The 104,946-nt window shown below is 34.5% G+C and overlaps 6 protein-coding genes and 1 long non-coding RNA gene across 9 annotated transcripts; all 7 read right to left on the bottom strand.

Moving 5' to 3' along the window:
• Positions 1 to 14,720: 14,720 nt before the first annotated feature.
• Positions 14,721 to 17,793, bottom strand: LOC108986249. The gene is made up of 3 exons (XR_004802186.1): positions 17,643 to 17,793; positions 15,930 to 16,070; positions 14,721 to 14,752 (listed from the first exon to the last, which is right to left on the bottom strand). It is a non-coding gene; the product is annotated as an uncharacterized LOC108986249 (long non-coding RNA).
• A 118-nt stretch (positions 17,794 to 17,911) lies between these two features.
• On the bottom strand, positions 17,912 to 18,436 carry LOC118343745 (ankyrin repeat-containing protein C6C3.08-like). Its single transcript, XM_035692845.1, has one exon. It carries the CDS (start codon positions 18,434 to 18,436, stop codon positions 17,912 to 17,914), a length of 525 nt encoding a protein of 174 aa, XP_035548738.1.
• Positions 18,437 to 30,782: 12,346 nt separating this feature from the next.
• On the bottom strand, positions 30,783 to 32,185 carry LOC108986246. Its single transcript, XM_035692844.1, has 3 exons — positions 32,131 to 32,185; positions 31,486 to 31,799; positions 30,783 to 31,397 (listed from the first exon to the last, which is right to left on the bottom strand). Exons 2-3 carry the CDS (start codon positions 31,711 to 31,713, stop codon positions 30,783 to 30,785), a joined length of 843 nt encoding a protein of 280 aa, XP_035548737.1. The 5' UTR covers positions 31,714 to 31,799; positions 32,131 to 32,185.
• A 1,947-nt stretch (positions 32,186 to 34,132) lies between these two features.
• On the bottom strand, positions 34,133 to 35,416 carry LOC118349221. Its single transcript, XM_035692843.1, has 3 exons — positions 34,939 to 35,416; positions 34,202 to 34,315; positions 34,133 to 34,137 (listed from the first exon to the last, which is right to left on the bottom strand). Exons 1-3 carry the CDS (start codon positions 35,414 to 35,416, stop codon positions 34,133 to 34,135), a joined length of 597 nt encoding a protein of 198 aa, XP_035548736.1.
• Positions 35,417 to 42,496: 7,080 nt separating this feature from the next.
• LOC108986247 lies at positions 42,497 to 48,034 on the bottom strand. The gene is made up of 9 exons (XM_018958808.2): positions 47,524 to 48,034; positions 47,240 to 47,392; positions 46,482 to 46,664; positions 45,556 to 45,627; positions 45,166 to 45,288; positions 44,799 to 45,029; positions 44,531 to 44,632; positions 44,017 to 44,360; positions 42,497 to 43,188 (listed from the first exon to the last, which is right to left on the bottom strand). The coding sequence occupies exons 1-9, from the start codon at positions 48,023 to 48,025 to the stop codon at positions 42,580 to 42,582; spliced, it is 2,319 nt and encodes a 772-aa protein (XP_018814353.2). The 5' UTR covers positions 48,026 to 48,034; the 3' UTR covers positions 42,497 to 42,579.
• A 4,792-nt stretch (positions 48,035 to 52,826) lies between these two features.
• On the bottom strand, positions 52,827 to 58,896 carry LOC108986245. 3 transcript variants are annotated; one of them, XM_035693475.1, is made up of 9 exons: positions 58,291 to 58,896; positions 58,016 to 58,168; positions 57,182 to 57,337; positions 56,247 to 56,396; positions 55,578 to 55,697; positions 55,135 to 55,392; positions 54,888 to 54,971; positions 54,042 to 54,394; positions 52,827 to 53,498 (listed from the first exon to the last, which is right to left on the bottom strand). In XM_035693475.1, the coding sequence occupies exons 1-9, from the start codon at positions 58,814 to 58,816 to the stop codon at positions 52,887 to 52,889; spliced, it is 2,412 nt and encodes an 803-aa protein (XP_035549368.1). In that variant the 5' UTR covers positions 58,817 to 58,896; the 3' UTR covers positions 52,827 to 52,886. The 3 variants fall into 3 exon arrangements, with proteins under 3 accessions (XP_035549368.1, XP_035549370.1, XP_035549369.1); XM_035693477.1 differs by having other exon boundaries at positions 54,042 to 54,391; XM_035693476.1 differs by having other exon boundaries at positions 54,888 to 54,968.
• A 17,522-nt stretch (positions 58,897 to 76,418) lies between these two features.
• On the bottom strand, positions 76,419 to 82,033 carry LOC118349220. The gene is made up of 9 exons (XM_035692842.1): positions 81,473 to 82,033; positions 80,941 to 81,093; positions 80,141 to 80,314; positions 79,552 to 79,626; positions 78,938 to 79,063; positions 78,395 to 78,628; positions 77,939 to 78,040; positions 77,119 to 77,468; positions 76,419 to 77,027 (listed from the first exon to the last, which is right to left on the bottom strand). Exons 1-9 carry the CDS (start codon positions 81,993 to 81,995, stop codon positions 76,419 to 76,421), a joined length of 2,346 nt encoding a protein of 781 aa, XP_035548735.1. The 5' UTR covers positions 81,996 to 82,033.
• Between the last annotated feature and the right edge of the window lie 22,913 nt (positions 82,034 to 104,946).

Genomic DNA, 104,946 nt, shown 5'->3' with positions numbered 1-104,946 from the left:
TACCATAACAGTACGAGCTCCGATACGGGCAGTGCCCGACGTGGCTCCTTCCCTCCCTCGTTTTCGTGTATGCAGTGGAAGAGCCATATCCTGAAAATAGAAAAGGAAAAAAAAATTATTTAGAATAATGCATTTTTTTGTATTAATTTTAAGATGCTCTGGATTAACGTTCGAACGTTCTATCTTTAACGTTCGAACGTTAAAGATAAAAACGTTCGGACGTTAATTTATACGTTCGCACGTAAAATAATGTAAATAAATTTACGTTCAAACGTAAAACAAATACGTTTGAATGTACAGATGTACGTTCGAACATAAGCAGTAAACAAATACGTTCGAATTTAAGTTCAAACGTATTTGTTTTACGTGTGAACGTAAATATGAACGTCCGAACGTCGAAGCATGAATAATGTAGAAAATCACTACGTTCGGATGTTATAATTAAACGTCCGACCGTATGTGATTTACGTGCGAAAGTAAATATTAACGTTCGAACATATGTCGTTTAATAATATTCACGTCCGAATGTAAGACGATTAACGTTCGAACATGGAAGCTGTAACGGCTCGGTAATTTAAACGTCGTACGTTCGAATGTCTTGGTGAAACGTTCGAACGTTTCGACGCAGAATGGCTGAGTCGACTCAGCCATTATTGAAATCTCGAAAATTTCTCTACAAGGGTCTAAATGCCGAAATGTCACTATGTAAATGAAGTATACACTTCAAGAAACATTTCTACGGTGACTATTCGGCCAATGACTGGTCGTGGTGGCCGAAAAATGAAGTTGAAAATCCGGTAATATTTATCCGGTTTTAAACCAAACTCAATCCAAATGTCAATCTAAATCTCAATAAAATACATGTTATTTGCATAAAAGATGAATGCCTACCTTTTAGTGACGGTTGTGGCGGAGTTGACGGCGGCGGTGACGGCGGCGTGGCGGCAAATAACGGAGAAGACTATGGATACGAGTAGGGAAATGCGTTTCGACGTTCGGTTTTGGCCTTATATACATAGAACGTTCGAACGTACTTATTATTACGTTCGAACGTTTGTCAATATAATATATTATATTATAAATGTTTAAGTTATATATTAGGATGTTATATAATATTATTGACAATTAGATTATTGATTTTTTTGTGAGTGCTTCTTATATTTATAAAGTTTAGCAATATATAAAATCCGCTCCGACTCCGACTCCGACTTGTCGGAGCGGAGTCGGAGCGGAGTCGGATTTTTTTTTATCTTTTTTAACTTCATATTTGACCCACTTTTTTTTTTAAAAAAAATTTGTGAGCTTTTAAATTTCAATTTTCTCAACATTACCTGTGGGAATTAATTAAACTTTTGATTATAACAAGAAATACAACTAAATAAAACAAGTAACATAATAACATGCATTAAAAAATTAAAAAGAAAGTCCTATTGCAATAGAAACGACGCCGTATTGTATAGTAGTATACTAACTAATATAAATCTATTTTATATATTATATATATATGAAAATTTATAAAAAAAATGAATGATATATATTATTATATATGAATATTAAAAAAAAAGCACCGAAATATTAATAATAAACTAATATACTTGATATATATATATATATATATTAAATCTCTAATCTCTTATACTTGATATATATATTATATAAATATTAGTTATACTAATAATTATATTAGTATTAGTTATTATTAATACTATATATTATAGTATTATACTAATAGTGATATTAATTCTATATCACTATTATAGTGATTAGTATAACTATATTAGTATTAGTTATAGTGATTTAGTATAACTATATAATATATTAGTATAAGTTATAATACTATAAGTTATAACTGTAGTCTATATTAGTATTAGTATTAGTTATAGCGATTAGCATAACTATATATTAATATTTGCTATAGTGATTTTAATTTAGTATAACTATATAATAGTATTAGTATAAATATTATTATATTACACTAGCTATATCACTGATAGTATTAGTATACTAATGTCTAATACTAATATATCACTATAGTTAATAGTATCACATAGTAATATAGTATTAGTAATTAATACTATAGTGCTTTATATAGTAATTTATATATAGGCTTAAAGTGGTTTACTAATAGTATTAGTATTAGGCCATAAATCTAATTATTATACTAATGTATATTAGAATTACTAATATATTTATCAAAATGAATATGTTGAGAATTTATTAGGTCAAAAAATATAATTAATACAAGATATTGTTATATAAAATTGATATGAATAATACTTTAGTTATTATACATTAGTATTATATGTTATTATAAATTTATAGATTAGTGTTTATCCATTAGTATATGTATTACAATATTACATGTTGATGTTATTATGCATCTTAGTGTTTATAGTATATTATATATACATTAGTATTACATGCTATTATATTTATACATTAGTAATTTAGAACAACATGGTAGTAATATTGTAAATTTTTAGTAGTATGATATTTACATATAGTCATATACTAAACTATTATTAGTAAATTTAGTCTTAATATTATAGTATAAATATATTATTTAACTAGTATAAATATAAGTAATTTAGAAAAACACATATTTTGTGCATAATATATAAATTATATTATGCAAAAAATACTATACAATGTAGTATATATATTATATTATAAGTTAAGTATAATAGGAATATTACGTTCGAACGTTTGAAGTTAACGTTCGAACGTTAAAGTAAGAGGCGGGAATTTTCCCGCTCGATGTTTAATATCTGTGTGATTATTTAGACGTAAGGACGTTTATACTATACGTTCGAACATCAAATCCGTCAACGTTCGAACGTTAGTCAAATTAGTGCGGGAGATTTCCCGCTCAAATATGGTAACACTTTCATGAAATGTACGTTCGGACGTTTAAGTAGTATGTTCGAACGTTTATCTATAAATCTACAAACGTTCGAACGAGAAATTGTGATACATTCGAACATATATGAGGAAAGTGCGGGAACTTTCCCGCTAGATTTCATGTTATATCATAAGAAGGGTACGTTCGAACGTGTATTTTAAACGTCCGAACGTTCTGGGCGGGAATAATTTTAGAATTAACGTTCGGACGTTTAAAGTTAACGTTCGAACGTTTAAACTAATAATTTTAGAACTTAATCAGTACGCGCACGGGAGGATGCCCATTATTTCTTTTCTCCCGTGCGCGCAACAGAAAGAGAAAGAGAGAGAGAGAGAGAGTTAGAGAGAGAGAGAGTTAGAGAGAGAGAGAGAGTTAGAGTGAGAGAGAGTTGAGTTAGAGAGTGAGAGAGAGGTGAGTTTTGGTAAGATAATATTTTTATTTCTTGTCTTTATTTAAATTTTATGATATTTATAGAATGTGTTTTTGTTATAGAATCTTTCTAATAAGTTTGTGTTGTATTTTTTTGAAGGATTGCTTGTTTTGGGAAGTTTGAAGATTTTGATTTGTAAGAGGATATTGTGAGTGCTAGGTATATTTCTAAACTTTATCAATATGTTGTTGTGATTTGATGCTTACTTTTTATCATATTGTGATTATTGTTTGTATAGTTTGTAAATAGTTTGTGAGTTATTCTAAATATGTTGTGATATAAATTTGAAATATTGTGTTTATTATTAAAAATATATTGTCATTAGGCTTTGTTAATACATGTTTATTGCTTATTCAAGTTTAGAAATATGTTAATACATGTGGCATGTTATTTTGTGAATATATTGTGAGTTATCACTTTTATATGTTGTGATATGGATTTGATATATTGTGATAATAGTATTTAAGTATGATAATTAAATATTTATAATAATAATTAATATATAAGTAATAACAAGCATAAAAGTAACTCTTTAAGAATTATAATAATTAAAATTATTGTATAACCATTGAAATTTAAGTATGATAATTAAATATTTATAATAATAATTAATATATAAGTAATAACAAGCATAAAAGTAACTCTTTAAGAATTATAATAATTAAAATTATTGTATAACCATTGAAATTTAAGTATGATAATTAAATATTTATAATAATAATTAATATATAAGTAATAACAAGCATAAAAGTAACTCTTTAAGAATTATAATAATTAAAATTATTGTATAACCTTTGAAATTTAAGTACGATAATTAAATATTTATAATAATAATTAATATATAAGTAATAACAAGCATAAAAGTAACTCTTTAAGAATTATAATAATTAAAATTATAGTATAACCTTTGAAATTAAGTATAACAATTAAAATTATACTTTAAGAATAATGATCTTGTACACAACGAGGGAATATAATCTTGAAGAAATGTTGAAATTTCAATTTAATTGCTTGACTGTCATAGTCTCTTAGGCCTTGAGAGTTGTCAAGGTCGGACAGTTTGTGACGGTTAAGTAATTAGACTAAAATTTAAACATTTCTTCAAGATTATTCTCTCTCGTTGTGTACAAGACACGAAACGTAGGGTCACATAATCTTCCATCCCTCTTTAGTTTAACAATATAACACTACTTGAAGGTGACATTGTTAATTTAAACAACATGGAGATATTGTTGTATGATTTTTTGCTAGATGCGTGTGACATTGCATAAATACCCTTAGACCCGTTTGGGAATCAGTGTACATTTATGTGTCCACTGATTCCTGAATTGTCCAGTGTGGACAGTTTGAGATTATATTATCTGTATTACACATTTTTGTTACTCACTACTTTCCACGTTTAATATGAAGTTTCGGTATCTTCTTCTATTGTTCTTCGGGTATACTGTTCGTAGGGTCACAATCCCGATATTTGAACATGTATACTTGGAGAATTATGGGGAGGTGCTGCCGGAATTTCTACTAACGTGGAAATTAGTAGAGTGACGAGATTTGTGTAATATGGAGAATATAATCTCGAATGGGATAGGACCAACTACCTTATCAAAAAAGTAATGAGAATTGGAGGCAAGACATGCATGTGAATTTTCAATGTACGTGTTATTAATATCTGGATGTTTTTAGAAATGGACAAAAATTGGATGCGTCTGGACGATAGACTTGGAAAGGATTACGTACCCTATGCATGTGGAGTAAGAACTTTCATTGATTTTGCACGGGCCTCTGCTGATAGTCGTGGTTACATTAAGTGTCCATGTCGAGGGTGTAAAAATTTGTGTGCGATAGGATTGGATGAAGTAGAGCGTCATATATTTGTGAACGGTATGGATCTGGGGTATACGCGATGGGTACTGCATGGTGAGCCGTATGAAGGGTCAGCAGATGTATTGGTCGATCATCACAATTATTTACGGCACATGGATGATGATTATGAGCATGATGAGATGGAGGAGATGTTGGGTGACATTGGAGCTGGGATGTTTATGGATGAGGTTAACGACAATGCCTCAAGTGGTGGATCAGGGACTGATTGTGAAAATTTTCCTTCACTGTGGGAAGATGCAAAGCGCGAGCTTTACCCAGGTTGTACAAAACATTCCAAAATGTCGTTTATTGTGCGGTTGCTTCACATAAAATCATTGTGTGGGATGTCGACGAAAGCAATAAACATGGTATTGGACTTATTTAACGAGGTGCTTCCCGAAGGGTCTGCATTGCCTAAGAACTTTTATGAAGCGAAACAGTTGAGAAAGGGATTAGGATTTGAGTACAAGTCCATACATGCATGCAAGAATGATTGTGTATTGTTTTGGAAGGAGAACGAGGAGATACAAGCATGTCCTGTATGTGGAGAGTCAAGGTGGAAAGGTAAGAAAAACGTGCCGGTTAAGGTGTTGCGGTATTTTCCCTTGAAACCTAGGTTGCAAAGACTATATATGTGTAACAAAACAGCTCATGATATGAGGTGGCACGAGGAGAAAAGAGTTAAGAATGACGGGTATATGAGGCATCCGGCTGATTCACTTGCGTGGCAGTCTTTCGATAATCAGTATCCAGAGTTCGGGTTAGAAGCTCGGAACGTGCGCCTGGGACTCACAACCGATGGATTCAACCCTTTTGGGAATATGAGTACAAGTTATAGCACTTGGCCCGTTGTATTGATTCCGTACAATCTTCCACCATGGAGGTGCATGAAGGCGCCAAACTTTTTGTTAACTTTACTCATCCCTGGCCCTAGATCACCTGGGAATGATATTGACGTATTCATGCAGCCGTTGATTGAAGAGCTGAAAGAGTTATGGGAAACAGGGGTTAGAACTTATGATGCATCTAAGTCGACATCTTTTCAGATGCATGCTGCGGTAATGTGGACCATAAATGATTTTCCGGCGTATGGGAATCTTTCCGGCTGGAGTACGAAAGGGAAGTTAGCGTGTCCGACGTGTAATAAAGAAACTGCTAGTGAGTGGCTAAAATTTTCTCAGAAGTTGTGTTTCATGTGTCATCGACGTTATTTACCAGCAAATCATGCATGGAGAAGAGAATGTGCCAAGTTTGATGGGAGAGTAGAGGATAGGATTGCACCAAAAGAGTTGTCTGGAGAAGAGATAGTGGAACAACTGCAACATGTTAGAGCGAACAATTTTGGCAAAGGTCGGGGAAAGAACAAGAGAAAACGAGCCGTATCAGAATTGAATTGGACAAAGCGTAGTATTTTTTTTGATTTGCCGTATTGGTCGTCATGCAAGTTGCGACATAGTTTGGATGTAATGCACATAGAGAAGAATATTTGTGATAATATACTGGGTACATTGATGAGTATTAACAAAAAGACGAAAGACACGATCAAGACGAGGAAAGATCTTGAGAGAATGGGAATTAAACATAATCTGCATTTGCGGGTGGAAGGCAACAGGGTGGTCATGCCGCATGCATGTTTTACGATGACGAGGGAGGAGAGGATTGATTTCTGTAAATGGTTGCAAGGTGTGAAGTTGCCAGATGGTTATGCTTCAAATATTGGTAGATGCGTGAGTCCTGATGATTGGAAAATCAATGGATTGAAAAGTCATGATTGTCACGTATTTTTGCAGAAGTTATTACCTGTGGGAATTCGTGGGAAGCTGACATCTAATGTACGTGTCGCCATATCTGAACTATGTATGTTTTTCAAGGATTTGTGCGCTCGGGTAGTAAATCGAGATGTGTTGTCGAAATTGGAAGAAGACATTGCTACTATACTATGTAAATTCGAGCAGATCTTTCCACCATCATTTTTTGATGTCATGGTCCATTTAGCAATACATTTACCGCGAGAGGTACTTCTGGGTGGACCGGTGCAGTTCCGTTGGATGTATCCAGTTGAAAGATATTTGGGTCGATTAAAGCGCACTGTTGGGAATAAAGCCAAAGCTGAGGGTTCAATAGCAGAGGCTTATATACACGATGAATGGTTAACATTTTGCTCTCTATATCTTCGTGGTGTTGAGACACGATTTAGTCGTCAAGAGCGAAATGCTGATCTTGCTACTCCGCCTCCTCGTGAGCTATCAGTGTTTTCCCAGAATGTACGACCCTTGGGTGCACAAACAGGTTACGATTTAATTGATGGAGAGTTGGGTAAGGTTCGGTGGTATGTGCTAAATAACTGCCGAGAGATTGATGATTATCTTAGGTATGTCATTTAATTTATTTGAATAATTATAGTTTTCTTTAAATTAATTAGAATTGTTGTGCTCAAAATATACTTCTTTTGCAATATGTTATAACAGTGACCACATGGACAAACTTAGAACGGAAGGCGTAGAAAATATAGAGGCAAGACACGAGGAAGAATTTCCCGGATGGTTTGAAGAACGTGTATGAACTAAAATTATATATATGTTATATTGTGAAATTTTTAACTCTGGATAATAAAATAATAAATATATACTATTTCAATTTTTAGATTTTGGAACAACGTGCTCGTGATCCCGGATCAATTTCTTCTGAATTGTATGCATTGGCCCGTGGTCCCTCAAATAGAGCACTTCGATATACTGCATGCACGGTTCGAGGTTATAGATTCCATACTTTGGACCGTGAACGTAATAGAAAGACTCAAAACTGTGGTGTGTTGGTCGAGGGGAGTCATGGAACAGATGATATTGACTATTATGGTGTCATACGTGATATTATCGGATTGAAATATCTGGGTGGGTCTGTAACATATGTCTTCAAATGTGATTGGTGGGATCTAGGCGGTGGTCGGGTTTCGATACATAGGGATAATCACTTTACGAGTGTCAATACTGCATCTAAATGGTACGAAGATGATCCATTCGTATTGGCTTGTCAAGCTACCCAAGTCTATTACTTGATTGATCCAATGAAAAGTGCTGATGAAGATAGTGGGGAGATAACTTGGCGAGTTGTACAAAAATTTGTTCCTCGAAATATATATGAAGCAGGAACGAGTGCAGATTACGAGAATAGTGGAGATGAAGATGACAATCCGATTGTTGAGGCATACCAGGAAGATGGAGAGGGTATTAACTTGTTTGTTGACCTCGGTGCACTCGAGTTGCTCCCCTTGTGTAGAGATGATGTCCCACCCGTACATCTCGACCCGTCTGTATTAAATGATCATTCAATTCAAGTCAGTTTGGAGGAAGATGAAGAAGACGAGTCAGAAGATGAATACGAATCAGAATCCGGGCATGAGGTGGATAATGATGATGAAGATGTTATTGATGGAGATTCTGAAACAACTATGAAAATTTCATCTGAAGAGTAAAAGTACTAAATATTTTATTTATATAGGTGACTATAAAATATCTTAAATTTTCATAATTTCTTCTAATTAATTTTCTTTGATATAATTAATTATTTTAAAGAATGCCGCCAAAACGACAACGAAGAAATGTGCCTCCGCCAAGTCCAAGTCCTGAATCCATTGAGGACTCCCCACTCGAGGAATCCGTTCCTGAAGATCAAGCTAACACAGAAGAGAACAACAGCCAGTCGACACCTACCAGTAAGGAATAATTATATATATAGTTAATAATTTTTTCTCAATAACTATATAATTATAATTATAGTATATCTATTATTATCATGTAGTTGATGCATCTGCACGTCGCGGTCGTGGCTATACACGTGGAATCTCTCTTGAAAAAAATAGAAGGCACGGTAAACTGAAGGTCACAATTCCTGATAATTCCACTGGAGGAGTGGATGATAGTGCAGCAGCGCTTTCCTCCTATATTGGCACAGTAGTTCGAGCTTATGCTCCATTTTATGTGCGCTCATGGCGAGATGTTCCGAATGAGATTAAGGAGCACATTCGAAGTCGTGTGCTGGTGAGTTTACTTTTCAGTACATTTTTTTCACTTAGATTAATCTATTATATTTTTTACCTGATTCCCTTGTTAGGATGAATTCGACCTCGACTTTAGCCGTAGCGAGGATTTGAGAACCGTGAATGAGTTGATGGCTACACTATTCCGACGTCACAAAGGACGATGTCATGACCACTTCAAGAAGTTTGAGACGTTGGAAGAGGCTGCGCAGTCTCCTTTTCAGCAGATGAAGTTAGATGATTGAAGAAAGTGTTGTGATCTTTTCGCATCTCCAGATTATCAGGTATTTTACATTTATATCTTTAAATTATTTACATTCATATTCGTTTTATACATTATATGTATACATATTACAATTAACATTTTTAATATATTTTGTAGCACTTGAGTTCTACAAATGCACAGAATAGATCCGTTCTGACTGTCCACCATCGTGCCGGTTCAAGGTCATTCCACCGTCTTGCTGAAAAAATGGTAATTAAAAAATTATAGAATTTATTTATTTTCCTGATATTCTTTCTGATAAGTACTAACATTATCTTTTTAAAATTGCTAATATTGTCGCTTTGTTAGAAACGTGATGATCCTGAAAACTTTTCCCTCGTTCATGTCTATGCTGCTGCTCACACTAATGAGCATAGTGAGTGGATGGATCCTGTCGCTGCAGATAATTATGTAAGCAGTGTTAATTTTGTTAAATAAATTTTTTATAGAACATTTTAATAGTTTATTTCTTATTTCTATTTCTTTTAATACGTTACTAATTATTTACGATCATTACCTTTTAAATTGCAGAACAAAATGTTGGAGATGCAGTCGACTTCTGCGGAATCCTCTCCTAGTGACATAGACATATTCACCCAAGTGCTCGGGCCGCAGTCTAGTATGGCAAGAGGTTTGGGACGATCTATCAAGCATAAATGTTCATCCTCCTCAACCTCATCGGCTTCACAAATTAATAATCTTACAGCAGATTTAGAAGCTGCACGGCGTGAGAATGAGTATATGAGGTCGAGACAGCAAGAGTTAGAGTCTCTCTTAGAACGACAGTCTCATTTAGAGACGCGTTTGCAGGACCAACAGAGAGACCAGGAGGAAAGAATACGCAGTGAAGTGCAAGAGCAAGTGCAACGAGAGATGATGGTGCAAATGGAGCGTGTTATGTCGTTGCAACAGAATCCCCGTGGGCGAGGGAAAAAGAAGAAATAAATTTTATCAATATTTCTGACTAGTTTTAATATCTAATTTTGTACTTTTATAAGACATTGTTACTTCTTAATTGGGTATGTAATATGATACTATTGGTATTTTATTTTTAAATTTTATGAAATTAGTATTTCTGATCTGTACGTTCGAATGTAAATAAAAATCGTTCGAACGTTGGTTCACACTGTACCAAACGTTCGAACGTAAATACAATTGAATCGTTCGAACGTTAAACCGACTAACGTTCGAACAAAGAACTTGCATTCGGACGCTCCTTCGTTTACATTCGAAATAACGTCCGAACATTAAACGCGCTACGTTTGAACATTTACGTTTACGTTCGAACAAATATTCGAACGTTTATTGTAATTAACGTTCGGACGCATTAACATGCGAACGTAAATATGATACGTTCGAACGATATACAACAAACGTCAACTTCTCTCATTCGAACGCCAATCGGGTCGGGTATAACGTCCGAACGTTTAATTGTACGTCCGAACGTGATTTTCTGTGACAGTTCATAACCGTCACAAAAAAAGGAACGTTCGAACGTTGTACCGAACGGAACACTTCCAACCGTCACTAAAAATATTTTTTGTGACGGTTGAACAGTAAACCGTCACCAAATGTTTTCTGTGACGCACTTTACGTGACGGTCATGGTGACGGTTTCAAACCGTCACCAAATATGTTTAGTGACGGTTTGCCATTTTTTTGTGACAGTTTCCTCTGTCACAAAATACACATTCTGTTGTAGTGACGTGTGCCCTTATTAGTAGTAATATATAATTATATGACAAAACAGACCAAACGTTACATAATCACACAAGGAGAGAACCTCATTCGATATATATTTTTTTTAAAAAAAAGATGATACTACCTAAGTTTATTGGTAACCTTCACTTGTGACGAAAAATAACTGTGATTATCATAATCATAAATGACCAAAATCCAACAGTCAAAATATGTAAAATAATGCAGCAATAGACAACTATTAAAAGGTTACAGATCAATCAACAACAAACCACACCTTGTAAACCTAAATGAAAAGAACCTGATTCGATATATAAAACAGAAAAAGGAGAGAAAAGAAAACGAAAATTGAATAGCAAAAAAAGGCACATTACTCAGAAAACGGACGCCATGTAGCTACGTTGTGGCACCTTACTGAAGGTAGACTCTATAAGATCAAGATACAGCGGAAACTGCATCACAGCAAATAAAGTAACTGGAATGCAGGTTGCAACATACACTGTATACGCCACATACTTTAACTTATTGTCTATCACAAAGAGATGTCCCGAGCAGAAGGAAATCAGCATCGCAGCTATGGAAAAGAACAAGGACGTTAAACCCATCAAGAGCTTCATTGGCAAGTCCTTTGCGAAATCCCTTAGTTTATACCTTGATGTTAAGATGGAGAGGAACGTGACCAAAGCCGTGACCGAGAAGAAGAGTGCGATGAGTGATGAGATGGCAAAGATGTGGAATGGGGTTCTGTTTTCCAATGTTGGAATGCCAATATCGTCCTTGACGCCTCCAGGAACTGCGGTGGAGGTGGCAAAGGCCACAGTGGCTATGAGTGCAGCGACGAGGGAGTTGGATTCAGAGGTTTTAATTAACCAATCACCACCGTCCTTGACGAGCTTCTTGTGATTCTTGATGAACAGTTCCTCAGGGGTTTTGCCACGCTTGTTGCGGTGGGTAAGAAAGTTAGAGGGAATGGACTTTTTCACGAACTGCATGAAGCCAAGCATGAAGTATGTACACATGACAACAATTAATTATTACAAATATATATATGTATATAGTTTTTTCTATATGCATACCTCAAACCACTTGATTTCATATTGCATTTGCAAGGCTTCCCCGGCAATCTGCCAAGGCCTATATTTTCCACGCATAGCCGCGAGATGAGCTACATTATTCTTACTTTCATCCACCACCCGTAACACGCTGTCTCTAACCAGTATATTTTTTTTTAGCAGGATTTGAAATACACGTGGTTGTCTGTTCTGCACCGCCAACAACATTGCATTCTTGTTGTCTTCATTCACGTCATGTATGGCTATCGGAAACTGTTCCAGAAGTTTCTCCACAATTTCGAAAATGCCATTTCGAGCAGCGATTAATATAGGAGTCTCTGGTCCATTTCGGAAATGTCAGTAATATATTTATTTGTTTTTTCAAATATTTTTTTAAATCTCTTATATATTAAGAAAAACCACAAACTCTGTTTTCCAAACCATTAAATAAAAAAAAAAAATCATGACTTTTTTCTAAGGACTGTGCTACAGCCCCCGCCGGGAGCTCCCGCTGGGGGCTGTAGCATATATTGTATGTGTTTTTTTTTAAGTTGTTTTTTATATAATTTTTTTAAATATTTTTTAATATTTTTTTAAAAAAATAAAATAAATTTAGAATATCATTAAAAATATTTTTTTAATCAAAAAGTAAAAAAAAGTTATTAAAAAATACTTCTTTAATTATGATTAAGTAAGTATTATTTAATAATATTATAATTTTTTTATTTTTTAAAAATATTTAAAATCATTAAAAATATCTATATAAAAAAAAATTAAATGATACACGTGATAAAATATTAGAGTTCCGGCGGGAGCCCAGTGGAGTTCCAGTATTTTCCTTTTTCTAAACCCACTCTCTTCGGAATATCATTTTCCAAAAGTTAGATATGACTTATGAGTTTTGGAGAAGGCTAGCTAGCTAGCTAGCCCTTGAGTGTATTACCTTTTGATCTGACGTTGTCATCTTCAATATTACTGTGATCTCGACCCAACATTCCGTCCAGATCTATTTGGTCGTGATCCGGACCTTTTTTATTGTCCGGGTCTATTTCGTCGCGCAGACCTATTACTTCGTCCGGATCTACTAGAGTGGTACTAAATTTATCTGGCCGTTTTAATGGATCCTCCGCACCGCAATAATACGCGTACATATCATCTTTACCACTCGTTAGAAGCTTTTTCATGATCACAATGGATAACTTGTGCTTCTTTTTCTCCTTGTAGATCTTTCTTATCATGGAAATTCCTTGATAACATCATACACGAAATACGAACCATAATTAAGAAATTAGAAAAAAAAATGGTATTGTATAATCAAAGCATAAAATTAGTAAGGTAATTAATTATATTTATGCTCAGAAGAAAAACAAATAAATTTAGATACATATTAAAACCATGCGTGTGTTATGCATGACATCATCATAACAATCGGGTGTTAATAGATGGTGCATATATATATATATATATATATATATATATATATATATATATATATATAACCAAATGATGATTTGGTCTGTGTGTACCTTATAATTTTTTTTTTTTGTAATTTGAGTACACAAAATATAAATATTCCCAGAATATTCTCTGTGAACTTTCCCTTAAAATTAGTTACTTCGATTGTATACTGACATACCTAGTGCATTTAGAACTATCTTAATTGTCCTGTTCGCAAGCTTGAAGATTTTGTTGAAAAGGCCATACATGGCCAGAGAAAATCGTTGCTTCCAAGCTCCAATATTGCGAGTGCTTAGTTCTGTAGAAAATAAAAGCAAATCATTTTAACGGTAAAACAGAAATGTTAGGCTTAAAAAATATTAGAAAAGAGAAAAAAAATTTGCAAGCACCAGAACTTGATGTACTGTGATATATTAGATTGTAAAACCGACCTGCTTCATAAAGAAGATTTGATGAAATAAAAAGAAGGATTTGATGAAATCACATATATAAATTCACGTCAATTTGTAACATGCATATATGCATTTTTCTTGCCAAAATAACAAATCTCAAAAGATATAGTTTATACCAAGCTAACCTCATCAATGATTAAAGGTTATATTGTGAGACTAGGATTTCATGAGATCTATTTAACGGCCATTTGATCGATGTCTTTGGAAAATTGGCAATATAATATATATATATATATATATATATATATATATATACATGGTATATATGCTAGCTTTTAAGTTCACAATCAGCCTCGATCCATATTACTAATTAACAATCTTATGAAGACAAACATTGAGATTTTGTTTATTGTTTGTAATGCTTTAAATATTTTCAGAATATATATTGGAGCTACATGATATGATCATGGTTCTGAAAGCCATTTCTGAAGTTGATGGGAGTTCATGCATATATTGTTTCTCATTTAAGCATGCTTTCAAACATACAGTACTCATGCATTAATTAATGCTTGCCTGTATCTTCGGGCTGAGTTTCAGGCCTCTCTTCATCTCTTAGTTCTCTAACCTTACCTCTGATCATAGCGAGTACTGGCAGTACTCGAGAAAACAAAAAACGTTCAGTCAGTACTGCATGTATAGCAAATGAATCTTGACAAGATAGAATTACTTAAGCTGTTAATTAATGCAGCTTGAAAGCAGCTAGCAAGCATTAAACTTTCAGTTGACTTTCTTCGTATCATTTTATAGTTGTTTTGATTCGGTCTCTGAAGTTAACATTTAGTTGCAATTTCTGCAACATGAAATCAAAAATTTGAAAAAGCTTTTCCTAGAGTTGTTCAACGGAGTATTCTATGTTCAAGCATTGTCCATCGACTTCTTAATTAATTAGTGTTCTATGACGTCTATGTTCAAGCATTCATGTCCCTTCACATATATATTAGTTGCTTGATTAATTAATTTATCATTTTCTTGAATGAAATAAATTTCATTCCTAGATCTTTTATATTATCGTAATTTTATATTATATTAATAAATAGTTACTAATTGATCATAATGGTGAGATTATATATTTAAGTTAATTAGTAAACTATAAATCTATGAATAAATTAAGTTAAACTAAGAATGTTGTGTTTGTAACAACTTATATGGTTTTTTTTATCACAAAATATATAGATTATTTATAATATATCTAATAATTTTTTTCTAAATATTTTGACAAACCAATTAATTTTCCATTTATATATATATATATATATATATATATATACATATATAGTATGACGAGTTTACATATACATTGATACGTACATATCTGTGCTGAAAAAGACTGAATTCCTTGTAGTGTACATATCTGTGCACTTATGTTCATGGGAATTTAAACAACATCTATCACATTAGAAACATGAGTACTCCATCTTAACATTTCTTCAAATTTAAGTTTTTTATGCTGTAAATTTAAAATTAATACTATAAAAATACAAAATTTAATGAGGATGTTATATGAGTTGCCTAATTTAAATAAGTTCGATTTGCTTAATAATTAGCACAATTTTTTTAGATTAAAAGTACGTACTTTAATATATAACATCCAAATAATCTAATTTTTCTATTAAAGTGCTTTCAAGGATATTTAAGCACTTTTTAAGACTCCAACCACATGAATTCCAAACTGGCCCTAAATGTGTCCATTTGCATCCCAATTTGCCTAGTTTTGCGTTTTCTTTTGCTTATAGGAAATAATTACCAGTTAAGAAAAGAAAAAAAAGTTACATACCAAATGATCTAAAAAAACCCCCAAAGATTAGAAAGAAGCCGATGCAAGTTTTGTAGTTCTCGGGAAAATATTGATCCAGCGCCTTCCCTTCTTTCGGGTGATCAACATTTTGTTCCACTTCGTGCTCATCAATAAATATACCTTGCAAAGTAACAGCAAAGGATAAGTCATACAATACAGAAAAAATCATATTTTCTACAAGAGTAATTAATTCCATACATTCTTTCATATATATATATATATATATATATATATATACACCTAGATGTTGTCGAATGATCGCTTTCTTTTCATTATTTTTTAGTTATCTACCAATATATCACTTGATACTAAATTTGGAGATGATGAAATTATAATGTTTAATTTCTGAATTTCTTTCCATCTAATAATTAGATAGCATATCACAAAATAATGAAATGGCATGGTACTAGGCTTTCTAATTTATGAAATGTTATACTGTACGTGTCAAATATGATAAAAGAAGAAAATTTAAAGAATATTTTGTTGCCCTTGAGTAAGGGTGCAGCTGGTCCAGTTCAGTCCAACTTTTAACAAATTTTAGAACCGAACCGATACGTATACAATATATATATATATATATATATATATATGTATATATATCTTTTAGAAATTTTAAAACTAATACAAGACCAATTCATCACCAAAACAGAAACTTTTATTTTTTCTTTTTAGTCAAGTTTTTCAGGTTAACCGATTTATCATACTACCATAGAATTAATCAAATAGAAGAGATTGAAAAATATATATAATCAAATATGTAAAAATGTATTATAAATTATTATGCTAAAAACGTATTTAAATATATATTATATATCAAAAGTAAGTTTATATTAATAACTTAATATTAATGTTCATGTTTAAGATATAAATTTCATATTATATAAATTTTAATATAATAAAATTTATATATAATATCAAATGTTATATTAAAAATTGTAAGATTAATTTTATGTTATAAGATTAATACACATGAATAAAATTCTATATATAATATAAAAAAATAAAGCAATTATATATATATATATATTGGTCCAGTTCAATTTAAATTAGTTTTCAAAATATGAAAACCAGTATCAGACCAGTTTCAATTATTAAGTACATGTATCAGAATTACGCATATAATCTCAATTCAGAAATATCTTTTCAGCATGTTGGAGTTACCACATTACGCTTGTTGATCCCCATTCCAAATCCAAAATCAGTCATTTTACTTCAAGTTGTCAATTAAAGTTATTTTTGACAAGTGAAATTATCAAACAACTCAACATTTTGCGCGAGACGAATACTACGAAGTTGATCAAGTCAATAGAGAGAATGATCTTAATTGTAATTAGTGTCGGCTAGCTAGATTCTACATGAATATGCTAACTTACAATTACAATATAATTAAGTTCTCATGCATCTAATTACGTTCTGTTTCACTTGAAACAGGCTAGGTATATATAATCCATTTGGTGCAAAAATATGGAATATCATAAATGTCATTATTATTCTAATAAAGATTAAATTGACAAATGAAATGATTAAACCTGCATCCAACATTTTGCATGACTAAGATTAATACCATGAGCTTTGCTACTTGCCACACACCATACACCACACATTTAAAAAAAAAAAAAAAAAATTGGTTTTATTCTTTTTACACTACTTATTGAAGATACTATCATTTTAAATTGATGGATATATACATACAGTTATAAATGATTCTTTTGCGGAATCCATGAAGAAGAAGACTCCCGCTTTTGAAAGCCGAAGGCTTGTCCGCTAGTAGATGGAGAGCTGTGATTCCTTTCTTATTGACAGCGTTTGCCAGTACTTTCCCATACAACTGAATTATTCGCAATGCCCAATCTGTCGACATGTGAAAAACGAAACATGAATTCCATCTTTACCCATCCATCTAATTAATTAATGTGATATTTATTATACATAAAAGCAAAAATACAATAATAATAATATTATTACTCACCAAAATGGTCTTCAGAAATGGCGTAGTGAAGAATCGTGTCACCAGTACGCGGATTCTTGGAATAACTGTGACGCTCATTGGACGGACACAAATCGTAAAGACATTGGAAGACTTGTTTTTTATCGAAGAGCACTGCCGTAAAAAGAGGAGTCTCTCCCTCAGGGTTACGTTCTCCGATTAATGAAGAATCAACATTTGCTATGCACTCACACATGGCCACACTCCCCACCATTGCAGCAAGATGGAGAGCGGTATTCCCTTGCTTGTTTCTAAGTTGAAGAGACTCGAAAGTTGGAATGATATTTATCATTTCTTGGACCGTCTTTTCTTTGCGGTAGGAGACGGCTAGGTGTAACAGTGTGTCTTTTGTCTTGGTGACCTCGGCCACTAGAAAAAATGGCTTTTCCTCAACTATCTTGACGACATCAACCCATTTCCCATTCATGGCCATTTCGAACAAAAGCTTCGCAGTTTCTTGATTTGGAGCACTGGAACCTTCGATGAAGGAAAATTCCATTTTTCTCTAGGATCAAGATTAATGACTCTACTGGTGCTGGCGCTAGTGCTGCTAGGACTGGGTGTAAGTGTGCTGATTTATACTCGCGCACACACGTAACTAGCACGGTGCTCTATCGGAGGCTGATCAGTCAAGTGCTACTGCATACACGCGCACACTTGTAATTAAGCACAGTACTTCTGATCTATTAACGGTGTAAAAAGGTTAAATGCAAATTCAATAAAAGAGTTTTCATTGATTTACACAGAGTTATCTCAATTTTTAGGATTTATAAAACTAATTATTATATATGAATTGGATGAAAAAACTTGCGATTCATTACAATCACGCCTCCAACTATAAAAAATTTGCTTTGTACGCATTCCAGTTTCCCAAAAGATAATATTGTTAAATTTGAAAAAGGACTTTTAAACAAAACGCATATCTAAAAAATAATAATTAGAGATAATTTAATAGAAATAAAAATATATTAATTAAAAATGACTTTATATAAATTTTTAAATAAAATACTTTTAGATAAAAAAAAAGCGAAGATCGAAAAGCCTTTTTTTAAAGATCAATTAGTACCATTCTATTTTATGATTTTATTTCTATTTTTATGAAAAAAGTATTCATTTTTTTATGTTCTTTTAATTTTTATACTGTACTTTTCAGATTTTTTTTTAATTATTTTTTAAGAGTATTTATGTCAAAACTTTCCTGAATGATTGAGGCTTTTTGTATTTTTGGGGTAATTGCAAGTATTAATATTCTAAGGAGGTGATTACAAATTGTTTGGATTCATAATTCATCTCAACTCATCTTATTATTATTTATTATTATTTATCAACTTGAATTCATAAATTTTATTACTATTTATAATTTATCTTATTACTATTTATAATTCATCTCAATTTATCTTAATTTTTCTTCGAATCCAAACGAGGCGTTAAGTAATTTCATGAAAATTTGTGTTCTTTTCAAACAGGAGGCCCCGCAAGACTTGGGAGTTGGGGCTTCAAAGCAAAGTATATATGCTAGGTAGAAAGAATTATGATCCACCACGTGCATCATGCCTTGCACACTGATCGCATTAATTTTAGAGTGTATTTAGATATTGAAGTGAGTTAAGTTGAGATGATAAAATATTATTAGAATATTATTTTTTAATATTATTATTATTTTGAGATTTGAAAAAGTTAAATTATTTATGATATTTTGTATTGAAATTTAAAAAAATTTTAATAATGAATTGAAATGAATTGAGATCTAAATTTATCAAAAAATTACATAATAAATTGAGATAGAATTTAAAATTTGAACAAATTGAAACTTACCATCTCTTTTTTAAAAAGAAACAAAGGAGGATGTCTTACAACCTCATTAAATCAGAAGGTTGCATGCCGACATCCTTCTTTTATACTACTTAGTACGTAGTACTTAATCCTTTATTTTTCTTTAAAAAAAGTAAAGGAAGTTCCACGTGTTTCAGTACAGTAGTCTAGTACAAGATTACCACTGCATGCCAGGCTGCCACGTGATTTTCATTAACCTGTTAGATGGGCGAAATTAGTAATTAAGGACGTGTTATTTCTATAGAATAAAAAAAATGTCTGGGTTAGGACCCGTTTGGTTAGATAAATCTCATTTCATTTTATTTCATTTAGTTAATATTATAAGTTTTTAAAATTTTAAAATAAAATATATTAAATAAATCATCAATTTTTTTAAATTTTAAAATAAAAAAATATATTATAATAATATATTATTTAATTTATAATTTTTATCTCATCTTATCTAATCTCATATATGCAACTAAACAATACTTTACTAACCAATTTTTCCTTTAAAAAATAATAGAATTAATGGTAAAAAATAATCAAAAATTATATATGCAATTACTTTTACATACGTACTCCTTGTGCACTAAATCTATTGATGTGATTGACTGTATGTAGCATTTTTAAAAAATAATAGCAATAGAATTAATGAAAAAGAGATGAATGAGAAAGAAGAAGAAAAACCAGAGAGAAACGTCAAAGATTAAAAATTTATGGTCTCAATGTGTTGAACACAAAGCTATATATGTCTTTAGTTATATAAGAATTCTACGGAAATGATATAAGATAGGTTTATGGAAAGCTTCAATTCGCCTCAGGTAAATAATTCAATTGCAAACTTAATTTTTAGATAAAACGTACATTTGAAAAATAATTCTTAAAATGAAGCTTTTAGAAATAAAAATAACATTTTGAATAAAATGTAGATTTTAAGAAATGATTTGTACATGCATGCATGCAACAAGCAATGACAATAATAATAAAGAAAGAAAGAAAGAAAGAAAGAAAGAAGCATATATATATATATAATTAATATTTTTCCTAATTAAGAACATGATCTTAATTTCTTTAAGAACTATTTTTCTTGTGTGATACTCCTAATCATCGGTTCTTTTTAAAAGGAGATATTATTAGATAATGATAAGGTTATTATTTTTTTATTATCTATTTTTTTTTTTTTTGTATTTGATTTTTTTTTATTTTATTTAATGGTTAAAAAATGATTATTAGTAAAATTATATATTTTTTTAATTTTTTCTTAATGATTAAATATGTTTAAAAATATTTAAAATAAAATGATAAAAAAAATAAAAAAAAAAACTTCAAAAACACTGTAAATAGTACTAAATGAATAGTAAAAAAGGTAGTAGCCGGGGCTACCCATAAGGACTATTACTATTTTGTCCAAAGAGATCTAAGAGCTTGGAATTAATACCTTTTTTTTTTCTGTATAGGAAACATCAACTTCATTAAAGAAGAGCTCGAAATACCTAATTACGTGTAAAAGGGATATATGCGGATGATTCATCTATACGCATCATGCAACTTTAACAGTACATATATTCTTTAGAAAAGACTTTGCCCATTCCCTTACTAATTTTCGTCCATATGCTTTAACGAAATCACATGACATTTTTTTTTTAATTTAAAATACACTGAAAAATTAGGATTAACTTTAATTAACACGGGTCGTTGTGTGTGTGTATATATATATATATATATATATATATATATATATATATATATATATATATATATAATGAGTGGCGTCTTGTACCGTTAAAAAATAATAGATGGTTAACGAAAATACTTCAACACAAGTTTTTTCAAACAAACTTAGTTTTATAAATCCTAAAAATTAGGATCGCTCTGTGTAAAACAATGAAAACTCTTGAAATGAATTTTATTTAACCTTTTGACACCACTATTAATAGATCAGGACCGTGCTTACGTATTATAAATGCGCGTGTATAACAAAAAGCACTGTTAAAATTTTAACATGAACATTAATAATTGGATTTTTAATTTTCTATAATCCACAATAATAAAATAATGATAATTAAACACATACATTTCTCCATCTGTTTGATGAAGAATTTGATCTGACTATGAGAGAATGATCTTCCTAGCAGTCTCCTTAGTGTCTCCCGATGGCTAGAGGCATTCTGATGTTATAGGTGAGAACCCTTTAACCCTACAATGCTATTTATAAACTTCTGGCCATCAATAAATCTAAGATTTTGTATTTAATTGTGATTAGAGATGTAGAGTTAATATTATTTCTGATGAGTTTTTCTTATCCCATTATAACTCATATATTAACTGATAAGTTTTGAGCTATTCCAAGCTCTATCAAGATGGGTGTGTGGGACACAGAGTTTAAATAAAACTCTTACATTCTCTCACTTGGTCCATACGCCCATAAATAATATTTTTCATTCATAGGTTTATTACAGGAAATAAACCATACTGCGTAAATTCATTTCCTGAAACTTTTCATAACTCAAAATACATTTCATGAGTTCCTTAATATTAATGTCAAACCATAAACTAATGCGAGTCATGGCAGTCATCTATTATATAATCAACAAATTTCCTTCTATGTACCACAACACCAGTAACTTAATTTAACATGATCTTTAATTGGGATAATTAAGGGTAATATTGTAATGCCTTGGGTTCCAATTCATGTCTATTGTAGACATATCTTGTCATCATTCATCCACACCATTTAATGTACATATAAAGTGGAAAGACAAGAAAACAGAAACAAAACAACCATAATAGATATCATTAAGTGTCCAAATAGAATTCAAAACATCTATGAGCTCATTAACATGTTCATATCATAAGATTCATTCTATCAACATGTTCTTTAAGCTGCTTTGCTACTAGACCCTTTGTTAATGAGTCTGCTATCATAAGCATAGTACTAATATGTTCTATGGACACTGTTTGTTTCTGTACTTCCTACTTAACGCTTAGGTATTTCAACTCCATGCATGTGCTTGGCACTTTTAGAATACCTATCGTTTTTTAAGAAAAATACTGCAGAGGAATTATCATAATAAATTCTTAGCTGCCTGGCTATAGAATCGACAACTTCAAGCCCTGAAATAAAGTTTATCAACCATAAACCATGCATTGTGGCCTCAAAACACGTCACAAACTCAGCCTCCATTATAGATAAAGAAGTGATTGTTTGCTTCATACTTCTCCATGAGATCACTCCATCAGCCAACAGGAAAACATAACTTGAAGTGGATTTCTTGCTATCAGGGCCACCAGTGAAATCAGAGTCTGAGTATCCAGTTACCTCCAAACTGTCAGTTCTTCTGAAGGTAAGCTGGTAATCCTTAGTTCCCTGCAAGTATTACAATACCCTCTTTGCTGTTTTCCAATGAGACATTCCTAGGTTACTTTGGTAACGCCGAAGCATGCCTACTACAAAACTAATATATGGCCTCGTGCAAACCTATTCATATACCAAGCTCCCCATGACTGAAGCATAGGGGATTTTTGCCATCTCTTTACACACGTACTCAGTTTTAGGATATTTTGATAGGCTAAACTTATCACCTTTTGATATTGGAGTGTCCAGTGGCGAACAACTTTTTATGCCAAATCTCTCAAGAACTCTTTCTATGTAACCTTTCTAAGACAATCCCAACAGTCCGTGTTTTCGATCTCAAAAATTTTGATTCCGATCACAAATGATGCCTCACCCATATCTTTCTTTTTAAAGTTCTTAGAGAGAAAACCCTTGGTTTCATAAAGTAAGCCAAGATCACTACTAGCTAACAAGATATCATCAACATATAGGATCAAAATTGTGAACTTACTCCCACTGACATTTAGGTACATACATCGATCAACAATATTTTCTTTAAATCCAAAGGCAGTAATGGTATCATGGAACTTTAAGTACTATTGTTAGGAAGCTTGCTTAAGCCCGTATATCGATTTCATAATCCTACATACTAGGTGATCTTTGTCCTTTTCTAAGAAGCCTTCTGGCTACTCCATGTAGACCTCTTCATCCAAACTTCCATTTAAAAATGTTGTTTTCACATCCATCAGGTGTAACTCTAAATCATAATAAGACACCAATGCCATAATGATCGTAAAAGAGTCATTTTTAGATATTAGAGAAATTGTCTCTTTGTAATCAATGTTGTGACGCCTCGACTCCCACGAAGAGGGACGCGAGAATCATGACATCGGGATGATGACAACATGGTCATGCATCCCAACAATAGTGCCAAGTGTCTGTACATGCAACAGTGTATAATAAAAACGTAGCGGATAATTAAGTCTACTAGGTACCACAATTTAAACATGATTTAAACAATCTGTAAAAAGGTTTAAAAAATTATACAGTCATCCAAATAAATATTTTACAAGTCTCAAATAAAACGAGTGATACCAAATCACTCATCGGGCAGAGCCGAATCCCCAGGCTCACCCTCACCTTCATCTGCATCAAAATCTGCGTTACCATAAAATGGTACCACAGGTAAGTATAAACCAAACAACCCTCGGGAATAAAAATACATTAATGCAACCAACATGCATGCATATGATAAAATATGCATTATTCTCAAAATATCATTTTTCCCGAAAATGATATATTTTCCAACACACGCCAAAATCTCATTTGGCCTAAAAATATCCGTAAAACATTTTCCCAGAAAATGATTTACACAAAAATCCAACACACACTATTTTTCCAAAAAATAGCCAATCCATTATTACCATATGCACAATGATCTCCCTAAGGACCATTCGCACGTCCTGGCTTCGTAGCGATGCCCAGTTCCGCGCCCAACGCGTTCATGACCAAGCACTCACTACGCAACAAGCAATGCCTAGTTCCGCGCCCAGCGCGTTCGTGGCCAAACATCCTCTAGCCCCCACCAACAGAGGGGCCACGGAGTCAGCACGAGACCATCTCGTCCGATCCCATTGTCGCCCAGCGATAATCCAGGGGACGTCACTTAGTATATTCTGCTCCCGAGTGACCAGAGGAGCTCCACCGAGATAATGCCCCATCTCGACTTGGGGTCGTGATACACACGCACCCAAAAACATTCTCACACATGAAACCCAGTTTCAATAAATACATGAACATGAATGCAATACACGAAAACCCAGTTTCCTTTACAAACATGATCATGCGTGCATATATGTAATGTACATGAACAATACAAATCCCAACCAACAATTGCCAACACAATCCAATCACAAACAAACTTCCTCCACTAATCCAACCGACCCCCGTACTCCTCGAACTCAGTCCGGCAAAACCAACCAACAGTTCACAGTGTAATGTATTAGTGCAAAAATACATTTAAATCACAAGAATTCTTTGGAAAATACTTACAATGCTATATAATAATTTCTGGAGGATCACGGAGTTGCAAGAAGCGGTATCACAGCAACAGAACAGTGCCAAATGCACTATGGTTGTGGGTCTAAAAAATTTACTTTTGAACGGATGCAAACGAAGACCCGAGATTGATAGGGTAGGGCCTAGGGATGTCGGTGAAGCTAGTGGTGGTGGTGGTTGGCCGTGGGTGGCGGTGCAAATGGTGGTTGAATTGCAAAAATACCCAAAACGGAAATGGAGTTGGATGTGCTTCACCGGTGACGGATCGGAGGTGGGGTTGGGTCCAATGGGTTGCTAGGAGGTGGAGAATGAAGTGGTGAAGAAATGGTGGCCGGAGGTGGCGCGACGGCGGCGCACGAACACAAGAGGTGCCGCCGCTTGGTGTTGGGCGTGGGGGCTATCGGCGACGATGGAGGAGCTGGAAACGGAGGGAGGTGGTCGCCGACAGGTGGGGAAGCTGATGGGAGGGGCGGTGTCGCGCACGGCGGCGTGCGGCGGTGGCTGGGTGGAAGAGAGGCAACGCACGGGGTGAGAGAGGATGGACGTGCAGTGCGTTAATTAAACACGTACATTTCTCCATCTGTTTGATGAAAAATTTGATCTGACTGTAAGAGAAGGATCACCCTAGCAACTTACCCTCCTTAATTTCTCTCGATGGCTAGAGACAGATGTTGTAGGTGAGAACCCTTTGACCCCTCAATGCTATTTATAAACTTCTTGCCATCAAGCAATCTAAAACTTTGCTTTTAACTGTGATTAGAGATATAGAGTTAATTAATCTTATCTCTTTAAATTTTTCTTCTTCAATTATAACTCATCTATTAACTGATAAGTTTTGAGTTATTCCAAGTTCTATCAAGATGGTGTGTGGGACATAGAGTACTTTAAATAAAACTCTTACAAGCACCAGTAGTAGAGTCATTCTATTCTATCTAGCTTCCACTAATATTATTAGAAATACGTAGAAAGGAGAGAAAAATGGAATAGTCCAAGGTGAGAGTCCAGAAGAGGCGAAGGCCTTGTTCGATATGACCATGAAAGGGAAATGGAGTGAAGTCGTGGATAGATGTACGGAAAAACCCATTTCTTCTATTGGCCGGGAGTATCACCAGGACAGATGACACACTATTACAGCTAGCTGTCTCTCAGGCCAAGAAAAGACGGTCCTGGAAATTACAAAGATGATTTCGGAACAACTAATGTTTATATTGTCCGAGAGAGAAACGATCGAGGGAATACCGCTCTTCATCTTGCTGCAGTGGTGGGGAATGTGGCCATGTGTAAGTGCATAGCAGGGATTGATTTCTTCGTTGATCATTGCACGTAATCAAGAGGAAGAAACTCCTCTTTTATTGGCTGTGCTCTCTGGCAAAAACCAAGCATTCCTATGTCTTACCCAAATGCTTAAGCTGGCTGATCAGGACCCATATTTGATCAATTCCGAAATGGTGAAATATGGTACTCACGGGTCCACGATTCTTCACCACGCTATTGATGGAGATCACCATTATAGTGAGACCGGAATATAAATATATATATATATATATATATATATGTTTTTTGCTTTCACTTGTATATTATTATTAATTAGTTTAGATTATTAATAGACACCGGTGCCACATGATGTACGCCGACAGTAACAAGATTCTCTCTTGAACTTCTTGGTATTCGTTTAGTATATATAATTTAGTGTTTGAGTGGAGTGATCATTTCACCTGTCAATTTGACCTATATTCTATCTGTTTCAAGTGAAAGAGAAATGATCGTTACCACGTGTAACATAGAGAGAAACACATGATAGAATTGATTTATATCATTTAGTAAACATGATTTGATGCTCCCTACAAAATTTATACAAGCAACTAAAAGTATTTTCTCAAATCACTAACTTCATTTGCATTGCTTTTCCAGTATGCCATTATTTCATTATAATTTTGGGGATATGCTATCTAATTGTAAAATGGAAAGGAACTCATAATTTAAACATTATAATTTAATTATCATGATCTCCTACTATCACTACAAGATCATATTTAACTTTTAGGGACGAAATTCGTTAGGGACGAATTAAATTTCATCCCTAAAAGTTATTTTTGGAGACGAAAATGTCTGAGTTACTAAATTCTTTCGAACGAATAAATATCCAATCATCTCAAAAAAGGAAAATCGTTCGAATGGAATAAAATAAATTTGAACATAAAATTAATTCTGTTCGAACAGTGTATAATCTATTCGAATAATAAAATTAGTGGAAAATTAATTTATCTTTCTTGGGGAAAGTTAATAACCGTTCGAACTTAGATTTTTTTATTCGAATGGACATTTTTTTCAATTAATTTTTTTATTAGTATGTATTTGTGCATATATTTTTTCCATTAAAGTAATATACATTTTTTCCATTAATTTGTTATCATTTTAAAAATATAAAAATGTGTATATATAATATATTATGATTTGCAGTGAGTTAAAATATTTATAAATTCATAAATTAATTTTATGTAATTAATTTCAAAACTTTATAGTGATTTCTTTTATGTTAAATTTATATAAATATAACTTTAAAGATAGTATCATTTTTTATATTATCATGAACGGCAAGTAAAATGAAAAGAATAAACAAGATAGCAAACACGAAAAATAAAAACCATACATTAATTACATCTCAAACATATAATGTTCAATACAAAATAAAAAAGTAAAATAATAATTAAAATGATCACTATTGCTTAAGTAAATCAACATCCTCTTGTAACATTTTAATGTGTCCTTCCAGATCTCTAAGCTTCTCCATGATGAGCTTAATGAACTCCACTAACAAAGCTCGTACTTGATCTAAAGTAGCCTCAGGAGGCTGTCTCTCAACTATGACAGTACTACTAGAAGCTGGACCTGTAGGTGGTCTTGGTACACTGGTGCTATTCTATGACATAAAAGAATAGCACTGTAACCCCCTGATCGGAGTAGAATGTTAGATATTAGCAGTGCAAATAGTAGACTATCTCCACTGGAAAAACGTGACTCCGATTGAATGTAGAGGAATAAATACAATGACAGATCAATGGGGTCCCCCCGTGCTATCTGTAGCAAAAATCTGGCTCAATCGATCCCAAAATCAGTCTTGTATTTTTTCAGATTGATGTTATAGCCAACAATCAAATTAAGCATTATGAAAAATGCTATACAATCAGCCTGTCGGATCACCTTACTCCCATCATTAGGAGCCGAAGGGTCTCTCACTAGCAAACGCACTTGATCGTCTGTGAGACCATCATCAAGTAGATCTTCATACTCATTATCATCCTCGCTCTGATATGTGGCCTGTCACGGGATACAATAGTGTCCTCTAGCCTTGTCACAAGATACAATAGCGACCTCTAGCCCTGTCACAAGATACAATAGTGACATCTGGCTCACCACGAGATATAATAGTGATTTTTGGTTCTGAGTGCATTCGCTTTGATATTCATGGTGATTTATGTTTTGTTTGGCTTTCTACAGAATGCACAACCCTACCATTGTGTTTAAATATGAAATTTTGTTCTGATATGATGTTTTAGTTATGCTATGCCAATGATGTTTTGAATAAAAATGTTTTTTGAAAGTTTCGCTCTTATATTTTTTTTGAAACATATTTCGATTTTGTATTATGAAAAAAAGTTTTCTGATTTTGCATTCGATTTTGTATTTTGTTCAGCATTTCAAAGTTTGATAAATGCTCATGTTTATATATTAATATATATTCTCTGTTTACTGAGTTGTTGATAACTCATTCCCTTATCTCCATTATTTTCAGATGATTTTGGATATTTCAGCTAAGGATCAAGACTAATTAAGCATTAGGTGAGATGACTTAAGAATAGTAGATTAAGAATAGAAAGTTTTGATGAGTATTGGTGATTTTTATTAAGAAATTTTATTGTGTTCTGATGATGTGACATTTTGAAGAATTGATTATATTGAGGAAATTAATTTGAATAAAAATTTCTTTATAATATTGAAAATTTAAAGTCTTATTATATTATGGAAATTTGAGTTTATGTGACTTGTATAGAAGTTGATAATTTTTTTGATATCGAGGATTTGATAAATGAGTTTTTGTGATTATTTAAATTGAAAGTGTTAACATTTGCATTGGAGCATTTAGAAGTATATTAACAGTGTTGGAGTTGATTATCAGGTAATATGAATTAACTCTCCGGATCCTTGGGAACTGGGACTTTACACGGCATCTCTACATAAGGGGATTAGTTCAAGTGCACCGAGGTCAACAAATAAATTTATAACCTCTCCATCTTCCTAGTAGACCTCTATAACATAAGTGTCATCTTCATCTCCATTATAGTCATGATCCGCTACCATTCCTGCATGATATATATTTTGAGGCACAAATTTTTGTACGACTCGTCAAGTTATCTCTTCACTATCTTCATCGACCCCTTTCCTTGGATCAACCAAGTAATAAACTTAGGTAGCTTGAGAAACCAATACAATTGGATCATATTCGTATAATTTGCATGCAGTATTGACACTCATAAAGTGATTATCCCTATGTATCGAAACCCGACCACCGCCTATATCCCACCAATCACATTTAAAAACATATGTCACATTCTCACCTAGGTATTTTAATCTGATAATGTCATGTATGACACTATAGTAGTCAATATCATCTGTTCCATGACTTCCCTCAACCAACATGTCACAGTTTTGCATCTTTCGATTAAGTTCACGGTCCATAGTGTGAAATCTATAACTTCGAACTATGCATGCAGTATATCAAAATGCTTTATGTGAGGGACCACGGGTCAATGCATATACTTTAAAAGAAACTAATGCGGGATCATTACCACGTTGTTCCAAAATCAAGCAATGGTTAAAAGAGAAACATACGTATGCTGATTGGAGTTACAGAGATAAAAGATAATTAGAAAGAGAGAGATAAAACGGTGCGACAATATGACTGCAACAGTACCGCCTGCATGTGTGCTGGGGCTCCGGTGGAAATGCCCAACGGTTAGAATAATAAAACTTAAAACAATAAAATAAAAAAATAAAAACAATCATTTAGTAAATGCTAATTAGTGAATGCATGCTGATGTGGTGCAGTATATTTGCCTGCCTCAAGACTCTAGCTAGAAATTAAACGTTCACCTTTCCTTTTCTTGATCTTTTCATTGGAATAAACAACTTGGGACGTGCAATGGTATGCAAGCCGCATAGCAAGTATGCTGGTTCGTTGTTTTTTTGGGAGAGATGCTGCATGTAGTTTGAAACGCAAAAACTCATGCTTCATCTACGGCACAAAGAAACCAGAGGCGGGTTTGCATGATCAGACAGAAGAAGATCAAAAAGAGAATTAAGGCTCCGTTTAGGTATTAGAATATTTTGATAATACTTCATTATTATTTATTATTTTATTATTATTTTTTATATACTTTTCATTATTTTTTATTATTATTTAATATTTTATCATTATTTTTTCAATATTATTCACAAAATATCTTAAATCACCTCAGTACTATCCAAGCACAACCTTAATTGCATGCATTCAAACATTAATTTCATCGTACATATAATATAGAAAATATGACAAACAGTTGATCTTTTTTCCTTTTTCCCAAAACAAATCAAACATTACTTAGATCAGAACGGACGCCTTGTAGCTACGTCGTGGCACCTTCTTGAAGGTAGATTCAATAAGATCAAAATACAGCGGAAACTGCATCACAGCAAAAAAAGTTACCGGTAGGCAGGTTGCCGCATACACTGGATACGCCACATATTTCAACTTTTCGTCTATCACAAAGAAATGTCCCGAGCAGAATGTAATCAGCACTGCAGCTATGGAAAAGAACAAGGACGTTAAACCTATCAAGAGCTTCGTTGGTAAGTCCTTTCCGAAATCCTTTTCTTTATTCCTTGATGTTAAGATGGAGAGGAATGTGACCAAAGCCGTGACCGAGAAGCAGAGTGCGATGAGTGATGAGATGGCAAAGAGGTGGAATGGGGTTCTGTTTTCCAATGTTGGACTGCCATTATCCTCCTTGACGCCTCCAGGAACTGCGGTGGAGCTGGCAAATGCCACAGTGGCTATAAGTGCAGCGACAAGGGAGTAGGATTCGGAGGTTTTAATTAACCATTTGCCACCGTCCTTGACGAGCTGCTTGTGATTCTCGATGAACAGTTCCTCAGGGGTCTTGCCGTCGTTGTTGCAGCGGGTAAGAAGGTTAGAGGGAATGTTCTGTGTCACGAACTGCATGAAGCCGAGCATCAAGTACGCACACGACAACAATTAATTATTTCAAATATATATATATATATAGGTTTTTCTATATGTGTACCTCAAACCATTTCATTTCCCATTGCATTTGCAAGGCTTCCCCGGGAATCAGCCAAGGCCTATATGCTCCAAGCTCAGCTGCGAGATGAGCTGCATTATTCCCACTTTTATCCACCACCCGTAACACCCTGTCTCTGATCATGATATTTTTCTGTAGCAGGATTTGAAATACATGTGGTTGTCTGTACTGCACCGCCAACAACATTACATTCTTGTTTTCTTCATTCATGTCATGTATGGCAATCGGAAACAGTTCCAGAATTTTCTCCACAATTTCGGAAATGCCATTTCGAGCAGCAATTAAAATAGGAGTCTCTAGTAATATAAGAACAATAACAAAATTACTAATAAGAATAATAATTAGCTTTGTAACTAATATATAAGAAATATTTCGCAAGTTGGCAACGGATCAGAAATATTCAATATTTAAAAAAAAAAAAAAACATTTTAAATCCAAACATCTTTAAATTAAAATAAAAAATATATTTCTAAAAAACTTTTTCCTTCACATGATCAGTGTTCGAAGCACCCAAGAAGGGTCTTCTCTACCATCTTGGGCATGCCGTTTACAAGAACAGAACTGCATGCAGGTCCAGGAAAAAGTTAGATCTGAGTTTTGGAGAAGGTTAGTCCATGACTGGATTACCTGTTTGGGTGTCATCTTCATCGAGATATGGATCTATTTCATCCGGATCTACTGTGGCTGTATCTGACGGGTGCAAGGCCTTCTTCGACCCACGGTAATAATATTCGTACACCTCATCGACAGTACTCCTTAGAAGTTCGTTCATGATCAGAATGGACAACTTGTGCTTCTTTTTCTCCTCATATATCTTTCTTATCGTGGGAATTCCTTGTTAGCGTCATCATATACAAAATACCATAATTAAGAAATAGACATGAATGCTATTGTATACATGATCATTAAGAATGCACATGACATAACCATAACAATCGGTAATTTAAGGACACAAAAAATATATAATTATTCCCAGAATCTCTGTGAACTTTTCAATAAATTAATATTAGTTACTTCTGTTCTATACTATATATACCTAGAGCAATTAGAACTATGACCATTGTCCTGTTTGCAAGCTTGAAAATTTTGTAGAAAAGGCCATAGATAGCCGGAGAAAATCGATGCTTCCAAGCTCCATTCTGAGTTCTGAGTTCTGTAGAAAATACAAGTAATTCATTCTAATTACAAAACAGATGAAATGTTAGGCTTACAAAAAAAAAATACAAAAGAAAAAAAATTATCCAAACATCACTTGATGAGTGGTATTTTATATTATAGTAGTGCCTCAATTTGCCTGCTTGGTGTGCCCCGGCCCTATTGCAAATTGTACTTTTTTTTTACTTTTTATTTTAAGCATTTTTTAAACATGTTTAAACATTTTTTTAAAAAACAAAATACCAAAACACAGTGATCACTTCTTTAATCATTAAAAAAAATTAAATAAATAAACAGTCAAAATGAAGAAACAAATTGAAGAAGAGTAATAGCATTATTCTATTAGATTATAAAACTCCTATTCAAAAATAATACTTGATGAAATAACACCATGACTGCATTGCTTGCCTGGATTTTCGGGCTGTGTTTCAGGGCTCTCTTCATCTCTCTGTTCTCTAACCTTACATCTGATAGCGACTTGTACTTGAGAAAAGAAAAATAAGTTTCGGTCAATACCGCATATATAGCAAATGAATTATGACAACATGCATATATAGAACATTGTCCATCAACTTATAATTAATGTTCTATATATGTCTATGTTTAAGCATTGTCCATTTACATATTAGCCTTATTTGTTGCTTGACTAATTTACTAATTAATAATGGTGAGGTTATATATTTAAGTTAATCAGGTAAACTATAAATATATGAATTTAGAAAAGGTAATTAACTAAGAATGCTGTGTTTGTAATAAATTATATGGTTTTTTTTATCACAAAATAGATTATGTATATCATATGTAATGACTTTTTCTAAATATTTTGACAAACCAATTAATTTTCCATTTATGTATATAGTTTGATGAGTTTACATATACATTGATACATATATATATATATATATATGCACTTATATTCGTGGGAGTTTAAAAACATCTATCACATCAGACGAAACATGATTCCATCCTATTTGTTCAAATTTAAGTTGGTTTCATTTTAAAATTAAAAACAATACTATAAAAATAGTATATAAAAAATTGAGAAATACTACTTATCATTTCCACATCACACACCAACATCTGATTTGTCATTATTGTTATTATATTTAAATACATATATTTACACATCAATATGTATATATTTAAATAGAATAACAAAAATGATAAATCACATATTGGTGTGTAGTATAGGGGATGACTATTAGAAATTTTCTAAAAAGTTATACGAGGACGTTATACAAGACGTTGCATGACTAGTTTAAATAAGTTCAAATCGCTAAATAAATTAGCACAAGTTTTTGTTCAAGCTTGGTGCAATTATTGAACAAGTCATACTCAATCAAGTTTTTCATGAACAAATGTTTTCATTTGCAACGTCCGGCCGATTTATTCCTTTAAACTGCTAGCTAAAGCCGGCGGTATGGTAAACTAGAGGCTAGTGGCTCAAATTTGACTTCCCCTAGTGTTTTTGTGATCATCCTACGATATGATGTATATAGGAAATTACCAGTTAAGAAAAGAAAAGAAAAATATATATACATACCAATTAATCTAACCAAATTCCGAAACAATAGTAAGAAGTTGACGCATGCTCTGTAGTTCCTTTCTATCGGGTGATCATGATTTTGTTCCACGTCGTGCTCATCAACAATCATGCCTAATTCCAAAGTAACAGCAAAGGATAAGTAATACAAAAAAGAAAAAAATCATATATCCTACAAGACAAATTCCATACATGATTCATTTATCCATTTCATTATCATTCTTTCATATATATATATATACCTCGACCTTAATGTATCAACCGACATATTGTTTTATTTATTATTTTTATCATGATCAGTTACCTAGCTTTTGAACTAAAAGTGCTTGAAAGAGATTTTTTTTTTTTTTTTTTCTCTCTGAACGCGGTGATGAGTTGGGGATATATACAGTGATATATGATTGTTTTGCACCATCCAAGAAGAAGAAGACTCCCGCTTGGGAAAGCCGAAGGCTTGCCCGCTAGTAGATGGAAAGGCGTGATTCCTTCCTCATTAGCAACGTTAACGTTATAACCTCGTTCACCGTACAATTTAATTATGTCCAATGCCAAATCTGTCATGTGAAAAGCGATCGAAGCATTAAGTCTTTAATATTTACATAGGAAATCATGATTAATATAAACTAATTAATAATTAATAATGATATAAAAGTGAAAGCAAAAAACATTTCAGGTCACAATAATATATATATATATATATGTATATATATATATATATATATATATTCCGGTCTCACCATAATGGTCTCCATTAATGGCGTAGTGAAGAATCGTGTACCCGTGAGTACCATATTTCATCGTTTTGGAATGGCTAAATCGCTCCTTATCCAGCATAAGCATTTGGGTAAGACATATGAATGCTTGGTTTTTACCAAAGAGCACTGCCAATGAAAGAGGAGTTTCTCCGTCTTCATTACGTGCAACGATCAACGAAGAATCAATCCCTGCTAAGCACTTACACATGGCAACATTCCCCACCACTGCAGCAAGATGAAGAGCGGTATTCCCTCCATCGTTTCTACGTCCAACAAACTCCTTACTAATTGGTAGTTCCGATATGACCTTTGTAATTTCCAGGACCGTCTTTTCTTGGCCTTCAGAGACAGCTAGGTGTAATAGTGTGTCCTTTGTCCTGGTGATACCACCGGCCGATAGAAGAAATGGGTTTTCCGTACATGTATCCACGACTTCACTCCATTTCCCTTTCATGGCCATTTCGAACAAGGTCTTCCCCTCTTCTGGACTCGAACCTTGGACGATGGAATATTCCATGTCTCTCTCCTTTCTACGTATTTCTAATATTATTGGAAGCTAGATATATAGAATGGTGCTTCATGTTAGGGCTGGGTGCATGCATGCATGTGTGCTGATCATTTATACACGCGCATGCACACACGTACGTAAGCACAGTCCTCCTCTATTAATGGTGTAAAAAGGTAAAATGCAACTTCATTTCAAGAGTTTTCATTGATTTACACAGAGTGATCTTAACTTTTAGGATTTATGAAACTAATTTTGAGTTTGAAAAAACTTGCGTTTAAATATAATATATTTTCGTTAACCATCTATTATTTTTTAACGGTACAAGATACCACTAATTAGATCGAATATGTACAACGACCCGTGTTAATTAAATTTAATTATCCTAATTTCTCTCATTTTTTATTTGAACTTTTAAAAATAATTTTTATAAATTTCAGTATATTTTAAATTAAAAAAAATGTCATGTGATTTTCATTAAACAAAGCATATTATATATATATATATATATATATATATGTGGACAAAATTAGTAAGGGAATGAGCAAATATCAAGTAATTTGTTATATATAGCACAAATAGTACTTATTCCTTAAAAATATTGCACAAGGAGGCATATCATGTTAATCGATCGGGGCAAAGCACTGAGGTTACAGACCAAATTATTCCTTTAAAATGGAATATATAGAAATTGAAATAGAATATATCATGTACTGTTAAAGTTGCGTATAGATTTTGCACCTTAAATCTTGAAAAATTCTACAATTATCATCTCATACACCACTCATCAACATGACGTGATTTGTCACTTTTACCATTCTATTTAAACAATATGTGTGTTTAAATAGAAGGATAAATTTGACAAAATCACATGTATGTTAATGTATGGTGTGTGGATGACAAATAATATTTTCTTAAAACTTAAATATTAGGTATTTCATGCTCCTCTTAAATTGAAAAAAATAGTAATAGTTATAATCTCTTTTTAAAAAGAACCAAATAATTAGGAGATATCTCACAACCTTTAAATAGAGAAAAAAGCTAGCACTACATGCACTTCCTGCACAAGATTGAAAATCAGAAGGTTGCCGGCCACATCGATCCTGCTTTTATCCCACGCATAGGTTAATTCAAAGTGATGCATCATGTTCAGTAATTGCATACTTTACGATTATATATAGTATTACTCTTTTTTATAATCAATCCCGGCCAATCCTTATATATTTCCTACAATTCCTGGCCGTTCATTATCGAATAAAAGAATCATTGAAAATTATACAGAAATATGCTGTCGCACTAGCTAATTTTTATTTAGGGAATCTGAACATGAAAAGTAGAGAAAAAAAATCTTGTTAGAGAGTGAATGCAAAGAAAAAGTAAAATAGCTAGATTTATAAAACGCTTTACACATTGATAATCAATAAAAGTAAAAAAATTCTTTCTAGTTTTCATTATTTATTTATAATTACTTTATAATTTCCGCAAACATGTGATCAAGTTAAAATTAAAAAGAAAAAAGAAAAATTATTTATGATATTGCTGGGCTAGTTTCTGAAAATTAAACGCATTCCCCTTCCAAACTAACATGTGGTCATCCGGAGAAAAGCATTAATTATATGCAGTTTGATGCACACATGATCTCATGTTTTGCGGTCATGTCTATAATCTATTAATTTAAAGTAAAAGGGATCGATACTCAATTTATTTAAAGTAAAAGCGAAACATAAACATTGATCTTAAACTTAAAGAATAATGTTGTCTGTCAAACTAATAGTAAGAGAGGAGAATTAATGCATGCAGGCTAATTAAAACGTCAAAACTTAAAGAATATGTCCTTTCTTTCTTTCTTTATATAATGAGTTATAGGACGTTCGCCAAACGTACGTGACATCTATACGCAGTTCATAATCCTATAATCATCAATATAAATATATATTAGCACATCTTTAATTTGTGAATTTTAGATGATTTTACCTAAGAAATAAGTCAATATTTCTTGTGTCTTAGAACGCTCAATACGTTATTGATCGATCTAGCTAGGTGATTTTAACAGAAGAACAAAAACGTTAATGTTTATGACTTTGGGCCGGCTAGTTTCAGAAAAACCTCATCCCCTAATTCCAAAGTAGCATGCATGTTGGAAGAAAAGCTAATTTATATATATTTGATATGTCTGTCTTATGATATCTTGAAGGTGAATCTATTAATTTAAGCTAAAAACAATCTATTTAAAGTAGAACTAGCTGCTTGCAAAAGAAAAAACGAATCTTAAGAATCACGTTCTTAATTATTAAAACCATATTCAAAATAATACTCATGTTCTTAAGAATCTGCATTATTAGAAATACTAGATCAAGGCATACACAGTGGAAGCGATATTAACTCGTCGGTAAATCGTAGATCTAGTGCAGTTGTTCCATAGATTCTCTAACGTCATTTTTCATCCCAAATCCTCTCGACGAAGGTGGAGTGTGCTACGAGATAATATACCAGAGCAACACCTACATAATATTCCACAACCTAGATACTGTAACTAGAGAGAACCTAATGAGAGAGAGAGATTTTTTGTTCTTTTTGAGTCAAGTATCATTCACAAGGGGGGAGGGACTATGTAAATAGCCCCTGTTCACTTGGTTGTTCGCTCAAGGCACGCTCGACACTCCACTCGAGCGAAGTGTCTAGTGAGTGCGTATTGTGTGAAAGAGCAAAAAGCCATAGAGAGTGTGAGTTGAGATTGAGTGATTGTAATCTCCTCTGGTTAAAGATTTTTGCAGCTCTGTAGACATAGGCAATTTGTTGAACCACGTATATTGTGCGTTGTATTCTTGATTGTGTTGCTTTTACTTTATTTGTCATCGTTGGTGTGTGTTTTGCACAACATTTCACAACAACCGGTATCAAGAGCTAAGATCGGATCTGAAGGAGAATGATGGCTAGAGATAAAGTGAATGCACCCGGGATCGAGAAGTTCGACAACACTGATTTTGGGTACTGGAATATGCAGATCGAAGATTATATCAATGGGAAGAGACTCCACCTTCCACTGTTGGGAAAGAAGCCGTAGAACATGGCTGATGCTGAGTGGACCATGTTAAATCGACAGGTTCTAGGGCTTGTTCGGCTGACCTTGTCCAGAACCACAGTGGATCTCATGGCGACTTTGTAAGGAATGTATAAAAAGCCATCTGCGAACAATAAGATGCACTTGATGAAGAAATTATTCAATCTGAATATGTCAGAATGTATGTTTGTAGCCCAACACTTGAATGAATTCAATACGATCACAAATCAACTGTCTTCTATAGAGATTGAGTTTGATGATGAGATCATAGTATTGATTCTGTTGGCATCATTGCTAAATAGTTGGGAGGCCATGAGGATGGCTGTGGGTAGTACGGGTGTAATCGGTCTGGTCCGGTTTGGTTTTGGACAAAATTTAAGACCTAACCGGTATGTACCGGTTTTGTATTTTTCAAAACCGATTACGCACCGGTTACCCTCCTAAACTGGTACTTTCGGTTTTACCGGTTTCCTATCCGGTCCGGTCCGGTCCGGTTTTCCGATTTTTTTAACATGTAAGTTTCACAATTTGCATTAAAAATTTGTTTATAAAAAAGAAAGATTTGATTTAAAAAAAACTATTTTATACTTTTATTAATATATTAGACTATATAATAGTATTAATATTAGACTATTGGTATAGTTATAAGTTATATATTAATATTAGTTATAAACTTTTAGTTATTTAGTATTAACATTTTATGTAATAATTTATAAATTATAATAAGAAATTACTTCATATATGAATATATATTATATATGAATATATATTATATATAAAATTTCACATAAAAATTTATAATTATATATTATATATAAAACTTATATATATTAATATTTAATATATATAAAATATTTTGTATAAAACTTATATATAAAAATATTATTTTTTATTTTTTTTAATTAACCGGTCCGGTCCGGGCCAAAAAATCCCGGAACCGGCCGATTTTTACATTTTAAAAACCAGTCCGGTTTGATCTGGTCCGGATCGATTTTTCGGTTTGAGTTTACACCCCTAGTGGGTAGTTTAGCTGGCAAGGCAAAACTGAACTACGATGACATATGTAACATGGTGCTTGCTGAAGAGGTATGTAGGAGAGACTCGGATGAGTCCTCGGGTTCTGGATCGGCCCTGATTGTTTACAATTATAGGGGTAGAGGATATGACAGGTCAAACTCCAAGAGCAGAGGGAAGAGCAAGACGGGATATGGGCAGCAGATCACGTGCTAAAGTTGTGGCAAGCTTGGCCACATCAAGAGAAACTGCAAGAATCTAGAAAGTGTTGAGGATGATGTTGTGAACGTAGTGGCAGAAAAAAATTCATGATGCCTTACTTCTTGCAATGCACAGTCCGATTAATGATTGAGTATTGGATTCAGGGTCTTCATTCCATAGCACCTTACATCGAGAAATCATGCAGAATTATATTACTAGTGATTTTGGAAAGATGTATGTGTCTGATGGAAAGGCATTGGATGTAGTGGGAGTGGATGATGTGCACATGACACTTCCAAACAAGAGTGTGTGGACTTTAAAGCAAGTAAGGCATGTTCCAGATCTAAAGAAAAACTTTATCTCTGTGAGACAGCTTGATGACAGCAGTTTGGAAGTAGCGTTCTCTGGAGGAGCTTGGAAGATCACTAAGGGTGCGCTGTTCCTAGCGCATGGTAAGAGATCTAACTCCTTGTATTTAACATCAGGGTCCAATGATATGCAGGAAAATACAAGAGTGCAAAACGGCAAGCTTATTCCTGCGAAACATGTTAAGAAGCCAAAGTGAGTCAGTTTTGTCCTTCCTCATGAAAGCTTGGAAAAGTTGGCTAAGGTTGCCAAGATTGGAACGAGACTGAATACACCTAGTGTAGTGGGAGTTGTGAGTCGCCTAGTGGATGTGCTGACTAAAGGCGATGTACGTGGAAGACAGAAGTTGGGCTTGACTTCAGTGCGTCTTCTGGCTTGAAGACTGGAGTTGTGAGCTGTAGAGATGATAGGGTTTGGCTGGAAATAATGGCTGGCATGTGGAGACCTAGTCTCCAAGTGGAAGATTGTTGGGGTATATGTGGAGACTGGTTTTAATGTTGAAAAAGTGTTTGCTGAAAGTTGACTCGATAGTTGGCTCGAGCCAAAGTTCACTCGGCATAGCTCGACATACCACTCAAGCGAATCTCAAATTTGAGAGTTCGCTCGACACTGCGCTCGAGCGAGACACAAACCCTAGTGTTCACTTGACCCTCGCTCGAAACTCCACTCGAGCCAATGTTCATTTTCTTGTTTGCTCGAGGCGCGCTCTACACTACGCTCCAACGAAGTACGCAGTTTTTGTCAGATTAGGTTTCCAGCGCCACTCACTATAAATATATCATATTAGACTTGTGTTGGATGGCTCGAGCATATTTTGAGAGAGAACAATTGTCTATTGAGTGCATATTGTGTGAGAGAGCAAAAAGCCCTAGAGAATATGAGTTGAGATTGAGTGATTGTAATCTCCTCTGCTTAATAAGATTTTTGCAGCTCTGTGGACGTAAGCAATTTATCAAACCACATATATTGTGCTTCGTGTTCTTGATTGTATTGCCTTTACTTTATTTGTCATCGTTGGTATGTGTGTTTTGCACAACATTTCACAACAACCTCATGGTCTCTTTGTCGCTCTTGTAAACGCGTCTCTAAATCAGACTATCGTGATAAGATAGACTCCAACTCCTGTTGTCTCGACTTCTTCTACTCAATATCTTGGACTAGGGAGAGGGCATGCTCGACGTTAGCTAGCAGATCTTGTTCTGCCGACCCAATCTAGGCCCAGTGTTGCTCCCCATATTGGGAGTACTAGTCAGCAGCCAATGGGTATATCTGCGGTGGATGCGTAGCCTACTTGGGTTGATGCAGTGATCTTAGATCTTACTGTACATATCGACAGGCAAATTGTGGTTGTAGAGGAGACTATCGCCGAGATTGCGCATCATGTAGATATTCTAAACGAGATGGTCACAACATTGATTGAGAAGTTCCATTGTACATGATTGGTGAACAATACGTTGATCTGAGTGCTGTTTATATAATTTTATCATCTTTTGTACTTTATTTTTATTATATGTAATGAACAATATTATTTAATATATATATATATATATATTGTTTTTGAATTTCAATTCTCAATTTTTTTTTAATGTTAGCTTATTCGACTTTAATATTAACTCACTGCATTTCAATTCTCAATCTTTTTTAATTTGAAATATCCAACATTAATATTAAATCAATTAACGTTTAAACGTGAATCACTAACATTCGAACGTTGGCACAAAAAATTTACACGTTCGCATGTAATTAGCCTCAATGTTTGAATATTGTCCAAGACCCGTTCGAACGTGAATATATATACGTTCGATCGTAATACAATTCCTTAATATAAACAAATTTAGAATTCTTATAGTTCTTATCTGAATTCTAAGACTTGGAGCGAGTGAGAAATAGATACATAAATCTCCTCAAATACTACGACATATACTTTATATCATGTACCGTCTCTTCCATTCTAAGCCGCAAAGTTGAGTTTGAACCGTAAAGGATCCTCATCCAATATAAGCAAATAGCTTATCCAAATTATATATCCTCAGTTTATTTATTTCTTCTCTTTTCGCATTTAGCCTTAGATGTTCTCGATTTTCATGCTGTCTCTCTTGCACTTGCCTTAATTTGCCTTCCTTTTTTCCCCCATTGAAAGAAACAAGTTAGGATGTAAACTAACTCAATTAATTAGTACTTATGCTGGTAGCTAGTTTTTTGAGACATGTTTTAAAATGCAGAGAAACTCATTCTTCATTAGTTAACAATACAAATCGACCATTGGCGAAAGGGTATATATAATTTGCACGAGACAGAACATACAGAAAGAGCAGTCGAGCATTAATTTAACATGTACATAGCAAATAGTCTAGTTTTTATTTTTTGTCAAAAGCCGATCATACATGCATACGGGAACATGACAAATAGAACTTTTTATTTGATGAAATGGAAAAAAGAGAGAAGATAAGGGGAAAAAATGGAAAAAAAAGGGACATTAGAGAGTTGGCTTGTAGCTTCGTCGGGGCACCTTCGTAACGGTAGCATGTATAAGATCAAAATATAGCGGAAACTGCACTGCAGCAAAAAAAGTTACTGGTAGGCACGTTGCTGCATACACTGCAAATGCCACATATCTTAGTTCATTTTGTACCACAAAGAAATGTCCCGAGCAGAATGAAATCAGCACCGAAGCTATCGAAATGAACAACGATGTCAGACCTATCAAGAGCTTCCTCGGCAGGTCCTTCCCAAAATCTCTCTCTTGGTGCCGTGATGTTAAGATGGAGAGGAACATGACCAAGGCGGTGACCGAGAAGCAGAGCGTAACAAGTGATGAGATTGCAAAAAGGTGGAATGCAGGTTTGTTTTCCAACGTTGGAGTGCCTGTCCCCTCCTGTACACCTCCGGGAACTGTGGTGGAGGTGGCGAAGGCCACAGTGGCTATGAGTGCTGCGACGACGGAGTAGGACTGGGAGGTGCTAGTTAGCCACTCCGCACCTTTCTTGACGAGGCGCTTGTGAGTTTTGATGAACACCTCCTCCGGGGTCTTGCCCTTCTTGTTGTAGCGGGGCACAAAGTTGGAGGGAATTGAGTCCGTAACAAACTGCATGCATGAAGCCAAGCAATATTCAATATGCGTTATCTTATATTTATATATATATATATATATATATAATGCTAAAATTAATTGGCCCAATTGATCATCTATGATTATGGCAATCGAAAATGAAAAATATTATTTTTTACTTTTTAATTATCATGATCTTTTCATTCCTTTCATTATCTTTCATTATTCCTTGAACTGACATGAAATGGTTTGCAGATGATTTAAAAGTGAAAATAAAATTTCAATAATTTGAGGCTTTGTCAAGACGAACTGATGAAAGGATAAAAGGTTACCTAATAGAAGAAAAATATTTTTGATCAAGAATTTTAACAATCACCATTTATCTTAAAAGTTTAAACTGATGGTTGATGAGGTCAATTTAATTATTTCCATTGAAAAAATTATATTCATGATCCCACATATTACACATCATACACTACACTTTTATTTCTCTTACTAAATATATGGTATAAGGATGATGAGTTTAAGAATTCAATAAATTTAAGAAGAATAAAACCAAAAAATAAAAATAAAAATTTTAAAAAATAAAAAAAGTGTGGTGTGTGAGGATGATGAGTAGCAAAACCCTTTCCATTATAATCTTCTTAATTAAACAGGATAAATTTTAGAGTCAAGTTTGAACTTAGGACCTCTATTCTAATATTATCTGAAATCACCATTTATCCAAAAACTTTATACTGATGATAAAAGGTAAATTTAGTTATTTGCATTCTATTCTTAACAATTATCACAGAAAACTAATACCATATATTGTTCTTTCTTGTGTGTATATATATATATATATATACACACTATATATATTACCTCATACCACTTCATTTCCCATTGCATTTGCAAGGCTTCGCCGGGAATTAGCCAAGGCTTATAGGCTCCAAGTTTGGCCGCGAGATGAAAGGCACTATTCCCGTCGTTATCCACTACCCGGAACACACTATCTCTGATCAGGATATTTCTTCGTAACAAGAGTCGATATATATGCGGTTGTCTGTTCTCCACCGCCACCAACACTACATTTTTGTTCTCTGCGTTCACGTCATGTATGGCAACGGGAAGCAATTCTAGAATTTTCTCGACCATTTCGGCAATGCCATTTCTAGCAGCAATTAAGAGAGCAGTCTCCTTTTCCGTTTCCGCATTCATTTCCTTCCCTGCAATATTATATTAACGCAAAAGTTCAGAAAAATAACATCAATAACAACTTGGAAGAGGAGAATGAAATGAAATAACACAAAACTCCATGCTCCGAAGACAAGGGTCTTCTCCAGTGGTTTATTACCAAAATATAAGGATACTGATCATCAATTGGAAAGGGACTTACCATGATCCTCAAGCGAAGCTTTTTTCCCCACTCCGGTACGACTGTTTTGCTGGCCGTCGCTACCTTCAAGATTTCTTCCCATTTCACTGCTTCCTTCCACATCTTTTGATGTTTACAAGATAAGTTAACTCAAAAACACACACACACAGACACTCAAAAATACTAATTGCTAGCTAGCTAATTAATGATCAGAAAGAAGTAAATATATATATATATATATATATATATATATATATATATATATCAATTAGGATCGTGCATGGCTTACCCTCTCTGTTCTCAGCTTCAAAAGAATCACCATTAATACCGCTCAAGACACTTGAATATGGATTTGATTCGTCTTGATCTTCTCCGGCTAGTGTATCCAAAGGTTGCGAGGGCTTCGTGCCAGCGTGATAATATTCGTACATGTTAACACCCTTTAGAAGTTCGTTCATGATCTGAATCGATAATGTGTGCTGCTGTTTCTCTTCATATATCTTTCTTATCGTGGGAAGTCCTTATTAACATAATACACAAAATATCTTAAATTTTGAAAAAAATGAATGCTGTTTTTTAAAAGTATAGTACTAGCTAATAATGCATGCTCAGTAGAAATAGTTATAACTTTTGACGTTGTATACTGACATATATACCTAGACCAAGAAAGATCAGCATCATCCTGTTTGCAAGCTTGAAAAATTTGTAGAAAAGGCCATTATAATTAGCCCTAAAAATTTGAAACCTCCAAGCTGCTTCATTGGTGGCTTTGAATATTTCTGTATAAGAAGATACATGTTATTCATTATAATGTGAATATGCATGAGATCAAATGTTAAACCTACAAATAGAGTTATAATTAACAAGAAATTCTACAGTGATGTACTACAATATTATATATACTTTTGTTATAAAATATATTTTATGAAATAATATTAGGTGATAGATATCGATGTGTAAACTTATTTTTTATAAGTCTCTTTGTAAACCTAGCTAGCATATCTCGTGCCAAACAAAGAGTAGAATCAGATGCTCGTATTGCTTGCCTGGATTTCCTCCCTGTCTTTGGTTCTCTTCATCCGCGTGTACTCCAACCTTCCTTCCGATGGCGACTAGAACTTGAGAGAGAGAGAGAGAGAGAGAGAGAGAGAGAGGTTATGAAGCTCAGTTTGTAGCGCATAGCAAATGAATAATAGATACAAATGCATCAGTACGTTATTTTGTATTGATGTTTAGGCCTTGCTATTTTTATTCAATTGTGAGTCGAGCTCAAGCTTATAACTACCAAACTATATTTTGTATTTGTAATTGGTTCATTTACTTTCTTGAACGAGTTCCACTTTCTTCATGATCAAGTTGCTTGAATAATATTGATTAACTTGTTATTTTCTTAAACGCAATAAATTATTCTCATTATAATATATATTTTTAAATTCATTATTGTTTTATTATTTTCTTAACTTGATTATGCTGAGATTACATATCTAATTTAGCTCGCTAAACTATTTAAATATGAATTTATAAAAATTAAACAGAAAGTAATCTTCATGTACGTACTTTTTATATGACTTTTTATGACAACATAGATTATATATGTGTCTTACATCTTATAATTTTTCGACAAACAAGTTAGAGTTTATAAAAATAGTTGATCCGTGTATATATAAATATATATTACATTAGAAAGTGCACATGTATATATATATATAGCTTTGCATTGGCTTGTTTGGGGGAAAAAAAAGAAGCCAAAGTTTTTTGTTTAATCTTGATTTGTTTGTTAATTAATGAATCAAACTCGATCTAGTCGAGAGCTTTGCATTAAACTGCTAAAGCCGGTACTATAGTACTGAACCGTGCTCATAGCTCTATTCTGCCCTCAGCTGGTGCTCTTTGCCATCCTGCTATGTTTATATATAAGAAATTCACAGTTAAGAAAAGAAGGAAAAACAACGGCCAGTTACATAATACATACCAAATGTAATGAAATTCCAAAACAATCGAAAGAAGTTGACGCATGTTCTGTAGTTGTCGGGATAATTTGGCCGATTCCTTTCATATTTGGGACGTCCTTGATCTACCGGTAGCATAGGGAGCTGGGGATCATAATAATCGTGTGGTACCACGTCCTTGTGGTCATCATTAATAACATATATGCCTTCCAAAGTAACAATTAGCTCGTAATTAATGTCATACAAACAAAGAATCATATTATCATATAAGAGAATTGCTAGCTATACATGATGATTCATTTAACCTTTACCTTATATCTTTCATCATCTTTCAAATTTGCATTAGATTATTTGGAAACTCTTTATTAGTTTTCGCACCATGTTAATTGCGCAATTAAAAAAATTAAATGGAAGACAAAGATAATAGAATTGTAAGCCCTAGCTAGGGTTTTAGTCTTCATTTTTTTTTTTTTTAATTTTCAGATGCCATTTTTTCAATATATATTTTTAAAATTTTTTTTAATAAATCACGTAGCAATACTTTAAAAAGAATAATCTTCTTTCCATTTAATACAACATCATTAAGATAAATAAACGATAATGGTTGAATGATAATATATATCTATCTTGTGCAATTAAAATTAATTTATCTGAAATTTTTTTATTGGTATCCTTACTCTAAAAAGAATGGATAGACCTGAATCATGATCATGAGTATGTAGTTTGATTTTGATTTTGATTTTCTTTAAATGATAAGCAGTGATGATACGGTGATACATACAATGATAAATGATTCTGTTGAAAAATCCAAGGCGGCTCCCGCTTGGGAAAGCTGAAGGCTTTTCGGCTAGTAGATGGAGAGGAGCGATTCCTTCCTCATTGACGGCGTTTACCAGTCCTTCTCCAAACAGTTTAATTATGTGCAATGCCAAATCTGTATATGAAGCAATATTAGTCGGTTAGGATCAATGAATAACCAGATGGAAAAAGATCACTTTACGTTAATTGTTTATCATTTGAAAATCGATCTAGATCAGATAGAAAATGAGTTTCATGAATCCCCACCAAAATGGTCTCCTGAAATGGCGCTGTGAAGGATTGTGTCACCATTCTTCCTCCTGGAGCAACTATAGACCTCATCCAACGTAAGCATCTGGGCAAGACATTGGAAAGCTTCTTTTTTACCAAAGAGAACAGCCATGAAAAGAGGAGTCTCTCCCTCATGATTTCGAAGAGCAATCAATGAAGAATCAACCACTGCTATGCGCTTACACATGGCCACATTCCCCATCAATGCAGCAAAATGGAGAGGAGTGTTCCCTCTCTTGTTTGCAACTCCAAGAACCATTTCTGGATTTGGTTGCTCCGAAATGATCTCTGTCAGTTTCCGGACCGTCTGTTCTTGGCCGTCGGAGACAGCTAGGTGTAATGCTGTGTCCTGTAACCTGGTGATGCTGGAGACTAGAGCCATTGGATTTTCCGTACATATATTGACGACCTCATCCCATTTCCCTAACATGGCCTTTTCAAACAAGGTCGTCTCCATTTCCCGACTCGGTGGCTCCATGAATGTGACGAAATCCATCTCTCTCATTTCTCCTACTACAATAGGGTCGAACAGGGAATATATATATATATATATATATATATATATATATATATATATATATATATCGAGAGCAGCCAATAACAGGAGTTCTAGCGAGCTCCTATGTAAATTTTATCTCCTCTCAAAATTTTTCATAATTACTTCCCAAATACTAATCAAACATAAATATTTTTCAATTTCAAATATTTGACTTTTTATCTAATCATTACATAATTATTAACTTTCTCAAACATTTAAACAAAACACAAAAAATAATAGAATTTTTCAAATTTAATATATAAAAATAATATTAAAAAATAATATTCTAACAATATTTTAACTTTATAATATTTTTTATTCAACTTTTTCTCTCTAGTTATTTTTTTAAACTTTTAGTAAATCAACAGTGAATGATATAATTTTACAATTTTGGTAATGCTTTTAGTAAAATAAAATTGACGTAAATCACCCGTGAATGATTTAATTTTAATTTTAATTTTTAAAAAATTTAAAATTTGAAAGCTCAAAAAATATATTTTTAAATAAGGGAGTTAAACATGAAGCTAAACAAAAAAGTCTAATAAAACCCAATCATTGAAAAGTGGGCTACTACCCATACATACCCACACGCTAACTTTGAACACAATCATTGAAAAGTTTCTTACAATTTATTACTCAAATATTATATATATATATATATATATATATATATATATATAATTCATAGAGATAGACCTCTCAAAATCAAATGAAGAAAGTATTTGATTCTTCAAAATTATAAGGAATCAATCTTAACATGACGTGTTGATCTTGGATAAATATGTAACCCATAATTATTGAGAAATAAGTTTAATGATCGATGGGACTATATACAGTACCAACCATTGTTAATGAATATAATGATGCATCTAATTAGAATGAATACAATATAGGAATTTAAAGCCATTTGAAATATTTATATGGACAGCAAAAATATAATAGACATATATGACATTAAATATGCTTTTATCTTATACTTGAGCTCTCGAAATTCGAATAAAAATTTAAAAGTGACATTGATATGTAAATTACTATCTTGAATCTTGAGCGGGCCGGAGATATTAAAGATATAAATTATCCTATGCAATAACTTGGGCCTCGAAGGAAAGTATGTTCCAAGTTGCTTTTGATCAACACACCGCGGTATGTAATTCTTTTCTTTTTAAACAAAATAATTTTATTCTCACTTTTTAAAAAGAGAAGCAAAGGATATAATTTTGATTAACAGACAAAACACGATACTTCATGTCCGAGATTACCCAAGGTGCCTAACTTGTTCTTTCTTTAACATACTTTATAGTGTTTAATTATTATTATTATTTTTTAATTTCTTTTCGTTGTAGTACTTCTTAATCAATCTGGCCGTTATTGTTCATTTCCTGGTTCATGACTCCTGAAAAAAGAAAATTAAAAATTATATACAAAAATATCTGATAACGAAATCTGATCAACATGAGAAGTAGAAAATAATCCACTAACAAGCACTACAACAGATCATGCCTTTTGGAATGAAATTTTTCGTCTCAAAAGTTTGAATTTTTGTATTAGGATGAAAATAAAATGTCTCAAGATCGTCGTAATATCACTGTTTCAAAAAATATTTTGAGACAAAAATTACAAGTTCGTGCCAAAAAATATCTCTCACGTCCTCACTTTTTCCCCTCTCAATCCCGTACGTACATCTCTAATAATATCTCATACAACTCAAAAAGCTGGCCAAGAGTGACGTCGTTCCTTTTATCCTAATTAATTTACTCGATTGTAAAACATTCATCCAATTCATGATTCCAAGAAAAACGCTTCTTCACTTAAGGAAACAACCACTAGTACTTGCGCGCAAGATCAACTTTAACATTATTTCTGGAATTACTCGAGCAATTAGAAATGGTGTCCGTGGCCATCTTGTTCTACCACAATCCAGAGGTATGCTTTGTCTATATATATATAAGATTAATCTATTTATTTTTTGTTTACAGCCGTCTATTAATTTTGAATTTATGCTTGGATGTGTTTCGCTCATCATCAAAATTATCACAAAATATGTAAAGACTGATTATTTTCATCATAAAATTTTAAATACAAAAATTCTCTTCTTTTCGGGTTTTTGTTTGTTCTTCTACAATCTTCTTGGTGGGTGCGAAGTATCATACATAGAGTGGAAAAAAAAATGAAATTATCTTAAAGGCATCATGCATTAATATGCTTTTCTAGCTAGTTTGTAAATTTGATCGATTTGTTTAGATGTTCTAAAACCGGGGCAGATTGAACAAGTACTTTTTCTTGTGCATACTTGTAGTTCATTCAATAATCTTGTTCAGTGTTTAGATGATCACATGCAGATCAGAGATAAACTGTTATATTCATTTCTCCCAGAAGATTTAGTGCGAATTAGTTCTATATCTCATGATCTCTCTGTCTTGGAGGCTGATCACTACGCCTTCTACTTTCAATTATTTTTGCCCAAGTAATGTTAGATATATACAAGCCTTATTCAAGTTTTTGGAAAAAGTGAAAATCGCCATATACAAAAAGTGAGTTTTTTTTTTTATTATATATAATTAATAAGAGGCCGTTAAATCACAATATTACTCTGAAAGTTATAATTATAAAAAGAAGCAATTTTTCTCCATTCGACTTTTTATTATTTAAAGAAATTACTGACTTACCATGGGGAGGATCCAGTATGCCTGTGGTAGCCGTACGTTTTTGGATCCATGGCATTAGCACTCATGGTTATCAAATTATTCGTATACGTAACGGAACCTGGCATGCATATATAGGTACGTACTGTTTCGATTGTTAGGGTATAATTCTCTTTAAATATGGCACCAATGCAGTAACTTTGTTATATATGTTTATTATTCATTCTTCAAAAAATCTCCCACATTCTGATATTGTTTATTGTTACTTTGACTATATCGATGCCTAGTTCAAATTTATGTTGCTCCAAACCTCAGAGATGACACATCTTGGTTTCTTAATTTTGTCAAGAAATTCAAGATTGATTTCCCTCTTTGGTTCCTGAGATGGTGGCACCAATTTGATCCTATTCCTGAATTCTTTCCTAATAACCTTCAAAAGACCATTAAGTGTTTTTCCACTACTTTCAAAATGGATAGTTATAATTAAAAATTCTTTTACTTCCTCCATTTTTGCAAAAAATACAAGGTTCATTGGATCTTAAAATGGAGTTATAAATGGAACGGAGATATATTAGTCTATTATTGGTTCGTCAAATGGTGGGATAGATATCCCCACACAGAGGACATCATTAATAATGTTGCCAGAGATTTTCCTCAAACTGCTCCTGATCTCAAAAACATTGAGGAATTTTCTGCTATTAAATAATTAACCATGCCTGAATACCCCTTTACTACTCCCCTTGATATTGCTAATAGGTTTACTACTTTTGGTAGTATCCCTACTATTAACCCTGTTTCATTTTCTTCTACTTTTAGTACATCCTATGATCCATATGCTAAGCCCATTACCTCCACCCAATATTTTCCTGCTTCAAAAACCAATTATATTAAAAAGCTTTTTGCCCCGAATATGTTTTACGTAGAACCAAATAAGTCTATATGTACAGATCCTTTTAAAACTGCTTATACTTATTTTCCTCTAGTTTTCACTGGATTCTCGAGAATCCCACAAAAAACCCGCAATACTACTCTATTATCCTGTTCCAAACAAAATCCCTTATTATTAAACCCATGATCTTTATTTTAGATATGTGGGTCTTGGGCCATCAAGCCACAGGCTGTTGGCTATTGGCTATTGGCTTATATATAATTGGATATTAAATAAGAAGTAAAATGACGAGTTATATATAGGTTCTTAATTATTTTATTATAATTAATAAGAGGTTAAATCACAATATTACTCTGAAAGTTATAATAAAATAAAGCAATTTTTCTCCATAAGAATTTTTATTATTATTTAAAGAAATTACTGGCTTACCATGGGAGCATCCAGTAATATGCCCATGGTAGCCGTACGTTTTTGGATCCATGGCATTATCACTCATGGTTATGAAATTATTCGTGTAACGGAACCTGTCATGCATAGGTACTGTTTCGATTGTTAGCTAGGGTATAATTTTCTTTAAATATGGCACCCAGTAACTAGTTTGTTACGTTTATTATTCCTTCTTGATCATAAGCTTCTTATGAATGTTTATATTCTAAAAGTTTATATTCTTAACACTCACTGTTCTCACGTACTGTGGGCTAGATTCTCCCTAAATGAGTAGCTCCTAACACGTTGAATATTTAATTAAATAAGAATAGGTTGTAGAATCAGAGTTCGAACTCATCCATACCTCTGTTCTGATATTATGTAAAATTATAATTTATTCCAAAAATTGAGGCTGATAGATAGAAATAAATAAATTTAATTATTTGTATTATATTATTAATTCACTCAACTTGCACTTTCCTTCTTTTTTTAAGAAAGAAACAAGTTAGCAGTTGCAATGGCATGCACTAGCTAAAGTTATATTTATATATGCTGGTAGTTTTTCAGAGCAAGAGGTACAATATAAATGCAAAAACCCATTCTTTATCAATGATACTAAGCGACCATAAACGGGCGATTTTTGCGAGATAGAACAACCAATATTTGCAGAGAAGTCTAGCCCAACATTAATTTCATACAAGATATGACAAACGATTCTTTTTCTATTCTTTTGTCAAAAACAAATCACACATATGCACATGATAGAGAGATCAACTTTATTTGATAAAATGGAAAAAGAGAAAAGAGAAAGGAAAAGGAAACAAATGGGAAAAAGGGACATTAATTAGAGAGTTGCCTTATAGCTTCGTCGTGGCACCTTCGTAAAGGTAGCATGTATAAGATCAAAATATAGCGGAAATTGCACTGCAGCAAAAAAAGTTACTGGCAGGCATGTTGCTGCATACACTGCAAATGCTACGTACTTGAGATCATTATTCTGTACCACAAAGAAATGTCCCGAGCAGAACGAAGTCAACACCGCAGCTATGGAAACAAACAGCGACGTTAAACCTATCAAAAGCTTCCTAGGCAAGTCCTTTCCAAAATCTCTCTCTTGAGTTCGTGATGTTAAGATGGAAAGGAACATGACCAAGGCCGTGACCGAGAAGCAGAGCGCAACAAGTGATGAGATGGCAAAGAGGTGGAACGCGGGTTTGTTTTCCAGCGTTGGATTGCCGGTATCCTGCTTGAGGCCTCCAGGCACTGTGGTGGAGGTGGCGAAGGCCACGGTGGCAATGAGTGCTGCGACGACGGAGTAGGATTGGGCGGTTTTGGTTAACCACTCACCACCTTTCTTGACAAGGTTCTTGTGAGTTGTGATGAACACTTCCTCAGGGGTCTTGCCCTTGTTGTTGTAGCGGTGAACGAAGTTAGAGGGAATGGACGTGGTCACAAACTGCATGCATGAAGCCAAGCATTTATTGGTGGTATGTTCTCTGTGTCTATAAACGTATATAACTAGCCTTTAAATGATCTCTTAATCGAGAATAAAAAAGATTAGAAATATTTTAATTACGAAAAGATTATATAAAAATAAATTCACAAATTAACGTAACTTAATGTAGTATGTCAGATTGTATAACTACTTTTATTATAATATAAATTTAATACATCACATGAAACCACATTAACTTATAAATTTACTTTTATGAAATCTCTTTATCATTACACTAACACTTCTAAAAAAATATTATTCTTAAATCATTTTATTATCCTATGATGTAACATGAAGTAATAATAGTTAATTAATAGAATAAAGAATATAATTTCTCATTGAATATATTCAAGATCAACAAATATAAGGGTATGATTAATTAAGTGCGGCTCAAGAATAGGAACACACATATACCTGACAAAACGTTATTACCAATTTATAAGTTGTACGTGTGTGTATATATAATTCTTATATATGTGTGTGTGTGTACGCGTACGTACATACCTCATACCACTTCATCTCCCATTGCATTTGCAAGGCTTCCCCAGGAATTAGCCAAGGCTTATAGGCTGCATCAAGCTTTGCCGCGAGATGAAAGGCACTATTCCCTTTCTTATCCACTACACGAAACACGCTGTCTAATTTATTCGGGATATTTCTTTCCCACAAGAGTTTATATATTTGGGGTTGCCTGTTCTCTACTGCCAACAGCACTGCATTCTTGTTTTCTGCGTTCACATCGTTTATGGCAACCGGAACCAAATCCAGAATTTTCTCCACAATTTCTTTAACACCATTTTTAGTAGCGATTAATATTGCAGTCTCGGGTTCACTTTTCGTCATTATTTTCTTCCCTGCTATATATATTAAAAAGAAAGTTTAGTACTGTAACAACAACATTAACAAATCTTTAGATCAATCAAGAGAGACTTATCATGAGGCCCTGTTTCGTTTAACAAATGGTTTCATCTCATCTAATCTAATCTCAACATCTAAAAATCATTTAAACACAAACATTTCAATTTCAATTTTTCAATTTTTTCATTTAGCTAATCATTACAATTTTGTCAAACTTTCAAACAAAATATAAAAAGTAATTTAACTTTTTTAAATTTCAAAAATAAAATTATATTAAAAAATTATATTTTAGCAATATTTTAACTTTATAATATTTTTATTCAACTTTTCTCTCTTATTTTCTAAAATTTTATAAAAACATCTTAACTCAAACTATTTTATTACTATTAACAAATTATTTCATTACTGTTTACAGATTCTCATCTTGTCTTATATGTGTAACCAAATGAGGCTGTCGACTTAGTTTGGAATTGGAATTAGCTAGGTACTTACCATCCGGTACGGACTCTCTACTAATCCCTCCACTAGAATTGGTTTGCTGTCTACTAGCTTCATGTTTCCTTCCTTCCTCGCCTTCTTAGTTTTTACAAAGGAAATTAAGTTAATTAAATTACATAAAGCACAAGATTCAAATGAACTCCTCTATCTATATAAACTCATAGCAGTTATAATTGGGAACTTAATTAATTTGTACGCATATCAGAAAGAACTATGAGTGATCGTCGATTGTTATACGTACCTTCTCTGTTCTGATCAGCTTCAGAATGATCATGATTAGTATTAATCGCTTTGATCGGGTCTATACCGTCTGTTTCCTGCAGATCGTCTTTTGATCTGGCCGGTACTGTATATTTGGCTATATCTGACGGTTGTGAGGGCGTCTTCCCAGCGTGATAAAATTCCGACATGCTAGCACCCTCTAGAAGATGGTCCATGATCTGAATAGACAGTTTGTGCTGCTGTTTCTCCTCGTATATCTTCCTTATAGCGGGAAATCCTTATAATGTAACACGCAAAATCATATAAATAAGAAATTAAAAATAATAATAATACTAGTATATAAAAGTATAATATTAGGTAGATATGATCAGAAGGACCAAAAAAAAAAACCAGGTAAGAGCAGGATCAAATTTGTGAACAATCCAATAGAAGTAGTTAGTTCTACAGATCATCGACACACACCCCCTCCAAGAACGATCAACACTATCCTGTTTGCAAGCTTGAGAAAATTGCAGCAAACGTCATAATTAGCTGGAAAAAATCGACGGTTCCAAGCTGCTTCATTGGTAGCGCCTTTGGATTCTGCAGAAGATACGTACAAGTAATTTATGTATCTACGAGGCCTATAAATACAACCATTTTATAATTATAAAATGGATATGATGAAATAACAATATCAATATGATATGTCAATTTAAGAATATTATTTTTATAATTCTTTCAATAAACCGACCATTTGATCTCATCCATGCTAAAATAAAAAATTTCAAAAGTTCTAGTTAATCATGTGATCATTAATTTGTTAAAAAAATTTGATATAGTACTTTGAAAATTTGACTGACAATTATTATATGTATACATGAACATGATGATATGTATGTTTTCTGATCCCATGCATTACCTTCACAATCATGCTCCATACTACGAATTCAACAATTTTACTGTACTCATCACAAACAGTCAGATTAATGGAAAGGTACATATTTTAACAGATTTTATCAAAATAAACTTATAAACTGATGTAACTTTTATTATAAAGTAAATCGTTAAAATTACGTTATTTTATAAGTTTACTTTTATAAAATTCTTTAGTTAACGATTGTCTCGTGAGAATATTACAAAGTTGCTTGCCTGGGTTCTCTTCAGCGGTCTGTACTTCAACATGATGTAATCCCATTGTTATTTCAGGGTTCTCTTCAGTCTGTACTTCAACATGTAATCCCATTGCGATTTCAGGGTTCTCTTTAGCGGGCTGTACTTCTCTTCCCATTGCGTGTCGTACTTGAGGAGAAAAAAGAGGTTCAATCAGTAGCGCATGCGCATATATGGCAAATGAATCAAAATAACAAAAAACTACAAGCATGCCCTCAACATGAAAGCAGGTTTAAAAAAAATTGTTCCTAGCTAGCGCGGTTGTATTTTTTGAATTTACATAAATAGTTGGGGAGTTGTTCATATTATATACACTTATACATAACTATATATTCTCGCGAGACTACTCATGATGTATATATATTCGAAGGAACTTAAACCACATTTATCTGTACATCAGAAATAGTACAATTCCCTCTTAATTTTTTAAATATTAAATTAAGATGTGATCATAATTCGAGCTTATACAAGTTAAGCATAGTTTGAAATAAGTTTGACTCATTTAATAAAGGACAATGCTAGGACCACAGAGAAAGCTGATCTCTACATTGTACCGATAGTACAAATTATATATTTTTTTTTTCTCTTTTTTATTTTTTTTTCAAATATTTTTTAAACTCATTTAAACATTTAAAAAAAATCATAAATTCATCCAAAACACTTCCTTAAACATTAAGTAAGAAAAACACTTGAGATCCGTAGCTTCTCTGAGAGAAGCATTTTCCTTTAATAAAATGTTTAAAGTCGACTCAAGTTTTTACAGTACTTAAGCTCGGGCTGTTCATGAATAGCTGTGTTCATTTACAACCCCAGTTGTTTCGCTGCACTCTCTGCTAATTAAGCAGATGTAAACTACATGAAAATTAATTACCAGCTGTTAAGAAAAGAGAGAAGAAAAATGATGAGTTACATACAAAATGTAAAGAAATTCCAAAACAATCGATAGAAGTCGTTGCATGTTCTGTAGTTCTCAGGATAATTATTTGGATTCCTTTGATCTATCGGTCGCATAGAGCGCTGGAAAAAATGATCATCCGGTTCCATCACCTTGTGCTCGTCAACATATATGCCTTTCAAAGTAACAACAACGGATAAGATGAATGATTATAATCCGACATTGATGTCATGATGCAAGCAAAAAACTCATGTTATCCCACCAGAATCCAGATCGAGAAGTCCGATAATTCAGTACGGAATGGATAATAATAATCATGTACAACAAAAAAGAAATGCTACTCATGCATCCTCCCTAAACTACACATGTCAGTTATCATTCTTGTCCTTTTATTTGAAATGCATATTTACACAACAATATGTTTTTTTTATAGGCCGTACGCATCAATATATGTACTCTTTATTAAAAATGAAAAATCACGTATTAGTGTGTGGTGTGGAGAAAAATTAGTAGAATTTTTCACAATGAGATTTTTCACAACAAAAACATATATTATTGTAAGCTAGCATATATATATGTACATATATATATAATAAATGTTTTAATTATAAGGAAATTTCAAAAAAATAAATTTACAAATGTACGTGATTTGATATGATATATTAAATAGTAAAATTATTTTTTTATTGTAAAATAAATCTAATGTATATGAAAGCACTTCATTTTATGATTTTATTTATGTAAAATCTTATATATATATATATATATTGCAATGCCAATATTAATTATAAAAAGGAGAGAGGAAAATAAATTCAAAGAGGAAATAATATTTGTCTTGGTGATATGTACATACACTTATAAATAATTCGTTGGAAAAATCCAAGGCGGCTGCCGCTTGGGAAAGCTGAAGGCTTGTCCGCTAGTAGATGGAGAGGTGTGATTCCATCCTCATCGACTGCGTTTACCAGTACTTTCCCGTACAACTCAATTATTCGCAATGCCAAATCTGTCGACATGTGAAAACGAAGCATTAATTCGATATTTACCCATGCATCTAATTAATTAATGTAATATTTATCATACACAAAAAAAGAAAACAAAGATACAATTAATAATAATATTACTCACCCAAATGGTCTCCAGAAATGGCGCGGTGAAGAATCGTGTCACCACGTGTTTTCCTGGAATAACTGTAGCGCTCATTTGCGGGACACAAATCGTAGAGACATTGGAAGGCTTGTTTTTGGCCGAACAACACTGCCGTGTAAAGAGGAGTCTCTCCCTCATTGTTACGTTCTCCGATTAATATTGGAGGATCAACTCTTGCTATGCAGTCACACATGGCCTCATTCCCCATTAGTGCAGCAATATGGAGAGCGGTGTTCCCTCTCTCGTTTTTAGTCCCGAGTAGCAATTCGGGATTTGGTTGACTGGACATGATGATATCTGTGAGGTTTCGGACCGTCTCCACTTGACCGTAGGAGACAGCTAGGTGTAACAGTGTGTCCTTCAACCTGGTGATCCCGGCCACCAGCGACCATGGGTTTTGCGTACATATATCGACGACTTCAACCCATCTCCCTTTCATGGCCTTTTCGAACAATACGTCCCCCAATTCTAGATTCATTAGATCACCTGTCATCGTCGGATCCATTGTTGCTCTCCTTTTCAATTCTAGGTATACGATTACTATTCTAGTGCTTGGATGAAGCTAGGAAGCCAGACAAAATTTAGATATATGGATATATGGCATGCAGCCGATGACACTACTAGACTACTAGTGCTGGTGGGTACTGCGTGTTGATTTATACTCGAGAAACCAAATCCTGTGCCGTTCACACTTTCAAACCAGCACTTTGTTTGATATGTAAATAAAAAGGAAATATACTTCTAAAAAGAAAGATTATTCCATGGATGAATGGGAAGTGGATTAATAAATGATATTTACAGTCATAGAGTTCGTAAGTGTCGCACATTCATTTGAATAAAGTGAATAAATATGAGATCTACATAAAAAAAATTAATTTTTTAATAATAGACTCCATTCTTTTTCAAAATGAGTGCATGACACTTGTAGATCATCCCAAGACAATATCTAACATTACTTTTTAACAATATTTATTGAACATTTAAGCTAGCCTCATTTGGGTAATAAGATGAGATGAGAAATCTATGAATAATAGTGAAACGGTTTATGAAATTGTAAATAGTAGTGAAATGGTTTGAGTTAAGATGTTTTCTTAAGTTTTTGAAAATGGAAGAACAAATTGCATAAAAATATTATAAAGTTAAAATATTATTATAATATAATTTGTTAATGTTATATTTGTTTTTTATTTGAAAAATTGAATTGTTTATTGTGTTTTGTTTGGAAGTTTGAAAAAGTTGTAAATTTGTAATTATTAGGTGATGATCACATGAAAAAGTTAAAGATTTGAAATTAAAAAGTATTTGTGTTTGGAGAAATAATATTTGTAGAAATAGAGTACTGTGCAAGTGTCTCAGTCATTTTGAAAAAAGAGAAATACTTTAGACACAAAAGAATTATACAAAAGTAAATCAACAAATTGATATGGTTTGATGTGGTAGATCAGATTGTAAAATTATTTTTATTGTAAAGTAGATGTAACGGATCCTATAAACTATATCATTAATTTTTGGATTTACTTTGTATAATCTATTTATATATTTAGAAGTTCTCTTAAAAAATGAATAAATATGGAACACACATATGAAAAAATTAATTCTTAATAGTGAACCCCACTAATTTTAAAAATGAGTGCGCATCCATTTCACAAGTTATAATTGTCTCTAGTACTAATCGTTTGTTTAAGTGATGTTTGGGAAGAAAACAAGACGAAATGAATTAAGATAGGTTCTTAAACGAGGCCTCAATGTTGTCCACAAAATTTATGTAGATAATATATAATAAATATTATAAGATCCATAACTAATAAATAAGTTTATCGGACGACATAAACCAACCATTGTTAACGAATCAAATGCATCACAAAGTAAAAAATACCATGTCGGACAAGACACAACAATTTTTACAATTGTTGTTTATAATCTTATATATTTTAAATTATTGAAGAGTATTTCGGTACAATTATAATACTTTCATAGCTCTGTTTTCTAAAAAAATAAAAAATATCTTCCATTTAAACAATTTATCAAAAAACAATTAAATGGTTGTCTTGAATTATCTCTATGAGATAGGACGTCCCATCCCGCAAGACTTGGAGCTCCAAGCAAGGTATGTTCCAAGTTGCTTTTCACAAGACTACTGTACGTACGTAATTCTAGCTTTCTCTCCCTAAACAAAAGAACGATAGTCTCACTTTTAAAAAAGAGAAAGGGAAGCATATGTATCATGCATGTCTCATGCATGGCTTTTTTTATTAATAGAGAAATTAAGCGTCATATTTTCGATACAACACTATACCAAAGGTGGCAGCTTATTGTTTCATATTTACATATATAGTACTTCACTTTTTCATCCTTTTTTTTTTAAAATAATTTTTTGTTGTAGCTCATTTTTTTAATTATAAGCTCTAACCCAATATGTTGGTTATTGCTCATTTCCTGGTTCTTTCCAGAAAAAGAAAAAGAAATATTTATATATATATATATATATTTATATATAATGAAATATATCCGGTCATAAATTATGGTTACAAAATTTGAAGTAAAGGAGTATAATAATCCTATATGCAAATTGAAGGGAAAAAAAGATACATGATGAGGCCTCCTTTAAATTCAAAATCCACCTCAACTGATCTTAACTCATCTCACCTCATCTTTACAATTTTTTCAAATTCGCACATAAAATATAATAAACAATTTAACTTTTTCAAATCTCAAAATAATTTTATCAAATTTTCACACAAAATCTAATAAATAACTCAACTTTAATTCTATTATTCACAAATTAACTTAATTTATTTCAACTCATCTCTAAATTCAAACCACTCGTAACTAAAGTTCTAGTTGAAGCTTGCCCAAGTTACAAGATCAGAGTTCATACATATATTGAGAAAAAAAAAATTCGATAATAATTAATCTACCAATTAAGAAGTCATAAATTAAAGATCATGAGTCTGGGTGTAGTTTCTGCTTTCTGGAAAACGGCCTCCACTTGATCGATTGAACATGTCAGAATTAAGAAAGGAAAATGCTATTTAAATTGAGAATAAATGCTACCGATAAAATATATAGATAGATTGTTTGTTTTTTTAATTTTTTTATTTAATAATTGAGGAAGTGATTATTATTTTTTATTGTTTAAAAATATAAAAAAAATTGTAAAAATAGTTAAAAAATAAAAATAAAAATAAAAATAAAAGTACAATTGCATTTGTCGGTGGAATGCAAGGACACCATTCTCATTTTTTCTAATTGTCCCAAAAGAAAAGCGTTATGTATTCTATACGTCTCATGATCAGTCGCGTCTCGACATTCTATTATTCTTGGAAGCCAATCATATCAACATCGAATCTGATCACTTTTCCTTCTATTTTTACACTGTTTCCGTTGCATTTACGCCCGTTTGTTTTCAGAGATGAGATGAGATTAAAGTTAAAAAGTTAAATAAAATATTGTTAGAGTATATTTTTTAATATTATTTTTGTTTTGAAATTTGAAAAAGTTGAATTGTTTATTTTATTTTGTATTAGAAGTTGGGAAAGTTGTAATGATTAGATGAGATGAGATGAGATGAGATGAAAAGTTTTCCCAAAACAAACGAGGAATAAACCAAACAACAATTATATATATGCATACGTGGTTTTAAAGTGACTATCAAAATTGATAATTTGAGGGTGATTATAAACTGGGTGCAGGATAACATGAAGAGCATTTGTATATTTTTTCTTTCCTTTTTTTTGACAGAATAAGCAAACTATTGCCAAAATTCATGACTTACAATCCATTGAATGTATATTAAATAACTAAATTTATCACTATCAATCAATTTATATCTTTAAAAATAATTTGTGATGTGACAAGACATGTCTCGAAATTCAAAATTAATGTAAAACATTAAATCGGTCTCTTTATAATATATATTAATACTTCCATTTATGTGTGGGCTATACTACCTTTTAATAAGTGGATTTATCATGTAGAATACTTCATTAACTGAATAAAATATAGAGTCAAAATTTAAAATCTAGGCCTTTATTTTGATGTGAAAATATCACTTGTTTAAAAGATTTAAATAGACAGAAGAAGTATTTTAATATACTCATTATTAAATTAAATTAAAAATATGATATCACTACTTGTTACTAAAGTAAAAATATCCTCCGTTTTAAAAATAATTGTAACAAATGTTGTGAGGCTTTGTTTGGATAATGAGTTTATCTCAATTTATCTCATCTAATTATTATAATATTTTCAAACTTTTAAATAAAATATAATAAACAATTCAGCTTTTTCAAATCTCAAAATAAAAATAATATTAAAAAACTATATTCTAGTAATATTTTATTCAACTTTAAACTCTCATCTCATCTCTTCTTAACTCAACTCGCTATCCAAACCTCTTATCATCTTATCGTTATAATTTTTTTAAAATTTCACACAAAATATAATAAACAATTCAATTTTTTCAAATTTTAAAATAATAATAATATTAAAAAATAATATTTAAAATTTTCATTTAAAACTAAAAATTCTCATCTCACTATCCAAACCTACCCGCCTCTCCTCTGCCATTGGCTCAGCATGACTTTTGATTTTTTAGAGAGGCCGAGTAAGACTTGATTATTTTCCACCTGGTCTTTTCCTACCCGCGTAAGTAATTCAAGATTTTCTTTTTAAACAAATGAACTATATAAGTCTCATGACTCTCATTTTGGAAATACGATTAGATGAGCAATCTATAAATAGTAATAAAATCATTTATGAATAATACCAAAGAAGTCATGCATAAAAGATTCTAGGGCCCTTTCACTAGAAGAAAAATGTTGGAGAAAAAACATTACATGTATTCGATGCGAAGCTATTTAAAAGGTGATGCTACAGTCCCATGGGAGCATTTTACGGGGCCACACGCAAAACTTTTCTTTTGCATGTGCGGCCCATAAAATACTCCTCAAATATTTATCATTTGCATTATTAAAAGATGTCTATGCACACTCAACCTAATAAAAGTAAAAGACTAAAAGCAAAAAGGTAAAAATATGTTACAACAAAATATATATGCTCTCGGTCAATGTAATGAAAATGGAATAATAACAAAGTAAAAGGCCTAGAAGATTCTTGGGTATCCGAGAATATGAGAATATTGTGTGTGGCGCCCCCAATCCCATGTAAGAAAACACGGATAATCGAGACGCCAGGATGATGACAATACGGTCACGCATTCCAACGATAGTGTTATATGTGTGTACATGCAACAGTGTATAATAAAAACGCAGCGGATAATTAAGTCTACTAAGTACCAGAATTTAAACAAAATTTAAATTATCTGTAAAAAAGTTTAAAAATTATACAGTCATCCCAAAATAAATAATACAAGTCTCAATAAAATGAGTGATACCAAATCACTCCTCGGGCGGAACCGAATCCTCAAGCTCACCCTCTTCTTCATCTGCATCAAAATCTGCGTTACCACAAAATGGTACCACAGGTAAGTATAACTCAAACAACCCTCAAGAATAAAAATGCATTAATGCAACCAAAATGCATGCATATGATGAAATATGCATTATTCTCAAAATATCATTTTCTCCGAAAATGAATATTTTCCAACACACGCCAAAATCTCATTTGGCCCAAAATATCCGTAAAACATTTTTCCAGAAAATGGTTCACATAAAATCCTTTTATTCAATACACGCTATTTTTTCAGAAAATAGCCCATTAATCCATTATTACCATATGCACCATGATCTCCCCTAGGGACCATCCGCACGTTCTGGCTTCGTAGCGATGCCCAGTTCCGCGCCCAGCGCGTTCATAGCCAAGCACCCACTACGCAACAAGCGATACCCAGTTCCGCGCCCAGCGCGTTCGTGGCCAAGCATCCTCTAGTTCCTGCCAGCAGAGGGACCACGGAGTCATCACGAGACCATCTCGTCCGATCCCATTGTCGCCCAGCGACAATCCAATGGACGTCACTCAGTATATTCCGCTCCCGAGTGACCAGAGGAGCTCCACCGAGATAATACCCCATCTCGGCTTGGGGTCATGATACACACGCACCCAAAAATCCTTTCACATGAAAACTCAGTTTTCAATAAACACATGAACATGAATGCAGTACATGAAAGCTCAGTTTTCTTTACAAATATGATCATGCGTGCAATTATGCAATGTACATATACCACACAAATCCCAACCAACAATTCAGCACAGCCCAAAACACACAAACAAACTTCCTCCACTAATCCATCCGACCTCCGTACTCCTCAGACTCAGTCCGGTAAAACCAGTCAGATCACAGTGAAATGAGTTAGTGTAAAAATACATTTAAATCACGAAAATTCTTTGGAGAAATACTTACAGCACTATATAGTAATTTTTGAAGGATCACGGATGATGGGAACCAAGGTGGGCATAGTCTTAAAGATATTTTACAAGTTTCAGATGAGCCAATTACAAGAATTGATGCAATCCACTTAGGACTAGTTTAGCAAGAACCCAAAATTCAAGATGGGCTTAAAGGATGAAGATTCAGTTTTGATTCATTTGATAAGCTATGGAAAGGGCAACGACAAGACTTAAAGGTTTTGGGCTCTTGAAGGGTTTCAACTTATTAATTCATTTAAAGAACTTATTTTATTAGTTTAGAATAATTGAGTTTATTATGGGAAGCACTTAAGGGGGCCAATGCAAGGGCATGTTGGGAAAGTTATTATTTTATTGAACTAAGGTTAGGGTTACTGTAGCCGAGTTACCATAGCGCGGCACTGTAGCCGTGGCACTGTTCATTAGGTTTATTTTGGAAGATGGGGATTTATTTTGGCCAAGGTTTCATTAGGTTTTGCTTTAAATACTCTATGTAGTCTCATTTTAATCAGTTTATGAAATTTGATGAATTTATTCATTGTGAGTTGAGTTTTACTCCTCTTGTTCTTAATTGAACTTTTAAACTTATCAAAGGTAAATCACAACTTTTGTGGCGATCCTCCTTTATAATCTGGGTTCTTGAGACGGGTTCTTCAATGGGTCTAGATTTTAATATAATTTAGGTTCTTGAAACTGGTTCTCATCGGGTCTAGGTTCTCCATCCATACTTGATTTTGGCTTTCTTGGGGAGTTTTCAAATTGATTGTAGATTGAAGGGATTCCGTTCCCGCGGGTTCATATCAACGGAGGCGCAATAAGTGACAATGCAGCTACGGAACAGTGCCAAATGCACTATGGCCGTGGGTCTCAAAGGCCTACTTTTGAACAGGTACAAACGAAAACCCGAGATTGATAGGGTAGAGCTTAGGGATGTCGGTGAAGCTAGTGGTGGTGGTGGTTGGCCGTGGGTGGCAGCGAAATGGGTGGTTGAAGACCAAAAATACCCAAATCGAAAATGTTGATGAATGTGCTTCACCGGCGACGGATCGGAGGTGGGGTTGGGTCCAATGGGTTGCTAGGAGGTCTAGGATGATGTAGTGAAGAAATGGTGGCCAATGGTGGTGCGATGGCAGCACAGCGGCGCAAGGAGTGTCGCGGCTTGGAGAAGCTCGTGGTGGCTAACGGTGGCGCGAGGAGGGCTAGAAATGGAGGGGTGGGCTCGCCGAAGGGGTGGGCGGTGTCGCGTACGGCGGCGCGAGACGATGGCTGGGTGGAGAGGAAGAAAACGCACGGGAAGAGAGAGGGAGAGGGGTGTCGCGCGGGAAAGCAGAGGAAAAAAGAAGAAAAAGAAGAAAAGAAAAGAAAAAAAGAAAGAAAAAAAGAGGAAAGAGAAAATAAAGGGAAATAAATGAGGTCCAGTTCTCATATCTTGGGTCACAAAAATGATCAAATAGAAACGATTTTAAAACAGCAAGTTAATTAAAATAATTTAAACCTAAAGATAAAGTGAAATTAAAATAATTAAATCCAACAATAAATTAATTAAATATGAAATCAAATTAAATGCATAACAATAATTAAATATTAAGAAAGCACATCAAAATAATTTTCACCAAATTAAAATCATAAAAATAAACCCACTAAAAATCCAACCAATTTTAAAACAAGAGAATAAATTTTTGAATCCATAAAAATAATTTCTTCAGTAAAAATATACTAAAATACGGGGTGTTACATTGTGTATCTAAAAATTAAAAATAAGTAAAATACAATATATTTATACTATGGACAAATAATTGACCCTAGAGTACATCTAAGATACAACTAACACGTGCAAAATACATTTGATACCTCCCAGCTTCAAGATGGAGTGTAAATAGAATATTGAACTCCTGTCTTGATGATCAAGTGTTAAAACTGTTGATGGCCAAGAGTTTTGATATGAACATCAGCAATATATGGGTAAGGAACCTATTAATAATGCAAATGGCTTTTAAAACAACATCACCCCAAAATTTAATCGGCATGTGAGATTGGAACATTAAGGCTCAGACTATGTTAATAATGTGTTGATGTTTTTTCCCCACCGCATAATTTTGTTGTGAAGTTTCAACACAACTGTGTTGATAAATGACACCTTTGGAATTTAAAATTGTGGAAAGTGAAAATCATGTACCATGATCAATATGAGTTTTTTTAATTTTGGTATGGAATTGAGTTTTGGCTAGCAGAATAAATTTTTATTGACAATGGACACTTCAGATTTAGATTTGAGAAGATAAACCCGAGTGTCACGAGTAGAATCATCAATAATCGTCAAGAAAATTCTGTAACCTTCAACAGTAGGGATGGAGAATGGTCCTCAAGCATCACAATGAACAAGATCAAATGGAAAGTGATGGTTACTAGGAAAATGTAATTTTTTCTGTTTGGCTAGTGAACAAATTGTACATGGAGTATCAGGTACAACCAATTCAAGAACAAATTTATTCAAAAATAGCATCCTTGAATCAGAAAGATGACCTAATCTACTATACCAAAGCTCAAATAGGAAGCATTTGGAGGATGCAAAACAAGTAGGTGAAAGTAAAGCATTAACAAAACTAGAAATTGTAGTATATGATTAGGAAAATATTGTAATTGAGGAAAAAAAAAGGAGCTTGGTTGCTACAAAATGTAAAGTCCTCCTCGTTGTCTACCCACTCCAATCAACCTCCAGTAGATTAAGTTCTGAATGAGACACAGATCAGAAGAAAACAAAAAAGGCAAGTGAGATTGCTTACAGAAATCAACTTGAAAGTAAACGAAGGATTACAAAGAAAATCATGAAGAATAAGATGTTTAGAAATACAAATAGTACCAATATGTGTAACTTACGCAAATCGACCATTAGGAAGTTTGGCAAATGTATCAATAACAAAAGTGATGGAAGAAAAAAAAAATCTACAGAAGGAACCATATGATCTATGGCTCCGTATCAAGAATCCAACAATTAGGATGAAACAAATTAGATTTGGCAGAAGAAAAACAGAACGAGTATTATGGCACAAGTGATGAGGTAAAAAAATACCATAAAAAGGAGAGGATGTTGAATCTATGGCATTAAAAGCATGAGAGAAATCATCAGAAATGTTTGGTGAGTGAAGCATGGACAAAACATTGTTGATGTTGAGCCTAAGTTAGAGAAAAAGGAGATGCAGCCAAGAAAGCGTTGTCACTGAGAACAACTTGATTGGCCATAGACATGCCTTGACTTTGGCTTATATACAGGTAGAAATACATGCAATTTATAACACTTCTTTATAACATGACCAGTGATTCTACAATGTTTACAGATTGGTCATTCCTTCCTGAGAAGGATTTAACAAATCTAGAGTTATCAGATTTAATAACAAAGACATGTGAGCAACAGAGGGAATGGGAGTAACCCAAACTTCTCTTTGTTGTTCTTCTTGTAGAACAAGAAAAAAAAAACCTTGTTTAGAGATGGCAGAGGCTCCATTAACAAGATTTGAGCCCTTGCAGAAGAAAAAGATTTATTCAATCCTAAAAGGAATTGTAAAATGTGTTCTTATTGAACATAGGAGTTCAAAGTATTCACAGCTCCACAAGAAGAAGTTGGAACAGAGATGCAAGGGGATCCGAGTCAGATGATATTAAGTTGTCATATTACAAGTTGATGGTGTTGAACTACCTTGAGACAACAGATCGGCACAATGAGAGCAGGAAACCGTGATTTTTTTCTTGATTTGGGACAGTTTTGAGCACGTGTCTAAGGTCTTCTAAAAACAACTATCCGGTTCTAAGGTATTCTTAGAATAAGGCCAGGAGATAAGAGGAAAGTAGCATTCAAGACTTAATGTGGTTTTTATGAGTGGACGGTTATGCCTTTTGGACTGTCCAATGCGCCTAGCACGTTCATGAAAATCATGCATCAAGTTTTACGACCTTTTATAGGGAAATTCATTGTCGTTTACTTGATGATATCCTCATTTATAGTTCGACATAGAAGTCACATTTAGATCACTTCTAAGCTATTTCTTAGATGCTAAGGAATGAGTGTTTGTTTGTCAATCAGAAGAAGTGTTCGTTCTTTACTACTTTAGCCACTTTCTTTGGTTTCTTGTGTCTACTGATGGTGTGCATGCAGATTAGTCAAAAGTATATGCAATTTTGGAGTGGCTCATGCCCAATACTTTGCACGATGTCAGGAGTTTCCATGGATTAGCATCCTTCTACCTCTAATTCATAAGAAACTTTATCACTCTGAATACCCTTATCATAGAGTGCCTCAAGGGATGTGCATTCTAGTGGTCTGAGGAGGCAAAGGCTAGTTTTCAACTGGTCAAGCATAAGATGACAGAAGCACTTCTCACTCTTCCAGATTTTGAGAAGGTGTTTGAGTTTAATTGTGATGCATCTGGGTTGGCATTGGTGCTATGTTGAGTCAAGAGGGGCACCCGATAGTCTTTTTTAGTGAAAAGCTGTCTGCGTCCAAAAAATATTATTCCACTAATCATCTGGAGTTCCAAGCCATCATTCAGTTCCTTAAGCATTAGCGACACTACCTGATACAGAAGGAGTTCATCCTCATCATTGACCACAAAGTTTTGAAGTACATCAATGGTTACCACAAGTTGAGTAGGCGGCATGCCAAGTGGGTGGCATACTTACAGGAGTTCACATTTTCCTTGAGACATCAATCAGAAAGCCTGAATCGTATAGCAGCTCCCTTGATTTGAAATACTGATGGCCAACAAATTGATTTTGTTTTACTTAATGGCTATTTATTTCATGGACTCCAGTTAAGCATCCCAGATTGTTCACTGAGGCAGCAGATTATTAGTGAACTTCATACTGAGGGTCACTTTGGGTGAGACACGACTTTGGCCTTGACCTCATTCGATTACTATTGATCAAGCTAACCAGTGATATGGCTCGTTATGTGAAGCGATGCTTTGTGTGCCAACAATCCAAGGGTTTCTCACCAATGCGGGCTTGTACACTCCCTTGCCTCTTCCTGAAGCCCCTTGGTTCAATTTTAGTATGAACTTTGTGTTAGGCATACCCCGAACTCAACAGACCATGGATTCTATCTTGGTTGTGGTTGACAGGTTCTCCAAAATGGTCTATTTTGTAGCTTGTAGGAAAACAATAGATGCTACATGGATCGCTCATTAGTATTTCAAAGAGATTGTTCGTTTAAATGGCATTCCACGGTCAATCACTTCAGATCGTGATACCAAGTTCATGAGACAATTCTGAAGGAGTTTATGGGAGAAACTTGGGACAAAGTTGAGTTTCAGCTGCACCTACCACCCCTAGTCAGATGGTCAGACCAAAATTGTAACGCCCCAAACCCGGTTGATCTGGAGAATTACTACATGTCTCTTAAGAACTTATTTCCCAACACAACTACAATAAAACTCCACAACTTTAATAGCAAAACTCAATATCAAAAGTTCTAAACAACCACATTGAAAACTCCACAAATTCATTACTGGAGCAAAAGAAACTAAGGAGTCCATAATCTCTCAGTAGTCATAACAAACCAACTAATAATTTCATAAATCTTACTAAACCCAAGATATAAATAAAACTCAAAGACATTAAAACTAAGAACATCAGAAGTCCTTCTTCTAACCACATCTCTTCAGCTTAAACACGTTCACCAATCTAATCCAGGTCCTCATTTGGACTCTCCACATCATCTGAAAAATATTATAATGATAGGGGTGAGTTATCAACAACTCAGTAAGTAGGAGTCATATGCTAGCGTGCAAACATGAGCATTTATAAAATACAATATGCAGAATAAAATATTTTACAGAGTTATCATACAGAACAACATGTTTTTCCAAAAGTAATGGAGCGATGATTTTAAGACAAGTAAAACCCGTAATACTTTGGCATAACATAAACTGAGTATCATCATCAGATCAAAACAGAGCATCAAACAGAGCAAAGACCATGTTTCACCCCCGTGGTAGGGTTGTGCTAACCTCGATGGCCAAACCAGGCAGAGACAGAGGTGAAATCTTTCCTTTATTCTTCTCGGAGCCCCGAGTGTGCACACAGGAAATACCACATTAAAACCACTTTATTTCCAAAGTGGGTGCACTCAGAGACAGAGAAGTTGGTACCAACCCAAACAGAGCAGAGCATAACAGAGCAGAGTAGAGCAGAGCAGAGACAGAGTCAGATACAAATACCAGTACACCATGCCAAAGGTTTTCAGATGTTATATCAAAATAATACCAAAACAGAATCAGACAGTTTACACACACTGTCAACAAAAGCCATAACATCTTTCTAATTAAATGCACAGTTTTTCACATTCTCAATATCGCTCCCTTTTTCAAATTTCAGAAACCACATGATAGAATTTAGCTCATATCTATACAATGCATGTCAGAATATATTTTTCCTTTTTCACACAGATTTCATGAATAATGCAAATAAGTGACCGAGGTTGATCTTTGTTTTCACAAGTTCCCATCATATCATGAAATATGCAAGTTTTCATAAAAATCAACCTCAGTCTTATTAACTTGTATAAAACCTAGCATATGAACCCCGCTTACCTGACTCCTGCAACGTAATATCTATGCCTTGAATACGGTCTCTATCCGTCTTGTCACCTATTCATAAAAATATATAAACTAAATATTAAAATCTAACAACACAAAATTTGTTTTAGACAACTTAAAACCCAAATTTCTAGACCATAATTCAGCAAGTTTAATCCAAATCAAAACAATCAATTAACAATCTGGACAGCCCACACTTCGACCCAAAATCTTCTATACCAATCTCGGTATTGTCCAATACAAGCATCAAAACCAATGTCAACTCCAATCATCACTAACTCACACTTATTTCAGCAGCTCGTAATCCCAAACAATCACCAACAATTTAATCCAAAGCAACGCTACACATTGCCCATTTCTTCCCGTTCACAACTCCATAACAGAAAATAAAACCCAACACTTCAAAATATTTAACTGTACTCAACAAAAAAAATTCTCTTCTAAATAATTTTCTCAAACACCAATCCAACTAAACAACTACAATGCAACTTCAAATAATCCAAACTTAGAACATTCCACCACAAGAAGTTCGTTATACCAAGAAATGCCCAAAGAACAGCCCACGAAACTATTCTAAAATGATCACATGATCCATAAATCCCAATGAAAAAGACTAGATGTGGAAGTGTGTGTGTGTGTGTGCACGCAAGAAACTGAGACAAGAAAACTTACCTACGGAAACTAAAATCTCCAGCAGTGGCTTCAAGGATTACACGAAGAACAAACCAAGAACCCACAAAACGCAAACTCAAACTCTCGGCAACACAAAACTGCAGAGATGAGGAAAATCAAAATAAATACTAAGAAGAATTTGCATGATCACGCTACAGCAGAGGAGACCGAAAATCAAAGGAATGAAGATGGAACTCTTACCAGTCGAAAATGGAGGGATGAGAAGTGATGCACGCTGTGTTGCATAGGAAGACCGAAATGTAAAAATGCAGAGGCATAGAGAAATGTAGTAGATGGCAACCCACCAGAACAGATGCAACGCATGAGAGAAACCGAACTTGAGGAAGCTTAGGGCATGAGAATCGGAAATCATAGATTAACGCAGCAACAAGAAATAAATTGAAACCGAAAAGAAAAGAAGGAGACGTGGGAGGGAGAGAGTTGCGGGAGAAACCAAAACAGAGAAACTGAAATACGGGAAAAAGAGGGAAAGGGATTCGGGAGCTGAGGAATAAATTACTCACCCCGAACGGCGTCGTTTGCACACCTCCAGGAAACGGGCTGGGCCTTCAAACATGGTTCGGGCCTCACAACGCCTGGGCCTTACAAAAATAGTGAATCAGAGTTTGGGTAGCCTTTTGAGGAGTTTGGCAGTGAATAAACCAAAGCAATGGGATCTGGCTCTTTCACAAGTAGAATTTTCCTATAATTGATCCAAGAACAAAACGAACAACTAAGCCCATTTGAGATTGTTTATGGCCAGAATTTGTCGGGTGTGCTTAACTTAGGTCCTATTCCACGTATTGGTCGTTTGAATCACAAGGCAAATGAGATGGCAGAACATCTTAGCGATATCCATGAGCAAGTGAAGCTGGTCATCCACGAGAGTAATATCAAGTACAAGGCTCAGGCCATTCATCATCATTAGGTATTTTTTAATATTTGTGATTTTGTTCGTGCAATATTAACTTGTGATTCATTTCCTATTGTAGTGTATAATAAGCTGAAAGAGCGGAAAATTGGACCTTGTGAGGTTCTTCAAAGGATCAATGATAATGCATAAAGGTTGCACCTACCCAACCATTTGAAGACCTTTGATGTATTCATTGTGAAACACTTGAGCCCTTGTTTTGTGGATCCTGATGATGCTACTGTGAACACGAGGAAATTTTTGCCAACCCAAGGTGACTAATGCAAGAGGATCCAAGTCAGCTAATGCTGAGCTGTCAGATTACATGTTGATGGCGCTAAACTACCTCAAGACGATAGATCAGTGTAAGGACAACAAGAAATAGTGATTTTTCCTTTATTAGGGGTAGCTTTGAGCATGTATCGATATTTTGATCATAACTTTGGCTACATGTATTGGATTCGCATATGATCTGAATTCGGAAGTGTTTTTCAATGCTCACGCCGTTGTCACCCAACTATGCTTAGTGCGCATTGTTTTCGAGCCCAAAATCATATGTTTTCCTTTCAAATCCATAATTTTAGATATTTTTTACCTTTATGACAATATTTCATTTCTCGATTAGGAAGTGATTTTGAACCCGATTTTGGTCATACTTTTGGCAAATTGCTTCTTTAATTAAGTATTTATTTTTAGTGTGTTTATTGAGATTTGTCTATTTTTAGTGAAATTATGATATTTCGGATTTATAGTACTTTTAGCCCAATTTGTGGGTTTGTTGGACAATTCAGAGTTTCGATAATTTTTCAGTTAAACACAGAGTTGTTTTCTCTTTGGTTTGGGCGATTCTCTTGTCTTCCATATCTCGATTATCTGTTGAAACTAGCCGTCATAATTAATCTAAATTTTGTACTGCGTCAAATAAGTTTGTAATTCGCCAACTCGTCCCAAAGAACTTTCAGGCAAGTAAAGTAAGAACTCTTCAAAAGCTGTCATTAAGAGAGGGTTGAAATGGATTTTTTGAACTAAAAAATACGAGGATTGTTCTTTTGAGAGAAACGTTCCTTAAAATCGGTCCAGATCTCATACGTAGTAGTGATTTACAAAATACTAGCAAAAATATCAGGCGAAATGGAGTAAAGGAGCCAAGAAATCACCATATTATTGTAGCGTAGCCATGGAGAAAGAAGAGGATTGGTCTGATATGAAGGCTTGAGAATTGAATAATCGACAAACCCTAACTTGTTCTTTACAGAGAGAGCCTTGGTCATAGATCGAGACCATGTGTAATAGTTATCGTCGATTAAGAAAGAACGGGCCGATAGCTTCATCAGAAAGATTAGGTTGAGTCGGCGCCATGGAAGAGTAAAGCAATTGATACCATAACAAAGTAAAAGACCTAGAAGATTCTTGTGTATTCGAGAATACGAGAATATTGTGTGCATGAAAATTAAAAGTAAGTAAAATACAATGTATTTATACTATGGAAAAATAATTAACCCTAGAGTACATCTAAGATACAATTGACATGTGTAAAATACACTTGGTAAATAAAAATAGCAAAAGTAATGATAATAAAAATAAGGTATGTTATTATTTATTCTAAGTTTTGTCATATAAAAAATTATGATTGAGAATGACAAAAAATATATAAAAAACATTTCTCAAAATTAATGATAATAATAGAGTATTTAAGAAATCTAGATGACAATTAAAAAGTTATAACAAGAAAATGAAAATGTGTTTTTGAATGATTTTTCTGGGAAAGATAAATAAGAAAAAAATGACGATTTATATATAATCAAATAAGAGGTTAAATCACAATATTACTCTGAAATTTATAATGAAATGAGGCCATTTTTCCCCACTTGAATTTTATTATTTAAAGAAATTACTAGCTTACCATGGGAGGATCCAATTGTTGTGAAAAATGATGACAGAAAACAAAAATTAAACCAGAAGAATAAACAAACAATCAATCACACGACACAAATTTAATGTGGTTTAGGAACATGCCTACGTCCACAGAGCTGCAGAAGATTTTACTATACTATGGAATCACAAAATATAATTTGGGACGAAATTTCAATGTTCAAAACCGGTTATACTGTTCATTAAGTACATACTTATAGTGTCACACGACATAAATCCTAATTTTTATTTTCTGGTTATTCGCTCAAGTGAAGTGTCAAGCCCACCTCGAGTGAACTCTCTGTTCAAATTTTGCTTGAGCAACCTGTCGAGCGAGTCTCGAGCAAACTCTCTGTCTGAGCTTTGCTTAAGTTACCTATTGCACAACTTTTGAGCGAATTATCTGTCTGGCGCTTCGCTTCAGCTTGGGTTGATAGGCCCTAGCCTGTGCTCCATGGCCCAAACCTCTTTGAAAATCCTCAAATTAAAAATCATAACGCATCATTATCGAGTCGGGTCATCAAATCGGTTAGACACACTAACAAACCAGGCTTCACAAACCCAACACCAGTGCTCATGGTAGCCGATGTTGGGTCCATGGCATTAGTAGTATTCATGGTTATCCAAATTATTCGTGTAACGAAACTTGGCGCCATAGGTGTTTCGATCGATTGTTAGGGTATAATACTCTTTAAATATGGCATCCACTACCCATTAACTTTGTTAATTAGGTTAATTATTTTTCCTTCTTCATAAGCTTCTTAATTATGAATGCTTCACAACATCATTTCAAGAATAAATTGAGTCAAAACGTATAAATCATCATCCATTTGTATGAATGCAATTAAGCTATATAAGTTCATAAAATGACTGATCATGATCTAGAGCACCTACGTAGTTACAAAACTTAATTAGCAGCGCCTAACAATTGCAAAACTTATATTTTTGCCTTTTGCATCTACCAAAACATGATGTTTTCATGCGCCACGTACGTCATGTGTAGACAAAATTTCTCTAGCCAGTTGTTTTTCCTTATTTTTTTATGAGTTAGAAATTAAACACTATATGAAATCACCACTTACTCTAAAAGTTTATATTCTTGACACTTCCCTCACGAACTATGGGCTAGGCTTTCATTTAATTAGCGGACATATAAAGTATGTGAAATATTTAGTTAAATGAAATAAAATGTAAAACCAGTCAGTGTTTAATTATAAAACTCATTAGGACTTCTGTTTTGATACCATGTGAAATTACTACTTGTCTAAAAAAGTTAAACTGATAACTAGACAGAGGTAGATTTAATTATTTCTATTATATTCTTAACACACTCGACTTGCCTTTTCCTTCTTTTTTAATTTTAAGAAAAACAAGCTGTCAGCAGTTGCAATATATGCTGGTAGTTTTTTTCAGTAAGAGGTTCAATATAAATGCGAAAACTCATTCTTTATCAATGATACGAAGGGACGATTTTTGTGAGACAGAACAACGTCTAGAAAGAGAAATCTAGTCCATTATTTTAATACATATGACAAACGATTATTCTTTTATTTATTTATTTTTTTGTCAAAAACAGATCACACACCAAATTCTCTGATCTCTCTTTATGGGAAAGAAAAAAGAAGACAAGAAACGTGAAATGGAAAAAGGGACATTAATTAGAGAGTTGCCGTATAGCTTCGTCGTGGCACCTTCGTAAAGGTAGCATGTATAAGATCAAAATATAGCGGAAACTGCACTGCAGCAAAAAAAGTTACTGGCAGGCACGCCGCTGCATACACTGCAAATGCTACATACTTCAGCTTATTTTGTACCACAAAGAAATGTCCCGAGCAGAACGAAATCAATACCGCAGCTATGGAAACAAACAGCGACGTTAAACCTATCAAAAGCTTCCTAGGCAGGTCCTTTCCGAAGTCTCTCTCCTGATGTCGTGATGTTAAGATAGAGAGGAACATGACCAAGGCCGTGACCGAGAAGCAGAGTGCAACAAGTGATGAGATGGCAAAGAGGTGGAATTCGGGTTCGTTTTCCAGCGTTGGAATGCCGGTATCCTCCTTGACGCCTCCAGGCACTGTGGTGGAGGTGGAGAAGGCCACAGTGGCTATGAGTGCTGCGACGACAGAGTAGGATTGGGAGGTCTTGGTTAACCACTCACCACCTTTCTTGACAAGGTTCTTGTGAGTTTTGATGAACACTTCCTCAGGGGTCTTGCCCTTCTTGTTGTGGCGGGGAACGAAGTTGGAAGGAATGGTCGTAGTCACAAACTGCATGAAGCCAAGCATTTATGTTTTATGTGTCTGATCTGTGTGTGTATGTGCATGTGTGTATTCGATTCTTGTATGTACTATACCGTACCTCATACCACTTCATCTCCCATTGCATTTGCAAGGCTTCCCCAGGAATTAGCCAAGGCTTATTATAGGCTGCAAGCTTTGCCGCGAGATGAAAGGCACTATTCCCTTTCTTATCCACTACACGAAACACGCTGTCTCTATTCAGGATATTTCTATGCATCAACAGATTATATACATGGGGTTGCCTGTTCTCTACTGCCAACAGCACTACATTCTTATTTTCTGCATTCACATCGTGTATGGCAACCGGAACCAATTCCAGAATTTTCTCCACAATTTCGGCAACACCATTTCTAGCAGCGATTAATATGGCTGTCTCGGGTTCATTTTTCGTCGTTATTTTCTTCCTTGCTATATATTAACGCGAACGTTTAGTACTTTAACAATAACATACAACAACATTTACGTCTGTAAACAATTTCCCTCCCATCTCATTTACTTTACAAACATCATTTAAACACAAAAATTTTCAAACTTTTAATTATAACTTTTTTAAATTAATCATTACAACTTACCCAAACTTTGAAACAAAAAACAATTTAACTTTTTCAAATCTCAAGATAAAAATAATATTAAAAATTTATATTCTAATAATATTTAACTTTATAATATTTTTTATTCAACTTTTTCTTTCTAAACCCAATAAATACTTATAAACTAAAACTATCTAGCTAACTACTATTCACAACCATATTATTATTGATAAAATTCTCATCTCATGATCTCATTTCTCAAGCATCCTTTAACAATCTTGGATAAAGGGACTCGTCTGAGTCGACTCATGCAGTTTGGAATTGGAAATTAGGTACAGTACTACTTACCATCCGCAAGGGGCTGATCTTTATTAATCCCTCCGGTAGAATTGGTTTGCTGGCTGCTAGCTTCATGTTTCCTTCCTGTGCCACCGCTAATTCCTCCCACCCCTTCTTAGTTTTTACAAGGAAATTAGTTTAATCCAAAAAAATATATCCAATTAATATAGCTGATCAGTACGTATAAGTCTACTTAATTAACGGAAGACGCAGAGTTGTCGGGAGCAGAAAGATCACACTGATCTTCTTGAAAGAAAGATCATGAAATGATTGTGACATGAATGGATTAACACCTGCATTATCAACTAGAACAAACTGCAGTGGCTACCAATTACAGAACGTGCATCATGATGAGGTCCTTTATAAGCAGGGAAAAAGTTGGATCTCAGGTAATTGGGAACTTAATTTGTACGCATATATATCAGAAAGAACTATATATGAGTGATCGTGGATCGTTATACGTACCTTCTGTGTTTTCAGCCTCAGAATCATGAGCATCATGCGCATAGAATGGGTTTGTTTCCTGCTGATCATACTCTTTTCCTGGTGTATCTTTGGCTTTATCTGACGGTTGTGAGGGCTTCTTCCCAGCGTGATAATATTCGGACATTTTAACACCCTGTAAAAGTTTGTTCATGATCTGAATTGACAGTGTGTGCTGCCGTTTCTCCTTGTATATCTTCCTTATAGTGGGAATTCCTAATCATTAACGTCGTAAATACAGACAATACTTTAAAATATAAGACATTAAAAAAAATAATGCTATTTTATAAAAGTATAATATATATATATATATAGATAATTATATATATAGTAAATTTATTCATCATCTATTTTTTCATCATTATTTTATCATCTCATTATGTGGTATATCGTGGTATTAGATGATAGGTTCACAAGTTATAGAAGTGGTAATTAATTCTAAAAGGGTACGAAATGCATTAATTAATTCCAAAATCTTTGTGAACAATCCAATAGAAGTAGTTAGTTCTACAGATCATCACACACCTCCTCCAAGAACGATCAACACTATCCTGTTTGCAAGCTTGATAAAATTGCAGCAAACGTCATTATAATTAGCTGGAAAAAATCGACGGTTCCAAGCTGCTTCATTAATGGTAGCGCCATTGGATTCTGCGGAAGATAAAAGTAATTTATCATGTATCTATTAGGCCTATAAATAATAGAATTATGAAAAGAAAATAATTTTACAACTATCCACGCATTGTTACAGCTTGTTGTCTTACTACAGATTATCAGTTTTTTTATAATTATAAAATAGATTTGATGATGAAATAATAATATCAAAACATGTCAATTAATTTATGAGTTTTGTTTTTATAAATATTCTTTCAATAAATTGACCATTTCTCGTGCCAAAATAACAAATCTCAAAAGTTATATATATATATATATATATATATATATATATATATATAGACACACACACACTAGGGAACGGCCTCGGGTGCGTTAGTCCCAGGTGCACCTGACATAATGATTTAATAGAAAAATAAAAAATTTAATGAAAAAACAAAAAAATTACTATTTACAGTTAGATAATCAGTACTTATTATAATATATATATATATATATATATATATATATACTGCATTGCTTGCCTTGATTTCCTGCGTGTGTTTGAGGGTTCTCTTCATCGGTCTGTACTCCAACATTTATTCCCATTGCGAGTCGTACTTCATGAGGAGAAACAAGAGGTTCGGTCAGTACTAACCGATGAGCATGCATCTGTAGCTAGCAAATGAATCAAATCAACAAAAAACTGCATGCATGCGCGCCCTGATCTTCAACATGAAATATATATTTAAGCGGATTTGAGAAAAAGTTGTTCCTTATATATATAGAGCTAGGGTCGTTGTATTTTTTGAGACATTCGTAGGGATTTAAGCCACATTTATCACATTATTAGACATATATACAATTCGATCGATCACTCTTAGATTTCTATATATTAAATTGTGACATTTGAGTACTATTTTAATAAAATGTTGGGGGCAGAGTCAAGTTTTTACAAGTTAATTAAGCTCGAGTTGTTCATGATCAATAACTTTGTTCATTTACAACATGATCACTAGCTAGATTTTCCACCAAACATGCTAATTAAAACCGATATATATTGTAAATTAACTGTAAGAAAATTAATTACCAGCATGTTAAGAAAAGAGAGAAGAAAAATGATGAGTTACATACAAAATGTAAAGAAATTCCAAAACAATCGATAGAAGTCGTTGCATGTTCTGTAGTTCTCAGGATAATTATTTGGATTCCTTTCGTGGGCGGGAAGTCTTTGATCTATCGGTTGCATAGAGCGCTGGAAAAAATGATCATCCGGTTCCATCACCTTGTGCTCGTCAGCATATATGCCTTTCAAAGTAACAACAACGGATAAGATGAATGATTATAATCCGACATTGATGTCATGCAGACAAAAAAATATGTTTTATATCCCACCAGACCGAGAAATCCGATAATTCAGTACGGAATGGATAATAATAAATATCATGCATGTACAACAAAAAAGAAAAGCTACTCATGCATCATCCCCACATTACACATATCATTTGTCATTCTTGTTATTCTATAAATATATATATATATATATATTTTAAAAAAAATAAGTCTACAAATTAACATGACTGAATGCGATATATTATAATCCAATATTAATAATAATAAAAACCGTGTACAACAAAAACATATATTTATATATATAAGAAATATTTTAGTCATAAACAGATTTAATTTATAAAGTAAATTCATAAACTGATGTACCAGTTTGATGTAGTATATCAGATTATAAAATTATTTTTATTATAAAGTACATATATATATATATATATATATATATAACACATCAATTTATAAATTAGCGTTTGATTGCAAACTTATATATATATAATGGAATGCGGACATTAATTAATGAAAAAAAAAATAAAAAGGAAAACAAATTGAAGAGGTATATATTTGACTTGGTGATCATATGTACATACACTGATAAATGATTCGATCGAAAACTCCAAGGCGGCTGCCGCTGGGGAAAGCCGAAGGCTTGTCCGCTAGTAGATGGAGAGGTGTGATTCCATCCTCATTGACAGCGTTTACCAGTACTTCCTCATACAACTCAATTATTAGCAATGCCAAATCTGTCGACATGTAAAAAACGTTCGAAGCATTAATGTAATATTTATTTATTAATCTATACGAATATTTTGTCAATCTACATAGAAAGCGGTAGGTAAAGTACACCTTATCTATTTAATTGACATTACAAAATTTAATATTTTAAAATAAATTAAATCTCGTCTTATCAATTAAATAGAATCTTTTAATGAGAAAATATACTAACAACCGTGAATTGCGTAATCGTCTCGTAATCGTTTTGAAAAAAATGAATAAAACATGAGGCCCACATGAAAAAAATTAATTTTTTAATAATAAACTCTACTATTTTTCAAAGCGATTATACGACGGTTACGTACTTCACAGTTATATGTAAAATTACTCTTTTCTAATATTACTCACCAAAATGGTCTCCAGAAATGGCGCAGTGAAGAATCGTGTCACCACGCTTATTCCTGGAATAACTGTAACGCTCATTTGCGGGACACAAATCGTAGAGACATTGGAAAGCTTGTTTTTTACCGAAGAGCACTGCCGTGAAAAGAGGAGTCTCTCCCTCATAGTTACGTTGTCCGATTAATGAAGAATCAACACATGCTATGCACTTACACAGAGCCTCATTCCCCATTAGTGCAGCGATGTGGAGAGCGGTGTTCCCTCTCTCATTTTTAAACCTGAATAGCATTTCGTGATTTGGCTGTTCACAGATAATATATGTGAGTTTTCGGACCGTCTCCTCTTGGCCGCCGCAGACAGCTAGGTGTAACAGTGTGTCCTCCAAGCTGGTGATTCCGGTCACCAGAGACCATGGGTTTTCTGTACATATATCGACGACTTCACCCCATCTCCCTTTCATGGCCTTTTCGATCAAAACGTTCCCCAATTCTGGAACGATTAGATCATCTGTCATCAACATGGGATCCATTGTTCCCGATCTCCTTTCTAATTCAACGTATACGACTACTATTCTAGAGCTAGTACCAAGCTAGGGAGCCCAGACAGAATTGATATATATATATAGCATGCATGCATGCAGCAGCCGATGACACTTATGACACCGTGCTGGTGGGGACCGTGTGTAGATTAATACTCAAACCAGCGCTTTGTTTGATATGTAATAATACTTTCATGACGCTGTTTTACAAAAAATATCATCCATTTAAACAATTTAAAAAAAAAAAAAAAAAACATATTAAAAAATGGTTGTCTTTTACCATACTCCATGAGATAGGCCCCGCTAGACTTGGATATCAAAGCAAGGTTTGTTCCACGTTGCTTTTCACACCGTACGTAATTCTACCTTTTTTTGTTCTTTCCTAATTATTTTCCATTATATATTCCTTCGCTTCATTTTTTAAAAAGTGAAGCGAAGGAATATATAATGTCTTATATATGGCTCTTTCGATTATTCTTTCTCTAACATACTTTATGGTTCTTCATCCTTTTTTTAATTAATTTTTTGTTGTATTTCATTTTTTTAATTAGTTCTTACCCAACTATATGTTCGTTATACATACATATATATATATATATATATACTTAAATATATCCTATATATATATATATGAGAAATGATAGTTGCAGTCGTGAGTGTGCAAGCGTCGTGCAGTCGCTTTGAAAAAAGTGAATAAATATGGGATTCACATGAAAATAGATTAATTTTTTAATAATGGACTCCACTCTTTTTCTAAGCGACTGTATAGTATTTACACATTCTACGACTGTACGTAACATTACTCTATATATATACATATATGCAAATTGAAGGGAAAATAATGGAAAATATATAATTCTACCAAAGAGGTCATCAAAAAAGATATGGGGTTATTTTCTGAAAAACGCCTTCCACTTCATGAGCTAAATAACAATGTCAGAAGGAAAGCATTATGTTAAGATCTTGGCACACGCAAACTATTTTAAGTACCGAAAGCACAAAGGAGAAAAACAAAAGTGTTCAGAAAAGTTTATGCTCCCCGCGAAAGTATAAACAATACTAATAATAACATCAACAACAACAACAACAACAACAATAATAATAATAATAATAATAATAATAATGATGAGTAATGTTATTCATGGTTACTAAATTTTTTCATCATCTGTCATATAGTATTGACGATAATGATATGAAACACTTCAAAGAAGTTGTTCATTTATATTTTTGACATACAAAACTATTTAAATGTACTACATCAACATATATGATCACTGGATATATTAAAAAATAATTAAGATGGAGAAGTACATGTACATAAAATCCACAAATTCTTTTCGATCTTCTAAACGATATTAAAGTTATCTTTTTTGAATAAAAGGAGTAGGATGGGGTACGTAACTGGAGCGACCATACTTTTAACATGTTATCTGCTGAAAATCGGGTAGGAGAAGCCTAGACTCTAAAAAGCCACAAACGCTCCACCGAGTTAGGTTTAAGCAATAACTTAAAAGCCCAATCCCAAAAGTTTCAATTAGGTCGCATAATTTCACTACTATTCATAAACTATTTCACTAGTATTAACCATCCAAAGTTCCTATCATAAAGTGCTTGGGACCATGTGTACGTAGTAGGACATGTTTTATGTAAAGGTGTTTTTGTGATGTGTTGTGCGATGGCAGTTGTAATGTATTGTGTAATAGTGGTTGTAGTCTTAAATTATCGCTTGGAAGTGTCTGTGTTGCATCTATATCAAGTAGTTTACTATAATGTTTAAGAATGAGAGGGCAAAAGGGAAAAGGACACAAGTCTGAGGGGTGCCACTCGACCCTCAGCCAAGGCCCCTGACCTTGCATGGGCAAGGGGTTAGTTTGGTTACTGGGCCCCAACCTCAACCTACAAGGGTATGTACGTAAGTGACTCTATCTGGATATCATGGGGCGGACTGGCCTACGGGCCCAATGGCAACAGAGAACGAGGGGGAAGTCAGCAGAATGAAAAGATTAGAGAGAAGTTAGAACAAGGGAGATTCTTACTCGAGGGTTGAGAGTGATAATTGAGCGACAGTGGTTATAATATCATGTATTTACGTGTATTTTGATTAAGTAATTATTATAGTTTTTAAGATTATGGGCTTTTTTGTTATAAATTTTAGATGATTTATATGGTATTATTTTATAACTTTTAACTAGAAAATTTAATTCAATGTGTTTTATTGTTATTAATTATTAATTATTATTTAAATATTCTTTATTTTAAATTAATTTATTATTAAATTTTATTATTTTATTTTACTTAATCACTGAATTTAAATTAATTTTATTTAAATTATCGTTTTAAAATCATTTTGGTTGAATCAATTTAAGACCTAAAATAAAAAAAATTGGATCTCATTTATTTGCCTTCCTTTTTCTTTTTTCTCTTTCTCTTTTTCACTTTTCTCTTTTCTTCTTTCTTTTTCCTTCCTTTTCCTCCCCTGCCTCCCAACCCACGCGAGCCCCCTCCCCTGTTTCTCACCGTGTGTTTCGGTTCTCTCCACTCAGCGCTGCCGTGCGCCACCACCGGACCTCACCACCCAGCCCACCAGCTCCACCCCCCTTCTGCGACCTCACCCACCCCAGCCACCACCCCCCACACTCCCTCTTTCTCTCTCCTAGCCGTGTATAGCCCGAGCGGGCTCAACACTCACTGATTCGCCATGCACCTCCCACCACCCCCCACAACAGTTTCCCCTCTAGCTGGCCATCATCCTCCATCAAGCTCAACCCCTAACTCGCCGCCATTCACTCCCACAAAGCTCATCAAGCCCCACAGTTTTCTCCCCTTTCTGCCGCCGTCGTCTAGCCACCGCACCACCACCAACGGCTTCCCCATCCACCGGTGACCTCCCTTATCCAATCTCATGCCCCACCGTGACCCATAGCCACCACACTCTCTCTCACTCTCCCACGGCTTCTTTTCCTCAAAGTTGGCCGATCTCCTCCGTGCGCCGCAACCGGTTCCCGCGCGCCGCAAACCCCCCTCCCTCTCTCCGTCTGATTCTTCCTTCGCCCCTAGCGCCGCCGTGCGCCGGCAGTGGTCGTCACCGCCCGGCTTCCCAGCACCCCCACCCACCGGCGACCTCCCCCTCCGATTTCCAGCCCCAGCCGCGCCACCGTTAGCCTCCACGCACCACACGAAGCCACGGCATTCCTTGCACCGCTGCACCGCCGTCACGCCACCTCCGGCCACCATCTTCTCACCACATCATCCTCGACCTCCTAGCAAACCAATGGACCCAACCCCACCTCCGATCTGTCACCGGTGAAGCCCCACCATCAACATTTCCGTTTTGGGTGTTTTTGCACTTCAACCGCCTTTTTCGCCGCCACCCACGGCCAACCACCACCACCACTAGCCTCATCGCCATTCCTAAGCCCTACCCTATCAATCTCGGGTCTTCGTTTACACCCGTTCAAAAGTGGATTTTTGAGACCCACGGCCACAGTGCATTTGGCACTGTTTTGTTGCTGCGTTGCCGCTTCTAGCACCTCCGTGATCTTTCAAAAATTATATTATAGCATTGTAAGTATTTTTTTTCCAAAGAACTTTTGAGATTTAAATGTATTTATGCGCTAATTCATTTTTACTGTGAAGTTGTTGGTTGTGTCGGACTGAGTCCGAGGAGTAAGGGGGGTCGATTGGATTGATGGTTGAGAGAATATTTAGAGGGGAATTAATTTTCTTTGTCGAGTGCAGTTTAATTTTTGGAGGTATTAGTTTATATTTTCTGTTATGGAGTTGTGAATGGGAAGAAGTGTGCTTTGTTTAGTGTTGGTTAAATTGTTAGTAATTGTTTGGGACTGCGAACTGTTGGAATAAGTGTGAGTTATTGGAATTTGAATTGGCATTGGTCTTTATGCTTGTATTGGACAATACTGAGATTGGTATAGAATATTTTGGGTCGAAGTGAGGGCTGTCCGGATTGTTATTTGGCTGTTGGAGTTTGATTAAACTTGCTGAATTATGATCTAGAGTTTGGGTCTTGAGTTATCTAAGATCAATTTTGTGTTATTGGACTTTAATGTTTAGTTTATATTATTTTTATGAATAGGTAACGAGATGGATAGAGACTGTATTCAAGTCATAGATAATGCGCTGCAGGAGTCAGGTAAGCGGGGTTCCTATGCTGGGTTTTATACAAGCTAATAAGACTGAGGTTGATTTTATGAAAACTTGCATAATTTGTGTTGTGTTGAGAACTTATGAAAACAAAGATCAACCTCCGTCACTTATCTGCATTATTCATGAAATCTGTGTGAAAAAGGAAAATTATATTCTGACATGCATTGTGTAGACATGAGCTAAATTTTGTCATGTGGTTTCTGAAATCTGGAAAAAGAGCGATATTGGGAATATGAAAAGTTGTGCATTTATTTGTTCTGGCTTTTGTGTTCAGCGTGTGTAAACTGTTCTGATTCTGTTTTGGTACTCTGTAATTTTTTGATATAATATCTGAAAACCTTTGGCATGGTGTACTGGTTTTCGTATCTGACTCTGTCTCTGCTTTGCTCTGCTCTGCTCTGTTATGCTCTGCTCTGTTTGGGTTGGTACCAACTTCTCTGTCTCTGAGTGCACCCACTTTGGAAACAAAGTGGTTTTATTGTGGTCTTTCCTGTGTGCACACTCGGGGCTCCGAGAAGAATAAAGGAAAGATTTCACCTCTGTCTCTGCCTGGTTTGGCCACCGGGGTTAGCACAACCCTACCACGGGGGTGAAACATGGTCTCTGCTCTGTTTGATGCTCTGTTTTGATCTGATGATGATACTCAGTTTATGTTATGCCAAAGTATTATGGGTTGTACGTGTCTTAAAACCATCGCTCTGTTACTTTTGAAAATATGTTCTGTTCTGCATGATAAGTCTGAAAAATATTTTGTTCTGCATGTAATACTTTGTAAATGCTCATGTTTGCACGCTAGCATATGATTTCTGCTTACTGAGTTGTTGATAACTCACCCCCCTATCATTATAATATTTTTCAGATGATGTGGAGAGTCCAAATGAGGACCTGGATTAGATTGCTGTTTGTGTTTAAGCTGAGGAGATGTTGGTAGAAGAAGGACTTCTAGTGTTCTTAGTTTTAATCTCTTTGAGTTTTAGTAATATCTTGGGTTTCAGTGAGATTTATGAAATTATTGGTTGGGTTGTTATGACTACCGGGAGGTTATAGACCCCTTTGATTTATTATTATTGCATTAAAGATTGTGTAGAGTTTGTAATGAGATTATTGAGAAGATTTGAGATTGATTTCATTTATGAAGTTTTTGGAGATTATTCTTCGAATGTGTTGGGAGACATAATTATGAGTGACAAGTAGTAATTCTCCAAGCCACCCGGGTTTGGGGCGTTACACATGGCCACTAGCCACCACCATCAACTCCATTGACCTCCATGAGCCCCTCCATGACCAACCCAAGCCTCTCGTAAATCCCCTTCGAAATTCCCACTTTGAGACCCACAGCCGTTGCTGGGTATCCTCCGCCCACCGCTGCTCTGCCAGTTCTGGCGTCATCCTCGATCTTCCAAAGTTGTCTTTCGTCTTTGTAAGTATTTTCTTAAAGAACTTTTGATATTTAAATGTATATTTGTGCTAACTCATGTTTACTATAAATTGGTTGGTTGTACCGCAGACTAGGTCCTAAGAGTAAAGGGGTCGATTGGATTGGAGGATAGAGTTGTTTGTGTGATTGGATTATACTGAGATCTGTTGGCTATGAAGATTTGTGTGGTGTCATTTATCATTGCATAATTGCACGCACGTTCATGTCTGTAAATTAAAAATGAGTTTTCACATAATTGCATGCATGTTCACGTTTTAATTGGAAATTGGGTTTTCATGTGAGAAATGGTTTTTAAGTGCATTTATATCACGACCCCAAGTCAAGATGGGGTATTATCTCGGTGGAGCTCCTCTGGTCACTCGGAAGCGAAATATACTGAGTGACGTTTCCTGGGTTGTTGTTAGAAGACAACGGGATCGAATGAGATGGTAACGCTCTCGTGCTGATGCCGTGGCCCCTCTTACTAGCGGGGGTTAGATGATGCTTGGCCACGAACGCACTGGGCGCGAAACTGGGCATAGCTCGATACGAAGTCACTCGCACGGTCGTTACCCGCGGTGTGACGAATGGAGCATGGGTGTGTAGATGGTCCCTAGGGGAGATCATGGTGCATACTGTAAATGGATATTAGGCTATTTTTTGGAAAAATGGCAAGTTTAGGATAAAATGATTTTATGTGAATCATTTTCTGGGAAAATGGTGGATTATTGTTTTGGGCCATTTTCAAGGAAAATGGCGGGAAATGTTTTAATTGAATGTTTTGGGCCAAAATGAGATTTTGGCGTGTGTTGGAAAATATTCATTTTTGGAAAAAATGATGTTTTGGGTCTAATGCATATTTCATCATATGCACGCATGTTGTTTGGTTGCATTAATGCATTTTTATCTCTTGGGTTGTTTGGGTTGTTACTTACTGAGATTCATATTTTATGTGGTATTCCTTACTCTGCGGTACCATAGATTTTGATGATGAGGATGTGGAGCCTGAGGGATCGACTCCATTGGAGAAGTGACACATGGTCACTTGGGATTATGGGATTTGTTTCCCCCTCGTTTATGTGTTTCAGTCTTTGTATTATATTTTTTGGGATAATTGTATAACTTTTTTAAACGTTTTATTCAAGTAAATTCGTCGTTAAAATTTTGGTACTTAGTTGATTTAACTTTAATTTATCCGCTGCGTTTTTGTTGTACACTTTCTGCATGTACACACACTTGGCACTTATCGTTGGGATGTGTGACCTGTGTTATCATCATTCCGATGTCACGAGTCTCGTGTTTCAGTACGTAGGAGTCGGGGCATCACAGTGATGGTGATGACAACTACGCATTGTCAGCTGAAGAGCATCAAAGCGATTCGAGAGACAAGGGAGAGAGGAGGAAATGGGGGTAGATTTATGTTATACATACTTGGTCTAAACGGTATCGTGTAGGGAGAAAAATTACCTAAACGATGTCATTTTGATATATATATATATATATATTTAAAAATGAAATAAAAAATTATATAATGCATATATGCATGTAGGTGGGTTGTGATCCACACTCGGGCCCTTCCTGCATACTAAATTTTATTAAAAAAAAAAACCACTTGCTCGTTTGCTTAATGTAAGGGCTGAGCAAAGATGCCAGGTGGGCCGAGAGCATGTTTTTGCCCAACAACCCTACGTGACACAAGTTTATTTCATAAAAATTTTGTAAGTGGTTCCTCAACCTGAAGTGGAGAGAATATTGTATTTACTCAATTCTCTACCAAACTTTCAAATTTACCTAGCTATAACTTAAAGTCACAATTAAGGGGTTAACTATTCATTGAACTAAGCTCAATGATTACAAATCTGCAAGATTTTGTGAGACCAAACTATTAGAATAAAGTAGTCATAATTTCTTATGCTAACATTGGACTAAGGAGAACTTGGAGGGATTGGAAAGAAGACTCAATTCTAGATGAATTCATGTTTTATGAAGATACTCAAATTCTAATGTTTACCAAGTTAAAATAGCTCAGCATTGGCTCAAATGAAAAACTAGACAAAGAATTTGCTTGGCCTTTGCTCAAGTGAAAAATTGGACATAGGGTTCGCTTAATGTTGGTTTCGACATTGGCTCGAGCAAAAATAACGTGAAACACAATTTGACTTGGATTTGAAGTCTCTAATAGCCTAAAGAAGTCCCACCTATATATAGCTTATTATGCACGACTTCAAGGGTAAACAGAGGCCCTAATAGCTCCAATATTATCTTCATTGAGAGAAAAATTATGATCACATATTGAATGCTCAAGATAATCTCTCCTTGATTATTTTCATTATACCAAATCACATAAATGCCTACAGTAACATAATTGCCTCATGATAGTTTTCGTTATACCAAACCACAAAAATGCCTATAGTCACTGAAGTTGCAATTTGAAGCAAAATAAGTTCTTACCTCAAGTTGATCCATATAAAAACAGACTAAAGGTTTAACTCTAGAGTCACTATGCGGTAGGTGGCAAATCGGTCGTTTGTCGAGGTTGCAAGTTGGGTTTTCTGGAAGTACAAAGAGTTTGTAGTAGGATCAATTTGTAACAAAAGTAATCTATAGTTCATACCTTTAGGTTTGCTAGCCCTAGCATAGTTTTAGATTTTAAAGAGGCTCTTCAAATAATTTTGTAATTCGTTCCTAAAATCTCTAGGTTGATTGTATTACTCCTTTCTTAAATTTTGGTTTGGATTAAATACTAAAATAGTCCATATGGTTTGTCTTTTAAAAAGATTAGTCACTATATTTTAATGTTGAACTTTTTACTCTCTATACATTTAACTTTGATCAAATTAATCCTTCCATTTGTTTGCTCTTTATAATCTTTTAAAATGACGTATGTTAGCATCAAACATTGAGTGCCACTTATCATTTAAAAAGTAAAATTTAATCCTCAGGAAAACAAACTTGATGACTCAAGCAGCACTTGATTCACACACCCTAACATGGGGCGCTTAGGCATCTAGCTGCATAAGTGTGCCCAAGTGTTGCCTGGCTGCAAATCACGTCAAACTGAGTCGACCATTAGAATTAAGGTACTATTAGAAATAAATTATGTTGGAGAATAATAGATCTTTCAACATAAGACCTTCCATGGGAAGGAAAGATGAGACATAAACTATTAAGAAAAAAATTAGGGATAAAAAATGATCTCGCAAACTGAAGTGGCACATTATCAGCGTGCTACGCCAGTTAAGTTTTCTTTCTTTCTTTCTTTCACTCCCCCAGGCCCTGTCTCCCTCCCCCACCCATTATTTTCCCAAAGCCCAGAGAGAGAGATCAAGTGTGTGTGTGTGTGAGAGAGAGAGAGAGTACCTATTCGTAAGGGGTGACGATGACGAAGTCCCCTTCTTGTCAGAGATGAGAGAGTGACATCAATGAAGGGAAAGGAAGGGGGAGGAGGGGAGACGTTGGAAAGGGATGAGGAAGATGGTTGGGTTGTGGTGAGGGTTGAGGAAGATGGCTGGCCTACGTTGAGGGGTGAGGGAAATGACTGTGTTAGAGACCTCGGTCAAGTCTCCAAACACTAAGGTCTTCTAGCTCCCATATCCTTGTTATGACCAATTGCACCTTGTCTTCTTGTCGTGTCTTGGAATGATTATGTCAATGAAGAGTCCCTAGGTTAATGGAGGTTTGGTGTTTTGTGGTGGAAAAAATTATTGTAGTGGTGATGATGTATTAGAGTGATCTAAGAGATGAACTTGTGAGTATGATGAAATGTGACACGGCTTAATATTATTCCTTAAAGGTGGCGCCTCTTGGGTGGTGATTAGGGTTTGGATGTGAAGTGAGGCTAGGGTTTGGAAGATGGAATATAATATCCTAAAATGTAGGAGGTGATTAGATTGGCTAGGATTTTCGGCTAGGTCAAATATGGAAGGGAATTGGTAGTTTGGATGAGGCTAAGGTTGGTTCATTGAATTTAGGGATTCAAGAATGGAAGATAGGGTTTGGATCCTAAATTATAGGAGTTTCTTATGGAAGATAGGGTTTGGGTCCTAAATTATAGGACTTGCTTATGGGGGCAAGGATTTTTGGCTATGGCAATTGGTGATGGATGAAGGGTTATTTTTAGGAAAGGTGATAATGTGAAGAATGGATAATATGAGGGTTGAGGTTAGGATATGTTTGATATGCCAAAAAGTGCAAGAAAATATATAAATAAGGATAGATAATTGGATGGAAAATGGAGAAATACTCACAAGATAGTAATAGAATCACCACCTATTCACGAATTGCAAGGTGGTGTCCCTCTCCTTAAGATTCACGAATTTCATCCAAAAAGTCCAAATGCAAAAGCACCAAAAAATATTAAGAACAACTCAAACAGTCTACAAAGAAAATTAGCCAAAAGATACAAATAAAATTTCAAAAAGACATTTAAAGCAATAACATAAAAGGGAAAATCCAAAATGGTATCATTTCAAATATATCTTGGGCGGGCCCCATGATGGGCTCATGGCATGAGTTGGCCTGTGGTTGGCTTTGGCTGGCCCATGGCATGGTTGGCAACTTGGCCGTGGGCCACTTTCCTTGGGATCTTGACATTTTCTCTCCCTTCAAGCACATCCTTGTCCTCAAGGATCAAATCCAAAAATCTCAATGTCATCTCATCATATTCCTCCCAAGACACATCTTCTCTTGGCACTCCTTGTCATTGTATCAACACTTGCCACACCTTCCTCCTACTCCTCCTCCTTTTAACCACCCTATACTCAAGTTCTTCCCTTGATTGCAAGAGCATTCTTCCCTCTTCGTCAAAGGTAGGCAACTCCTCAATGATGAGCCTAGTGTCCCCAACTCGCTTATTCAGCATTGACACATGAAAGACTAGATGTAGCTTGGATGTTGGAGGAAGTTCCTAAGTCACTTCTCCCAATTTCTTTGGCACCTTGAAAGGCCCATAATACCTCTTGGAAAGATTCAAACTAGGCTTCTTCCTCAAGGTCTTTTGCCCATATGATTGTAGCTTCAAGTACACAGTCCCCCACTTCAAAGGTGATGACACGCCTCCCTTGGCCATAGTACTTCTTCATTTCTTGAGCTCTCTTGAGCTCCATCTTCACCTTCACTAGGATCTCATCTCTAGTAATCAACTTTTTCTCCACCTTATCATTCTTAATCGTCCCCATTTCATAATTCACTAAAGTGGCTGGTGGTTTTCCATAAACAACCTCAAAATGACTCAATTGAATGGAATAGTGAAATGTTGTATTATACCAATACTTGGCCCATGTGAGATAATCACCCCCACTTCACTTGCTCTTCATGAAAAAAACTTCTCAAATATTGCTCAAGTGTCCTATTCACCACCTTGGTTTGCCCATTGCTTGGAGGATAGTAAGAGAAACTTGCATTCAACTTGCTCCATTGCAACTCAAATAGCTCCTTCCAAAATGTGCTCATAAACACCCTATCCTGATCGGTCACGATGCTCTTCGAAAACCCATGTAACTTCACCACATTATTAATGAAAGCGTTAGCCACACTTTTGGCCATGTAAGGATGCTTGAGGGGAACAAAGTGTGCATACTTGGTAAGTCGATCAACCACCACTAAAATCAGCTCATGGCCACCACTAGTAGGTAGCCCCTCCACAAAGTCCATTATCAAGTCCTCCCAAATCAAGTTTGAAATTGGCAATGGTTGTAAGAGGCTGGTTGGTGGTCTTGTGTCATACTTGACCTTTTGGCACACATCGCATTCAGCCACTAACTTCTTTACCTCTTTCTTAAGCCCCTCCCAATAGAAGAAGTGATTCACTCTTATGTAAGTTCTTAACCACCCTAAATAACCTTCTTCCTTACTATTGTGGAAGTGATCAAGAATCTCCTTCCTCAAGTTTGGAACATTAGGCACATAAATATAGTCTTTGTAGTAGATAAGACCATCCCTCACCTTGAAGCCGACTACCCCTTCTTTTTGTACTTCCAAAAGTTCAATAATCTAAAGGGTTCTCACATCAATTCTTGTAGCTTCTTGAATCTTGTCGCAAACTTTTCATTTGGCCCCACTCAAGGCCATCATAGAGGACTCATCCTCCTCATACACAACCCATAAAATTGAACACCATTCTCTTCTACTCAATGCATCGGCCACTTTGTTCTCTTTACCCGGTTGATAAACAATCTCATACTCAAAGTCAAGTAGCTTGACAATAAACTTTTGTTGCTCAGGAGTGACAATCGTTTGTTGTAGGAGGTGCCTCAAAGCTTGTTGGTCGGTCACAATAGTAAACTTACGGCCCAAAAGATAAGGCTGCCACATCTTCACCGCATGCACAACCGCCAACATCTCTCTTGCATAGGTGCTCCATGCCTTCTTTACTGGCCTAAGTGCCTTGAAAATAAAGGCCAATGGTCATTTATCTTGCATCAAAACTGCACATATTCCTTCCTTGCTCGCATCCGTATACACCTCAAATGGCTTCTCAAAGTTGGGCAATACAAGCACGGTGGTCATGTTCATAGCCTTTTTTAAATTCTCAAAGGCTTCCATTGCTTCTTGTATCCACTCAAAATTGTCCTTCTTGAGCAAAGAAGTGAGTAGCTTGGCAATGAGACTAAAGTTCTTCACAAATCTTCTATAATACCCGATCAAATTCAAGAAACCCCTCAAAGCCAAAACATCCTTAGGCAATGGCCAATCCACCATGGCCTCAATCTTCCTTTGATCAACCCTTACCCTTTCTCCTGAGATAAAGTGACCAATATACTCTAATTCTTTTTCTATAAATGCACATTTAGAAGTCTTTATGAAAAAATGGTGTTCTTCCAAAATCATCATCACAATCTTCAAGTGCTCTTTGTGTTCTTCAATGGACTTGGAGTATACCAAGATGTCATCAAAGAATACCAATACAAACTACCTCAAAAGTGGCTTAAAGATTGTGTCCATGGCGGCTTGAAAAGTGGAGGGGGTGTTGCACAACCCGAATGGCATCACTAGGTACTCAAACTGCCCGAAATGAGTCCTAAATGCCGTCTTGTGGACATCTTATTCCCTCATACAGATTTGGCGATAACCGGCCCATAAGTCAAGCTTGGAGAATACCTTAACCCCATGTAATTCATCCAACATCTCATCAACCGTTGGTATAGGAAATCTATCATTTACTGTTGCTTCAATCAAGGCCCTATAATCCATGCAAAACTGCCATGATTCATCCTTCTTCCTCTCTAGCAAAATTGAAGAAAATGGGCTAGTTCTTGGCCTTATCAACCCACTCTTTAACATCTCATCTACTTGCTTCTCAATCTCCCCTTTTTGACAATGAGCATACCGATAAGAAGGCACATTCAGTGGTTTCTTCTCATCCACCAAAATAATGCGATAATCAAAGAGCCTAGAATGTGGCAAGATAGTGGGTACCTCTAGAACCCCTCTATGGTCCTCCAAGACCTCTTTAACCTTCTTGGGCAGCAAGTGAAACTCATCTTGCTTGCTCCCTTCTTCCTTCTTTCCCATCTCAAAAACAAAGTCTTCATTGGCCACCATAATGGCAAAGCAATGTGCCCCACCTTTGCATAATTTTTCAAACATAATGGCCTCACAAGACTTGACTTCCTTGGCTGCCAAAGCTCTCTGAACTCTCTTTATGGACCCAAGCTTGAACTCCATAGTCATATTGTGGTAATCATGCACTACCCTTCCAAGGCCTTTGAGCCATGCAATGCCCAAGACCACATCAAACCCTACCAATGAAAGAACATGTAGATAGGCAACAATTCTCACCCCTTGGACATTCATTTTCACTTCTCCCATTAGCCCTTCACACTACAACTTGTCCCCATTAGCAACTTTGACTTCAAATGGTTTAATAGCAACCAGTTTCAATCCAACTTTGGTGACAATGTTAGAATTGATGAAGTTGTATGTAGAACCACTATTCACTAATAAAGTAATTTCAAATTTCCCAATTCATGTCATCACTCTAATAGAAGTAGGCATTTGGACCCTCGACATGGCATTAAGGGACAATTCGGCCTCCTCTTGGTTCTCACTAGATTCGGCCTCTTCATGATCGGTCTCTTAGGTTGATGATTCATCATGGCAACCCTCATCATCCTCACTATCTTCCACATTAATCAACACAAAGGCTTGACCCGATTTACACTTGTGCTCTCTACTCTACTTTTCACCACATTTGAAACAAAGGCCCTTCTTGATTCTCTCTTAGACCTTTCCCTTGAATGTTTCTTCACTTCAAATGGCTTGGATTTAGAAGCACCCCCCATATCCTCCTTGCCTTTCCAAGAAACTTTGGTTTGTAAGGGTTTAGAAAACTTGCTTCCCATGTCCTTAGACTGGCGCCTCTCCATAGTAGTGCTTTCTTCTAGGATCTTTGTCATCCTCATCACCTATTGGAATATTATAAGTTGCTTTAACTTAATCTCCTTGGCCAGGCAAGGCTTCAAACAATCCACAAAAGTGCCCACAAGTGCCTCTTCGGACCAACCTCTCACCATAGTTTTAAGTTGCCTAAAGTCTTCAATGTAAGTGTGCACTTTTCTCTCGTCTCAACTTAGCAAGTTGGCCATGGTGATTGACAATCGTTGATGGGCCAAATTGCATAAGAAACTCCCTCTCAAAGGCTGTTAGCCCCAACCTTCTTCTTTCCTTCTCATATTGATCACAGATCCACCTCCACCACTTGCTAGCCTTCCCTTCCAATTAGAAGCATGTCGTTGACACCCTTTCCTATCTAGGAATCTCATAGGATCAGAAAGAGTGGTCCACCTTGTCCAACCACTCATATTGATCACCCCCACTATACTTAGGGAAGTCCACCTTAGCTCTCTTAGGTCCTCAGTCATAAGTCTGGTTTCTTTTCCTCTCCTCATGGTACCCATAATCATAATGTCTTCCATAGTGGCCTCTACCCCTCTCTTGTTGGTGCCTTCTTCTATCAAAGTAATCACCACAGCCATAAGGTCTTCCCACCTTATGCTCATACTCAGCGTCATAGTCTTCCTCTTCTTGTTGATGTTCAAACCTCACATCTTGAGGTTCTCATCTCACACTAGGGCTCTTGGTATGTTGGTCTTCATTTGGGATCCACCTTTCTACAACAACATGCTCATTCTCAACTCTTCCCTCTTTTCGGAACTCGGCTCTTGGTGGATCTTGTATAGACCCTGTCACAATTGTCTCAACACATCAACAAAAGCATTTTGTCTTTGCCCATTCGGATTCGGAAGTGTCCCATGGCCATTCCCTTTAACAACTCTTCTTTCAAGCCTTTTAATACTTGAATTGGTATCTCTTCTCATGGCTTCAATGGCTCTTCGGTTCTCTTGATCACTATCTCAACTTGTGGCATTCAAGGCCATCCTCAATTCAGCCATAGTGGTAGTTACTTCATCAAAGACATGAGTGAGCCTTGTGGTATGCCTCTCAAGTTTCTCAATGCATTACCAATTGGAACCTTGTTGTCTCGTGGCTTCATGAGTGCCCTCTTGCATTGTTGCTTCAAAGTCTTGAATAAAAGAAAACTTACAAATTGAAAAATTTGCATAAACTTGTATAGCAAATTTGAACCTCTTGAACACTTGTAACAAGCTTCAATAGTCCAATCTTGGGTCCTCCACCTTCTTGGGTGGTCAACCCCTATAACCTAAGTACAAGTTTCACAAGAACACAATATGAAACCTAAGAGAAGTGAGAACTCCTCTAGAATCACCAAGAAAGATTGAGCCTCTCAATGAAAGTACCAATTAATGTTAGGGACCTCGATCAAGTCCCCAAGCACTAAGGTGCTCTAGCTCGCCTCTCCTTGTGATGGCCGATTGCACCTTGTCTTCTTCCTTGATCATGGAATGATTATGGCAATGAAATATCCCTAGGTTCATGGAGGTTTGGTGTTTAGTGGTGGAAAAGATAATTATAGTGGTGATGATATATTATGGGATCTAAGAGATGAACTTGTGAATATGATGTAATGTGGCACGGCTTGATGTTGTTCCTTGAAGGTGGCGGCTCTTGGGTGGTGATTAGGGTTTGGAAAATGGAAGATGATATCTTAAAATGTAGGAGGTGATTAGGTTGGCTAGGATTTTTGGTTAGGTTAAATATGGAAGAGATTTGGTGGTTTGGATGAGGCTAAGTTTGGTTCCTTGAATGTAGAGATTCAAGAATGGAAGATAGGGTTTGGGTCCTAAATTATAGGACTTGCTTATGGAGGCTAGGGGTTTCGGCTATGGCAATTGTATGGAGGCTATGTTTTCGACTATGGAAATTGGTGATGGATGAAAGATCTTTTTTAGGAAAGGTGATAATGTGAAGAATCGAGAATATGAGGGGTGAGGTTAGGATATGTTTGTTCTATGAGAAAGTGCAAGAAAATATATGAATAAAGAAAGATAATTGGATGAAAAATGGAGAAATACTCATAAGATAATAATGGAATCATCACTTATTCACAAATTCCAAAGTGATGTCCCTCTTCTTGGGATTCATGAATTTCACTCAAGAAGCACAAGTGCTAAAGAACAACTCAAATCGTCTACAAAGAAAATTAGCCAAAATATACAAATCAAATGTCAAAAAGACTTATTTAAAGCAATAACATAGGAGGAAAAATCCTAAAAGGTCACCTTTCAAATGTCTTGGGTGGGCCCCATGATGGGCTCGTGGCATGGGTTGGCCCATGGTTGGCCTTGGCTGACCCATGACATGGTTGGCAGTTTGGACGTGGGCCACTTTCCTTGAGATCTTGACAGACCGGGTTGCAGCGGCGTTGGTCTACAAGAACGGGGGGTCTCGTGGAAGGGGAAGGATGGGAGGGGCACAGTGCACAAGAAAAATGAAAAAAAAAATGACGGGGCACACTAGCATTGCACCACGTCAGTTTGTGGGATCCCTTTGTTTCTCCAACAACTCTCAAATATTAAAGTTGCTTAAGGTCTTATTTAGTTACATAGATGAGATGAGATAAGAAATCTATGATAGTAGTGTGATTGTTTGTTAATAGTAGTGAAATGGTTTGAGTTAAAATATTTTAAAGGATTTTGGGAAATAAGAGAAAAGGTTGAATAAAAATATTGTTAGAATATAATTTTTATTTTGAGATTTGAAAAAGTTGAATTATTTTTTTTATTTTGTTTAGAAGATTGTAAAAGTTGTAATGATTAGATAAAGAATTTAAAATTTTGAAAATTTGAAATTGAAAATGTTTGTGTTTGAATAGTATTTGGATCTTGAGATGAGATCGGTTGAGACTCTCTGTGAAACCAAACGGAACATAAAGCAAGAGAGATCATAGACTAAAAGAGGGAGAAAGAGATAAAGAAATTGGACTTTTAGACAAAAGAGGAGATTGGACTTTGAAGCCGAAGGCGTAGAGGCCCATCTTCTTCCTTCTTCTTCGTCCTCTACAAGGGACTTCAACGAAGGATGTTCATCTTGATTAAGAGAACAAAACCAATGAATCACTATTTGTGTAAATGGAGGAGCAAGATGAATGTCAAATTTAGAAAATAACATAAATGAGTATCAGATGGAGAAGAAATTGTGAGAAGAGGTGCTATGAAAATATTATTGTTCAATAAAGATGGAGAGAGAAACTAACAAAAGAAATTTAGATGGCTAAGTTACTATTTACTTATATATAGGCAACCAATGTAGCTCATAACTAGATGACTTATACTTGACTACTCCAATGCATACCGATTTTTCTTCATCTTGGGCGTATTTTAGATAGTGCAAGCATATGGCTTAGTCAATGTCAATACTTTTAGACAGATCTCCAACCAAATGCTCTTTATAAAGTAATTCATCCTTTTTTGGGGAAAAGAAATATTTTAACAATAAAGAGACTTCACAAAAGTAAACCCACAAAATTGCATGACTTGATATACGACATTAGATTGTAAAGTTACTTTTATTATAAAGCAGATCTAATGTATCATATGAAGAAAAGTTAGTTTGTAGATTTACTTTTGTAGGATTTTTTTTTTTTTTGTAATTGTAACACTTCTCTTTCGCGCATGCAAGGCAAATTCCCTCCTTACTAGTCTTCAAGATAAATCTAGAAAACTTTTATCGCATTAGAATTTTTTGAATGACTATGCATAGATGGTAGATTTCTCGAGATGATTGTGAATTGATAGTTTTTGGGAAGAGAGAAGGAGAGGTGTTACAGCTTTGTTTTTTATGTTCACCAAGAATGAAACTCTATGGGACATGCTAAATATACTAAATTAGTGCTAAAGTGGGAAAACCACTACCTGAAACTTATGATCTTTCATTATTATAAAAATAGATCTTTCGTTATTGTTGTTGAGTCATATGTATCCCTACACTGATGCATATGGTGTTTCTTAAAATATGAGTTCCAATCTCTACCACAGAATACAGGGTTTTTAATCAAGTTTTTTCTGTTCAATAGCCAACACAAAAAAAGGAGACGAGAAAAAAAAGAGAGAGAAAGACATGAAATTCAATGGAAATGCAGTGTGAATAGGCACAATGTAATAACCCAACCCAAAGGCCCAACCCAGCCCTTTCCCCATTCTTTTTTCCCCCACTTTCCCTTTCCCCACCCCAAAATTCTCATGACCTAAAACACCAATTTCTCTGATTCTCCCACAACCCCCTATTTCTGATTCTCTCACTACCCCCCCCCCCCTCTTCTAGTTATGTGTGTGTGTGTGTTTGATAATCTATTTATGTCTTTATTTCTTTGTTTTCCTCTCAATTCTTGTCTTTGCAACCTAATAATCTCCACCACAGCCACTACTCCATGCCATTTTATCACCATCAACGACAATATTAGGTAAATTATTCTTCCTCATAAGGAGTATATTTAATGAGTTTCGAATATGAGACTTGTTAAGATTTGAATTATTGAAAACATATACTTAGTTAATTATGTTGTTGGGGTGTGTTGAAGATGAATTTAATACTCAAGTGTTAGTGGCGGGTGTGTACATTATGGGGTTGGTGAAATTTTGAAAGATTGAATCTTTGATCAATTCTTTTAACATGCCTAGATGTTTTCGAATTGTCTAGGTTTCAACTAGACTTACTTTAGGGTAAATTTGCAAATCTCAATTTTGGCTATTAGCTTGAATTAATCCATTTTTATGTCACAGTTATATGATTGAGTTTAAACCTTGTTTTAGTGTAGACATTGACGGATTGTAATGGCCTTAAAATAAGTTCCAATTGACCGTTGGAGAAGGAATATCGTGTGATTATTTTGACTAGAAATTGAGGTAAGTGGCTCTTTAATGGTTTTTTTTTTGGAATTATGCACTTTGGATTTGTGCCCTTTTTTTACTATTTTGGCACTAATTGTGGGAATTGTGCAAATTTTGTAATAGTTGGAATGTTTGAGGAATGATGTGGCCTATTAAATTTTAAAAATTAAATATGCGCATGCTATTTATTCTTGAGACCATGATATGAATGTCTTTGTGACATGTTTGATGTCCCTTATAGTGTGATATCTTCGTGGCATGATATCTTTGTGGTATATCGATACCCCTCGTGACATGATGTCTTTGTAGTATATTAGTAACTTCCCTAATATCATGTGGCATTGAATATTATATTTGGCTGAACATATTGTTTGAGATAAAATTGTAGTACTTACATTATATTTTTATTGGGAACTTATTCACTCTTTTATAGTCAAGAAAACTGTCAACTCCCACACTCCCATTAAATTGCTACTTACTGAGCATGTAACATTTAACAACCCGGCCCAATAATTCTAATTTTGGAATATTGATGATTTTTCTTGGGCCTAAATTATATTTAAGGGGCCATATTGGATAAGCCCACGAGCGATATTTCATTGAGGTTGATTATGAGTTTTAATTAGGCTCAATAACAAAGTTAAATCCCATTTGTTATCTATTGAACGAGATAGACTCCTTTTAGAATTTAAAGATCGGTCATTAGAAATTTATTTCAATTTAAAATCAGCACTGATTGAAGTCCCTTACGTAGTCGCAGTCACTATCAATCCTACATTGAATGGACCACTAGATTGGTGTCACTACGTGTATTAACTAAGTCCAACTCGAACTCATTAGCACATTTTCCCAAATCTCTATAAATATCTTCCATTCCATGTGTTATTTAGAAAATTCATATACCTTTGTATATGCAGCGACCAAAACCGAGATATCCAATCTGTCTCACATTCACCACGCCAATAGCCGACTACCTCATTCCTCTCACAACATCCCTCACATATTCTCTCTCCTTCTCTCTCACACTTGTTTTCTCTCAAGCTCTCGGTTAATCTATTTTTCTCTCTAGCCAGCACCAAGCCTATGAAAGGAAATCTGTAAAGCCTACTAGAAATTCAATGGTAAAATTTCTGTAGGTTTTAGGAACCTCGTGAAAATTTCGTAAATTTTCACAAATCGACTAATCGCGTAGGTTTTTGTATGTTAACATAATCAACGTTACCACTCACTATAAGGCCAAAAATGTGATTTTATTTATTTGATATAGTTAGGAGAATCATAATGGGATACGGTCTATGCCATTAGACTCAAAGAAATATTTAGCATTTTATGGCACAATAAACTCAGTTTTAATTTTCGGACAAAACGACCATTCAAAAACACATTTTGATTATTTCGAGGAACTTCAAAGTTGATTTTTTATAAACGAATTACACTATTAGGTTAGTATGTTTATTTTGGATCTTTCAATCCAAAGTTTATTTTTCATTTTTCCGGAGTGAATAGCAATCTCAATAGTATCACCAAGTGCAGTATTTTCAAAATCACAATGTGGAATGTCCAAATTAGGTTAGAGAAGTCTTGTTTGGATACTTGGCAAGATATTAATCACACTTTGTAAATAGTATTGGACATTTGGTACTAAGAAGAATCATGAGATGTAAATGTGAAGGAAATCAATATATGAGATCATGCTGCCTATGCAAAACAATATTACATTTAATCATCCATTTTGTACCAAACCAAAGAGGCTTTCAACCCTAGTGAAAACCTAAACACTTAGAATCCAATTGAAATCTCAAAAATTTTGGAGGAAACCAAAACCCTAAATGGTTACCCCAAGCCCCAAACTTGATTTCAAAACCCTCATGGATCCAACTTTTAGCATTATGTTTAATCACTTGATTAAATCGCTTCCATATACTATTAATCCCTCAAATTTATGTTATGATATCATTATTCAACCCTTTAAATCTTAGAAATTTGATTGGGCTAAGAAAAATTGGATTTGAGTTTGATAGCATCTCAAACCCCAAAACCCTCTTTAAACCTCAAAATGAAGCCCATGTTTTGGTTTAATTTTGGCCATGTGATTTTAATTTTAATGCTTGGATCTAATTTAGGACATATTTTAAAGACATATGATTTTTTTTTCTTTAATGTTTTATCAAGGTATGTTTTCGATCAAGTGTTTGATCAAATCAAAATTGAGAAAAATTCTAATTTTGCCTAAGTGTTGGAGCCAAGTACTTCAAGTAAGATTTTGTACTTTTGGGTAACTTCTATGTGTAGATTCAAAGTATTTTAGTTCTTAGGAGTGTGTTATGAACATGTTAGAAGAAATTTTTAAATTTTTGGTATTCTTGGAGATATTTTTCAATAGAATAAAACCTTGAGATTCAAGGGTTTGTGTTTTAGTTAAAAAGTTTTGATCTTTTAACTAAAAAGTTTTGTATTTATGTGGAGTGGATTTCTGTGGCTGTGTTAAGCATACTTCTTCAAGAGAAAATTGCAACAAAAATCAACAGAAAATGCCTAAGGGTGTTTTGGCCATAGTGTGTTTTCATGGTTATGATTTGTTTTAAATTCTTATGATTAGATATTTGAGTTTAGGACAAAATTTACATGATGAATGTATATTTTGGTATTTTTGAAATTAGGATGTGAAATCATTAAGTTAAGGGTAAATTTGTCGTTTTCCTATTTGTGGATGGGTAAATAGTAATTTTACTCTAAGTTGGCTTTTTTCATATTACTAAGTTATTAGTGATAAAGTTTCTAACATTTAGAATCTCTACTTACAGTTTCTCGTGTTTCGTACTTTTCTCTATAAAAGTGACAATCACTATAAGTTAGCTCCTAATTTACTATCAGATTACTGTGTATGTATGATGGTAAGAGAACTAATGTTCATGTGATTCTGTTACCTTATATGCCATGTTTCATCATATATATCTATTACTTAATACATTCTACCACGAGATATTTATCTATCACATAATATATTTTTTCATGCAACATTTATCTGTTACATAATATACTTTGTCATATAATGTTATCTGTTATAAGTTATGTCATGTTACATAATGTTGTCTGTTATATGTTATAACAGGTCACGTAATATTGTCTATTACATGTTATATCATTTTGCATAATCCTGTCTGTTATATGTTATATCATGTCATATAATGTTTCTTGTTATATGTTATGTCATGTTACATAATATTATATGTTATATATTATGTCATGTCATGTAATTATATCTGTTACATATTATGTCATATTACGTGTTGTTATTTGTTTCATGTTACATCAAGTCATGCATCTCACGTACATGTCACGTCATGTTATGTCAGGTCATATGTCATTTCATTTCATGTCACGTTAAGTCTCGAATATAGACTGTGTCTTGAAAAAAGTATTTTCTCAATCAGTCATGCCTAAGATACTCGTGACGTAATCATTATGATTGTCCGAGTATCTCCATTAATAATTCACGTGAGGTACTTCCGGTGTAATCATTTTGATTATTGAAATACCTCTACTCAAATGCTCTTGATATAATCATTTTGAATATCAAAATATTACTAAATACTCATTATGTAATCATTATGATTGTTAAAGTATCTCATTTAAAATATTCATGACGCATTCATTTTGATTGTCTGAGTATCTCTAACGGAATATGTTGAGTGGAATTATTTTGATTGTTCATTATTCTTGACGAAACAACTGGTGAAATCATTTTTATTGTCAAAATTCATGTATTTTCATGCTCATGTTCATGTTATGCCAAATTCATGTATTACATGTTCAGTTCAAGTTTAGGTATTTCACGTTGAATTTATGTTTCAAGTTCACGTTCATGTTTCATGTTCAAGCTCAAGTTCAAGTTCATGTTAAGTTCAAGTTTACGTTCATGTTCATTGTTCAAATTTAAGTTTAAGTTCAAGTTCACGTTCATGTTTCATATTCAAGTTCAAGTTTATGTCATGACAAGTTCGGTTTCAAGTTCAATTCACATTTCAATTCAAGTCATGTCAGTTCATACCATGTTACACTTCAATTTATTTTACGCTTGCTTATGACTTGATTATGCATTCATACATTTACT

This window comes from Juglans regia, chromosome 8 (genome assembly GCF_001411555.2).
Source record: "Juglans regia cultivar Chandler chromosome 8, Walnut 2.0, whole genome shotgun sequence".
Taxonomy (NCBI): domain Eukaryota; kingdom Viridiplantae; phylum Streptophyta; class Magnoliopsida; order Fagales; family Juglandaceae; genus Juglans; species Juglans regia.
This window is presented reverse-complemented; position numbering and strand designations above follow the sequence as displayed.

Excerpts from the sequence above, each read along its gene's own strand:
- LOC108986245 (XM_035693475.1), bottom strand. The coding sequence starts at position 58,816 with ATGGATCCGACGATGACAGGTGATCTAATGAATCTAGAATTGGGGGAC. Across the intron at positions 55,393-55,577 it reads GTTGATCGTTCTTGGAGGGG|GATTTCCCGCTATAAGGAAG; the intron begins GTGTGTGTCGAT and ends TTACATTATAAG. Across the intron at positions 54,972-55,134 it reads AGCTGATCAGAACAGAGAAG|AAGGCGAGGAAGGAAGGAAA; the intron begins GTACGTATAACA and ends GTAAAAACTAAG.
- LOC118343745 (XM_035692845.1), bottom strand. The coding sequence starts at position 18,436 with ATGGAATTTTCCTTCATCGAAGGTTCCAGTGCTCCAAATCAAGAAACT.
- LOC108986246 (XM_035692844.1), bottom strand. The coding sequence starts at position 31,713 with ATGAATGAAGAAAACAAGAATGTAATGTTGTTGGCGGTGCAGTACAGA. Across the intron at positions 31,398-31,485 it reads GGGAAATGAAATGGTTTGAG|TTCGTGACACAGAACATTCC; the intron begins GTACACATATAG and ends GGCTTCATGCAG.
- LOC118349221 (XM_035692843.1), bottom strand. The coding sequence starts at position 35,416 with ATGGCCATGAAAGGGAAATGGAGTGAAGTCGTGGATACATGTACGGAA. Across the intron at positions 34,316-34,938 it reads CATTAATGGAGACCATTATG|GCATGATTGTTGATGAGCAC; the intron begins GTGAGACCGGAA and ends CTTTGGAATTAG.
- LOC108986247 (XM_018958808.2), bottom strand. The coding sequence starts at position 48,025 with ATGGAGCCACCGAGTCGGGAAATGGAGACGACCTTGTTTGAAAAGGCC. Across the intron at positions 45,030-45,165 it reads GCTGATCTTTCTTGGTCTAG|GACTTCCCACGATAAGAAAG; the intron begins GTATATATGTCA and ends TATGTTAATAAG. Across the intron at positions 43,189-44,016 it reads GGGAAATGAAGTGGTATGAG|TTTGTTACGGACTCAATTCC; the intron begins GTAATATATATA and ends TCATGCATGCAG.
- LOC118349220 (XM_035692842.1), bottom strand. The coding sequence starts at position 81,995 with ATGGATCCCATGTTGATGACAGATGATCTAATCGTTCCAGAATTGGGG. Across the intron at positions 78,629-78,937 it reads GTTGATCGTTCTTGGAGGAG|GAATTCCCACTATAAGGAAG; the intron begins GTGTGTGATGAT and ends GTTAATGATTAG. Across the intron at positions 78,041-78,394 it reads TGAGGCTGAAAACACAGAAG|GGGTGGGAGGAATTAGCGGT; the intron begins GTACGTATAACG and ends AAAACTAAGAAG.